Genomic DNA, 121,896 nt, shown 5'->3' with positions numbered 1-121,896 from the left:
AAGTAAGTAAAAACAAACTAACAAACCACGTATTTCCATTTACTTACCTGCAATCTCTGTGATCTATTTGCACATTAAGTCTCCATCTGGAAACACTCTGGGGTGGGGAAAATAGCACTAAACAAAGAGGTGTACAATGCCTAAATTACATTTCCCATTTTTTTTTTAATGACTATAATTTTAATTTTACTGTCTCTGTTAGCAGTTGTTCCAACTTGACAGAATGCTGGGAAAGGTCTGACAGAGCAATCCTGGTAACTCCATTGCATCTGTTGAACCAATGGCAATTTGGCACCTCTTCTCCTAGATCCTTTCTTGTTCAGTGGCCACTCCACCTGGTTATTATGTCAATTAGGTCATGGTAGGGCAGAAATTAGATCAGGATATACTGGTAGATCTCTGGGTGATTCGCAGCAGATCGGTCATGTTGGTTGATGCTGATGGGAGTTACGGAGTCCAAACATAATTGGTGTGTGTGGGTGTGTGTGTGGTTGTGTGTGTCATTTTGGCTAGTGTGATATAAGCACTCAGCTAGATGCAGCTCCTGTAGAAGGTACTAATGCCACTCCCAATTAGGTCATAATAAAACACACACACCTTTTCTACAAAAGAGGAGATTCTTAAGAGAGTGAAAAGAAATCCAATTGTTCATATTTTAATGTGAACTTACCTGCCTCACATTTCCCAAACCAAAATGCACACCAAAACACAACTGTCCTTTGAAACACACATCTTTGAATTTTATGATGCAGTTCTCCCACAAAAAAAGAAAAGGTATGTACGGTATATTATGGGGAAATGTATATACTAGCAGAGATAGCGTACAAAGCAGCATTACACAAGAGGGAATTGCTTGGGAAAATGTACAGATTAGGTAAAACCGTGTAAAGAAATGTGTGTATCGGGAGAAACAGACATGAAAATGCATGCAAAATTTTGTGTGATTTTTTTTAAAAAAATTGCAAACTGAGGACAGAAATGGTGTAAATTGAATTTAAGACCAAAGAAATGAAAGACAGAGAGAAGTGAAATTGACCTATTCCTCCTTCCCCAGCAAGCTGAAATAGATCTGGAATAAAATGCATGTGCTGGTTATGAAAAAGACAGAATTCAGTGTAGGGGTTTTAAAAAACAACAACAAGTTTTATTTCACTTCCCCAATCCATTCATAACCAGGACTTGAAATGCTTTCAATACATGAGTTTAAAAACAACAGTATTCCACAAAGGATACTAAATTGCACAATCGCAGTACAACATGTCAGTCAGTACAACAGCTGCACCCAACACATCAGAACATGGCAGCACTTTGTATACAAAACAAGAGAACTTGGGTGAATATATCTCATCATATATATATGTATCTATATATATGTCAAACAAGTCAAATACAGAATTTTGAACTCCCAATGAATCTCACAATTAGATATATGGAAATGAGACACTGAAATGGTCTGTTTACATCGATATTATATGAGGCTTCTAGAGATTGCTTAACAAAAAGAGCCTACACAGCTAGATATTTCTAGCGTTGGATGAGAATCAGAGCTGTACTTGGGGTGGGAGCGGACAAGGCAAGAGACATACAAAGAGAGGAAAGGCACCCCCCTTGGAGTTACACATTATTAACGAAACTTCAGCAGCGGGAAAAGGACAACAGGTCTGTTGTTGCTGAGATGTCCCTCTTTCAATGCCAGACAATAAAATCACTTCTCACTGGAAGTACAATGGAAAAACCCCTCAAGCCCTATCCCTTCACTTCCATAACAGCAAAAGCTGTTTTGACTCAGCTATCATCTCTAATCTGGCGGTCCATGCAGGAAATGCCCCAGCTTCATATACACAGCGTTCACACCAGTTACCCACCTTGGAACAAAAGTTGTGGTTCCAGTTTCCATCTAGCTCGGTGCTTCTCTCCCCTACATCCACACAGTCCAAATTCAACAGCATAATACGGGTGGGTGGGGTTGGGGTCTAAGATTCACAGTAGCACTTTTGTACAAGAGCCCTGAAGGATTGAAATATAAATGCCACATGACGATATGCATAGAAAAAGATTAACATGGTTCTGCAGTCTTCACTAGGTGGGCAGATGAATAGTGTTTCCCTCAATGTGGCCTTAACGTCCGTTTAGGAGTCAAGAAGAGACCCAGGCAAAAGCCACTGTAAAACACAGGCCGATTGTCCAAGAGAGTCGATTCTCACTTGTCCTATCTGCAAAGGGAGAAAATTACACTACTGCAGGGTTTTGCTCATTGGGAAGCAACCAAGGTGAAGCAACAGGCAGCCACACCTGGAATGTTACTGCTCAACATGCTTCTTGAATGCTTTCAACTGTATCCACCAATCAGAAGCCAGCTTGTGGTGGAAGATCCACACCAACTTTTCGCCATAGGCAAAACAGAGGAAAACTTTAACAAGCAAAAGGAGGAGGAGGAGGAAACAGCCTCACCGCGGGCATTGTGGACATTCAAGTCAGCAGAGGCCCTTCCAGATGTGGGAATCTTTACTCACTGGATCAATACATTCAAAAACAAAGATGTGGCAGAATGAGAATACAGCAGACGTAGCCACTGAGGAGCCCTGCAGGTGTTGGGCTGCAACTCCCATAATTCTGGACCACTTGCCATGGTGACAGCTGACATGGATGAGAGCTGGAGTCCAACATTTGCAAAGCATCATGTTGGCTACCCGTTATCAAGGTGCATTTTTAGCTTTGAAGCCTACATTTTTTAAAAAACAACAACACCAAAGTTACTTAGGATGATATGGCAAAAGGACCGAATGCAGTTGGAATGTGATAATGTGGTATTTGCTAAATTAAGGTCATGTATCACTTACTGGATGCCTTCAAATACCATTGCATTAGAGAAGGCCCATCTGAGATATAGCAAGTGCAGGGTCAAAACATAGTCCATCCCATTAGGCACTGGCATCAAAAGCCTTGTTTGGAACCCAAAAATGTTGGTTGCATCATGGGCCAGATGGCAGCAGAAGAGGCAGGAGGTGGACCACAGAAAATGTTGTCTTCTCTGCCAAACGCCACTTTCTTCTTTTCAATGCTGCGAGTTAGAAAACACCACAATCCAAAAGGAAGAAAAGAGTATATTTTCCTTTCTTGGGTGTCAAATCTTTTAAATCTCATGTTTGGTGGGAAAGATTACACTGCAGACTTAATAAACTGCAGTGTTAAGAAAGGTACACACGGAGTGGTTATACAGCTACATTTCATATGTCATCCTAGAAGTTCTGTATCTGCCCTTTAATGTTCCATCAAGGGTTGCCAGCATGGAACTACAACTCCCATCAGCCCCTGGCAACATGGCCAATGGCAGAATATGATGAGTATTTAAGTCCAAAACATCAGGGTATGTCATGCTGGCTAACCTTGGCTTTGGGGATGACATTGAAAAAGAACTACAGGAAGTTACTTTCACATGGCACAGAGTTGACACACTCTGGTGGTTAGCAAGTGATAGTTCCTAGGCCAAACTGAGCCTCTTTCAGGGGGTACCACCTCCCCTCCCCAAATGTCAACTCTGCCCTGCCTCAGAAATTCCCAGAATGGCTTGAAATGATGGGGTGGCCTCCAAGGGAGATCAAGTAACCCACCCAATAAGCTTTGAGTGGGGATTTGAACTCAGATGTCCCTGGTCTAAGGCCAACCCAGCCTTCCCCCAACATAAAGCCCTCCGGATATTGCTGGACTACAACACCCAACATCTCTGAACGTTGGCAATACTGGCTGGGGCTGATGGGAGTTGTAGTCCAACAAAAGGCTGACAGGGATAGACTTGAGAGTCTCAGAACCTGAAGTGGAGAGATGCCAAGGCTTAGATAAAATATTTGCACCTGACTCTGGAACACATTAAGGGTCTGAGGACACCCAGTCATTTTAAAGCTCACTCAACCCAAAAGGGCTGCATGTTATGCAAAAACGTGACCAGCTAAGATGTGAGAATTAAATAAACATTGCTTTGCAACAGGAAAAAAAGGTGGCTCCCTGAGAGGCAGCATTAATCTTATTCTCTTGCAGAATGGCTTTTCTAGGGAGAGGTTCCTGACAAGTTCTTGTAAAGGTCCTGAGATGGGGACGAAGGGATTTTCCCTTCTTTGTCAAATCTAGAATGGCTGGTGCTTATCCTGGAAAGGTGCTCATGTGCCTTCAACAACAGCACAATGGGGAGAAATTTTGAGAAGCTGCTTCTCTCATAACTTCAAGGTGTGACAAGCAGTTTTGCTTCAGAACCTGCTGCAGCAGGGGGTGGTTAGCCACTAGAAATGCGGTGGGGCAAGATCCCTGTATCGGTTTTCATTTATTCTTTGCAGAAACTCACTCTGGCTAATCAAAGCTCATTGATTCAATCACACATTCTAACCAGAATCAAGCAAATGGCAAAGAATGAAACGAAACAAAACACGAAAAAGAAAGAAATCTATCCCAAAACCTGCTCCCTGGCACCCTCTCCTGGACTCAAAGGAAACTGCAGGGACTTGAAAACCAAATCTGCAGAAGTTTAGTTAAGTGACTTTTAGCTGCTGGAAAACACCGAAGCAATGCACTGCAATTTTCAACAAGGCAACCGAGGATGCATTGACACAAGAAACGTAAACCAATACAGGACTGTAGTCCTGTAAAAGGTGGTAGAGGTCTCTTAACAGAAAAGACTAAACTTTCTCAATAGACCTTCAACTCCCAAAATTCTTCAGTGTAACCCAAAAGAGCAGAAATGGTTTACAAGTGAGTGATGTGGATGCACCCCAATAGCCATATAGAAACAACAGATTTACCAAGGTATAAGCTAGTGTTAGCTCAGGATTCTTACACTTCGGTGCACCAGTGCCCATAGCTGGCTCTTTGAAAATAGTGGAAGAGTACATCCGATGGCATATTCACACAACCTAGCCACATCTGGGCTCATTCAACACCACAAACTGGTGTCAAGTAACCTTGTGAACATTGGTCAAGTACTGAAAATGCAACTCACTTAATCCTCTGAACAATCGTTGCAACCCAGATATTTTGGTGAGATATAGAATCACAACCCCCAAGACCACATCACTGGCAAGAATCACACAAAGACATTGACTCATGGTTGGTGTTGTTTTAAAAAATGGCTAACAGGTTGTTGGAGTTCCATAAACGCTGCAACAGCTGGCTCCGAGCAATCTTCTCAAAATCAGAAGCTGAAGAGGCTTGCTACCCTGAAGATTTACCACCTCTGCTGATAATCTTTCATTTAACAAAAACTTGAGCAGCCGGAGAGAGTCTGCATTGGCAACTTCCTGCTGTGGGCTTCGCTTTGATCACACCTAGACTCCAAAAGGCTCACGCTCAAAGCCCAGCAGATATGCTGCTGCGTACACCAGGATGTTCCCTCCCCTTGACCATTCAGGAAAGCAGATCTATCAGACCATTTGAAGTAGTGGGCTTTCAAATTGCTTTCCCTTGCCGGTCAAGCCTCGTGTATTATTTTAATCCGGGTCCAGTCCTTTCCTTTGGCCTCAGAACGCAACATTCAATCGCTTTCAAGTGGAGCAGCTACCAGGGAAACAGAAAACACCTAGCAAAACGTTACTTGCTGGATCAGAGCAACCTGCATCAAAAGATACTGCAGGAAAGAACTTGTAAAAACTGTAAAGGTGGTGGGGATCTAGGCCTTCTGTTCCAGCCTAACACAGAATCACTGACCCAACCACCCATTTCCTGCCCATCTTCTTAAATACAACCCCCGTCAGGAAGATTTGCATCTGGCCTCCGGGCCTACAGAACTCCTGGTATTCACTTTAGGGGTCTTCTAGAGTAATAATTGGAACTAGGGTGTCTATCTTCCCTCCCACCCACCCCTTTCTGCATCCCTTGCACACGCACACACCTTTATGCTCTGTAAACTTTCGATGCTAAAAGAAAAAAATCATCAGCAGAAAGCAGAGAGGGGAGAGGCTATCCGCAAAGCTCAGTCTTCCTCCTTTACGAGCACGCTAGACTCTCCCGTGCTGACTTGCACTCTGCCTCATACCCAGAAGATTCCCCCAAGAGGTCTCCATTCAGTCACAGTCCGGGTGAAAAAGGCATATGGGGAGGTGGCAGCAGAAGAGGGCGGGCAGCTTTGATTGCCGAGCTCCTACGTCTATAACAGGCTGCGCAATGCAGCTCTACGTGGTTAGAAGACGATCATGCAGGTTTAATGCTGTGTCAGTTGGGTATAGTTTGCTTTTTAGAAAAGCCCATCTTTTATGTTGCAGATAGTCTCAGAGACAGGCTTTTTTCCACCCTTGCATCCCCACTGGCTTCTTCTCTATTAGTTCCTGAATGCAGGAGGCAGGTCGCGGTGCTATTCTGCAGCCATTTGTTCGATGTGATCGCTAAGCAGCTTGTACTGCTCTGTAAGCAAGAGAAACAAATTATGCAATATACACACGCAGATACACACACGTACATGTATGCAAAATTAGCTCGGCATATAATCAAAATACAAAAGACAAACTATATGCAAACATCTTTTGGCAGAGCATCCCCAAGAAAGATACACTCTTCATTTTCCTTGTGGGTTTAAGACCCATGTGCAACTGAAGCAAATAACAATGAGGGTGTGATTCAGGTGGCATTCACAATGCAGCTTATTCCGTTTTTCCAGTATTTCCCTTGTTTGTTAATTTCCACATTATATTTTAGCTTTCACACAATGTAAAAGCTACTTCTGGAAATGTAGCACAAATTTAGAGTTCATTTCTGTGTTATTTGCAAATTGATGTTTTGGGGTGACGTCTATAGCCTACTTCTGTTTTGCAAAGAATCCCTCGCATTTTGCAGCCCTTCTAGGTCACCTTCTCCCCGCAACCACCACCCTGCTCAAGTCTAAGGCAGAGCAAGTGGCCTGAACTTGGAGTTGCTCTCATTTTCTTCCACCACCACCCATTTGACCCCTGGGAGGTGATCCTTGCAGAAGGAATCCCACCAGCAATTTCACACCCATAGTCCTACCTTCATCCAGGTTGCCAATCACTGCCTGCTTCTTCAAGAAGTCGTTGCAAAGCTTCTTGTTCAGCCCAAAAGCCAACATGTTGTGAGTGAAAGTACTGCAGCAGGGAGAGGAAATGGGGTGGGGGAGAAAGGGGTATGGCCTTTTGTTAGGACACGTGCTTTGTCCACAGAAGGTCCCTATTGCAATTCCTGGCAGCATCTCCAGTTACAAAGTTCAGGTCACAGAAGGTGATGGAAAAGACTCTCTCTCTCTGAGGCCCCTGCAGAGCTGCGGCTGCCAATCAGAGACTTGATGGATAAATAGCCCGACTTTGTATGAAGCAGCTTCCTATGTGTCTGCTAAGTTTCCTTGGGCATAAGCTGCCTATTCCTTTTAAAACTGATTAAATAACAACAACAACAACAACAATAATACTGAAGCCCCCTTCATGCACACTTTGTATGCAGGTAGGGCCATCACAAGCGAAAAGCAGCTGTGGAGGTGTGCTGTCCCCCCCCCCCTTGCAAAAGCTGCATGGCTCCTTCCCTGCCTCCCCCCACCATCCAGATATCCACACATTAGGCTTGTGGTTTGTATTGCTGCTTCCTTGTTTGTATGATAGTTTTCCATGACTGCTAATTATGCTTTGAAGGTTTCTATCAATCTTGCCCTAGGAATCACGGATGAAGAGGCTGCAAATTACTGGATATAAATAAATGTAATTGATATGTTATACAAAAATCTCTCTCTCGTGCATCATGCAGTATAGATTTCTAAAGATCATCTATTGTGATCACCATTGTAATTTACATTTTTATTTTAAGCATAGTAAGTAGTAAAAGCTTTTATCATGTGTTGTTTGCTGCTCTGAACTCCTTTGGGAGGAAGGCAAACAAACAAAACAAACAAACAAACAAACAAACAAACAGAAGCTCTTTTGCAGAAGCAGGCCAGTTTCATTCTGCTTACCCCAACTGTCCAAAGGTGATATTCTCATTAAACCGCAGACTATCATCTCGCTCCTCTTGGGTCATGTGACACCATTTCTCCCTGCAAACATATGGACAGATCCTGTAACCAGGAAAATGAACACACACACACACACACACACACACACACAACCTGCCAAAACCTTAGGGATTGATGGGAGCAGGGAAGGATGCAGGAAATGTCAGTAATACGCTCTTGACGCACTCCCTGTTCCATATTGGTTAGTGTGATGAAGTGAAGGAGTGGGCCATATGCCAGATGTTGGTATGCCAGTTTTGTTATATGGGCCGCCTGTTGCCAACTTCAGATTATATATTAGAGCAGCTTTTATCACGGAAGCTGGGCCAAAGATGGAATCATTCCGAAGTTTCCATTTTGCTTATGTGCTTACATTTCTGTTTCATTTAGGTTCTTCTTCTTCCAAAGGGTTGTATGTAACATCCATCTTACTCAGTGTAGATCCACTGAAATTAATGGACATGACTAACTTAATCAATTTCAATGGGTCTATTCTTAGTAGAATGTACTTGGATACAACCTAAAATCTCCAAATGCACGCCTTTCTCTTGGTCGTTAAATCTGTGACCATCATTGCCACTCTACATCCAACCTTAGAATCTACATTCAATTTGGTCAGTATCTCCAAAGGAGGTAGGCAAACATGTAGCAAGGGATGTGAAGTGGGCGGGGGCAGAAGGTAAACATGTAAAACCTGAATGTTTTCCTAAAACCTGTTCGAACGCCACCTGTATTTCTAATAACCTGACCAAAAAATTGAGCTATCATCTAAGTTTTGCACCCTTCTTATGGGTTACTGTTCATTACAGACCTACAAGGCAGACTATCCCAACCCCATTTCACAGAGGAGGCAACTGAGGCTTTGAAAAAGCATCAAAGGCAGCAAAACAGGAGCAGAGCAAGGACTGGATTCAGAAAAAGGTAACCCAGGCTTAAATTCTGCCACACTGGTATACCATTTTCAGACAAGAATAAAATTGTTTAGAGGCAGAGAAACATGGAACAGCCACACAACACAAAACCAATTTCATTATATTCACAAAGCAAGCAATTTTGCTTAACACGGGCGCACTGTTTGGTGAACTTTCCAACAATGCAATAACAGAGGGTTCTTAACTTTGCAATCATCTGTGTTGTGTTCTGAGCCAATTTCATTATATTCACAAAGCAAGCAATTTTGCTTAACATGGGCGCACTGTTTGGTGAACTTTCCAACAATGCAATAACAGAGGGTTCTTAACTTTGCAATCATCTGCTTCCCAGCCTCTACAATGTATAGTTATCAGTAACATGCTAAGGAAGTGCTGGAGATGTACCTAGCAGCACATTTACAATGATCCATGGGTTTTTCTAACCCTTGAAACTCAGTAATATTCTAAGTCACTACTATTTCTGGTAGCAGGCAGTTCCAGAGGACTGAGAAGACAAGGCCCTGGAGTTTGTTTTATACATGTGAGTGTCTCATTTTTAGGGTATGGCCCTCCCTGCCCAGTTCAGTAAAGGCACACAGATGTCTCCTCTCCTGCCCACCATCTGCTTGCAACGCTAAATTAGTGCAATTATTTATCTTTATAGTTGGGCAGTCCTCACGGCACCTTCTCTAATCTTTTCCCTTCTGTCAATACTTTGCTTTGGAGATGCAGCAGTCAGAACTCTATGTGTCCTTAATTTATTTGCTTTTATTGTATTTATATCTCACCCTTAAGGCTGCAAAGCAGTGACTGTCTGAAGGTCACCTAGCAGGCTTCATGGCCGAGTGGGGATTTGAACCCTGGTACCCCAGGTGCTAGTCCAACACGCTAACCAATATGCCACACCGGCTCTCTTGCATGTCTCTCCCTAAATGAAAGTTTCCTGCTGGTTTGGTCCTAGTAGGTCTATTCATGCACACTTAAACCAACACGGCTCCTTAAGCTCTGGGTGCACAGCCAATGTGGGAGTTTCAAACATGGCAACCTTTCTTATGTAACTGCTGACCTTTCATTCTAGATTTCCACTTATGCATCCTTAAAAAGAATCAAGGGAATGCATGCCTCCAGGTTAATGCAAAAATTCTCACTGAACCCTATGGGGTAAGTATGTGTTAAGAGTGATCAAGAATGGGGGATGCTGAAAGTTGAGCTACATTTTCAGCAAAATCACATGGTAAACTTTTTGGGGGGTGTTGGGGGGGAAGAGTGGCATTTCTTAACACCCCCAATCAAAACATAAAAATAAAAAAGTGGTCTGGAGAAAACTAGTTCATCAAGCCTATTCTGGTCTAGAATCGCATTCTAAATGCAGGGATTCTTTTTGAGCAGGGAAGTGTTAGAAAACACCATCTCCCCCACCTGACAAGGGCGCAATGTAAGGAGGATTCTGCCACTTGATTTCACTACATATCAGCCCTCAGATGCTTGTCCTTTTAGGGAAAATAGGATGTTGGCTGAAGCCGACCATATGTCAAGAGGAGGAAAAGGGGAGGCAGGGAAATACAGGAAGAAGGAAGTCAATGGGAGGAGAAGCAGCAGCAGCAGCAAATAAAAGGAAAACAAGAGAAATTAAAAATGTGGAGTCATGCTGGATATGAAGACAGAGTGGCAGAGGGATTTCTTGGCAGGCAATTCAAGAGTGTATCCCTGAATCAGTCCTCACAGGAAACAGATGTGCCAAGGGTCAAGGTTGAGGCAAGGCAAATGCAGAGGACATTCTTTGGCTTAGCCAAGGCAAGTCTCCTAGCTGGTCATCCATTCACAGGGGTCAAGGAGTATCAGCTGACTCACAGGGGTCTTTCAGGGCACAGTGGCTTCTTTGGTTGCTCCTTCACCTTGCAATTCCCAAGATTGTTTGCCAGAGCGAGGCAGAGGTGCACAGGAGAAATCCCTGCCTGTCATCTCTCAGGCCAACAGTTCAAGGACCACTTTCAGATGACCCATTGACTGAGCATTTGTCCTAATTTGCTTGCAGGGCGTTTACATGTCTTCCTTTTAATCGTTTTTTTAAAGAGGATTTGTCATGCTAGGGCATGTCTAAGGACCCTTTGGCCTTCCAAATGTTTCTGAACTCCAACTGGCCACTCTTGCTGGGGCTGATGGGAGTCATCGTTCAGCAACATCTGGAAGGCTGTAGGTTCCCCAAAATAGGGACAGCCTGGAGGCACCCAAGAGGTCTGCATCAAGAACAAATCCAGTGGCGCTGTTCTCTGGGACCATGGCAAGTGTGTATATGCACAGTGACCATTTACCATTTGGAACAGCTGCTCCAGATGCATGTAAAGCAAACCCCCCCCCCATCTCCGTCAGGCTCTGCACAAAAAAACACCAACTGGTATGGTATGAAACGGGCAAAATTAAGCACGACAATAACAAATGAGAGAGGGGCAGAAACAACACAGAAAGCAGGTACTTAAATCCAGATGGTCAAAGAGGAATGGACAGGGAAGGAAAGAGAAGAGATTCTCAAGCAGCAGCAGCATTCCACAGAGGCATCGAAAGCAGGAGGAAATCAAAGCAAGGGGGAAGGTCAAAGTAGAACGTTTACATCTAGAACTCCTCAGAGACTGGAAGGGGCCCCTGTGTCCAAAAACTTACCACAACTGCTGACACAGAAAATAGCGAGAGAAAAACAGACTCACTTAAGCAGTTCACCGTGCCCAGAGGCTTTTCTCAAGCTGCTTTATACGGCATTGATACAGAAGCTGTGCATCATAATCAAGCAATGTATAAGATATTGGCAGCATGGCAAACTCTGGCTGGGAGACAGAACGGAGACTGATTTTTTTTTATTTTTAAAGAGACTCAAAAAGTGGTTTGTGGTAGGCTCCCACTGCTTCTGAATCGGTTCAGCATCCATATTAGATTTTGTCCTGCTGTTGCAGGCACTGAAACGAACAAGGAACACTCCTTTCAAAACTGCTTTGATGTGCTTTGAGATATACCTTGGAAAGCAGGCTTTCCCCAACCTGTGGCCCTCCAGATGTGTCTGAACTATAACTCCCAGCAAGCGCAGCAGGGATGGTCAATGGTGAAGGAGGATGAAAGCAATAGTCCAACAATATCTTGGAGGGCACCAGGTGGGGGGAAGGGTACACTAGTGGGATTTGCAGCACTGGGCTGAATACTGTGCAACCACGGTGGCAAGTTTTGGACCCAAAATGAGCCTTTGGCATAAAAAGGTAAGAAAGGAAATGCGGACAGACACACCTCGTTTCCTCTTCCTCTCCAGCATTCCCTCTGGAGTGGCAGCAGAAAGGGTCAACAGAAGGTTACATGTTAAGATCATGCAAGAAGTATGGATGGAGAGAGAGAGGAAGTGTGAAAGAATTGACCAGAAAAAGAAAAGAAAAGATTAAAGACGTCAAGAAAGAGAAAGAGAGAAATTAGTTGTTTTCAACCTCCCCAACCCAACAAAGCAACATGAGAGCAGGAAGGGGGGAAAGGGAGTACTCTGCCCTTTCCTTAAGCTCTTGCCTGGCATACTCCCCCTTGGATGTTGTTATCAAACTGCATTTGCTGGGTGGTTTCTGCTTCTCTAAAACCCTGGGGATGACTTCCAAGGGCCGGGGAGGAAAAGCTTCCTCCCTACAGAATATAAACCCAGTCCTGCATCAAATTAGCAGAACCTAAAAAGCTCCATTGGCCTGCTTGACAAGTGGGAGAACAGCAGAAAAATAAACCATTTGTGTACCAAAAAAGGCAGTCCTTTTCAGCACTATGACCTATTCTCCTCCACCCCTCGTGTCCCCCACTTCCTTTCTCCTGTGAAAAAAAAAAGAAAGAAGAAGAAGCTGCGAAGTCCTACCTAGTGGTGGGAGACCGTTTCCGCCTCTCACAGTGAACCGCGTCGAAGAAAGCCGCATTCCAAAACCTCAGGGTATGCCTAGGGAACAGGGGAGGAAATGATGTGCGTGCGTGTGTTGAGCCTGTATCAACTGCAGGGTATGTTTTTGTGAATGTGGCTAGGAAGTGGGAAGGAATGGGGTGGTTTCTGCCAGAGAGGGATGTGGCTGGGCCTGCTAGATGGCTCCCCTGCTTCAATGCCCTGCTCAGGAGTGCAGCTGGCTCAGGATAATAAGGTTATACCAGTGGTGGCTAGTGCTCACTGAGACAGGTGAGGCGGAAGGCAGGGAGGCCAACAGTAGGTGGCACCAGAGCCAGTGAAAGGCAAAGACAACTCATTCTAGTTTAGGCCCTATCCTCCTCCTCCCTGCTGGGTTCTACAACTCCTAGGGGTTGAGGTCCCTTTGCCCCCCATAAAATATTTGAGGATGCTGGCCCTCCCAAAAAAATTCATGGGCATTGCTACTCAAATGGTGTGCATGCACCGCATCTTTTGATTATGTGTGGCGGGGCTTACCCAATATTTTATTCAGTTTAGCACCCCTGACTGAGACTAACAAATGGGGGAGCTGACAGGCTGCACCAGGTTGGCTGTAAGTAAGAAGGCAGGCAGGTGGGGGTTGGCTGAGGACAGGGTGAGGTTGGTGGGGCAGTGTCCCAGTTATCCTATTGAACCAGTCTCCACTTGCTCTTACCAGATGGGCTGTTGCTTCAGGTGCATGTACAGGTAGATCTTCTCTCCTGTTTTTTCTTCCTCCTCCTCAGGACTGTAGAGGGAAACTGCAAAGGGGAGATATTTGATATTTGGGGGGGGGGGTGTCGATTTGTGCATACACATATACACAATCTTCAGATAAAGACCAGACAGTGCCTGCCAGGTATCCCAGCTCTCCAGAACCTGAAACACCTGTTTTCTATGAGCATTATAAACAGATTTTTAAACAACAACAGCATAGACCTATTATTATTGCTGCTTACCTGATTTGTGGATTCTCTCTCTTGGTTTGCCTTCATCATCCCTAGAAGCAAACACACAGGTACTATTCGGTTAAATGTAACATCATTTTTTTGGGGGGGGGGAGTTTGGAAGCACTGCAAGTAGTTTGTTCTATGAATTGCTTAGAAGTATAGTCTCACTACTACACAGATGAAGACGAGTTAGCCTGCTATGCAAGCCTTGCCCTAAAAGGGGGTGGGGTGGGTGACTTTAAATCAACCAGTTAATTAATAAAGCGGGAAAGGGCCGTAGCTCAGTGGCAGAGCATCTGCTCTGCGTGCACAAGGTCCCAGGTTCAATCCCCAGCCTCTCCAGGTAGGGCTAGGGGAGACACGCAAGCGCTGCAGGCTAAAATCCTGGACAGCCACTGCCAATCCGGCAGAAGGCAGCTTCCTATGTTCCTGGGACGACCAAGACCGATAGCGGCATATAAACAAGATTATCTTCAGTAGAGCAGAGGTGGTGGTGCTCAGGGGTACTTAAGCCAGGTCTGGTGTTGTGCTTCCACTAAAGGTGCTGTGGATGGTCTCAACTGGACTCACTCAGCTTTTTTGGGCCCTGGCCCCTTTAGCTTGCTTTCAAAGCTCCCAAAGAAGCCTTTCACGTTCTCCGTCTTCGCCGATGTATTCTTCAGGAGCCGCTCCGCAATGTCCTTCTTCTCGGCCAGCCAGCTGTTTGCGGACTTCAGGTAGGAGTCAATGCTGCCAGTGGGCTTCTCCTTGGACTCGATGGGCAGCGCTTGGGGCTTACCTACCAAAATGCAACCAGGGAGCGGGAAAGAGAAACAGAGGGAGTAAGGCAGGGGACCTGAGGCCCGCGGGTCGAATGTGGCCCTCCAGCCCTCTTGACCTGGCCCTCAGAACTCACCGCTCCCGGGCCCTGCTCCGGGCTCTCCTCAAGAGCATTTTCCTGACTGGAATGTGTTCTTGAATTGTAACAATGTCCATTGCTTGCCCAGATGGAAGACAGGTGTTTGGGTTTATGCAGAGACCTCAGACTTTTCAATGCAGCAAGGTAAGAATCATACCTGATGCTCCACCCACTTTAGCCTCTGGCCCCCCACACTTCTGGCATAGGGCCCCCTTAAGGTTGTTCATAAGTGAATGTGGCCCTTGAGCTAAAAAAAGTGGTCCCCACCCCTGACTTAAAGGACCACCACTCCTCCTAAAGATCAATGCTCAAGAGAGACTGGTTTGTTCTCTTTCTCCCACCCTAAGTTTTTGCTTTTTAACTAAAAAGCAAGATACTAGCCCTCAGTGATTAGTGTCACACTTAAAAATGGATGTCGAAAACCAGGACACATGGTTGGTAACATGGAAGCAACCAACAAGAAGCTAAAAATCATTATGCTTCCTGGCTCTCATCTATTTCTGAAACCTCATAGTAAGCCTGCAACTTATGCAGGCGTTACGTTCTGGGGTTTGTGCCCAAAGCCAAAATTGTGTGTAGTCAAAACACATTGGGTGCAATGGCGGGTCAAATGCAAAGGATCAGTTCACTATTCCGAGGTTCTCACAAACGACTCCCAGGATGCTATTCCTATAGAGATGCTTCTTGCAAGGTACTCTTGTTCCTTTGCTGAAGATGAACAAATTGCCCCAGCACATTTTCTCGCTCCATAGAGAAATTTCAGCAAGAAGGAACTGCCCCTTACCAATATGGTAATAAGTAAAGCACATGGTCATCAGGTTCTTAGCAGGGCTGAAATCATCCATCTGGTAACACCTGAAAAAAAGGAAAGAATAAAGTTGCTGAAATATGAAGAAGAAACAGAGTAACACTCAGTGGTGATTAGTGTCCATGGGGCTGAATGCAGGGAGTCCAACAGTGGGCAGAGCCAACTAATTCCAGTTTTTCCCCATTCTCTTCCATGCTGCGTTCTACAAGGGCAACACTGAGACTAAGGAGGAGGAAGCAGACTACCAGGGCCACCCCCTGGATATACTGTAAACAGGAAGGCAGCCCAATGGATGCTGGCTGAGGGCAGACGGAATTCAGTGGGGCAGTGCCCATTCTCCCTAATATTTATTCATTTCATTTATATATCACCTCTATCTTCCAAGGATCTCAAGGTGGTGTACATAGACCAGCCTTCGCTGCCAGCACTGAAGAACAGCCATGCATGGCTTTTTTGGAGAGCTGCATGGATCACATGTGCAATTCATCTCCAGTTGCCCAAGTGGTGCAGTGGTTAAAGCAACCATCACCACCATGATGCCCTCCAGATGTTTTGAGCTAAACCTCTCATCAGCCCCACCCAACTGTCCAAGATGGCCTGCGGGGAGAGGTGGAGGAAGGAAGAATCCCACCCGCCAGCTGGATTCAGTTCCCCACCCCCTGCTGTAAAGGCTGAAGACCCTGTAGCCTCCATGCCGACGCCTGCTGTTACTCACTCAAAGAGGACCACAGCAAAGGACTGCACCAGTCGATAGAAAGTCTGCTCCGAGACACACTTGGAATTGCAGCGCTGTGAGGAAACAGGGAAAGCCAACAGTGTTAAGACTGGGTACAGATGTACCTAGAAACAGATGTAGGGCTGCCGTTCTACCTTTTTTTGGCTACGGAGGAAACAGCTCTGCTCCTCTGTTGTTGCACATACAGCCCCTGGATCAACAGCCGTCTCCAGCCTAAGCTTTAAGGCAGGCCATCTGCTTTGCTTTCCATTTTTTCTTCCCTCTGAGTGCTTGTCATGGTTCGAAAGCTGTTCTCAGAAGCTGGCCAATCAGCCTGGTGGCACAGCCTTGCTCTGAGAAGGGAGGAGGTAGCTTTGCTACTGATATAAGGTCTAGCCAATCAGGAAGCTGTGCAAATCCGGCTTCTGTTTGACCTGGAAAAAGTTTCACCCTATGCAGGGTTTTTAAAATGATGGTATGCAGAGGTGAGCAGATGAGACTCTTCCATGTAGGAATACAGCAATGCAATAAAGCAAAAGGTGACTCTGAAATGGCCTGGAATGCCCTGTGCATTCCACTAGGAATAGGGCCCACTATTTTGAATGTGTGAACAGGTGTCAAGAGGCACACGCAAGCACAAAAAGCAAAGGGCCTCAAGAGCGCACAATCCACACCAGCCAGAGTTGCGTCCTGAACATCTCCTTACCTGAGCGCTCACGTATCTGGCAAACCATTCCCTGCCTTTTGCATTCTCCCCACTGCAGAGTTCTCCGAACTTGGCTTTCTCCTCTTGGTCAAATTCCTCTCTGGAATCACAAAGATACAAAATAAAGCAAGTTGGCACTAAGTGTGATGCAGAGGGCTGAGACTATAAGCTGGCAAGTCCCCAAAGCAAATCTCACTGCAGGCAAGAATTGTCAGGGGGCCCTGGGCAAATCCTTGCCTGCTCTCAAGTGTCACCACTCTGCAATGTAGTGATAATAGTAATAAGCACAAAAACTAGGTGTTGTACTATAAGCCTTGACCAATGAGCTTACTTTCCAATTTAGGAGCTTAGTGTCATTACTAGCCTACCTTGCAAGGTTGTCACAAGGAATACAGAAATATTTCATTTTTCACTTTCATTTTACTTTCATTTAAAAGCGCAATAGTTTCTACCTGGAGATGCTAGGGATTCAAGGAGGGATATTGTGTATGCAAAAAAGATGCTTAGGTGTGCCTCACAATGATGGCAAATCAACATGCACAAGAAAAAGGACCGTTGAATTCTTTATGCTTGCAAATCTGCTATTGTCCCTCACTCTTGATTGGGTTTGCGGCTGCCTATGAAATCCATCCTCCACACAAATTTTATCTGATTTTGTATGTGCAGAGCATCACTGTCCTTTTTTCTTTTCTTTTTTTTTTGCTGTTGCCGTTTGCTCTTTTTCTTCTGGTTTCTCCTTTATGTTATGACTTGCAACAAAACTGGGAGAAACACAGCAGTTTCTTGTTGAATTGTGGTTTTGCTTTCAGTCACCAGGTGGCATTAAACTCGTTTGGCTCAATGTACTAAATGGAGGGGGAGGCAGAACTTTAAAGGAGGAAGAAAAAAGTACATAATGAAAAGTGAACTTGGGGTAGGGGAAATAAATTCAAGTAAACTGCTTCAGCTCTTACCAGTCCGAAAGGGCACCAATATTCTTTATCAGGAGCCAACAGGGAATTAACACATGTCAATAAATCATCCTTTTGAGCAGGATTAGGGGACCCCTCAAAGTTTCCCTAGGCCACACGACTTCTCCCCTCACTGGCTCTGCTTTGCACCTTCCCTGAGTGTTTTTGCTAGGCTGGATTTTGTCCTTGAACGCTGCTGATGCCTCTTGCTTCCATGGATGGCGGGTAGGGAGGGGTGCATGAATTTGTGCAGAGACTAACTTAGTACACAAAAGTGACTTTGACATTCATTGCCCTGCCCACTTTTCCCCTCCAGTCATGCCCGCCACTGGCACGCAACCCCCCAGAAGATTGCATAGAAGGGAATATGACCCTTGGGTTGAAAAGGGTTATACACCCCCCCCAAGTTTGTTTATTTATTTTTATTAAACGTGTAGCAAGACTAACAAAGAATTTGAGGTTTTTGATTTTGAGCATTGCCATTCTTCTCTTTTTGCATGCGGGGGCAGACCACCTCACCAAGCGGTAACTGTGAACGGAAATTATGCAAGCTGCCAATGTCAGTTTTGCACAAGAACATTCCTTCTGGGGTCTGATCCCCAAACTGGCCACGCAGCAGAGCAGGGAGGGAGCAAATGGAAAGGCACTTCCCCCCAGTGTTGACATTCAAATCGTTTTAATTTGGGCCATGGTGAGTCACGGCAGATTTGCTAAATTGCTTAAATTAAGTGGAATTGTTTAAAAGCACACACACACACAGAGTCAACATCAGCTGCAGCAGCTGAAGCCTCCACTCTGCATCTGGGTGATGCAGCCCCAAAGTCCCCAGGCAGCAATTGTTAAGTCGAGAGAGAAGCATGACTCAGTGGGAGAGATGTGTCACAGCCAGCCAACATTTCTTTTCAACGGGAACACAGAGGGGGAAGGGGGCTTGCTGCACCCCGGGGGGGGGGGTGAAGGATCCAGCAGCAAGCTGTCTTCCCCCTCTTTCTGCAAAGCCAATGCAAAGAAAGAAATTCAGGTTCCTGGCCTCACTACAAAACATTTGCCCACCAGCACCCTCTGGGGTGCATTGGCTTGTACCGTGAGTTAGTCCTACACAGAGGAGAGCCATTAAAAAATAAGAGACACAACTAACATTGATTGATTGATTGATTGATTGATTGATTGATTGAAGTAGGTCTACTGCGACTGGATATAATACTGGCTGTTTATTTCCATCTTACAATTTGGAAACTGGTGTCATTGTAGAAAAACCTGGTACTTTAGCCAGCAAATGAAGTCTTTGAGGGGGTGAATCTGGGGAAATTGGGAATGGTTGCCTAGATTACATTTAAGGTTGCTCTGGATTGGTCTGAGTAATGTAATGCCAGCTCAAAGAAGCTCTACGGCAGCCTTCCCCAACATGGTGCCCTCAAGATGTTTTGGACTGCAGTTCCCAGCATCCCTGAACAATGGTCACGCTGGCTGGGGCTGATGGGAGTTGCAGTGTAAAAAAAGAACTGGGAACCTCCTGCAGGGAGAGAGTTGGCCAACGATCCCACAACCCCAGCATGCACCTGCTCACAGCATCTTGCTGCTCAAACACTCACCCTCCCGTGAAGATCTTCTCCACGTATTGCCTGATGAACTCCCGTTGCTCTGCTGTCACTTCGTCCTTGGCGGACTCTGTGCTCTGGTTAGATGAGTAGGACTCCGAGGAGGAGCGGCGGTGGTTGTTCCAGCTGTGATGGGTGGGCGAGTCCGTTGTGTCATTCTCGCTGTCGGCAGATTCCGTCGCATCGCTCTCTTCTGCCACTGCGGCCGTGTCGCCCACCAGGTGATCCAGCAGCCCGTTGCCATTGGTGGAGGGAGGAGCGGCAGGGACGGATTCGGAGGTGTCGGTGGTGGAAGGTTCGGAGTCAAAGTCAATGAGGTTCCCCACAGGGACATCCATGGCCTCCATGGCTCAAGGGGCCTAATACCATGGATTGGGTGCGGAGGGTGTGGCTCAATTTCCCTATCAGGAAAATGTGAAGGCCATTGGGAGATGAGCAGAAAAATACGGAGCCTGTGATTGGTCCACTTCCAACCAAAGCCTACTCCTTATCCTAGGCTCTTTCAAGGCATCTGAAAAAAGCAAACAGAGCAACTCATTATCAATAATTATTAAACTCTGCTTATCAACAATAGTCTCAGCAGCAAGAGCCACACGTTGTAATTGCACAGCAAAATTTGGCAACCCCTGCCACGTATTTTGACTTACTATTCCAGACAAGGACTTCCAAGGCGGCCCAGGGAAAGAATGAATAGGGCATTTGGCCACTTGGTGAACACTTAAATTATGAGTTAAGTTTAATGCAGATTGAAACTTCCCTCCCAGGGCTGGCAAATGTCATTTGTTTAATGCAATTAAGTATGGAGACAGAACGAACTTTTATGGAGTGCTTAGGAGCAAAGCAGCCTCTTTAAAACAGTCTCTCTTGATTAGAATCCATTGAACCACTTATAGGCATATGCTTTTTTAAAAAAAGGAGGGGGATGACTGCAGTTATACAGAAATACTTTTTTTGTTTTTTGTTTCTGAAGGCACGCATCCAAGATTGCGTTGCACTTACTAAAACAGCATTTCCCCGCATAAGCTGCAGTCTGAGCTTGCAAAAGCTTTCCCATCTCCCCAGACCCAATAGTCTTGATCAATAGGCTCCTGAGTAGATCCCATTTCCTAAACCATGTAAAATTTTGCAAGCTTTAAAGTCCTGCACATGCTTTCCTTTGTCAAAAATTCTGAAGGCCAAGCTTTGCAGCAATTCAAGGCCTGAGACCATTTTTGCGTGGAGCTCTGCGTGCTTAAAAATGCAGAGGTTCTGAGTCAAGGTCAAAACACTAGAGTTGGGGTGGTCATCCTCTGGCCCAAGGCCCAGCAGGGTTTACAACTTAGCCCATGAGTCCTTTTTCTTAAAACCATGCCCACCTCTGAATCAGCCGATGCCACTCCAATGGGCATGTGGGTGGCATTCAATTCTGCACTGGCTCTGCACAGTTCCCTATAGCAGGTTAAATCCCCCCCATTAGCTAATGTTTAAGGGTTTGTGTGATTTTAAGGTTAATTCCTGCTCAGTTTTGCAGGATTCAGAGCAAATTCCTTCCTGACGAGGAAGGGCTTTTGCAAGCTTAAAAAAGGGCTTTTCCTCTGTTTCAGCAAGCAGTCTAGGACTCAAAGTGCCAAATCACCTGACGCCCTTGTGACACCAGGTGAATGACATGTGAGCAACCCTACCCTCCTGTCAAATTTGGCCCCTGAGGCCCATCCTAATAAGGAACTGCTCCACGGAGCCAAAATGTCCCCCATCCCAACACCACTACCTCATGCTGGCTCTATAGAGACACTAAAATGCCATATTATTTTCATCAAATGACTAGAAGATGCAAAAATGAAACCGTCTTACTTCATAAATCCTGTTTCAAGTTGTCCTTCATAGCTGCTCCCCCTCCTCCCCTTGCAAACTGCACTTCGTTAATTAGGGTGCAACTGAATCAGTTCAGTGCTTATAAGAAGGTTTAAAGAATGAGTCTGCAAGACTGCAGGAGAAGTGCCAAGTTTAGTTTCAGGATCTAAGAAAGACAAAGTTCTGCTCTGGATGCATCCAAATTGTAGCGCAGTGAGCCTTCTGTCTTTCAGCACTCAGGCCACATAGCTGAGAGGAGTTCTTGGTGGCTCCTCCAGCAGATTGGCCAGACCTTAAGCTTCAACACCTTGAGCTAAGAGTTGACAGGTTGGACTGTACTTTAGATGGAGTCAACTTTATTCCTATACTAAGGGGGGGGGGAGGGAGAGAGAGAGAGACTTATTACTTGGACTTTGTTATGCTTGAAACAAACACTGCCAAACAAAAATAAATACTGCAGGAGCTGTCCAGAGTGCTGTTAAGGCTCTCCACTTCTCCAATTATTTTAATATACTCTGGCTTTCCACTCTTGTGCCAAGGATCTTAGAGAAGATGTGGAGAACTAGGGGCAGAACAAAGAGACGAGTGTGTACATTTGTGGGAGGGAGTGTTGAAATCTATGGCTTTTGCATAGCAAGAATGCAGCCTATTTTAGTTTATTTTTACATTTACATCCCACCTTTGCTCCAAGGAGCTCAAGGCGGCATACATGGTTCTCCTCCATCTCCATTTCATCCTCTCAACAACCCTGTGAGGTAGGCTAGGCCGAGAGACTGATTGGCCCAAGGCACATTTCACTGCTGAATGGGGATCTGAGCCCTGGTCACCCAGTTCCTAGTCTAACACACTAACTACTACACCGCACTGGCAGAGGTAAGTATCACACCCATTACTCTGCTCATATATACCTCAGGGCCCTGCCCACCCCTGGCATATGCCCCCACTCCCCCAAAAGGAAGCCCCCAAGGGAATGTGTCCCTCTCCATCCCTGTTCTATTGGCTCAGCAGCAATCCTGGCCCACACCCATTGCAAAACCAACCCCCTGTATGCCTGCTCTCCCAAACTGCATCAGCTGATCCCAAGACTTCAAACAACAGCGAGATGTTTCCACATTTTTCCAACAAATGGTCTGATTTATTTTATTTCACAAAATTTATATGCATATAATTTTTTTTGTAATCAAATTAATTATAAAAAGGATAAAACAAAGAAATTATACGTAAAAACAAATTAAAAACAACTATTTTAAACATGCAAAAGTAATTAAAACAAACAATAAGCTAAGAACTTGATTAAAACACATGTAAACATCTTACATATCTGGACAGACTTGCCTAAATGCAGGCACTGAAAAGTAGTGAAATAGTAGTGAAATAGTGAAGATGCCTGCCTGATATCAATAGGCAGGGAGTTCCAAAGTGTAGGTACAGCCACATTAAAACATTGGTTTTTTTAACAAATGAGGAACAAGTATTATGTGGCATTGTGCTAGTTCTGCAGATCAAAGAGGTTCAGGTGAGAATATCTATGGGGTTAGATGACCTGGCAGGTGAGTCTTAAAATGTATCTTATACCTAAGGTAGCAAAGCAATTTATAACGAAATCCAGAGTCACACATTTCTTCATTACAGCAACAGCAGCTTTCCAAAATGGTAACCGGAAGACAGCTTTGAGCAGCTGAAATAATTAAAACAGGCGGCCCCCTCTGTAATCAGCTAATTGGCTGCACATCTGGGGTTAAGGACACAAAGCAGAACCAAGACTGACACCGAATTAGCCCAGATAGTTAAGGAAAATACCAGCTGAAGCTCTGGATGTTTTCCAGGAAAGGGCTGAAGCTGGAGTCACCCCCATTAGTAGTACACCTGATCAATGCCTGCAAGGAAGCTGCATCTTCTTAACAGAGCAATAAGAACCTGCCACCCACGCCAGAGTTTCTTAAAATCAAACACAATGTGAAAAAACCGCAATGGCTCCAACCACTACCAGTTTCTGTACTAAGGATTTGAAAACTTGCTGACCCAGCTGCAGGGTTCCAGAGTGATCAGCCATGGCATTAAGCATGACGCTAAACCAACAGAAACACAATCTTTATGGAGACATCAAGGGATTAGTAAAGGAATTCAATAAACCTTTTTAAACCAGGACTTAAAACACAAAAATTCCTCCTCTCAAGTCTAAATTCTGCAATCTGCAGAAAAAATATTCAAATTAACAAGCAAGCATGTTTTGCATAATTTATTTTGCAGATCATTAGGCCGTGGCAGCTGCCTCCTTCCTCCCCCTTGCAAGATTCCAGCAAATTTTGCTCATACACTTTGAAGCTGGATTCTGCAGCCTTAAGAACTAAATACTTGATTTGCTTTTGTGCACGGGGTGTTAAAATAAAGGCTGTACATCTCTGAATGATGAATTCAGGGGTCCAGTTCAGAATACCATTTTTCACAGGATAACCCCAAAATGAATACAGCTTTGTCAATGTCGCATGACAGCCTCACCAGTTTGCCAAAAATATGCATGTCAGAGGGAAAGGGATGTGCTAGAACCTTTGCTCCTGATGAGTTACCTTTCTACGTGCAGGAAATATTTATTTATGGAGATCAGCATTCAACCAAATGCGATTCTGCCTGCAGTCTGAAGTCGCATGGTCCAAACACAACCATTCATATATTGCCTGTGAGACCCAAAAGCTACACCACGCTTACTTACCGTCTGCCTCACTTCTTCTCCCCTCTACAGTAAAATCAATAAAAGTATAGGAAGAGCCTACTGGATCAGGCCAATGGGCTCATCTGGTCCAGCATCCTGATCTCATAATGGCCAGCCAGTATGTAGGCACTAAATTTTCCTTGTAAATTTTGGACTTGTACCATAGTCACTCCCTTGGTCGCCTGTAGCGAATCAAAACTGCTTGTAGATGAGGAAGCTTTACAGAAATGGGTGGTCCTTGTTTTACTTAGCCCCACAATGACTCACACAGGCATGCATGAGAAGGCAGGCCAGCAACTCTTAGTCTTTACGTACAGTGGCCTTCCCCACCCTGCAGTGCTGGCGGGTTGATAGGAGCTGTATCTCAAAACCCCTGGAGGGTGCCAGGTTGGAAAGGCGGCTTCTTTTTTGGGTAGAATGTTTCATAATAAAACGCCACTGTTCAACTTCAACAAACCCTGTAGGGTGTTACATGCATACACCTGTCTCATATGAGAAAGAAAACAAAGCGGGGACACTGTGAAATAACTACATCATTGAATGCACGTTTAAAGCTTTAACTGTCTGTGACACAGCCTCTCCCTGTGTGAGCGGCTGGAGGCCTGACATAGCATAGCACCTGTTTATATAGAAAATGCTTGTGTTCAGTTTGGCCTGTAACAACCTTTCCGTGTTGCATTAGATTCTTGGAAAGACCCACATCCCTAACTTTGCTGGTCCCATAAGGGGCAGAACAAGATTTGAGTTCAGTGAATGACCAAGATTAGAGATAACACCAAAAAGGTTTTTCCAACCTGCAGAGCTGGCTGGGGCTGATGGGAGTTCCCAAGTTCAGAACTCCTGGAGGGTCCAAGGTTGGGAAGCGTTCTTTAGAGGCTCCCCATCTCGGTCCCTGGCTTGTGCAGTGACTCTTGTATCGATTCTCCTGGCTGCAGGATTTTTCCTCTCTCTTTCTCCACTTCCCAGCTTTGTTAAACCTTGAGTTACAGAAGACCCTGCTGCAAGGAGGGAAGGCAACAGGGCAGAAAAGAGTGAGATGGGACTCTGTATCACAAGCACAACAGCTGCAATTTAAGCTGTCTCTCTTCCTTCACAACCTGTATTTAAATGGGTCTTTTCTCCCATCCTCTTTCCCCAAGATGGCAACTTCAAAAAGAATGCCAGGCATCCTAAGCAGAATGAATGGCCTCCGTTCAGCTCAGGCTGTGCGCGCAATGTGCATAATTATGCTGTCAAAAACCCGGAAGCACATTTGTGCCCTACATGGCGATAAAAAGGGAGCCCAAGCTAACCGACTGGTGCATGCAGGCAGAAGTGGGAACCTCAATGGTGGAAGATTCAGGACTGCTAACAGAAAGTACACAGTTGCATGGTAAAAGCATGGAATTTGCTCCCATTAGAGGTAGTGATGTCCACCAACTTGGATGACTTTAAAAGAGAATTAGAATAATTCATGGAGGAGGAGGAGGAGGATTTCAGTGGCTACTGGCATGATGGCTATGTTCTATCTCCGTTGTTGAAAGCAGCTGCTGGGAATCACAAGAATGCTGTTGCACAACTGAGTCCTATGAGAACAGGATGCTGGACTGGATGGGGCTTTGACCTGATCCAGCTGCCAGACTCTTCTTATGTTCTTAGCATTCTTCAGAATGAGCTGGCTGATTGGCTGACAGTGGACAGAGGGACCCCTGCAAGAGAAAGTGTCCCCAAATAATCCTTGCTATGACTTTATCCACCCTGTTACACCCTGCTAAGTTCATGGGGGAGACAGGACTTTGCCCTGGAAAGCTTCTAACTTTAAACTTCTCACGTTCACAGCTCTGTCATCACCAGATGCTCAATATAGGCGGGTGCCAAATGAAAGCTGAAACACTGCAGGATGAAGAGCAGCTTTCAGAATGATCTAATCCAAAAGGGTGGCTGATATGCCCAAGTCGGAAATGTACATAATGTGCAGCTGAGAGGCTTGGATTTGGGTCTTGCCTCTCCAACAGGCCAATTTACTCACTATGGCTGCTTACACACCATGTATTTCACATTCTCTACCCCACCCCTAGAATCCAGTGAACTGTAGTTTTAAGGGTGCTGGGAATTGTAGCTCCATGAAGGGCAAACTATAATTCCCATGACTCTGGGTGGGTTTGGGGAATGTGCCTTAAACATATGGTGTGTGCACAACCTATGACTCAAAGACAGGGAATCCGTAGCTCTGAAGATGTTATTGGACTGCAGCTCCCATCGTTCCTGACCATCACCCATGCTGGCCAAGGTATGATGAGAGTTGTAGTCCAACAACATCTGGGAAGATCACAGATCCTTAATGTCAGCCCAGGAGGGAAATGGAGAAAAAGCATTTGTTTCCAGAATCCAGGAGTGAAAAGCAAGATCTGATTTCCACAAGGCCTAACAAGCCTGCACTTCACCGTCTCTTAGATATATGGAGAAGTGCCCAAAGACCCAAACTATTCCCTTCCTAACACCCACCCTTCCCTTCTACCTATTTTTTTGCTGCTCACCAGTGGTTTTGCCGCAGGTGCTCCTGCTCCTGTGGCACTTGCAGCTGCTTGCTGTAAAAAGAGCAAGCCTGCTTTAAGAACCAAAAATTATTCCCTCCCAAGTCAACTGCAATATATTATTTTCCCAGCTGGGCTCCGGCCTCTCACCTCCCTCCACTTGGCAGGCCCCATATTACCACCAGCACCCTCCCTTTCTCTGTGATGTGTCCTCATTACATATAATTGCACCCCTTCCTGTGGAACGAGGGGCCGAGCAGCAGCAGCACTGCAAAGACTCAACACAGCAGCTGCTAGCTCCAGGGAACCTGTTATTTGCTTCTGACAGGATGTGAGCCCTCCTTCAACTTGAAAAGCCATGAAGATGAATCCAGCAATTTCAGCAGGTGATGAACCAAGCATCTTGAAATGGCACTTTCTCCCACAGCCCTAAGAAGCACCCCATGCAAAACACTTGCACCCTGAAACTCCATTCACTCGTACAACCAGTGTGTTTTTGATTAAGTGGTATTAATAGCTTTCGTTGCATCTCCCAAAAAGAAACAAAAACAAATATATTCAAACGATAATACAGTCAGCATGCTTGACTGAACAGGGCGTGGAGGAAAAGGAGAATGAAGTGCAATTAAGACACACCCGTCAAGGAATTTCAGTTCCTAAAAAACCCCAAAATAACATCCAAGCCCCCCACAATTCTCCAGAAAACACAGGCCATCTCAAAGACCCTGGAAAGTGAACCAGCCAGTTGAAATTAATCCCCGCACCATGAATTATGGTGGCAAAATAGACAATAAACTCAAATAAAAACACAGTAAGTATTTGCAAAGAAGGTAAAAGTGAGGGTGATATATAATACAGAAGAACTGGGGAAGAAAGAAAGGGAAGAATAATAAAAGGGTAAATAAAACCTGAAGCAGATTTGGGAGAAGAAGTTCACACAAATTCTGTACATCATCAGTGGAATACATTAGTTTGCATAAAACACTTTCATTTGGTCTATAATCCCAGAACTTTAGATACGAAGGTGCTGATAAGGAATGCAAGAGTTACTGAGGCACAATTTCTTCAACTGGCAAAAACAGGACGAAGCCTGTGAAGGAGACCTCTGCATACAGAGCACTGCAAGTATTGCAGAAAGCTAGTCATCTTCCATTTAATCAGCTTTCCATAATAACTGCAGGCACAGCCGCCTTGCGCATCTCTGAAATCTCCAACACCTACGAAAGGCAGCAGGAATGAAATTCACACAGCCTGAAGGCCAAGACATGTGTCCTGAATTAAGCACCCCTTGCAGCTTTACGAGAACTTAAAAAGCACAGCACAAACCTCCCGTTATCTTGCACAACAGCCCTACGCAGTAAAGACCGACAAGATTACCTGCTCATCCACTTGCTGTCAGAAAAAGAAAGACTCAGAAGATGTGTGTTCATGCACACACACAAATAAAAGTCACTTGAACTCCAGCTGAGACAAGGAAGGAGGGAAAGAGGAGGAGAATTTCAGTGCAGCTCGCTGAGAAACTCAACCATCACCATCCATTTGTCGCTGGAGTGTGCCGCACATCGCAGTCCTTGTGCACCTTATTGCCAAGGGAGCCACACGCACACCCACACACGCCCTCCCCAGTCCCAATAGGTCAGCTGTTTCCCCCGCCTCTTATGATCTCCAATGAGCCAGCAGTGCATGGCCAATGGACTGCCTGGGGATGGCAGGAGACAGTGCTCAGCCTCTCTTTAGTGGCAAGATCAATGCTCAGGGGTTTCTCCCAACCACTACCTCCACAACCTTTTTTTTTTTTTTTTTTTTTTTTGCAGGAGATGCTTTACAGCAGTTCCTCTGAATGCACTAAGTTGTGTTGCCGGCAAATACATCTCTATCTTCCTTTGGAGCAGTTTGCAAGAGTCTCCAGGCAGTTTGCTCCCGCGCAGATCAATGGAGCGAGGCAGATGCATTGCTAACTCTAAAATAAGCCAGTGGGTGAGCTGCCTTTCCTGGCATTTGGCTCCACGGCCCATTTCTGCCACATGACTCTAAAACATAAAAGGGCTATCCTCAAGAGGCAAGTCTTTTTATGGTGAAGGGAAAGGGGGAGTAATATAAACACTTGTGTTCCTGCAATACAGTGAACAAATTCATATATGGGAGACCTTGACCAGTCTTCATTGTGGCCAAGGACTCAACATGTGAGGTTGGGCAAGTCTCAGCCTCAGTTTCCCATCTGCAAAATGGATGAATCGGTCCAATTTCAAATCCTCACAGTTTTTCATTTTTCACAGTCTTAGGTTAAACCCATCACATTTCCACATCAATTTGCAATTTTTCTGGGGAGGGCAGGGGGTAGTCCTAAAAAAATATATGCCAGCATTTTAGTGTTCATTTGTTCTAATAACTGTCAGGGGTCCTTTACCTCTACCCTTTTAAGACATTTGTATATGCAATTTTTCCTAATAGGCACAATATTGCAAGTAATTTCCACTAATACAGTACAATACATTTTTGTACAGTATTTTAAAATATATATATATCATATTCTATTCAGACTTTCCCCATAAACACACATTTCTTTACACACTTGTTTGGCTGGAAAACGGCATGCACTGCAAAATTTGGAGAAATGCAATGTTTGAAAGACAGGTGCCTTTCGGTTCACGTATTATTGTTAGAAATGCAAATTAGGTAGACTTAGCAAAATGTGAACTAAACTGAATTTCTCCCTATTCCCTAGAGAATAGTGGCCTACCATACAGGAAGGTTATGAGCTGAACATGAGAAATACAGGGTGAGTCTTTTAAAAGAGGCCCCGTGAAACATGTGTACTCTGTATCCACGGGGCCTCTTTTAAAGGACTCACCCTGTATTAATGTGTACGCCAGAACATATGACCACATGTGCAATACTGAAATGCCAGCCAAGACAGAAAGCACGCCTACCCTTAGGGGTTTAGTGATTTCTGTCCTGTCCTGTCTTTGCTGCAACCAGTGGTGTTTCCATTCCGCTACAGTTCAGCTTCTGCCAAAACCTATGTGATTCACTTTGCTATCTGCTACGGTTGAAATGAAAGTAGTTAATTACGTAATTAGTTACAACTTAATTTCATGAAAGTGAAACGTCCAAACAATGCAGAAAATATTGCTTATGGAGCACTAATCAAATCAGCAGTAGGGATAGCTGGGACAGCAAACTGGCAGCTGGGATAGCTTGGTCAGTAGAGCATGAGACTCCTAATCTCAGGGTCATGGGTTGGAGCCTCACGCTGGGCAAAGGATTCCTGCATTGCAAGGGGTTGGACTAGATGAGCATTGTGGTCCCTTCCAATTCTACCATTCTATGAAATACCACTCATATTCGCTTGCAAGATTGCCATTCCTGACCTTTAATGAACATGAAAACTTCAGCAATGTCTGCTAACATTTCCGTTTCTGATGGAATATTCTGACATTCCTAGCACCTTACACAATTGCTTAGGGAACAAGGAGGGCAACTATTGGATTCTCTGCTCTGCAAGACTTATGTGAGGTTTTTCTGAATTGAAGTCTCCACCTTGGATGCCTTTATAGGAAGCTGATCCAATTGCTGGAAAACCACCACCTGGGGGGGGGCGGAACCACAGCTGCTGTAATTGTGGGAATGAGGGAACCTGAACACACACTAACCCACCCACACCCAAGTTGGTGAGCTTGGAGGGGGCAGGTGCTCACCAGCAGACCTGCCCCCTCATGAGATAAGCAGGTTGGGGGCAGCCCCTACATACAAAGCAGGCTGCAAGCACTGTTGATCCTCCTGCAGTCTGTTCAGCCCAGCTGGCCCAAAATTACACACACACACACACCCGCCAGCTTTCAACTTACAAGGAGGAAAGGCATCTCCATGCTAAGCCCAGGGGATCAACACAGCATGAGCATACAGCTCTGAATGCAAACACAGCAGCCTCTCATTTTGCAGGAGAAATCTGCTGCATCTACGTCAGAAAAGGAAAATTATACTCCTGGTGACTCATATTCAGTGACATTTAACAAAGGAGAAGAATAAAATCCTATCACTACCTGCTTCCTTCTTGTGGGTGAAATTCAAGAGCTGGCTTGATTTATCTCGCCTGCAGCCTTGTGACCAGAGAGAGACCCCTTTCTCCCCTCCGTGCTTCCAGAGTTCCGCTGGGAAGGGGGAGATTGATGAAACACTCTTGAGAACTGCAGCTCCATGAAGGGAACAGGGCTCTCCTAAAACAACTCTCAGCATCCTTTGGTGGGGGGAGGGGAAGCCATGAATGTTAAAGTGGTATAATAGTGCTTTAAACATATGATGTGAAAGTAGAAAGTGGGAAGGAGAAGAATAGGAGCTGAGGAATCTTAAAACAAACAAACAAACAAACAAACAAACAAACAAACAAACAAACAAACACCAAAGGAGACTTAAGTCACATCTGCAATTTACATTAAAGGCTGAGAGTTGTTAAGAGAACCTCTATTCCCCTCACAGAGCTACAATTCCAGAGTGATTTAACTGTCAACCCTCTTCCCAGGGAATTCTGGGGCTTGTCCCAGGGTAGGTGGGCCACAACAATTTAAAATACAACATTAAAACAAATTACAATCACAAGAATAGGGTGAGTCCTGAAAATATACCTCTTAAGTGTCAAAGGCATTTGGCGAAAACTGTACAGTGAAGGTGCCAGGCGCATCCCAGTGGGGAAAGAGTTCCACAACTTTGGGGCTGCCCCAGAGAATGCACCCTCCTGGGCCATCACCACAACCCAGCTTCACAGGAACTACCAAGAGGGCCCCCTCTGCGGATCTAGCGCCTGAGAGGGTGAGAAGGGAGATATTTGGGTCAGCCACTGTGGGAACAGGTTGCTGGCCTAAGATGGGCCACTGGCCAGATCCAGCAAGCTCTTCTTATGTTCACCTCTGTCTTCTACACGGAATCTGAAGTACCTCTGAGCCCCATACAGAACAATTTCTCCAGCACTTACTCCCGATATCCCTCAACATAAACAGGAGAAGAATCCACCTTCCTCATTTATATTTATTCTGCGATGCTCCGCTAGCTGCCTTCTATACTTACACGCATCGTGCCTTTTCTTCCTCTGGGAAATTAATAAAAGCTGCAGCTGTGGAAGAAGAAAAGCGAGGCAGGCATCCCGCTTCCCATTTCTATCTGGCCATGGAACTTTATAGGCTAATAAAAATAATTAGTTGCCATCAGGGCAGGAAATGAAGAGGCAGTCGGTCAATTCTTAACTTCATTTGGGCATGGCATGATGCAATCTAACACGGTCCCCCGAACACATTGGGAAATGAAGCTTGTCCTTTCCCCCACACAGATCCAGGCTCTGGGCTGAAGGCGAAATGCCCCCTGCCCTAAATCCAAGAGGCAGCAGTACCCCCAGACCCAGCAACTGAGGCGTGGCTGTTTTGCTGCTCTCTGCTGGAATACCCCCTTCCTTTATGAATACCTTCGTTCCCCAACATTTTAGCTGTTAAGTGCACAAATATTCCATTTTATCTTTGGAAAGTTTTCTCATGTGTCTGAAGATATATGTGGGTCAGATTCCAGGTTTCCAAGTAGCCTGGAAGTACTTTATTCATTTATTAATCATACTTACAGTGTGCCTTTCCACAAAGGGCTCAAGTCGGCTGGCATATATGGATTCTTCCTTCCCTGTTTTCCCCCCATAGATTCGCAGAACAACCCTGAAGGGAAGGTTAGGCTCCGAGATAATGACTAACTCAAAGTCACACAGCGAGCTTCATGGGTAAATAAAGGGGGAAATGATCTTTCAGAAACCTTAGATTCGGTCAGGCTAACAGTGCATCAAGCTTCCTCCAAACTGCAGCATCTTCCCAGGCTCTCAGGAAGAGAAGGGTGTTTTCCAACACCAGATCCTTCAAACAGGAGAGGCCATGGATTGAACCTGGGTCCTTCTGCATGCTAAGCAAGTACTCTACCACTGAGCTGTGGAAGCCATGCTAGAAGCATCCCATCCCTACTAGTTTGGATGCTGAGCAAAGATCTGCCCAGCTCTATAAGAGAGTCAGACCTCCACAGAGGCCACTCACTCATTAGTCAGCAGCCAAAAAGGATTATTTGATATTTGACACTAAGGCAGTTTAACTTCGCCAGGGAGAGATTAGATTTCTGATTTTATGTTTGCTGTCATTCAGTTTCTATCTCTCACACACATTCACACTCACATTCTCATTCTCTTTCTCTCTCTCTCTCTCTTTCACACACCCACACCCCTATACTGAAGCAGCCTTGGAAATAAAAAGATAGCCCATAGCTAACATGATGAAAGACTCTGGGAGTGTTTTCAACCCCTCCCCCTCCAACGTGCCAAAATAAAGAGCCAGGCAGATGTGCGTCAGCCTCCTAGTAGCAGCCCTTGGAGAGGGATAAAGACTCAAGGAGAGGTGAAGGATTTTCTGCTGAAGAGAGAATGCATCTGTTCCCCTAGTTCCCTTCAAAGAAAAAAGCAGAGCTGGTGCTGGCACCCAGCATCCGTGAGCAGTTGCTGGGCCGCCAACAAGGCCCACCACTGAGGGGCTCTTTAAAATTAATTCTGCTCTAGGGCCACTATTTCCCATAATGCCCTGCAGTGCCACCACGCTGGGAACCATTATGGGAAATGAAAACGAAGGCTAGACTCAGCTGCTTGGTACTGCTCAAAGCGCTACCTCACTGCTGCCACGAAATAAAACCAACAAATACAGCTCACTGATTGAAGAAAAACATCAGAGGGGTCCTTGTTTAGAGAACCTTCAAACCTGAAGCCACCCATGAAAGAAAGGTACACTACTCAGTGTTTGGAGCATAGGATGTAAGATTTTAAAATCTACCTTGTAAAGGAGGTACTAAATGGCTTGATTTAATTATTTCTAACCTTCATGGCCCCGCATTCCTTGAGAAGATCAGTGAGAACTATACTGTACATTGTTTTCAGGCAGCCCTGCTAAGCAGGGACCCACTTAGATTCAGCAAAGCTTCTACATTTGCTGCTTCAGGCCATGGCTGTTGAAGAGGATGGAAGCTAAAAAAAATAAATGGTTTCCTTTTTTTCTTTTGCATGTGGTGGAAATATCCATTTATTGTGAAAGCTATCAAATTACACAAATTAGGACACGATGCTTTACTTTGCTTTGCTTTTATTATTGTGTTGCTCATTCAGTTTGGAAGGAGAAATATGAACCAGCAATTTTAATAATGCTGTTTCTAGACTTTGGAGATGTAAAGTATCATGACTCCTGAACAAGTGAAACCACGTACTGCTCCCTCTCTGGCTTCTACGTCACCATAAATCTTTCCCACATACTGTCATTCGCTTCCAGGGATTTTTCTTAACAGCTGGAAGCTCAGGGCAGTATCTAGGGGACCCATTCTGTCAGTGCAATGATTTCTATTTTGCACAATAGGACTCCATCTTCCCCATGTCTCCTCCCCCTATACTTCCCCCAATCTAGTCCAGAGGGTTGGGGGAACCACTAGAACAAATTTAGGGGGTGAAGGAAGGGAAGCCCTCTTGCACAAGCCCAAATCCTTGCTCTGACAGGAGATGTTACTTAGTGTTAGTTACCACTCTTACTCTTTAAATGTAATAACCTAGGGTGGTGGGTTTTTTTAGGGGGAAGCCAAATCTGTAGCCCAAAACTAAATCCTGCCCTTCTTTATGTATTTGTGTAGAATTATGAACACCATATAGTAGGGACCCTCCAGGTGTTGCTGAACTACATGTCTCAGGATAGCCACCCTTGCCCTACAGATCTCTACCAAAGACAGCAACTGCACCTTACCTAAGGCTGCTTGCCTCCAGCACAGCCAGTTATGCAGAGTACAGATGCTAAGTGGGGACTCTGCCAGATTATACTAGTGTCCACAAAAAACAAGAATACGTGGGAAACCCTTTCCCTAACATAACACAGAGATTAAGCCATGCTGGATCAGGCCAGCATCCTGTTCTCACAGTGGCCAACCAGGTACTTGTGAGAAACTCACAAGCAGAATCCAAGCACAAAAGCACTCTTCCCCTCCTGTAGTTTCCAGCCACTGGCATTCAGAAGCATTGTTGCCTCCAACCTTGGAGGCAGAGCATAGACATCTTTGCTAGTAGCCATCATTTAAAGCCTTATCCTTCATGAATTTGCCTACTCCTCTTTCATCTAGGTTGATGGCCATTACTGCCATGTGTGGGAGCAAGTTCCCTATCGCATCACGACTCTTAGAATTGTCTCTAGATCCAAAGCAACCAGGGGAGAGTAATCTTGTGGTATCTGGGTTAGGAAAATCTCTTGTTGTCTTCTTTTGACATCTGCCAGGAATGCGGATGCCACGGCTTGTGGTCTTGGGTGTGTCAGGCATATTTGTTTTGCAAGCATTAAGTGGAAAACACTTAAAACCTCAGACCAGGAAGCGTATCATGACCATCACACTAGAGGTTCTAAAGAATTAAAACATTTTCGCAACCATCACACCACCAGAGATTATTGCAATGCCACTTGGGGAATGGAAGTGTCAATGGCTGTGGGAGCAACCAAAGGACATGGTTTTCATCCCTTTGGCTCTTCTGGGATGAGGAGGCATAGAAGTTACCAGGACATTTTGTTTGTTTACTTTTGCTTGCCCCATGAATAGAAACAACTGTGGTTGCACTGCTGGACTAGAACCAGGGAGATCAGGGCTATGTGCACATTAGTGGCTTAAACCAACAAGGTCGTTCCCCCCTGCTGCATTTCAAGTAGGTGATTTTTTTATGCTGCTGTACACACAAGAGAAGGTGTGGGCTTGTCTTCGCCTGGTATGCAAAACTTGGTTTGCTTCCTGCACTAACAGCCCTCCCCCAATTCCTAGCCGATGAAGCTGGTCATCTGGGCATGTGCTGTCATCTGCCCAGCACTTTGACTGATGGGAGAGATACAACACTCACTGAGCAGAAAGGAAGTGGATGTCTGCTAGAAGGCACAATACTGAAGCTGCTCTCCATCCACGGCGAGGTGTGTTTTGCCTCCGGTGTGGCATGCATGACACAGGCCAGAGGCAGAACAGCCGTGGGATATGTGCAGGTTGCAAGATTCCAGAATAGCAACAAACACTGAGATGCGTTTGGCAAAGGTGGAGGCACAGCACGCTCTCTCTCTCTCTCTCTCTCTCTCTCTCTCTCTTTGTGTGTGTGTTTTCCAGGAAAAGGAAGGAGCCTTATTTTTTCTGGCCAGGGAAACAACGTTGAATGCAGAGCAAGGAAACCACGGCAGGAGAGCAAACAGACAGTAAACACTATACTTTAGGGATCTTGCACAACAAGAGGACAGGAAATGATATTTACGCAAGTGCAATCTGATAAGAGGCAGCAGTAGCTCTCATGAAAATATGAAGGACAGGTCTGTTGACAGGAAGTAGCCACAAGAGCTAAATAAAAACATCCAGGTGAATGCCAACTGCTGGGGGGAACCAACTGAAGGCAAGGATGGTCTACTGCAGGCACGTCCAATTCCTAAGAGACTGTGATCTACTCACAGTATAAAAATACTGGATGTGATCTACCCATTGTCATTGCCAGGCAAATTTGCTGAGCCTTTTTTGCAGGGGGGAGGATCTTGGGGGCACCTGACGGGCCAATCATCCAATAATCCAAGAGACTGGGTTAGATAGAACCAGCTTGGTCTGATCCAGCAGTGCTTTTCTAACTTGCAAATGCATGGCTTCATTTGTTCAGAAAGGTGTGAGTTGATAATCCTTCAGTTTTTGGGATTAGGCAACACCTTAAACACAGTGCCCTCCAGATGTTGCTTCATTGGGTGTCTTCTATTTAACCTGCTCCCATCAGATCCCAACTCCCATCAGTCCAGCCAGAGTGGCCAGAAAGGGCACAACATTGGCTACCTCTGGCCTAGAGGGAGAACAAAGGGTGAAAGAGGATTGGTTTCCAGAAAGCACTCGCTGAAGAAATGGGCTGAGGACATGCTGTTAGAGCAGGAACCACGTTGCGCACGTGTGCATAATCAATGAAAGCTCTGCATACCCAGGTGCACACGGTTCCAAGAGATAAGCTGCAACACCTCCAGAGAGGCAAGCCAACTTATCTTTTATTGCTTAGATGTCACAAAGACACAGCAGTAAAAACGTGGCAGTAAATCATTCCTATCTCGTGACACCCTGCCAAAAGCTTGCCTGCCTGCCTCTATGCGATCGCTTAGCTACAGCAACTCATCAGCACAGCGGGTGGTATATTTTAAGCAAGTGAAATCCTTTGAACGCTTGTGTCTTCACATGGTGATTCCCAAGCTATGTACTGGAGCACAGAACTGGGTGCAGAAAAGGAGTTGTCCTTGGGGAAGAAAACTCCATCCCTCACTCTTCCATTATATATTTGTATTTGCACCCCATCTTTCCACCAAATGATGCTCAAAGGCAACTGATAGCCTGTCATCAGAATGCAAGAATAGCTCTGCAGGGCCAGTCCAGAATCCTGTTCTCACTGTGCCCGACCAGAAACCCATGAGAAGCCCTCTGCATTTGTGAATCTCACCAGCTAACACTCCATCAGGGTTAGCAGCCATCGATAGCCTTACTCCCCATGATTTTTTTTACTCCTTCTTTAAAGTCGTGCAAGTTGCTGGCCATCACAAGACCTTGGAGGAGAGAATTTCAATGTGCTGCATGAAGTAGTACTTTCTTTGGTTTGTCCTGAATTTAACAAGACTTGGCTTCATTGGATGTCCCCCTTCTCTCTGTCAACCAGCCCCCCCCCCCCCCCGAGTTCACATACAAAAGAATTTGACTGAACAGAGACAGGTGAATCTCACTGGTAATGCAACAACTTCCTCCATCGTACTAAGGGCACAAGGCTAAGCTAGGAAAGCCAGAGAAAACCAGCTTACCTCACTAGGCCCAATGGTAGGGCTGGCACTGCTGCCACCCCATGGAAAACCTCATAATCCCAAGCAAAGGACAGAGTGAAAGTGCCGTTAAGGTTCCTAGATGAATTCAGCTGAGAGGGAGGATCCAGGAAGCATCACTGTTACCCAGAACACGAGTGGCTAGGCTCACTTGTGCTACCAGAGTACTGCTACCCTGAACCCCAAGTTGCTAGGCTCATCTTTTGTTAAAGAAGCTTATTGAGAAAATAGGAAAGGATACCACAAGACATTGAAGTTGGAGTGAGCATATGTTGCAATTTAAAATGCTCCCACCACCACCCTCTGGCAATAAGCTAAAAAAATACCTATTAAGCAGATTGAAGGCTACATGCCAAAGCTCTTCCTTTTCAAAAATTCAAAACCATTTAAAAAATCTGTATGTGAATAATTCACCCAGAATACAAAAGGATTTATCATTGTCTCTCTTACTGTTCCAAAAGACGACATAGGAAGTCCCATGTTACCTAAGAGTGGTTTGCAACATTTACTTGTGTGCTTTGAAATGACATGAATTATTAAGACTACAGCTGTCAAAATGACAGACCAACAGAGGGAACCTGGGGCATTCTCTCCATCACACCTCCCATTCACCTTGCTGGTTCACTTCCCAAATCAGGACCCACACCTGGCAGTCAACTCCTTACTCAGGTTACATGTTAGAGCAAAAGAAGAGAGGATAGTAATTTAATCCAGCTGGGCAAACACATTTAAGTTCTGCATTGACTGATACAAGATGGAGAAGCTGTGGCCCTCCAGCTGTTGTTGGACTCCAACACCCATCAGCCTCAGGGAGCATGGCCAATGGCTAGGGATGATGGGAGTTGTAGTTCAGCAACATCTGCAAGACCACAGGTTTCCCATCCCTACTTTAAACCAAAGTCATATCCTACCATTCTGTTCTCTCATCCTTCCTCTCTCCTTCAATAGCTTACTTTAAGCCAAGCAGTATAATATCTTTATTTAGCGTGGTCAGGTGCTGCAATTAGCAATAAGCAAAAGAGGCTGGGATAGCACTCAACTGATTAGCAAGGTGTGAAATAAACAGAAGAGTCTCCAACAGTCCAAACATCATGAAGCAAACAACGGGAAACACCTGTGTACATGTGATGAAAAACAAGCATGTAGAGTTTTGGGGATCACCTAATCACACAAGACAAGTCCAAACAGTCCATCAGCTACCTATGCGCTTTTTGGGGGTATTATTTTTAAGGACTGAATCAATTTATAGGAATAAGAGCGCATTCATCGTGTAAACAACCTACCCCTGTGCAATAACCGCACACTCCTGTCAACATCAGCAATAAGGAACCAGCTATGTCAGCTGCCTGGCCTGCAACTGCTTCTCCCATGCTGGCACATCGAAGCAGCTGGGTGTTTGATCCTGTAAGCTTACCTCTGAGGCCAAAGCTTGTGTATTTTGCCTCTTTAGCCTATCCTGGTTCTGGGCTCTCCCACAAGTGTACCGAACAAGAGGACAATCAATCAAAATATGAGTTGCAAACTTATCGTCAAAAGACACAGATGGCAATGCATCTCTAAAAACCAGAAACATCAGTTGTGTCCAGAGTTAATGCAGACCACAGCACATTATGGCATTTTTATTGTGCATTCATGACAATTTGTGTTCATTAAAGTAATGGGGCAGTTATACACAATCCCACTTTCAGTCTCATTTACACCTGCAAAGGTTTTGGTGAGGACATACTGTTTTGTTTCCAATCAGTACATATCTTGTAACTTCCTGCTGAAATCCTGGAACCATGCCACAAATGTTCCACATTTGTGGTTTTTTTGTCCCACTTTTGTTATTCTATATCACAAGTGTGCCCCTCTGCAAGGCAATGATGTATTAACATTGGGGAAGCACTACAGAGTAAACTAATAAAGCATAATGATGTACGTGTGGGTGGTCCACTATAAATCCACCACTAACTCACTATTGCAGAAGATATGTACTTGCAAATGTCCAGAGCTGTCCATGCTCCATACATGGTACACCACTGCCACATTCAAGCAGCTTCTCGTACAGGATAGACTCAAATCACTTACAGAACCGCAAGCTAGCAAGAAAGTTTTATTTCATCATCTGCTTACTGCCTCAGGCAGGATCCCATGCAAAGATCTTTTGAAAGAGCTTATCTAATGAAACAGCCAGGGACTTTTACTTCCCCCTGACTTTCAGTGACCTTAGTGAACAAACTACAGCTTGGCATTCCAGACTGCCAGCAGAAACACAGGAAGCTGCCTTGTACCAAGTCAGACTGTCAGTCTACCATGGGTAGGCAAACGAAGGCCTGGGGGCTGGATGCGGCCCAGTCGCCTTCTCAATCTGGCCCACAGACGGTCTGGGAATCAGCGTGTTTTTACATGAGTAGAATGTGTTCTTTTATGTAAAATGCATCTCTGGGTTATTTGTGAGGCACAGGAATTTGTTCATATATTTTTTTCAAAATATAGTCCAGCCCCACACAAGGTCTAAAGGACAGTGGACCAGCCCCCTGCTGAAAAAGTTTGCTGGCCACTGCAGTCTATACTGACTGGCAGTGGATGTCCAAGGGATCCCCCCGCCCAAGCAGCCAGGAAATGGCCCTGGGACCTTTTGAGTGAAAAGCAGATGCTCCACCAATGACCCATGAGCAAAAAAGCATTAACAACAACAGCAATGGCAATGGAGAATTAAGACTTAGGCAGAGCCTTCTAATTTGTATTGGGTTTTGATGCTAAGGGTGAAAGCTGCTGGAGGAGAGGGCAGTTCTAGTGGCAGTGATGCTTTGTCTTTCTCTTAATGACTTTCTTGGCTGTATGCTTCTGTGCTAAGCTTGTTAGATGGTTCTAACATGGGCCAGTGTCACAATTTAAACAGTATTTCTAAAGGGAAAGAAAAGCAACACAAACCACAGCAATGCAGTTATCTAGCGTGAGCTATCCGAGTCCTGGAGCACACTGCCAAAGCCGCTGGCATCAAGTCCACGCTGTGCACCGGCTGTTAACACTGCCCTCCAGCGCCCCATGTGCTGCCCCAGTTTTCTCCAATCCTGCAACACACGCTCAGCTCAAGCTTAAACGATGAGAAGCTGCAGCAACGCATTCTGTAACCATTGGACAGTTCAGTTACTAGGCTAGCATCTGAACCAGCGGCAGCAGAGCAAAGGGATATTTTTTTAAGAGAAGGGTGATGCTATCCCAACAACCTCCCTCGCTTTAAAAAGCAAAGAGGGAAATTTAATTAATTCATGCATCTCAGCCCTAGAGTTTAATATAATAATTGGCTAGATGGAAGATGCATAAAGAGCTCTTCAAAACAGTCCCCCCACCCCTTCTCCTTGCAGTGAAAGAGAATTAAGCAGATGGAAAAGCTTTTGTCAGCTGCGCCGCCGTCGCAGGACAGAGAAGGAAAACAACACATGCGGAAAGGGCACAGCGCAGTACACAGTTGGAAGGACGGCAAAGACAATCCTGGCAGCATCATTGCAAATTGCAGACCGTGTTAACAAGCTTAGCCAGTGCTCTAAGTATCATAATGCCATTATACAAATCTACGGTTACACTGCACTTAGAATATACTGTGTTCAGCTCTGGTTGCCTCACCTCAAAAAGGGATGTTGTAGATCTGGGAAAAGGTTCAGAAAAGGGAAACCAAAATGATCAAGGGGGGAAACAGAGAAACTCTGTCATCTCTCCCCACCCTTACTTGCCATTTCTCTAAACTAAAAAGCTCCAAAATTTATAACCTTTCGTTATAACTTTTGGAGCTTTTTAGCTTAGAGAAATGGCAAGTAAGGGTGGGGAGAGATGACAGAGGTGAACAAAATGATGCATGGTGCAGAGAAAGTTAATACAGTGGTACCTCGGGTTACATACCTAATTCATTCCGGAGGTCTATTCTTAACCTGAAACTGTTCTTAACCTGAAGCACCACTTTAGCTAATGGGGCCTCCCACTGCCGCCACACGATTTCTGTTCTTATCCTGAAGCAAAGTTCTTAACCCAAGGTACTATTTCTGGGTTAGAAGAGTCTGTAACCTGAAGCGTATGTAACCTGAAGTGTCTGTAACCTGAGGTACCACTGCAGAGGAAAGTTTCTTTTCCTCTCTCATAATACTAGAACTCGAGGACATACAGTGGAGCTGAATGTTCCAAGATTCAGGACAGACAAAAGTGCATAGCTAAAATGTGGATTGTGCTCCTACAGGAGGTAGTGATGGTCACCAACTTAGTAAAGGTAAAGGGACCCCTGACCTTAGGTCCAGTTGAGGCCGATTCTGGGGTTGCGGCGCTCATCTCACTTTATTGACCAAGGGAGCCGGCGTACAGCTTCCAGGTCATGTGGCCAGCATGACTAAGCCACTTCTGGTGAACCAGAGCAGCGCACGGAAACGCCGTTTACCTTCCCGCCGGAGCGGTACCTATTTATCTACTTGCACTTTGATGTGCTTTCGAACTGCTAGATTGGCAGGAGCTGGGACCGAGCAACGGGAGCTCACCCCGTTGCGGGGATTCGAACCACAGATATTCTGATCGGCAAGTCCTAGGCTCTGTGGTTTAACCCACAGCGCCACCCGCATCCCTGGTCACCAACTTAGATGGGTGTAAAAGAGGATTGGACAAATGCTGTTCTATGATGGGCTTTTGGCCTGATGCAGCTGGACTCTTCCTAAATTGTTAGGTTATGTTTCAAGCCCACCAGCATGGAATACTTGCGAGTAGCAAATATCTCCTAAGCAAGTCTTTCCATTGCTCACAGGCCCCAAGAGATGATTTGTACAGCTCAGAGCAAAGTCATATTGCAGCTACATCCTACACAGTGATTCAGGTATAACAAGCATTTTAAAACAAAGGGGGAAAGGATGTAATGCATTTAAATTCATTAACTTTTTAATATAAAAAAACAACTACTCTACAAAATGAATCTATAGCTTTATACAGAATTGATATTGTGTGTATCTCTCGCATTTAAATGCTTTCAGTTTTTGTCTCCATATCCATGTGTAAAAAAGGATATACTTAAAATGCATTAAATGCATGGGCTTCCCAAAGATATCTGGTTGGCCAATGCGAGAACAGGATGCTGGGACTAGATGGGCCTTTGGCCTGATCTAGCAGGGCTACACTTACATTTTTATTAGGAAACGTGTATTATTCAACTCTTTACTCACATACTTCAACAACGCACTGTATGTCATTCCTGCAAAGCAGCTCTCCTTTGCAACCGCAAAGCACAGATAGCATACAAGAATTAGGGATGGGAAACTTATGGCTGATAGCCTTCCAAATGCTGCTGGACTTCAATTTACATCAGGGCTTCATTGAAACCCGGGAGGGCCAAAGAATTCCCCAGCCCTTTGGTAAATGATACATCAAACCCATTCATTATGAGAACAGGAGAGACAAAACAGCATTCCTTCAGTGTGGTCCCCTTGCCTTAATATCTCAAAAGCTCCGGCCCTTCCTCCTCCTGCTGAGTAACATGAGTAACAAAAGCAGAATAAGGCCTTGTTTGCTCACTGATATACTGCACTGTGTATTTTACAACTTCCCCCTTTCTTTCCTGATTGCTTTACAAATACATTAAGGTTGTTTTAAAGATGTTACTTACCTCTTTGTTTATATGCACATGGTGGGCAAGCATGCTAGCCCTTGAAATTCTCTCTCAGATTCAGAGCAGCTGATACTATTAAATCTTCACCCAGAAGTGGTGTACATTTGTAAGAAAATGATCTTTTGGTGTGGCAGCACTATAGACATCAGGCAGGCCCCTACACAGTACTGTTTTTGGCCTCTGCTAAAAACATTTTTGTTTAGGCAACCCTACCTAGACACGTAGAATATTGACGTGTTTTAATCTGGTTTTTAGCTTATTGTTTAATTATATCTGAATGTTTTAAATAGGTTTCTTTTCTTACCAATAATTTTATCATTTTATTATTTTTGTAAACCGCTGTGAGGTTTTATTACAATCAATTTCATGCTTGTGGTATTATCATCAGCTGCTTTGAGCTCAACATTTGCTGTTGGAAAAGCAGCACAAGAATATAAAATAAACCCACAACAGATGCTTAAGAAGGACTGGGCAGGAGGCAAATCACACCGGCAAAACAAAGGAAAAAAATATTTTTATGCCAACACCTAAGAAACTGTCTGCTTTATTGGGATATCTGAAACACACAGTAAACAAGAAAGATCTGGAACCTGCAACAGCTGAGATCACTGCAGACAGACCAGTCACAGCAAGAAACTGGATATCAGATAAACCGGTTAACATTTTGCAATGGTATTAAAAAAAATGTGATATATGATATAGCGTTGTCGCAACATTTATACATTATAAAAGAGATATTGAAAGATGTGCACCAAACAAATTTATTGAAGAATGGAGTTTGTTAATTATGAGGAATATAAAATTCCAATACAATGTTCAACCTCCTACATTATTTTCACTTGTATAATTTGACACTCTTCTCGTATAATTTGACATTCTGCTTAAAATATCACAGTAACCAAGGACACACACACAAATCTGTATAATGTTCCTTAAACCATAATTGACTTTTTGTATATGGATGAAAGATTATGAAATTTTGGGTTGTATTCCTCCAACAGAAGACAGAGTCACCCATAGGAAAGTACAGATACCCTCGGGGAGTTGAAAAACAGGACATAAGAAGAGCCCTGCCGGATCAGGCCCGTCAAATCCAACACTCTCTTATCATAGGGGCCAACAAGATGCCTACGGGCCACCTGGAAGCATGATGCAAGTGCAACAGAACTCTTCCCCACCTGTGATTCCCAGCAACTGATAGCCAGCAGCACATTGCCTCTGACAGTGGAGGGAGAACATAGCCACTGTGGCTAGAAGCCTTGATAGGCTTGCGCTCCATGAATTTCTCTAATAAATACCTGTTGTTACTATTTTAGCTTTTTGTACATTTTAAACTGCTCTTGCAATTTTTTCTTGATAATTTTATTGTTTTATCTTTTTGTAAACCGCTCTTGAGGTTTTTCTTCTACAACCAATTAGTGTATAAATGTTATGAAATAAAATAAATAAATAACCCCCTTTTAAAGCCATATGAGTTGGTGGCACTCACTACCTCTTGCAGGAACGAATCCCATAGTTTGTAACTATGCGCTGAGTGAAGGAGGAACTGCTTTTGTCTGACCTGAATCTTCCTTGGTTTTCCCTGAGTTCTAGTATTATGAGGGACAGAGAAAAACTTACCCACTTTCTGAGCACCATGCATCATTTTTATACACTTCTATTGTATCTCCTCTTAGTCACTTTTTTTGCTGAACTAAAAGGCCCCCAATGTTGTAATCTTTCTTCACAGGGGAGCTGCTCTACCCCCGTGATCATTTTGTATCTGTTCCCAACACCTGGCCTGCACATCTCCTAACTGTAGAGCTTCCACTTTTAGCTGTACAGTTTAAAAGCTGCTGGCAAGAACAATTACCGTATTTTCCCCTCTATAGGACGTACTTTTCCCCTTCCAAAAATTAAGAGGAAATGTGTGTGTGTCCTATGGAGCGAATGCAGGCTCCTCGGCTTCAGCGATAGCAACACGAAGCCTCCGAAGCACAGAGGGAGAGCTCCCCCTGCGCTCCAGAGGTTTCGCGTTGCTTTCGCTGAAGCCGCCCGAAGCCGCCGGAGCGCAGCGCGAACTTCGGGCAGCTATCCGCAAGTCTTCAGAGCGCAGCAGGAGTTCCCGCTGCGCTCCAAAGGCTTGTGGATAGCCGCCTGAAGCCTGGAGAGCGAGAGGGGTTGGTGCACACCGATCCCTCTTGCTCTTCAGGCTTCGCTTCGCTGGAGAGGCGCTGCACAGTTTTCCCTCTCTGCGCAGCGCCCCTTCAGCGAAGTGGGAGGAGAAATGGAAGGGGCTCGGTTTGGCGCAGAGCAGAGAGGGGGAGATTCCCCCCCCCCGTTCTCCCCCTCCTATGGTCCAGTGCGTCCTATGGTCCAGTGCGTCCTATGGTCCGATGCGTCCTATAGAGCGAAAAATACAGTGACACCATACCTGTCTAACGTATTGTATTGGACTGTTGTTTCTTCAGCTTGTAAACGGCCTTGTGTATAGTAATATAGTAAGGCAGCATACAAATTAAAAGGGAAATGAAATGAAATGTCCAATCCATTTAGCTGCAACCTTTTCAGACCCAAGATACAATTTTAAGTTTTAACCCAAACATGCCTAGGGGACCCATTTCTTAATCTTTTATCATATATTTGCATGGTGGTAGTGCTCCTGCTGTGAGCCACCTTGGATCAGGCCAAATCCCCCAAGCTAAAGAACAGTGGTCTTATCCATTTACACTGTTAGAACTGTCAGCACGTCATGTGCAACTAAATTCATTACGCATTGCATAAAGACGCCTACCTTTTTGTCTGTCCTGAACATCAACATAGCACCCCAAACCAAATCTGACACTTGCTCCTGAAATAAATGGAAGAAAGAATCACCTGGCACTTTAAATATGGGAAATATTTTTCCTGGACATGGAAGGAGATTATTCAGCTTCATGTAGGAGGCCTCTCAAAGGTCCCCACCGCCTTCCAACAGTTAAAAGTGCTTCTTCCTATCCTATCAGGATACTGCAATCCCTTGGGTTTCACACTTGTAAATGATTTGGCTCAAGAACAAAAAAGCAGTGGTGGTAGGAGGCTCCTCCAGGCCTCCTCCAGGCCTTTCTCCAAAGTACACGTCCTTCCAGATTTATAACCAGGACTTGACAGGGTGAATTGCGTTATCGTTTTAATCTAACCTAGGCTTTTTGCTAAATTTGTGCGGAGAGTGCCAGCTGTTTTGTGATCAGAGAGGAACCTCAGAACACGCTGTCTCTTGGGAAATGCCGCCTTGAAAAATGAAGTCGGTTGTCCCAGACGTGGCCAGGAGGATACTGGCCAAGGCTGGCTTGGAAAAAAAGAAAGGAAGAAAAAGCAAAGGGAACACTCAGGACCACAGGCACAGTAGAAGTACTGGCACAAGTCCCATTTGCAAGGTATTCATATTCCTAGCTTTAATTTAATGCCAGGATGGAGAACCTGTGGTCCTCCAGGTATCACTGGACTGGGACTCCCATCATTCCTGACATGCTGGCAGGGGCTGATCTGAAGGGCCACAGGTTCCCCCACCCCTAGTCCAACCTAACCCCAATCTAATGGATCCATTTTAACGCAGAGGTGAAGTTGGAACCTTAGCTATTCTCTACAGTGAGCACCTGCTCATCCCACTCCATAGCAAATGATGAATTCCCTTTGGCACCAGCTTAAAACCTTTCATTTGCCCAGGCATCTTAAGTTATTGTATTTTCAGCTGGTAAAGTATTTTCATTCCTCTCAGATTTATCATACTGCTGTTTAACACTTTCTGTTTTTTTAATTTTGCACTGGAGATGGCTCAGTTGGTTAAAGTGGGGTGCTGATAACACCAAGGTTGCAGGTTCAATCCCCGTAAGGGACAGCTGCATATTCCTGCATTGAGGGAGGTTGATGATCCTCGGGGTCCCATCCAACTCTATAATTCTGTGGCTTAAGATTCATATGTATATTGCCCTGAAATCCATTTTTGGATGAAGGTCCAGTTTATACATTTTTAATATGTACCCGCTCATCCAGCGGCAGAGGAAGCTGCTTGGGCACCTGGGGCGGCGTGCCCAGGGGTGGGACGCACTGCGGGACCTCCAGAGTCTGCCTGCCTCCTCCCACTCAGCTGCCCTACAGCTGGGGGGGAGGCAGCGGGTAGTCCATTTGGGGCAGCGCTGAGCCTGCGGGCGTCCAAGCCACCACGTCTCTCTCAGGAGAGATGCGTGGCTCAAGTGCGCTGTAGGCCCCACGGTGAGTGCCACCCGGCATTTTGTCACCTCCCTTCAGTGATGACACCTGGGGCGGCCGACACCAATCGCACCCCCCTTCCTCCGCTCATCCTATTTTAAAGGTTTGCCTCCGGTGGCCTGAAGATTATAATCTTATGAAAAATTTCAAATTTTAAAAGGGAGGAGAAGGAAGAGTCATGCAGGACTCATATGAAAGAACTAGATATAGCCGCTGTAAGTGGGGGTGTTCTGTGGTTTGCCTCGAGCATCAACAGGCATTGGAAGCAAAGGAGTAGCTTAATGTTTGTGCTGATAGACTGCATCCATGTGAGCAAATACAATTGTACATAGTTGCCCCTATTCATGCAGTGTGAGACGATCCTGCCTATGTACACAGATCATGCTGCATCTAGACAGACCCAGTGAACAGTTTGAAAGAAAGGGCCTGATGCTTTGATGTTGTATAAAGTGGGCAAGTGTGGACCTCTGAGCAGACTTTTCCTTGTTTCTGAGTTTTCCAGAAGCACCTGACTGGACACTGGGGAGAACAAGATGCCACACTAAAACAGGAGTTTGGTCAAATCCAGCAAAGAACTTCTTATACCCCTATGTCCTACTGTAAAAACTTATATATGTTTTAAAATCTATTGTCTCAATGCAGGTACCATCCCACCCCCTCTGGCTTTTTACACCTTGGCAAAAGAGCCCTCATTTCCCAGAAATCTATAACTTCATACTGTTTAAGAATACAAGAAGAGCCCTTCTGGATCAGGCTAAAGGACCATCATCCTGTTCTCACAGTGGCCAACCAGGTTCCCCAATGGACCCCGCCCCCCCCCCCAGGACCTGAGTGCAACAGCAAGTCTCCCTGCTTGGGATTCCCAGCAACTGGCATTCAAAAGCAGGCTGCTTCTGAGAGTGCAAGGAATACATATCCATCGTGACTAGTAGCCATTGATAGCCTTATCCTCCAGAAATCTGTGTAATCCTCTTTTAAAGCCATCCAAGTTGGCAGCTATCACTGCCTCTTCTGGGAGAAAATTCCACAGTTTAATTATGTGCTGCATGACAAAGTACTTTTTGTTTATCCTGAATCTTCCAACCTTCAACTTGATCAGATGGCCCCAGGTTCTTGCATTAAGCGAGGGGGGGGGGGACTTGTCTCTGTCCATTTTCACTCATCCCAGCTCACCTCAGCACCATGCAGCAAAGCATCCTCTGCTCCATGAGACCATAGTCTGCTGCAAAAGGACTTTTGCCCTGCTTTCTCTCTCCTCCAGGAAATATATTGCAAACAACTTTTCTCTTCCCTTTGCAGGAATATCTTAGCCTCAGAACCATCCCAAAGGTTTTTAATTAACTATTGTATAGAAACAGCACCTTGCTTGCCAAAGCTTTGCCAAAATTCAAAGAAAGTTTCTTCTTGCTTTGTTGTTTTTAGAACAGCTTTTCCTAGGATCTTTCTACATACCAGCTGTCACAACTGGGATCCCTCCCCACACTCCTTTTCCAAAAACCCTACTGCCTAGCCAAGGCAAACACCAGCCATAGCAGATAAAAGATCTTGCAAGGATCAAAGGCAATTTGCACCTATTAAGAGTAATCAGGAGTGAAAGGTGAAGAAGAGAACAAAGCTACAGTCAGCCAGTGGAAACCATTTTAATCCAAGAGAGACTTCACAGAAAGGAGACATTTATTCCAGAATCGGTTGAACCTGAAATTTTACTGAATCAACTCTGAGGATACAGGCCAATCACAATAAACAAAGCCTCCATGTTCAGAGGCAGCCTATCTGAAAAGTAAGGTAAAGGTAAAGGGCCCCCTGACCGTTAGGTCCAGTTGTGGATGACTCTGGGGTTGCGGCGTTCATCTCGCTTTACTGGCTGAGCGAGCCAGCATACAGCTTCCGGGTCATGTGGCCAGCATGACTAAGCCATTTCTGGCGAACCAGAGCAGCGCATGGATATGCCGTTTACCTTCCCACTGGAGCGGTACCTATTAATCTACTTACACTGCGTGCTTTTGAACTGCTAGGTTGGCAGCAGCAGGGACCGAGCAACAGGAGCTCACCCCATCGCGGGGATTCGAACCGCCAACCTTCCGATTGGCAAGCCCTAGGATCTGTGGTTTAACCTACAATGCCACAATAAACAAAGCCTCCATGTTCAGAGACAGCCTATCTCAAAAGTACTAAATGCTGAATCCAGGGAATCCAGGGAAATAAGGTGCCTTAATGAGCTCTCCAGAGGCCTGACAGGCTTAACATAAGAGCTCTGCAGTTGGATCAGGCCACTGGCCCATCTAGTCCACATCCTGTTCGCACAGTGGCCTGCCAGAAGTCTAAGGAGGCCCACAAGTAAGAATAGCAATAATTCAACAGCTGAAGCCAACGGTTTAACCAGCCCCTGCAGACTACCGTATATTTATGCCCGGAGAAGACTCACAATTATACATACAGAGAGAATAAGCATTTAGGGAGGCTTCAGAATAACTGGACTGTCTAGGATGGTAGCTACTGCAATTCAAAGTTCTCACAGCTCAGATGGACTGCTCCTGTTCAGGAGCTAGTGTGAAGAACTTGCTGGCAGAGACTGCCTAATGTCACGTGCCTCCAATTCAACGCCCCCCATCCCCATCAATCACCCCATGCCGTCAGACCCTTTACTTAGCAAGGACGAAGGCACAGGCTATCTACACACCATACATTGCTTCCCCCAAGAATCCTGGGAACTGTAGTTTACCCCTCCCAGCACCCTTAAACTACAGTGCTTACAATTCTTTGGGTGGGTGGAGACATGCTTTACATGTATAGTGTGCACACAGCTGAATAGTGAGAAGCTGCAGCCATGCTATGATGCCTGTCCTACTGGCCACACTAAGCCTGTCAGCAGGTGGATAGGATACCTGGCTTGTCAGCTGCTATCTTGAAAATTATACCAAGTGGAGAGGAAAACAGTATTTTAATAGCTGTCAGTGGATTTTACACATCTGTGCTGCCAGGTAGCACCATATCCCACAAAAGCCAATGTGGTGTGTCAAATCTCCATTCGGCAGTGAAGCTCATTGGGGAATCTTGGGTCAGTCACCAACTCTCAGCCTAACGTACCTCATCGGGCTGCAATGATATGAAGGGAGTGGGGAAGCCATCTACAATACCTTCAGCTCGCTGGAGGAAAGGTGAAATATAAACGCAATCCACTATATAATTTGGAAAGTGGTTTGTCTGTCCCTTTGGTCTCTATAGGTTTGAATGCCTCTGGAGATATCACCGCCAAACTTGGTCGCAAGGGTTCCCAAGGTGGGAGCGGGGTCTTCGTTGACGTTTGGAAGCCAGGCGCCATTTTGAATCAAGACTTCACTCCATTTTTGGTGTGATGGCTCCAAATTCACAAATGACACTACCCATTCCAAAAAAACAAAACAAACACACACAATATTTTTCGGTTTCTGAAAAATTTTGGCCAGTGCCATTTATTCCCTGCTGTTAATAAATAATATAAATAAATAAACTGCACTTACAGGAAATCTGAGGCACTCTTTACATGCTTAGAAGCGCTCTCTTGCCCAGCCAGCTAGCCAATGCAATTTGAAGGGCTGGATCAATGGATCAAACAAATAAAAAACACCGCGATGGAATAAGATGCCTCAGACCACTGGTCCAGCTAGCTCTGTACTGGCTACACAGCTGAGTGGCAGCAGCTCTACAGAATTTCACACAAGAGCCTAAGAAGAGGCTGCTGGATCAGGCCAAAGGCAAATCCAGCCCAGCATCCTCTACTCCCAGGATGTATCTGGGAAGCCCAACACTAGAGGAAGACAAACATACACCAGAGGGCTGACAGCCATCTCCAGAAACTAAGCAGAAGGGAATCCATGCAACGCGTCACCAATAATTGCTCTCTAACGGTAGGCAGGGGGGCTAGGCTTTTCCAGAAGCGCGCTCCGCCTCTCTGTGGAGTCCCCAACACCCAGGTCCTTCAGCTTTAGCTGCTCCCCTGTTTAAATCGGAGAGGGGACCACGACGCCTCGCACCTCTCTACTCCACGGAATGCAAGCAAAGGCACTCTGCATATGCCCCGTAGTGGTCTGTACGCTGCAGCGCCCGATTTGCAAAGGGAGTTCTCCCAGCGCGAATCCCTGTTTCAGCTTGCGCCCCACCCCCCAGAAAGTCGGTTGCGCCCACCTGCGCCTTACCTCCTGCTACAGCGCCCTCCGTGCGTCCGGCTGTGCGTCTTCTCCCTCCTCTTGCGAACTGAGCGAGCGGAAGGGCGCAGACTCGGAGCAGCGGCCGGGGAAGGAGGCGGCACAGTGGCTGCCACGTGAGAAGGTTCAGAGGAGGGGCCGGGGAAGCCTGAGCGGGAGGCGGGCGGGTAGCTCGGCAAAGGTTGCAGCCGCGCCGCCGGGGGAGGTGAGCGGACTGCTGCAGTCCCTCCCGCGTTAATAAGGTCTTAGCCACAATCATTCAGGTAGAACACTTTCAAAGCACATGGTCCCCCGGAAAGAAGAACCCTGGGAACTGTAGTTTGCCCCACTCTTAACAAACTACAGTTCCCAGGATTCCGGGGGGGGGGGGGCAACGTGCTTTCAATGGGCATTCAATGCATGGTGTGGGTGTAGCCTTAGACCTCTGGAGGTCAGAGAGTCTTGTTGTGGGGTCAATCTGCAGTGGACTGAGCACACATCCTTGAGCCCAGTTGTCCCCACCTGAACATAAGACGGGTCTGCTGGTTCAGGCCATCTAGCCCCAGCATCTTATTCTCGCAGTGGCCGACCAGATGCCTGTGGGAAATCCTCAAGCAGAACCCCAACAGCTGGTATTCAGAAGCATTACTGCCCCTGACATTGGAGGTGGAGCATACCCATTATGGCTAGCAGCCATTGATAGCCTTGTCCATGTAATTGTCCAGTCCTCTTTTAAAGCCATCAAAGTCGGTGGCTGTCACTGCCTCTTGTGGCAGCGAGTTCCATAGCTTAGCTGCATGAAGAAGTCTTTTATCCATCCTGAATCTGCCAACACTCAGCTTCAATGGATCTCCACCGGTTCTAGTGTTGTGAGAGTTGGAATAAATATTTCCTCTATCCACTTTCTCCATGCCATGCATAGTTGCATAAACCTGCCTGTCTTCTTTCTTACAACATCCTGAGGGTAGCCCTGTCTGTCAGCTTCCTCCTCCTCCTAATGTTGCCTCCTCCCTGTCTTCCACCCTACCAGTTCCAATGAGCCACCATGGACACTCTCCAACAGGGATTTACTTTTGAAGACATTGGCATACACTTGCTCCACACTGGCTGTACACACGCCTACTTAGGAGTAAGCACCATTGAACTCTGCACTTATGAGAAAACATGCACCAGATTTATTCATTCGATTTTTGTTTATCCTGGCTTACTTACTTACTTACTTACACACACACACACACACTCCACCTTCTCCCCGTTTTATTCTCACAACAACCTTGTGAGGTATGTTTAGGCTGAGAGACCGTGACTGGCCCAGGGTAACCCAGTGACTTTAATGGCTGAGCAGGAATTTGAATCCTGGCATCCCAGGTCCTAGTCCTACACTTGAACCATTATACACACTAGCTCTTACAACAAGACCTGCAAGACAGCTCATGACAATGTTTGTTTTAAGCACTGTACAATAAAAGCATAGCAATTGAATACAAATCAGGCTTAGCAATTCTAAAATCCATTTACCTAGGAAATAAATAATTGTAATAAAAAGTACCGTAAAGGTAATAAAGGCAGGATTTCTAGCAGAACCCTGTAAGACAGAAGAACTGTCCTGTTCCTCAGCATTGTTCCTCCCCCCCCCCCCCTTTCACAGCTTGGAGGTTTCCAGTTGCATCAGGAAAAAGAGCTTATTTCTCAATGCAAATGCGCCCTCTGCTGCAGGTCTTTTGATTTACAAACAAAAGCTGTCTTTTGCTAGAAGCCAGTGATGGAAATGCAGGTAGGAACATAGGAAGCTGCCTTTATACAGACTCCAGACCCATTGGTCCATCTAGCTCAGTATTGCCTACACTGACTGGCAGCAACTCCCCAAGATTCCAGATTGGAGAACCTTTCCCTCCTCTACCTGGATATGCTGGGGATGGAACTTGTGACCTTTGGCATGCAAGGCAGATGTTCTACTAAGGGGTTGAGATTTTATTCGGAGCTGCTGTGGATTTCTAGAACTGGATGGGTTTAAATGCACACTTTTTAGGGAACTACCCTGCCTAACCGAACACAGCAAGCTTTTCTTCCAAGTAAGTGTGCATAGGATCAGGCTGCACCATACCAGCCACTATGTTTTGTTATGATGTTAGCTATGATATTCTTCAAGACTGAAGAAGCCTTGGGGCATGCATTGGCCTCTATCAGTGGTTTTCAACCAGTGTGCCATAGCACCCTGGGATGCCTTGAACGATGGTCAGGGGTGTCGCGGGCAACACTGGCCCTTTCCTCTGATGCCCTCTCACATCTCTGCCTCCCAAACTCTTGCACAACTGTTTGTTGCAGCAGCTCTGGCTTCAAGCTCCCCAGGTGAATGGTGCCTCTGGGGCTGGCCAGGGGGTGCTTCCCAGGCCCCTGTGGGGCATTGTGAGGAGGCCCCTCTCTTTGGGGCGGGGGGCAGTTCAGAGACCGGGGTGGCAGCTGCAGCTGTGCAGAGGACTCCAAGGACAGGGGAGAAGAGAGGAGGCTGAGGGAACCCTCCTCAAGGGAGGGGTGAGGGGCTGCCAGCTCTGCAGGCAAGGGGTGACATAACTGGTCTCCTGAGCCCCACAGGGGTGTCACTGATAGACTGTAGTTGGTCAAGGGAGCAGTGGACCCAAAAGGTTGAAAAGCTCTGGCTTATATACACCATCCAGTACTCCAAAAGTCCCTCCTTGCAGGGGCTTGCTCTATGTTTTCATGCCATAGTGGCATCATGAAGTATGGGATTTGTGACATTTGTGGTTCAGTTCATGGGCTACCAATGTTATGTGCATTTTCATGGTGACTTTAGGAAGATTTAATGTAGAAATCATGAGGATCCCCCACTTTGGCTCTATGCCTGATTTTTACAGATTAGTCTGTGTGATAGATGTAATCTGCGATTTGATAGCAGTTTGGGGTGTAGCCCATGCAACAATCATGCTAAGTTACCAGGATCTGTTTTTTATTCCCTAGATGTTACTGTTACCCAGGCATAGTCTGATCATGCAACACTTCTGCACCAATTGCTCTGGCTACCAGTGTGTTTCTAGGTCCAGTTCAAAATGCTGGTTTTAATCTTTGGGTCCCTAAACTGTTTGGGGTGGGTTACCTAAATGCACCTTTCCACCTTTGTGTCATGCCTTCTTAGACTGTAAACCTGAAGGTAATGAGCTCCCTTTTTAAAAAAATGATTTAGCCCTCCTCTTGAAAGGGACAGCAATAAACAAATTAAAAATAACTGGGGCATTTGTCTGAAATACACAAACATTGACTTGCAATACCTGCCAATGATATTATAACATTCTTTTTTGTGTTCTATTATAATTATGATTTAAAAAAGTTTTTTTTAACCCGTTCCTTTAAGAATTTTTTGAAAAAAACACACAAATCCTTCAGCGCAGCAAGGAAAAGGTTAACGGCCGGCTCCTGAGACTTGACGTAATCTCCTCTCGGGAAGGGCGGGGCAAAGAAGAACCGGAAGTGACAGGAGCGAGCCCAAAAGGGAAAGAGAGCGAGAGACCGAGAGAAGGGGGCCAAGGAGCTAGCGAGCGAGCGCTGGCAGGTGAGCGGGACGCGAGTTCGAATCCCAACCGGCCGGATTTGCGGGGGCGTGCGGGGGAAACTTGTGAGGCGGGGGTGCTTGACTCAGCCCCCAATGACGTTCCAGCGGGACGAAGAGGCGCTCCCTTCATCGCCTTGCGAGCAGGGAGAGGGGGCTCTTTCAGGCTCTGCAGACCCCCACCCTCCAAATACGAGCCCTTTACCTGGGATCCCCCCATGTGCCGCCCCCGGCTCCAAATCTCCTTGTCTAGTGCAGCAGCAGCAGCGACCAACAGCCCTGTGGCACCTGAAAGTCTGCCAGGGTGATGGTGGCATCTTCTGAGCCAGTGGGTCTCTTCTGATGCCGGTCCCTTTTTTTTAGACTGGACCTGCTGGTGGAGCGATGTGTGTCTTTATTTTCTGTACAGCACCTACCAGGCATGAACGAGAAGCACCTTGTGGCACCTTAAAGGCTGGCACTTTATGTTGGCATACGGTCCAGAGAAGCTGTGGTAGAATTTAAGATAAGGCTTTTGGAGCAGACTAACAGGAAATTAGTGTGGATGAGGCACTTTTTGAAATAATGATTCATGATCTATTAGGGGGTTCCTAAAGTACTAAGGGGTTTTAATATAGTTTACTCCAACAGTCTCCCACTAATTTATGTACTGGGCACCCATGCGGCTGATGCCCCACTGTTTTGCCCTATGATTCTGTCCCTTTCCCTATTTCCTTGCAAAGCCACAGTACCCACATAACCTTAACAGCACAACTTCTCCCCCTTTCACTGGAAGCACTTACGGTGTGCCCTACTACCACCTTGAGGCTGTGACAGGACTCTCTCCCATAGACTTGCCCTCCTGCGCCCCCCCTCCCTCACATGCAAAAGCAAAGCTATCTCCCTCAAGTCTCTCATTCTCAGCACTTGGTGATCTGGTGGGTGGTTAACTCTCCGAGAGTCTCCCTCTGTTGGGCTTGGATCTTTTCACATTGTTATTTTTAAGAGCTATTTGTGGGGCTTTGATTCTAAAGTGCTCCCATAGCAACTTACCTTGTTAGTTCAGGAACTGGGTTGACAACTGTGTATTGTTGTCTATGGCGCTATGCACTAACAGCAGGGCTTCTTCCAGAAGACAGCCACATACTCAGAAGCCATGAACGTAGCAAGTGTTGGCAAAGAAGTGCCAACAACTTGTTTTGGGGCAGGGGCTGTCCCCTGCCTGGCTCATGGTCCCCAGGGTGGCTCTCTTCAACCCTCTCTGAGCCGTGGCTGTGGTGACTGGCTGCCTTTTTTGGCTCCCAGACATGTGGAGGGAAAGAGGCGGAAGCCACAGAGTGGCAACCAAAGGGCAGGGAGCTCAGGGTGGCAGACAGAGTCCCACCGTATTCAGCAGTTCTCCAGGGTTTCAAGCAGGGGTCTCTCCCATCCCTACTTGGAGATGTTGAACCTTGGAACTTCTGCATGCAAAGCTGATGCTCTACCAATGAACTGAATGTGACTGAAGTGAAGAAGCAAATGTTTCCTAACTCTATTCCTAATCGGAACAGTCTTGGCATACTATACAGTGTGTATATTTTGATATAGATATTCTCACAAGGACTTGCTTTCGCTTTAGTGGTGGAGAATGTAGAGACATATTTAAAAGGCAATGTGGTGAAATTGGCAAGACTTCGCCCCTCCTTCCCCCACCACCCCCAGCCATGCACCTTGTCAGTTTCTCCAGACTAAGCATCTTCTGGAGGACAGCAGATCTTTTGGACCACAGCTCCCATCAGCCTCAGCCAACATGGTCAGTGGCAAGGCATATGGGAAGTCCCAAAAATATGGAGGACATCAGGTTGCAGGAGGCTGGAGTAGAGATGGTGGAGAGAGTGAAGATAAAAATCGAACAAGTAACACAGAAGATGGAGGGCGTTCCATTGTCAGTGGCATCCTAACCAAAATGATCACCTGTCATTCCTCTGCAATACCAGCTGTCAGTTTGTACACCAGAGCTCTGTGCAGCAACTCTGCTGGAAACTTAATCAGTGCTTGAAAAAAGCAAGAGGACAATCGGGGAAGTGTGTGAGTGCCAACAGTTTGGGATGGATGAGAGAAAGGGAATAGCCAAATTCTCATTGATGAGCCAGTAATGTTCTTGAGAACACTTTTTTTCTGCCAAAATCTCCAGCTGCCAAAATCTCCAGACGGTAGCATTCCTCTGTACACCAGGGCATCATCCTATAAAAACCATGAGGGTTTAACCCCTAAAAGGCAGGGTAGAAATGACTGAAATGAATCAATACACTTAAATTCCCTTTCCCATCGCTTGGCCATTATCACCACCTCCTGCTTGCAGTTACATTACCCTTTGCATGCATGCACATATATATATATATATATATATATATATATATATATATATATGGCATTGAAAAGAAAACATGAGAAGTGAGAATGCACACATGCAAATGAAGAATATCTGCCCATACTGCATCAGCCTATTTATGGAATGCAGCTTATGTTAAAGGGCTTCTGGGGGCGGAATTTTATATATATATTTGGCATGGGTATTTTATTTGCAGCGGGAAAATTCATCCATGGCTTTTGTAAATCAAAACAACCATCCTGTGCAGTATACAAGGCTCTGTTTTATGGGCTTGATGGCTGAATTCATTTGCTTAGCAATCCCACTCCTCATAGGCTGATTTGATTGACGGAATTTCAAATGGGACCAGGTTCAGGGCTTTGTTCTTATCCTGCTGCAGGATGTCTCCTGGAGCGGCGCTGCAGGAGAAGTATCGTCAGTGCTTGGAGAACAATTTCCACCAGGGCCACACTGGCATCTGCACCGACTCGTCCCTGAAGGAGCGGATGTGGCGGCAACTGCTGGAGGATCCAGAAGTTCACAGTGCCCTGAGAGGGGAGGACACCTTCGCCATGCTTGCCTCGGCCCTGCGAGGACAGCTGGATCAGGGACTGGCACTCCAGAATCTTGGCCGGGCCTTTGAGGTGCTGGAACTGGCAGCCGTCAATCTTTACTTCTTCCCCTGGCGCAAGGAATTTGGAACCATAAAAGTGAGCATTGTGGGGGGGAAGTCAGGCATTGTGGGGGTAGAGGGAGGAGGCCACACAGGACTCTGCTATATTGCAGACAGAAACAGTTGTTTATTTTACTTATTTGAATTCCTTCCTTCCAAATCATGCAAAGAGCAGCTCATCTCACATACAGATGTGCAATGTATAAAAATAAAGCCAACCACCTTCCATTCATTGGTGTGCAGAGGTTTATTTAGCCTCTCAGCACCTTTTCCTCAGTTTCCTGATTGTTTCCTGTCTCGGTCAGAGTAGTAATATTTACAGCTGAAATCCTGAGTCTGCTTCTCTTCCAGAGAACTGAAGGAATCATTATTCTTTATTAAATTTCTGTCCTGCCTTTCCTCCTAAAGTAGCCCAGGGCAGCAAATAGCAAAATGGCAGAAACAATACAATTAAATCTAAAATAAAAACAAATTTAAAACTTCCTTTAAAAAAAAAAAATTAGAAGCTGTCACATACTCCCACAGCTGCTAATTTCATGGCATGGATAAATTTCATACTCGTTTTCAGTAACTGTATCTTTAAGCCATAGATGCCAGGGTAAACAGGAATGTTCTTAAGTTCCTCCTGAAAGTTAATAACCAGAGAGACAAATGTGCTTCACCCCGGGAGAGCATTCTGCAAACAGGGAGCCACCACAGAGAAGGCCCTATTAACCGGTCAGTGACAGCTGGGCAGCATGTATAACCTCATGCATAATACAAAGATAATATTAGTGCTGTGTACCATGCCTAGTCACTGAACAAACAAACTTGTGGTTTTTGTGTGCTTGAAACACTGTGAGTTGTATCGAAAACTAGTCATATTCACAGAAGAGCTACTGAAATTAATGAACTTAAGGTAGTCATGTTCATTTACTTCAGTGGGTCTGCTCTGAGTAAGACTAGCATTGGCTACAACCTTGTATTATTTTGAACACTGGATTGTTTTATCGATGGCTGTGTAAATTGCTTTGTAACCAAGCGGTCAGCAAATGCTGTAAATAAGTAACAGTATTAAATTTGTGTGTCGAGCAATGCAGGGCACTAACTGCTGTGTCTTTCTCTACAGACCTTCTCAGGTGTTTACGTGCACGTCCTCCAGGGAGTCCTGCCTGAGGCCGACATCACTAGGAGTTTCCGCCGGCTGGGCTACATCCCAAGAGACAGCCTCCACCTGGTCATCGCCCAGCTGCCCCCAAGTGCCAGCCTCCTTGCTGCAGCCTGCTGCTTTTTTGCAGCCAGGGTCGAGTGCGAGATCCTGGGGAAGATCGTGCGGGAGCTGGAGCCGTACGCCGCTTCACCTGAAGACCTTCTCCAGGCCCGCAGGGAAGCCAAAGGCAGCTTAGAGAACTGTGTGGCCAAGTTGCAGAGCCTGGTGCGGTGGCCTAGGGGCAGAGATTTCCGTGTGGAGCCAGCTGATGCGATAGACCTGTACAGAGAGAGTCCGGAAGGGCAGGGCCCGTATGGCGACCCTTTGGGACCTAGGTTGCCATTGTCATCGCAGCGGCAGCAGCACCCCATCCCCCTCTGCGAGCGCAGCAGCCCCCGGTTGCGGAGCAGAGAGCAGCACTTCCAGACTCCGCAGGGGCTTGCGGAGAACAGGAGCAAGATGTGGGTGCTGGGCCCGGAGGAGCCACCGTACGGCAACGGGATCCCAGCCTCGGAGGGCCCTGATCTGGAGACCTCCTTCTCCTTTATCTCCCTGCGACGGGAGCTCAGCAGAACTACGGAAGCGGACTACCCCACGCCTCCGGGAAGCCGCTTCTTGTCTCCCAGCCCTCACTACGACAGCCCTGGTGGCCCCCAGCTCCACCGGGGTAGCAGCCCAGCCTCTCTCTCAGCAAGGCAGCCAAGGAGCCCCCAGCTGAGCCCCACAGGGATGCACCGAGCTCTGGTGCCGGGCACGGGGATGTCCCCGACAGAGCCGCCGCGCTATCACCTGCATTCGTGCATGCGCCCGGGCACCCTCCCGGCCTCCTGCTGCAACACCTGCAGATTGCTGCATGGCGGCAGCTGCGATGGAGCACAGGTCTGCCGGAGCAGCCACCACATGGAAGAGCTGCAAAGCGAGAAGCAGCAGCGCCTCTGGCTGCAGAGGACAGAGGTGGACAAGCTGCTGCACGAGGGGCTGCCGGGAGTCTGGCAATAACGAGCGCTGGGAGAACCCACCAGGGCATCAACCAGACTTTGGACAGAAAAGCTGCCTCCTCTGCAGTTCTGAGGCTTCATCTAGAACCGCACACACAGTCTGCTTTTCGTCCCCCCCTCTCCCAGGCCTTCCCTCTCGGTTTTCTGAAAAACACTTTCCCTTATTTTTGTTTCAGAGGAAAAAACAGCCAGACTCTCACTTTTCAGCATACATTCTCTTTCCCCTGCCAACAGGACTTTTCTCAAATCCTAAATATTTTGAGGATTTAGGTGAACAGATTTGTTGGGGGCTGGGGCGGGGATCCAGTCCTAAACAGTCTCCCGCAGTAGTGTTTGCTGAACAGGTGAGATTCTCCCCCCTCCGCTTCCCTCATCCTTTCCACTGAGCATTTGAGGGGGCACTACTTCATCTGAAAGTGGTTCCAGCTGCTGTTAAGAAATGGCAAGTCAATTGACGTTAGAAGGACACGCACACCCCTCTGCCAGAATCCATCTTTTGTAATATCAGGTCACAATGACGTTTTACATGATGCTCATCTGCTCCCTCTGTGTGTATTCCAAGGGATGTAGGGCAGCCTTTCCCCAACTGGGTGCCATCCAGTTGTTTTGCACTACAGTTCCCACCATCTGCAACCAGCAGAGCATTAGTATGCTGGGGCTGATGGGAACTGTAGTGGAAGACATCTGGAGGGCACCAAGGTTGGGGGGGGAAGCTACTATAGGGAGCTGCCATGGGAGAAGATGGGCTGAGATTACAGGAGGGGGTGAAGGTTGCCTCTCCTTGTTTATACCTTTTCCTGAATCCTTGTGGCTCTCCTTTGGAAGCTGAGACAGCGCCGGAAAAGCCTTAATGCTGGGTTTGAGTCTCCTGCTACTAGGCAGGGGCAGAGCTGTTCCCAAGCCCTCAGAGGCACTCAGCATCTCCCTGGTGGCTTAAAGAAGCAGAGGTGCAAAATAAACAGAAGTGTAATCTCCTTTGTTCTCTGGATTTCTTTTCTCCCTTCCCCCACCTCCCAGTAGTGTGGGTAGTTGAGTTCCAGAGTTTGAATCCTCACTGGAAGGAACCCAGTTGGGGACTACGTAGCACGCAGGGGGTCTGAGCAGCAATGATTTAAAAGGACTGGGTAGCAACTTCTCTCTGCCAGAGACCCTGGCAAATAGACAATATTAGGCTAGATCATTGGTCTTCAGCTGGTAGGCTGGGATCCAGTAGCATAGGGCTTTGGAACCTCTGGCTCTTTGGTCAAATTTGGCCTGGACTAGGTCTCCGTTTGGCTCAGGATTTCCATTTTTCTCAAACCATGCCCACCTGCCGTCATATGTTATGTCATATATGGGGCAGGTACACAGCTGCACAACCAAGTTTTCTGTGGGCAACTGGACTGAGCAGCTACTCCCTGCTGAAAGCATGACATTAGATGATTGACAGGTGATTTGTTCCATGGGGGTGGGGGATATCATGCTACCACCATAGAAATATATGGGAAAATATTAAGAATTCCATCTCCGAAAGCATGCTTAGGTTAAAGTTGGCTGCCAGGTCTGGAAAAGTTGAAACTACTGCTAGCTGTTTGGTTTAGTATAAAGCAGCTGCATACGTATCATGGAGTTAACCGATCAGAATTTTCTGATCATTAAAGACAAGCACTTCCAGAAGTAAAAGATGCACTTATCTATTACAGTAGTTGTTTTCAAGGCTGTTCTGAAAACTTCCCTCCCACACTTTCCTCCTTGGCCACCTAGTCTTCCCAGTGTCACTTTGGCTCTTGCACAAAAGTCAGGAGGCAGGTGTAACTGGTCAGTTCTCTTTTTGATGCTTCTGGCATAACTTTGGCCTCCTAAAGGTGCTTCAAGCACTATTTTCTGTTTCCCTACACAAAGCAAAGCAATATCACAGCTCTAGCAAAAGGATTCTGCTTGAGCCCTCGTTTGCTGCTGCTGCTGCTACTTGACTGTCCACTGTCAGCAGTGGAGAAGAACTTGAATATGCTGCTGTGCTCCAGAGCCACTACCATTTTCACCTCTGAATCAGAAAGGAAGGCCTTCAAAAGCTCACTGGACCAAAAAGGGATATATACTTATGTGTTTGCTACAGTAGAGATGCGAAGAGGTTGAAGTCCCTGATCTTCCAACCCCACCCACGATAAGTTGCTAAGCAGAGCTTGACGCACAGAACAAGCAGTGCATGCAGGCAGGGATGCAAAACAGTGTGGGAGTTAAAGGCGCCTGGGCACCTCTAAATGCAGAGATGCTGCTGTTGCTGCCTAGGAACTTCCCTCCACTATATATAAGGCTGCCTCCTAGGGAACTGGCATCTCCCTCCCCACCCTCCCAGTCCTTCTAAGGCTCACAGCAGCTTTAGTATTCACCCTCCAGGCACACTACTCAAAGACAGCAGCGGCAAAAGACTTTATTGAGACACAGTCCTGGTTCAGTCTTGGGTTTTGCCCGCAAATAAGGGGTGGGATAAGGGGCTACTATTCAGCCCTGCGCTTTCCATCATGGGAGAGTCGAGCTGATAATTCAGGAGCTTCGGTGCAGCTTGGCAAACCAGCTCCCAGTTGGTAATCAGTGTCTACCAGCAGGGGCAGCTGATTCCTATGAAGAACATGGGACCTGTCACGACACCCTCTGTAGGCTCCTGGCTCTTTGCCCCGATGCCGCTGGCAGCGCCCAGCACTGCCTCTCTTCAAGCTCTGCCCTTTGAAAGAGAAACAGAAGTACCACAGTGCCACAATTGTTTCAGATTTGTTTTTTGTTTTTTGCACTCAGGCAATGGCAATCCTGCAACCATGGAGTTGGGAGGGGCTGGAAAGGTTATCTAGTCCCAGTGCAGGAAACCCCCTTGAGGGCATCAGTGGTCTCTGCTTAAAAACCTCCCTGAACCTTACTTAAGCATCATTTGCTGCTGCTTTCAGGATCAAGTATTTCAAAGGTGTTTTCAAAGACTTCATGCTTTTCATATGCCCCTTTTGTTTTAGCAAGGGCTTCAGTGCAACCTGCTTCCTGATCCCAGTGCATGTCATACTCCTACCATTCATCAGCTAATGGGTGGCTGGAGCACACCTTGCTTCAGCAAAGGAACAATCAGTAGCTTCTTTTAACACCCTATTGTTCCTTTGAAGCCATATTGGCAGCTGCTTCAGGTGTGGAGCAAGTGGGCATGGTTTGCTAAGAGCAGCACGGAAGGCCAAAGTTGGCCCATGGGCCACAACTTCCGCACCCTGCTTCCAGCTTCCTGTGGTCATAGCTGTGTGAAAGAACATGGGAGACATAAACAGCAGAGAATAGTGGAGCAGCTTCAGCTTAATGAGACTCCTAGCTGGCTACATTTCTAGGTGAGTGGTGGGGAACCCACAGTCCACGGGTCTAATTAGGCCAAGCCTCCACACTTGACGAAGCCACAGTCACCTGCATTGCACCTGACATCATATATCGCATCTGATGTCAGGTACGTACAGACATGGCCAGGCTGAAATGGGGTTTGCAGGCAGTGTTGACTAGCTGAATGGTAGCCCCTGCAAAGTTGTGCAAAGACCCATGCATCTGTCAAACGTGGCCACCTACCTGTCAATCACCTCACATAACAATGGCATTATTATAAGGTTGAAGTGACCTCTGCTTCAGAGTACGGTATCTGACAAAGTGTGTATTACACACAAAAGCTCATACCTTGAAAGCTTATATTTAGTTGATCTTAACGGTGCCACTAGAATTATTTAAAAAGATTTTTTCATCTTTTTATTTATTATGATCAGGAGACCAGTAAGCCATCTACTCAACTAAGGGGAGGACCATACCTGAGTGGTAGAAAATGCCCCGGGTTCAATTCCTGGTGTCTGGAGGTAGAGCTGGGAGACAGATCTACCTGAAATCTCTGGAAAGCTGCTGCCAATCAGTGTAGAGTAGACAACACTGAGCTAGATGGACCAATGGTGTGGCTTGGTGTAAGGCAGCTTCCACTGTTGTTAAGTGCACTTTGCTCCAGCCCTCGCCCGTCCTTACCAGGAGCAGTGTGCATCCTCAGGGCCGACTGCGCTTGCCTGTGCACTCTACACTGGGGGCGGCCCTCTTGTTGCGATGGTGCGGGAAGGTTGGCATGAGCTCTGGCTCGCAGGCTGGAAAAAGAGGGAGAAGATGAATCAGGTTGTGGCGGCAGCCCTGAGTGTGGGGAAAGGAAGCCACAAGAGACTTACGCAAAGGCTTCTCCTTGAAGTAGGAGCTCTCCAGGCAGTCGCCAGCTGTCGCTCTGAAGAGGAAGAGACATGAAAGCAAGGGATGAATTCACCTTTCACTTGCTTATCCCTCTATTCCACCCCAAATTTCTGGCTTAGGAAGGCTGTTCTCCTGCAGCGGCTCCACTCTTCCTTCCTGAATGTGCCTCTGCCAAGGGCTCTGGCCAGAGGATATCACAGGAGCAATCGAAGACAAGCGAGCAGGCGCCCACCTTACAGCTAGCTCATTTATTCAGGGATGCAGCTAGTCTCTCCCGGGCAAGGAAGGGCTCACATCCAGGAACCTGTGCCTTGTACAGTTGCACTAAAATTACACGCAGGGTCCAATCCATCCTGCACAGGATTTCGATTTCCTGCTGTGACTACCTGCTGTAGGTCATCCCCCTACGCTGTCTCTGAACCTGCATGTTCTGCTTTCAACTGCTCTGTCCTCCACCAAGTTAATTCATTCCTTTGGAAAGCTGCAGGAGCACTCCACTGCATGTAAAGCTGCTGCTTTTGTCTCTCTCATAACCTTGCTGCTGATTGGTTTAGATGGATGACCCTGAGAGCTTCTGTATTTTGACCGGGGATGGAGAAAACACTTCTGCCATGGCTAAATTTTAGTTGCCCTTTTCTAACTCTACCTGTCTGGGCGCCGATCAGAATGGTGAAACAGAATTCCAAAAGGCAGGCGCATCACAACAACGTTGGCCTCTTTCCCAGCCTGGGTCCAGTTACCTTTTCTTGGGATCGTACATGAAGAGGAAGTTGAGGAGGCGAAGGCCAGCCTCCGACAGCCACGGGAACTTGTGCTTCAGGTTATTGTACGGCTGCTTGCGCAGGGTGTACTGGCTCACCAGTGGCAGCTTGGAGAAGCCCTGGAGGTGAGAGGGACACAAAGAAAGGCACTAAATAAAGCATTTGCCTCTAACATACGGTTTAACTTGCTTGCTGGAGCCATCTAAAGAAGGGATATCCGGAGATGTGGGGGGGGGAGGGGGGAAGAGGCACAGGCTAAGACCACCAAATGTTGATTTTACCATTACATTGTACTGTAAGCTAGTTCCTACATACACACACACTACTTTCTATCTATCCAGGCAGGAAGGCATCATCAGAGTTCAAGGACCCATTTCAGCCAGCTAAAATTCATGGAAGGTGCAAAGCAGAGCTGGTGAAGGGTGTGACTTGGGGAAAGTGGGTGTGGCTGGGGAAAATCTTAAGGCCAGATAGAGAGACTTGGAGGAGCATATTTGATCCTCAGGGCCTGATGCCCCCCATCCCTGATCTAATGTTACAGCCTCTCAACAGTGCACCTGATCTCCTCGTATCTTACTGCAGCCTGCATTGCATGGGTTGATGGGGGTCGGACTGCGGGTAAGCAGCCATGCCTTTGCATATGATATTGGGTCAGAGGACCTTTCCGCCACCTGCAGTGCTGCAGCACTAAGGAAAGGCTACATATGAAGAGGCACAAAGGGGCAAAACCCAAGCAGGAGGAGGGAGCAGCAAAGCAGAGGTGGGATGAGGTCTGGGGACTACTCACTGGCCAGATGGTCTCGTTGGGCGTGCCCAGAAGCTGCACAATCATGTCTATCTGCTGGATCTCAGAGCTCCCAGGTAGCAACGGCTTATGAGCCAGCAGCTCTGCCAGGATGCAACCCACCGCCCTGCAGGGAAGACTCACAGTTAACACAAAGAGGCTAGCAGCTATTCCCTCCACCCTCTCAGGCCTAGGAAAAACCAATTTGTCCACAGAGCCATGAATCCAGGCCTCAAAGGATGCATTTTTCCTTTCTGTCCTCCTAATCCCCACATTAGGCGTGGGGGATGGAGGAAAGGAGACGTCTTCTTCCCTCACCACATATCTATGGCGGTGGTCTGTGTTATTGTCCCCAGAAGCAGCTCAGGGGCTCGGTACCTGGAAAAGAGGGGAGAAAGTGTTCCAGGGAAGGTCAATGTCAGCTCACAATGGCTGGTGCATTGAGGGGCTGGCATTCTGTAATTTGAATTCAGCAGACAATGGGCATTTCCTTAATCGGAAAAAGAGGGGTCTTTTCCTGTTGCAATAGCCCCACACCTTTTTGTCCCTGAGGGCTGCACTTGGTATTGGGGTGGCGGCGGGGGAGGGGAAATGACACACACACACGCACCCTCCCTCCTCTTTCTCACACAAGAGGCAGAAGATGCACAAACAGAATCTCATTGATCCCCTTTGCACATGTTCCTCCTCCCTGCTTCCAAGCATAAGGACAGTGAATCTCCCTTCAGCCTGTCACAGGCAGCCAAGTGATAAAGAGGGCCCTGAGCAACCAACGGTGGGACACAGGGAAAGACTGCACATCCTGCAGGTTGCCCACCTGCTTCCTTCATCACATTAAACCTTAGTTAAAAGAAACCTCTTGTTAACGTGCTGCTGCTCTAAAGTGCTGCTTTGTTCCTCGTCTGCTGCTGGCAGCTCTAGAAGCAACAAGCCCTAAGCCTTGGCTTGCTGTTGTCTGAACCAAGGCTTGTGATTTGTTTCTCTCCAAACAAACCACAAGTCGAAGCCAAAGTTTGTGCCTGACCCATGAGTCCAAGTCTGCACACAATGGCAAGCCAGATGCTGTTATTTCCTTCCACAGTGCTACGGGAGATGTGGAGGAGGAAAGTGCATAATTCTGAGCAGTGGGCACCAGCACACTGCTTATTCACCTTAAACCATTGCTTATTTTTAACCAGGGTTTTAACGCTTGCTGAATCAGGCCCCTATATGTGTCATGAGCAGAAACTCTTGTCTTGCTTTGGCTCTGGTCTCAATCACATTTCCTAAGTACACATGTCAGGAAGGTGTGGAGTCTTCTTTCTATGAGCTCCATTCCCATGCCTTCCCCAGGCAATTATTTTGAGTTGGTTGGGTATCAAAACCATAAGGAAGCAGCCTATCAGTGAAAGCAAAGCTCCTTTCCTCCTTAACTACCCTCTGGCCCAAAGGTAGTGATTGTGCAGGAGTGTTGATTAGTCAAGGGATGCTCAGAGTCTACTCACCAGAGTGTGACAACTTTGGGAGTCATGGGCTTCAGGGGGACCCTGTAAGCACGAGCCAATCCAAAGTCCGCTGCAAGAAAAGAGGAGACACTCAAGGTCAAAGGGCAGGTCCAACTGCATTACAAACCAATCAGGTATGTGTCTGTGATGGTGGAAGTCATCAAGGGAGGCCAGATGTTGGCCAAACACTCACCCGTCTTTACACAACCTTTGTCAGTCATGAGCAAGTTGGATACCTTCAGGTCCCTGTTGTTGGAGGAAAGAGAGGTTCATCAGGAGACAGACAAAACCAAGTGCAGCCCTTCCCCAAATCCTGCTCCCTTAAGCAGCCTCTCTCCCACACTGACACAGATAGTAGCAGGCCTGCAAGCTACATATTGATCCTATCTCCAGTCAAATGCCCAGTCCTTGCTCTTCTCTCACCTATGGATTATGAAGTTTTCATGCAGATACTGAAGGCCCTTGAGAACCTGGAGAATGATACACTTCACCTGCAATGGGTTGGAGTAAATGAATAGGGCATCATTAAGGAGCCATCTCTCTTGCGTAAAACACACGTTACTTTCTCTTGTGCCATATTCTGCTCTGGGGTTCAAAGATCCACAGAAAGGCAACACAAGAAGCTGAAAGGATTAGTCTTATTGAACTGACCTAAAGCATACTTTACCTTATGGGCCAATGGTCTGTCTCAATATACGGCAGCTTCCTATGATATGGATGATGCCCAAATAAACCAACCAGGCTACTCCTGCTCTGTTTGAACACCTACATACTTTGATTCTTTTGTTCATGCTTTGCTTTTAAAAAGTGCCTTCTTGTCTTTCTTCCATCTCAAATTTGGTCACAACCATGCCTTGGGTTCAACCAACTGCACCTTTTTATGACATCTCTTTCATTCTGATGAAGACAGTGATCCGAACAATCAACACAAGGCTGTTACTTTCCCCATCTCACCTGAGCTTCAGAGAAGGGAGCCTGCATGTTCTCCAGGAGGCTGGCGAGGTCCTGCTCACAGTAACCCATCACAAGGAAAATGCTGCAGGACAAACACACACGTTTTCTTTTCTGTAGTTGGAGATATATCTACCCAAGAGGCCACAGCTGAGCAGAAAGAAGTGGCTTAAAAGACAGGCTCTTGACTGCTTGAGTCATATTCTGGAGGCCACAATGCCTTGGAAACCATGCTTTGCTTTCAGAAACAAAGCAACCCCCCACCCCCAGCTTCCTTTGTTCCTGCTAACCTCCATCCTGCTTTGTGTACAAAGTTTTGTATTTTTAAAGTTTGTATTTTTTATTTTTTAAAAAGATTATATAAGCTAGCCTTAGCATTCAAGAATAGCTGATGTAACTGCAGTGGGGAACCTCTGACATGCAGGTTGAATAAGACTCGCCCCACGACGCCAACTGGGGCAGCTACCTGCAGGGCAGGTAAAGATACAATTTGCACCAAAGTCCTGTGCCTTTGCAACTTCTGCTAATCATCTTATGGTCAATGCCTACAAAGTCCTGTGTTTTTCAAGTGCCACCTATCAGCTGACTGCCAGAACTTGCCAAGTGCTGAGCCTTTGCCTGTGCAATTTTAATTTCAAACAGCATGAGTAAAGGAAGATGGGTCATCCAATGCTATTACTGTGTCAGGTGTTTTGACAGGTCCAGTTGTCAAACTTGGCCCATGGGAGCAGTGAGGGAGGTAAAACTCTTGCCCAATGGCAAGATCCAGCTCCCCACTCTTGGGTGACATAAAATGGCAGCTTTGGGGGACAGGAACGAAAAGCCTCCTGCTTGAGGTAGAGGAAAGGTTATGGGGACAGGAAGGGCCTGGTCAGTACCTCTCCAAGTGATTCCCCACCACCACCTCTTTCAGTTCCACAATGTTGGGGTGCTGGAGCTTCAGTAACAAGGTGATCTCTCGTAGGCTGCTGATGGGAATCCCTATAGGGAGAAGTAGCACATTAAGACTAAAGACTAAACACAAAGTATATTTCATTGAGCCAAGACCAGCAGGGATGCCTCAGAGCTCTCCCATTCTGCTCACCATCTTTCTCTTTGTCCATCCGCACCTTCTTCAGTGCCACAATCTCATCTGTTTGGGTGTCCCGGGCACGATCTGGAACAGCAATGCAATCAGAGTTCTGTGCCTGGGGAAGCCACTCTCCACCTTCCACTCCCACAGACAAGCTAACGTAGAGCCGGGGGTGCTCCTGGACTCAAGTGCCAACTCAAAAGTTGCCTTTCCCACCTCCTTTCTTGCTTTTCCACCTGGGATTATCATTGTCCTAAATCATATAGTGTGAAAATGTCATCAATGATATTTATGCCTGAAAAATATACATCTATTATCACTGGAGAGATTTCAAAGAGAGCTGGAGAGGGTGTGTGCATGGCCAAGATCAGGGAGCTGAGATTTTGAATTCCAACTACACCTGCTTAAGTCATAACATCAAGGAACAGACAGGACCTTAACCAGCTCTGGGGCCACCCCCTGTGTTCCAGATCGTCTTGGGTCACACACAGCACCAGTTCTTGACTGGTTCATGTGGCAGCACTCACACACAATGCCGTAGGTCCCTTCTCCAATACGATTGAGTTTCTCGAATTCCTTCACACTCCGACATCTTCCCAGCTGAAACAACAGATGGGTCACAGAACTAAGTCCCTGCTTGATTCCTGAGGAGATGCTGCTGAGGAGATTCCCAGGCATCTCCTTACAACTGGCAGATGGTGAATAATATTATTTCTGCTTCTTTGCACAACTTTTTATTGTTAAATAACGTAAAATGGTAGAAATTTTTAAACCTGCTTTTCAATTAAAAAATTCCCAAGAGTGAGAAGAAAATAACAATAATAGCACAACTGAATAATACTTTTCAGTGTTATGCAGTAACTGCACATATAACTGACATATATATAGCCATGCAGAGCAACCTCATACACATCCACTTGGAAGTAAATTGGAATCACACCTTACCCACTTATCCCTCCTGGGTAAGTAAGCATAGGGTTTAGCAATGTCTTCAATGCCAAGGTTGCAGGTTCGATCCCTGTATGGGACAGCTGCATATTCCTGCATTCCATTGGACTAGATGATCCTCAGGGTCTCTTCCAACTCTACAACTCTATAATTCTATGAAAATTATGTCTACGTGGAATGAAAGTTGCACATGGTTTCAGTATCGATAAAATACGCTCGGGGCAAATAATCTCACCATCCACAGTCAGCCCCATCAGCATGTGCCAAGGCCACATTTGCACAAGCAGTATTTGCACGTTCAGGGCTTAATACACGCACAATCCGCAGCTCTTCTGCGGATGTTTCACTGTAGGATTTGCAAGCGCCAGAGAATAAAAACCCTGCACACCCCCAGCCCCGTCCGCCTTGCAAACACGCAAGAGGGGCGGGGCAACTCTTCCACGCAAATTCTCCTGGGAGTTGTAGTTCCACTTACCCTGTGTCCTTGAGGTACCGTGAAGAAGCCCCCGCCGCCGCCGCCTCGGAGCCGCTTCAGCCGCAAACTCTCTGACTCCGGCTCAGCCGAACCCGCCTCCGTCATGGCCGAAGCAGAGCGCACTTCTACTTTCCCCACAGCCACTGCGCATGCTCAAGCCACTTCCGTACAGTTACAGTATGAACTTCCGCACAGAGCCCCTAGCAACGGTTGCTACGCGAGCCCTTTGCCCTGAGCGGAAGAAACTGGGGTACTAAAATCGGGCGAGGGGGAGAGAAAGGAAGGATCCAGTCCTCCTAGATTAGACTGAAGAGTGGGGAACACACCTTTTCTAAATTATCATTTTTTTTGCATAGCGTTCTAAGTGGCTTACAGAACATAAATAACAATTACAATTATTATTATTATTATTATTATTATTATTATTATTATTAGCGCCCCAAAACTTTAATACTAAAGCTGTACATAAGGTAATATACAGCAAAATATAGAGGCTGAGTTTAGATGCTTTGCAATTGGTAGAGGGCATTTGGAAGAATGTGATGCTTTAGCCCACCTGGGCTTTCATTCTCCTCCAACCATCCAATGTCTACAAGGAGAGATGCACCTGTCAGAAAGATGCACCAGTCAGGATCGAGACTACAGTCACTGTGGCGATAGTCATCTAGGCCATGCAAGGAGTTGCATTGCGATCTTAAGTGACTACTCTCTGCTCCATTTGACCAAGCCTGTGATCCTGGCAGGGCAAGAGGGCCCAGGAAGCATTTCACCAGAAATAGCAATTGCTGAAGCGGAGTAGTTGCCATTCACAGAGTGTACTCCCCAGTGTTGCTTTCACTGGTGCAACAGGCACTTTTCTGTGTGCATGCTTACTCTGTATGATGTTGGCCTGAATATATTTTGTAGCATTTATTATAATATTTTAAACTGCAAACTGTCTTTGCCGAAAGATTGTACATAAAAGTGATAAAATAAATAAATGAATACATCCTCCCTACACGTAGGGTGCCTTACTCTTGCATCTGCAGTTAGAGAAGTGAAGGTTCCTTTTGCACCATTGTGTCTTCCAGACATAATGTGTGTGAGGAGAACCTGAGCTTACAGGGTTACACAGCTCAGAGCGTGTGTCCTGCCTACTGTGGGGAGGAGAGACTCTGCGTCACTTCCGAGGGTCTCAGTCCTTTGTTCTATTCTGCTTTTGGTTCTTGTCCGGGACAGACATGCTTGCACAATGTTCCGTGACTGTGGATAATTCTGCTTTTAGCTTTTAGTAACTCTGCATGAAACTCTGATTTATGCACACTGACGCACAGGAGACAGAGGCTTATTTTTCTGACCGCTGCTGGATTCTGCTGTTTTGCTCAGAGCTTTAGAATGCGTTTGAAGGCCTGCTGCCATGGAAGCTCTCTGAGCTATAAATCACTTCAGAATGTGTTCCCTTTTTGTGCCAAATGCCCCTTCATCAAAGCTCTCCCTTCTGTGCTTCACCTTCACATGAGAGCAGGGTGATGCTGCTCACACCTTATCTGACGAGTTGTGGGTGCGGTGATAGGATTTCATATACGGTGGTCAGTGTGCAGTGTGAAGGTTCTATCACAGATACAATTTTCATAGTAGTTTAAGATAGGAATTTAAGAGCCTTCTGGATCAGGCCAATGGCCCCTCTAGTCCAGCATCCTGGTCACTCACCTGCTTGTGGGGAAACCCAGCAGCCAATCCCTCTTTCCAGAGAACTATTGTAGCTTTGGGAGGGAAATAGGGATCTCCTAATGATTCTCAGCACCCTTAACAAACTACAGTTTTCAGGATTATTTGGAGGAAGCCATGACAGTTTAAAGTGATATGATACTGCTTTTAATGTATAGTACATGTGGAGCCTATGTGATTATAGCAGTTACAAGTAGTTAAGCTAGTTGCAGGAGAATGTGGGGGATTTAGGCTTCAGCAACTTCGACAGAATATGCTCAGGGTGGATTGCACCTTATAACTACACCACACCCTCTTCCAGGTGTAATCCAATGGATCTCCCAAACCCTTTGCGACATATTTTGCCTGGACCTTCCTTTCTAGGAGTGCAGGTATGGCTGAGATGTTCCCTCTACTCCAACAATACTAATCACTCATGCAGATACTGGTCCATTATTGACTGGGAATCTTAAAACATTTACCAAACATATTTATTTGGAAATGAACATCCATTATCAACCTCATTTATATTTGGCTAAGCTTTGCCCTTCCTCCTCCTCCTCCTCTTCCTCCACCTCCAAATGTGGGAGGTGGGGAAAGTGAAACCATGAAAGGATTCATTGTGGTGGGATTCCCATTTATTGAGAGGGGGATCCAGGACTGGGCTGCTAGCTTCCCTAGATGGTATCCATCACACTGAGTGCTGTTGACTCTCCACTGTGCACTCACTGATCTCTGCTGGTTCTATAAGCGTCTACAGTGCTGGGCTTCGTGTGCACACTATACGCGCCAAAGTCTTCAGTGTCCCGGATGGTTTTTGTTTCGGGGATTTCATCAGTATAACTGTTCAACAGCACTTCCTCCGAGGGCCCAGTCACAATGATCTTAGGAATAAGCCTTTTCTTCTTGGCAAGTTTATCAGTAGATACTGCAAGGAAAGAAGGAAATATCAAAGTGCTGCATACTGGGCTGGGGTATGGACCTTCCTAATATCAAAGGGATGCAGTAATTGTCTAAGACAGAACTTAGTATTTCATTTTCAAAAAGAGCTGCCAAGGCCAAAATCTGCAGGAAGACTCAGCTTCTGACATGAAACCTCCTATCGGATCCTAAGTGTGATAAGTCTAGTTGTGGACACTCAAGACCTGCTGTGTTTGTTCCCTCCAAGGCAGGAGCAGGTTAACTTGGTATGATCCAACTCTCACCTGGCTAGCAGTTTAAACAGTAATACTTCTTGGCCCTTCCTTGGATACCGGGGGCTGTCATGATGAGCTCTAGTTTTTCAAAATGTACCACTGCACCACTGCTACCAAGGCCTCAAGAAATTTAGTTTGCTTCATTTCCAGCTGAAGAGTGACATTGACAACCCATATAACTGGAAGTGAGGTGATGCCCTAATGATGAAGAATAATAGTTGCACCAGGACTGCAGAGCTGAAGGGAAATATGCTTTTGTCTCTGCCATCAGCCAGGGAACAAAGGGGAAGTGGCAGGCTGCACCTCTGCCCTCCCAGGAAGATTGCCCCAGTAAGGTGAAGACTGGGCCAGAGAAGGAGCAGCTGCAGAGTATCTTTGTGCTTCACCCCTCCCTCCTTCCCAGGAGGCTCCAACTGCATTTGCCCTTGGAATTAAGTGGGTAGCACTCTGGCCAAGGGACAAAGTGCTGCTGGGTTGATGGGGGGAGGGCTGGGTATTATTGCACTCTACTGCAAATCGCATTGAGAATCTTTCAGTAAAAAGCAGGGTATAAATCTTTTAAAGAAATAGTAACCATTTCTCATGGTTTTGTTTTGTTTTTTTGTTTTTTAAAAATACTGTTGCAGACTCCAAACCCTCGAGATAAGGTGGGTTAGAAAAAATAACCTTATAGCCTATGTTGCTAGATGCATGGCTTCACTAAGTACATGTACACAGTGGTACCTCGGGTTACATACGCTTCAGGTTACATATGCTTCAAGTTACACACTCTGCTAACCCAGAAATAGTGCTTCAGGTTAAGAACTTTGCTTCAGGATAAGAATAGAAATCGGGCTCCGGCGGCACGGCAGCAGCAGGAGGCCCCATTAACTAAAGTGGTGCTTCAAGTTAAGAACAGTTTAAGAACGGACCTCCAGAACGAATTAAGTACTTAACCTGAGGTACCACTATATCTACAAAGGACTACTGAGAACATGCGAATGAGATATGCCATTGCTGTCACTATGACCCACTGTTCTCCCTTCCTCACCTTCTACTTGCATAGGATGTGGCACAGGCTTCTTTGTTGGTTTACCCGATGTTGAAGGTTGAATGTTTCCATACATATGCTGGCTCTGTTCTTGGAAGCTGGGCTTGGGTTCTTTGACCTTGCTACCATCTATATTTTTATGAACATGAGCTGCTAAGGAAAAATACAAATATTAAGAATGGAAAAGGAGACAGGTGTAGCTCAAGGGTAGAGCATAAGCTTTGCATGCAGAAGGTCCCAGGTTCGGTTCCTGGCATCACTAGGGAAATGTCCCCTGCCTGAAATCTTGGATTGTTGCTGACAGTTATAGACAATGCTGAGATATGTGGACCAATGGTCTGACTTGGGATAAAGCACATTCCGATGAAATTAGGAAAAAAACCCCTAAATAGAACAAGCAATCTTTTATCTTGCCATTTGCTAGCTCTTTGCCAAAGACCAGCAGCCAATCAGAACATGAACACCTTATAAGATCAGACTGAGGGCCATCAGTGATGATGGGAGTTGTAGTCCAGCAGCATCTAAAGGGTCACAGGTTCCCTGCTCTAACAAGTGCACTGCCAGGCACTGGCTTAGCTACTTCAAGGAACCCATAAGCAAGCCATGAAGGGAACAGCCTTCCTCCCTTGTTGCTTCCCCCTAGGAAGACTCTCTCTGAATGTGGACACTCCATTTAGCTGTTGTGACTAATAGCCATTGATTGACTTCTCTTCCCCCACAGATCTAATTGTCATTCATTTCTCTGAAATCAAAGTAAGTTGTACACTTATTCCCCACCCCCTACAGTATTTCAAGAGGGTTCTTTGTGCTACAGATATTATAGAGGGCTTACTCAATTGATGAAGACAGAGAGAGATCCAGAACAGGTTAAGGATCAATAACATGGGTGCTTCCAGGCTAAAACCTCCCCCAAATAACTGTGATGCTAAACAGGTACAGAGCCATGCTACAAATCTGCATGTGCTGATTTATGCATATATATGCAAATATAGGAAATACTAGAATTTCACAGAAGCCTTGCTAATTAGTTTCCCATTCAGAAAACAAACATATCAAGCAAGACCTGCTGATCTGGTTCTACAAACATGACATTCTAATTGTCCTCACTGAACTTTAGCTTTGTTTGTTTTATGATACTGCTGTTAATTTGTTTCCTATTTATTGGCCTTGTTTTTATGGATTCTGTAATTTGTGTATATTGATATCTTTTTTCTGTAGATTTGAATTATTAGTTATTTAATTGTCTCACACTCTGATACTGAAATATCCAATGAAGAACAGAATGTATAAATGCTTAGGTCATGTCCACACCATACATTTAAAGCGGCCTCCCCCAACAAATCCTGGGAACTGTAGTGTTTCCCTCACAGAGCAATAATTCATAGCAACCTTTACAAATTACAGTTCCCAGGATTCTTTGGAGAAAAGCTTGTGCTGTAAATGTAGGGTGTGTTAGAAATAAAAAATAAAAATGAGAACTTGTGGGATGTTGGACTTTTTATCCAACCTAGTTAGTGGATGGGATTAGGGACAGAGAAATGAGGGTGGGGAAGAGGCAGGCATTATCTGACTGACTGTTCTTTTGAACTAAGTGCCTGATTCTTGGCATATTTTCTGAGAAGAAATTCCACCAATTTCTGCAGTACTTGCTTCCAGGACCGAAGCCTGAAGATGATTGTAAATGTGCAGCAGAATGAAGTGGTAATGGGGTAATAGAAGGGAATGTGCTACATTTTGTTGCAGGTAGGGAAATCACATTTCTGAATGGTCCCTGACATTAAAAAAAACCTGTCCCTGCATATAAAAAATTGGCAGATCAGGAAGGAGATTGGGATAGAACCTTTCTCCTTGATGTGTTTGTGTTCTTACTTGCAGAGGAGCTTTCACAAATGTTATCTCCTACTTGCAGCCTGAAGTGGTACCAATCATTCTACCACCTCAGGATCCTACCACCACATCCTGCTGCCTGTGTAGTGTCCAGGCTGCCTCAATCTCTCATCCAAAATGGCATCTCTCAAAACAAAAGGAGTATCAACTCTCCTCCCCCAACCCACTTCATTTACAAGCCAAAGCCATTAGGCTGGCTTGACCTCATTCTGCTCATGCCAACTGTTACCTGGCACTAACCTGAACCCTTCTTGGACATCATTCTGTAAAGAGGAACAAGAACATTTTACCTCCTCCCACATCTTCATGTTTGCTGTGAGACCCCCCCATAGATGAGCCTACAGTCCTTGCTCCCCCAACATTGGCACTACTCCATCCTTGATTGCATTGTCTGGGTCCTTTTGTGACTCAGCACCAACCAGCGCCATCATCATCAAAGAAGCAGCACACCAGATGCACAGCAGGAGGGGGCTGATTCAGCTCAGGAAACGACTCCTGTGATATCCTCCTCAGGACCCTTTACCTGTGGCAATGTATGGGTGCTGTAAGAAAGTACAGGTTTCCCTCTTTTTTCTGCCCTCTTTTTCTCTTGGGCTAATTAATGTTTGGCATGTTTTCTCCCACCACCATTTTATATTTATTATATCCTTCTCACCATATTCAAATGATTTTTTCCCCTTACATCCTCAGACAAAACCATCTCAGGAGAAGTTAGAGTGAAGAGTAATAGATATTGAGCCACTCTCATCATGGTTGGGAGGCATCTCCCATAGGCAAAACCTAAATCCCCTTCACTGCACTACACTGGCTCTAACTTTTCTAAAGTGCTCTGACATTTTTGGAATTTGCACTAGGATGGTTTGGATGTTGCAAGATTCTTGGTGATGATAGGTAAGTGCTATTGGGACAGAGTAAGGGAGCTCCCCTATTTTCCCATTGTGGGTGACCCTGAAGAACCCTCCAAAACTGTTTGTACCATCAACAGGTCATTCCGCCAAGAAACTTTTTCTAATATTTAGCTACAGTGATGGAAAACAAAGATGCTCCATCATCTATGTGCTAGCCCATGGGTAGGCAAACTAAGGTCCAATCACCTTCTCAATCCGGCCTGCGGACGGCCCAGGAATCAGCGTGTTTTTACATGAGTAGAATGTGTCCTTTTATTTAAAATGCATCTCTGGGGTATTTGTGGGGCATAGGAATTCGTTCACCCCCCCAACAAAAATATAGTCCGCCCCCCCACAAAGTCCGAAGGACAGTGGACCAGCCCCCTGCTGAAAAGATTTGCTGACCCCTGTGCTAGCCCTTCAAAAATTTGAAGATGGCCTCTGAATATTGCCTCTTAACCGTCTCTTCTCCAAGTTAAACATAACCAACTCAACCTTTTCTCATCAGACTGGTTCTCCAGACACCTCACCATCTTTATCTCCTTCTCTGGAAATGTACCAGTTTATAAATATCCTTCCTCCAAGAGAAAGTTGGCCATATTCTTCTTAAAAAGAAAGATGATCTTTAAATTCTAATAGTAGTAGTAGTAGTTGTAAATTTGCATGGTGGCAGACAGCCCTGCAGTTTGGGTCAAGCTGTCACACAGTAGAGGAACCCACCCAACCTCACCTGTTGAAGACCAGTGCTCTAGACAACACAACCTCATCTTCACCAGTCAGTAGAATGGGGATAATTTTGCTGCCGCTCACTTATGCTCCAAAGTTATGCTGCAGTTAGTGTCATACAACCAGCAGAAACATTCTAAAGAGGCAGTCCAAGCACAATGTGCATGGTGCCGAGCTATGAACTGGCTCTATCCAAGGCCAATGTCTATTTATTTGGAAAGCAATGGTGCCTGAACACTGAATTTGCTCCCTTTCTTCTCCCCTTCATTGTCTCTTCCTTTTGTATGTGTCAAATATTTGTTAGTTTGAAAGCCATTCTGGAGTAGGAACCAGTCTATTTTTTGTCCAGCCCTAAATACACTATTTTTATCCTAATTCTTCTATATACAGCCCTAAATACTTGATGATGATGGGAATCATCATCACCGTCAAATAATACTCAACAATAACAACAGCAATATGTAAAAAAAATAACAACCGATATGCAAATAAGATTTATATCTGCTTCGTGCTTAAATTACTCCCAAGCTGTGCACAAGCGCTTTCCCCCGCATCTCATCATCTTCGTTTTCTTTCTCCCTCGTTGCCATAGGAACCGCCACCTACGAGTCTTGTCATGCTGGTCGTGCCCACGAGTGAATTTTTGTAAAGTCTACGCATGCGCCAGCACGGATCCGGTGAGCGAGACTGCGGCGCGGTGAGAAAGATGATGGCGGTCGTGATAGACGGTCGTCTCGCGAGGCGTGGCTGAGATCGCGTTCGAGGCGACGCGGAAGAGGCTGGGGAGAGAACCCGGAAGTGGGCGAGGAGGGAGCCCGGAAGTTTTGGTCAGGGGAGTAGACAGGGGACTCAATTCAGAATGGACGGTAAGGCAGCTCTTTCCCCTTCTTCCTCGGGTGGGTGGGGGATGGAGCGACTTAACATTCAACCCTGATCCAGGCTGTGGGGACTTTGGGACTGGAGCCTTGCCTACAATGGGGTGGGGATAACTGGGAAGGTGAAAGCGGGGTGGGGTTCCTGGGGGTGGGGAAGTGTATAACAATGAAGCCATCAAGACACGACTTTAGCATTCTCATACCCAACCCCCTGCCTTCACTCCCATAAAGTAAGTGTGTGTGTGTTTGTGTGTGTGCATATGCATATATATTTATACATATAAGCACACACCCCTTGTGCATGTGAGCTGGAGGTAAATTCTCTCGAGTTGTTTAGAATGGATCTGGGTTGGGGATATCTCTCCAGGATGCCTTCCTGCCTGCCTGTTAGAGTTGTTGACTTTTTCTCTCCCCTCCGTCCCCAGGCTCCTGCCTCACGCACATTTGTCAGGCAAAGGTTCACCTGTTCAGTTTCTGGCACAAGTGCCTTCCTAGAAAAGGAAGCTGGCAACCTTATTGCCCCCCAAGACAAGGCAGTCAAGGAGGGGAGGGGAGTTTATTTTTCTTCTTCCTTCAACTAAAGGCAAGTGGCTACTTGACACGCAGGCAAAAATCTATCTGCTGTGTTTGGTATTTTGAAGGAATGCTTCCCCTTCCCCATCAAATTGTTCTGATTAAATGTCTGGGGTGTTTGTTTTGCCTGCAGAGTGTGTTTAGGCTAACTTAATTTTAGTCATTTAGTACAACTTAGTACAATTCATGGATTGCATAGGTTGTCAAGTCTGACCACCTTGTCGTATGTCACAGGGTTGGACTAAATAGTGTATTGGATATGCCTTGTGATTTTGTCGGAGACAGAGTCAGATGTTTGGCTTTGATCTTTGATATAGCCCACTTTCATTACTCCTGCACTTCACTCACAAATGACTAGGTAATCTGGATTGTGTGGTTTGTTTTAAATATGTGGCACAGAGGTTCCTGCCTAAGGGCAGGGGGTCAGGCAGTGGTTTTCTAACCCATACTAGAAAATATCTATTGGTATTATGATATGCCCTAGGGATGGAGCCCTGTGGACAGAAATGTATGCCTGTGAGAGGCATGTTTGCATTGGCCAGAAACTGATTTTTCCATAATAATAATTTTAATAATATTTTTATTATATGTACCCTGCCCACCTGACTGGGTTGTTCTAGCCACTCATCTGGCTGGCAGTCCTTTCAAGAGAATCATTTCTGCGAGCCAAATAAGACTGTATGTTTAGAGTCTTCAAAAGGGGATCCTTTAACAAGCAGTAACGTATTTTCCTCATTTCTTGTATGCCACTTCCTGTTCCTGGATGCCAGACAGGTGACACAGTGTATGAGCCAGTTACCTGGGTGGCCTAGTGTTTGATCGATTTCCCCTCACCACAGAGGTAGAACAGGAGTCTCCAGCTAGCAGTTATCCTCCAGGCAGCTTGAGAGGCCAGAGTACAAAGGAAAATGATTGCCTTGGTTAAAGTTGAGTGTTGAATTCTGGAGAGAGAAAGTGATGTGGTACTTTGAAAGACTGGCTTACTAGTATATTGTCACATGATTAGTATATAGGCTATAAATGCATGACAGGTCAAGAAGTTGGGCTCCAAGGTGGAACGATTCCTCCTGTGAAACTGGGGGACTGGAAAAATAGAATGATTTTTAGCAGCAAATGTAAAAAATGTAGGAGCTAGTTCATTGTATAGAGATGAATGTATTTCATATTCCTCATGTAAAGTTGCTAGACACAAGGTGCTTAGCACAAAGGATTTTTGTTGCTCTATGGGAAGGGTGTATTTAATGTACCCAGTTTGGACCTCTTTGGGCTAGAAGGAATGTTTGGGTTGGTGGAAATTTCAGTCAGTACCCTTCATTCTGAGACCTTTTTTCTGAAACCCAACTATTGTCATATTTCTCTTCACAGATACACTCTTCCAGTTAAAGGTGAGTGCTGGACACTATGAAATGCTGTTTCTTGTTGCCAGCTAGGGCTTCACTATTAACTATTCTGCAGCAAAGTATAGAAAAGGATGTAAATTTCTTTTTTAAAAGTATACTGTACACAGTGCAAATGCTGAATTATTGAGAGAGAATTTATTTATTTTGAAGATTAGTACCCTGCTTTTCAAATGGATGGTCTGCAAGGAGGGTAACAATCCTCAAGACAGCTGTATGTGCATATTTTTTTTTTTTAAAAAATCACCATTTAAAAATGCACTTTTTTCATGATGAACTTATGTAGGTAGCACCTACGTTTCTGTCTGGAAGTATTGTCTTCCTTGGACAGAGAAAGCACCTACTTTCTGGAATGGCAGGTTATTAGTTTGTAGTTGTGTATGAGACTCTGGGATGGGCAGCTCCTGGGGACCACTCTTAAGCAGTGGGAAGTTTCACTGACTCAGACTAGCTTTCCCCACAACTCTCCATGGTGCATTCAGTGCAGGTGGCTTCTATTCTGTCCTGTAAAATTTATTGATACTCTACAGTATGCCAACCGCTTGGTATTGTTTCTTTGTAGACTCTGAATATGCACACAACTTAAAAATTACTCAGGATGTATTGGTTTAAAGTAGGGAGACAATGGCCATTTCTACCTCTTGTTTCTGTACAAGAGCCCTCCTGGACCAGACCAGATGCCTGTCACACAGCAGCCAACCAGATGCCTCTGAGAAGCCCCTAAGCAGGACACGAACACAATGACACTCTCATGCTCATGATCCCCAGTAATAGTTATTTACTGGAAGTGATATAACCCTCATGACTAGTAGCCATTGTTATCCGTTTCTCCATGGATTTGTCAAATCATCTTTTAAAGTCATCCAAGTTGGTGGCCAGTACAATCTCTTGTGGTAGCCAGTTCTATAGATGAACTGTGCGATGTGTGAATATTCCCCCCCTTTCATCTGCTTTAAATTTTCCACTTTTTAGATTCTTTGGATGACCCTGGGTCTAGTATTATGAGACGAAGAGAAGAAAAACATGATCTTCTTTTCCCACCTCTTACATACATAATTTTACAAGCCTTTGCTATATTTTCCCTACATCCCTTTACTTTTTTTTTTTTTGTAAACTAGAACACCCCAAATATTATAACCTTTCATCATAGGGGAGTTACTTTAGCCACATATGGCTTGTCTTTTCTTCACCTTTTGAGGTCTTGCACATACTTTTTGAGATATGGTGACTAGAAATGTACAAATAGCAAGTTCTTCCCTGTGGATATCTCCTCCTCTGGAGATGTTTTTCGGCCTGCCTACCTACCTACTGTGTATATCATTCTCTCTAGTTTACAGCCAAGCAGCTGGAGAAGCTTGCCAAGAAGGCAGAAAAGGACTCCAAAACCGAGCAAGCCAAAGTCAAGAAGGTAATAGAAACAAATGCTGGTGAAGAGAGTAACTGCCAGATGTACCTGGAAGGCTGACTGCCTCTCCAATCAGGAACTCCGATAGCAGCATTTCTGCTCTCTCTAAGCCTCTTTGCTTACACACTGTGGCTCCCCATTTGAACATCAGGAACCAGTGCCCCTCCAGATCTTGTTCAATTCTAACTCTTATCAGCCCCAGTCAGTATGGCCAGTGGTTTAGGATGATGGGAGTTGGGTCCAACAACATCTGGAGTGCAACAGATTCTGTATCCTTGTTTTAATTGTTTTTGTTTTAAGGCTCTGTGTTTCCTGTGTCTTTCTGCTCAGTGCAAAGTTTTGGCTCCCTTAGTTTCTCCTTCCTATGCACATCCTCTCTGTGTTTTGCTGCGTTCCATTTCTGGCAGAGCCTCACCTTCCTCCATAACTGATCTACTTGTCTGTATCTGTCTTTAGTAGCTCCATTCCTGAACATGTTTGTCCATTTTCTTGTTTCTTCCTTCACTCCTGATTTCTTTGTCTAGTGCAGATTGTAAGTAAGGACCTTTCTACATTGTGGGCACTACATTGTTGCGCCACTAAAAATGGAGAGGCATGGAGCAGTCCTTATTTAGGGAAAAGGTTGGCCTAGCAATTCTGCGCCATGTATAGAATTCTTGATGTTAGGAGACACTGTTTGAAGGTCACCTTCTTGTTTTGGCCAAGCCATGCATATATGTTGTCAGGTGTGGGGCAGGTAAAGATGCAGCTGGCTTGAAAGGTTTTCTGGCTGATTGGCAGCACGTTTAGAGCCCCATGCAAGTGCTCTGATTCTGGTGAATTCACCCTGAGCATCTCCCCATTTTTCTTCTGCTCCAGGCCCTTCAACAGAAGAATGTGGAATGTGCCCGTGTCTATGCAGAGAATGCCATTCGGAAGAAGAACGAAGGCTTGAACTGGCTCCGTATGGCTTCTCGAGTGGATGCGGTGGCCTCTAAGGTCCAGACGGCAGTGACTATGAAGGGGGTAAGAAGATGCACTTTGGCACTGGTGTTGAGTATCCACAGTCTAACCTGGTAGATGCTTCCTCTCCCCTGCTGCTTAAGGCTACAAGGACTTGCCTTTCACATTGGCCATGTTTGCACATAATGTTTACCAACATGGTGTACAGCTTCATGACACCCAGTGAAAACCCCCTACTTTGTCTCACCAAGGTCTCCTGCCCCTCTCATTGCTTTTTTAAAAATCACATTTTTTACCGTAGGCATTGCTGGGCAAGGTGGGTTGATTTACATCGAGATGATATAAATCACAGCCATTTTGTGGTGGTGCCCATGCCAGTTTCTCATATTTCCATAACCTTCCCCCACTCCAGTCCATCTGAAAAAGTCCACACTTCACCATTCGTCAATAACAAACTATGGCTTACTGGGAACGAGCAACAGACTGATGCGCTCTCTCAGTCGCACCTGCTTCACTCCTCCCTAGCAAGAAACAACATTGAGCTGGCTGCTGTGTGGTTTAATGTTCAAGCCAGTGCTTGTGTCTTGTTTCTCTCCAAACACACCATGACTGGTAAGCCATGAGCAAACCTCAGCTTCCACATGTGATTTATCTGGCAAGAAACAAATCACCAGCACCGCTTAGCATGTAACACTAAGCCAGCTGCTCCATGGTTCTGTAAAGGGGCACAGGGAAGGAACCGGGCAGGATGTCTGCGCAGCACGCAGAGTAATTTATTATTTCAGGCTAGGGTGTACCATTACATGAAAACTGAGCTACAGTTGGACCGACAGCCACCCATCCAGCCAGGTGTTGTCTGTCTTGGTTAGCAACAGATTTCTAAGATCTCTGGAAGAGTCCTTTTCCAGCCCTACTGCCCGAGATCCAATCTGCAATTTAATCCATAATGTTAAGTATGTTGTTATTGGCAAACATGCTCATTTGACCCCTGGGTTGCTGACTCTTCCTTATCCCATATTGGTATGTGAGCAGAACTGGCTAGTATGGTTTGCTCCATTGGAGCCCTATGGGCTACTTTGGGGCCTCTTACCCACTCTACCTCTTTCCACTCCGCCCATTTTTTCTCTGCTGCTCTCTATTGCCCCCAGCATCTCAATCCTGGCCCCTCTTGACTTTTAGACCTTGAGTCTGGGCTTCCAAGACTGAAAATGATGAAACGGCCATTGAGGTCTGTCAGCTGAGGACCACCTTGGTTGTGACTTGTGCTTCTGGAACCCTCATTCCCTGCTCATTTGACACTTTCTGCCCCCTGGCCTTTCCTGTCGTTGTTGCTCTGAGGGACATAACTCTTAAATCAGTGGTGGAGAACCTCCAGCTTGTGGACCTAATTAGACCTACCAGCCCTGCCCATTTGGCTAATGGAGGTCACTTCAGCCAAGAAATGCCCATCTGCTCTGGAGCAGGTAAAGAGGCAGTGCAGCTGAAATGAAAGCGGGTTTGCAGGCACTGCTGAGCAGTCCTCTGTACCACGTTTTGCAAAGGCTGATCAGCTGGTTGATGACACTTGCAAAATACAGGGCGGTGCACTGGCCTGCGCAGTTTGATTTTAAACTGTGCAGGCAGAAACGGCACCTGGTGTCATTGTGATGCCAGGTGATTGACAGCCCACATGTCAAATTTGGCTCATGGGATGGGGGAAGGGGAGAATGCATCTTGTGGACCAGATTCAGTTTCCCACACTTTATTTAAGTCCTCTTCATGTCCTGGCTCCAGGTCTCTGGGCAATTCCCTGATGGGCTTCTGCTTACTTAATGTATGAGACATTTTCTGACTCTCTACTGCAGGTGACTAAGAACATGGCCCAGGTGACGAAGGCCTTGGACAAAGCGCTCAGCTCTATGGACTTGCAGAAGGTCTCCGCTGTGATGGACAAGTTTGAGCAGCAGGTCCAGAACTTGGATGTTCACACTTCGGTAAGGGCTGTTTGCTGTCCAGGGAGAACAAGGCATATGTGCTGTAATGCTATGGGTGGTGGGATGCAAGACACCTTAAAACTCCTTATTCCAGTAAACCTGTTCTGTCCCCCCCCCCCCCCCCGTTTGCCTATGACTCCTTCTCCTTCCATCTACCCCCTCACTGCCAGATATGGTGAAGTTCCATTGGAGTTCAGACTTCTGCTGTAGGAAGTGTGTAAAACACTCTTTTTTTAGCAGTATGTATGCTCTGGTCTGGAGTTTGGAATGTAGGAAGCTGCCTTATACCGAGTCAGACCACTGGTCCATCTATCTCAGTATTGTCTACACTGACTAGCAGCAGCTCTCCAGGGGTTTCAGACAGGGAGTCTCTCCCAGCCCTACCTGGAGATGTTTGGGATTGAACCTGGGCCCTTCTACATGCAAATCAGATGTTTTACTGATGAGCTATGGCCCTTGGATATGGGCTAGGGCAGGAGGAAGGCGCAGAATGTAAATGAACAGCCCTTTTCATGTATGCTGTGTGTTGGGTCTGCTAGCCTACTGTTTGGTTGTGCACAACTCTTCCCTGCCTGTGTAGAGGAAGTGATATTGTGTGTGTGTGTGTTTCCCCTGCTCTCAATGCAAGCTTCTTGTGGAAGGTACATGTTGGGCCTTGCTACTGCTGTCGCCCTTCTACGGATTCCAGTAGGAATGGGGAGAGAGCCCCCTTCATTTTCTGTCCCCAAACTGCAAGGGGAAAAGGAAAAGATTGCTGGGCTTATTGGTGGATGGCAGTAGCACCTTCCCTTTTTTATTCATAAGTAATTTTTATTGATCTCAAGAAAACAAAATAGAGAAACTTCAAGTAAACATCATGGAATCCAGCTGCAGACACAGATTATAGAATACTTAGTACCGACTAGCTCACAGCAAATAATTAAATTATCTTGAAAGAGTCGTTAACAGTTTTGTATGATAACTAGGCATCAGCAGAACTCCTCCAAAGCGATGTGTGGATATTGGGAGGGCCTGAGAATTTTAAGTCCTTATTGTTAAAGAGGAAAAAATAAGAATCACAATTTTTCAAACTGATCTTTCTTCACTTCACTTCTTGCCACTTGTCTGTGTTGTGTAAGATGTTCAGACAGGACTATCTCCCAGACAATGTTGAGCCATGCCTCTGTCGTTATACATTACTTCCAATGTTGAGCAATGAACATCTGAGCCACCACCAGATGTTCATCAGTGGGGGACAGCAGTAGCACCTTCCTGCTGCAGGGAGATCTGGAAGAAGGGGATGTTTTGTGCTGGACACGTGTGTGGGACAGCAGGAGGAATAATTGCCACTGAGAAGCAGGCCTGTTTGTTGGGACTGCACCCATTTGCTTCTATAGTTTTGGGGACATATTCTTGTGTTCTGTTTCCTCCCTCCTTGCTAAGGATCTGTTTTGTGGTCCCCACAGGTGATGGAAGACTCCATGAGCTCAGCCACTACACTGACCACACCCCAGGAGCAAGTCGACAGTCTGATAGTACAAATTGCTGAGGAGAATGGCCTGGAAGTCATGGATCAGCTGAACCAGCTGCCTGAGGGGGCCTCGGCGGTGGGAGAGAGCTCTGTGCGTTCCCAGGAGGACCAGCTATCGCGAAGGTTCGTTGCCACCCAAACATGCCCATAATCATTTTGTAGGATTCAAATTCCTGCTTCTCGGCCAACAACAGAGACCCAGGCCTGGCAGCTTTAAAAATATCTAAGGTTGCCATATCCTGGTAGTAAGTAGCATCACTCTTCTCTCCCCAAAACAGCTGGTTTTGGGGAGCCAAGAGGTTTTCAAAAGTATTTTTTAAAAGCTTTATAAAATTAATTTTTAATGCAAATTTAAAGAAAGAAAGAAAGCTTAAGGGCAAACAACCCTAAGGAACAGTCTCTAGAAATAGCCTGACAAACATGCTCCGTGGCTGCAGAATCTTCTCTGATGTGGCAGGAGGGGAAAGAAGGCAACACTGAACAAGAGCTGTAATACATTTTTGCAATTCCCCATGGTCAAAACTAAAAAGCCAGCTCTTTTCTGTACCTTAAAAAAAGCCTTCTTTTTTCATTTTCTATTTCTCCCGTGTTCCTGTCCAGGTTGGCTGCCCTGCGGAATTAACCCTCTCTACTCCCCCTAATGGACTGTTGCTTCTGCCTTGTTCAACTATGATTTGTGGACTTCCTGCGGGAGGCCCCTGGCCACCCCGTCCTATGGTGATTGGAAGGAAGACTGGTCCCTCGACTCCTCCAGGCTTGCTGTGTTCAGCAATGGACTTTAAATCCTCTCATGGTGATGGCAATTTACTCTCTAAAGATAGTGGCAGCAGCAAGCACCTGTGCATGAACTTGCCTAGGCTTGGCTGGGATGGCGTGATTGGGAGGCAAATTTATTGGTATGGTTCTCCCCCCCCAAAAAAAAAACCCCACCAACTTCTTTTTTCAGCCCACACTTCCCCTCATCCTCTTGTGCCTGAAAGTCACTGGATGAAAGGAACAGGAGCATATAGCTCTTAGAAATGATTCAGGCAGAGCCCTTGCAAGACTTAAAACCTTTATATCTGGAACCTGTGTCTAGTGTGTGGAGGCAGGTGTGCTGTTTGTTTCTCCTAATATCAGTCACTTCCTTGGCTTAGGGCAGCCTCCCTGACCTGCCCTCCAGATCTTTGGACTACAACTCCCATAAACCCCAGCTTCTACAGCTGATGGGAGTTGTGGTCAAAAGCATCTAGAGAGCACTAAGTCAGGGAAGGCTGTTTTAGGGGATGACTTGTGGAAATTGGAATTGTGCTACAAAGTGAGCTTGTCGAGAGAATGGATGTGTACCTTTCTCCCCTCCCCCGCCTGTCTGTTTACATACCATTTTGGATTTACACACCATTAAGTGACCTTTGAAACTAATGTTCCTTTATTCTCTCCCTCCATTACACACACAGAGAGATAGATTCATTTGGTGATTCTGCACCCTGTGATTCTTCTGCTGGCCCTCCTAAGAACTCTTTGCTCATGTTCTGCATTTCAGTTCATCCTTATCCAGCATGTACCTTTCCTCAAACTTCTGGAAGGCGAACCCTCATGTACAGAGATGCTTGGGTCTTTATCCCTGATTTGTCATATTGGAGAAGTTTGCCTCTTGGTTCCAGAGCAGCTCTTCCCCCTGCGCTCTCACTCTCTCCCCACCCCCTTTCAACAAGACTTGGGACCTCCTAATACTGTGGGTGGAAACGGTTGGGCTTAACAGGATTAGGTTCTTGTCTTCAGTGGTGTTGCTTTGACCTTTCTACCAGAGCTGATGTCAAGAGAGCAAGAACCTCTTTGGTCTTAGAGCTCACCTCTCCTGTAAGAAACCACGCTGTTCCACTTTGCTGCTGGTATTTAAAATGAGGTCTCTCTCCTCCCACCATTCTGTCTCTGAAGGGCCTGGCCTTTATGCTTGTGCTGTTCCTGTTCTTCTAAGCCGCACTTTGTGGGGTGGGGGGTGGGAACAGAGGGCGTGTTTTCATTGTGAAAGGCTTGTTGGAAAGGGGTTATGGAGTGCCACATCCTCCCAGCTCATTCTTGGGAAAAACACTGCTCTGTTTTGCCTTCCTCCACCTCTAGTTAAAAAAAAAAATTAAAGCGTATGCTGTTGTTTCTTTAATGCTGTTTTAAATAAATTACTCTCCAGAAATAGGGGTGTATGGGGTTTTAGGGGAGGGGTAGTACCACTGGGGGAACACACACATCATGCTCCTTTTGGGGTAGTTTGTCTACCTTTGGGCCCCACTCTGCACTCAGCTCTCACCTGGGACTCTTAGAAGCAGTCAACATGCAACAGCGGTCATGCCATGGGAACGGCTTCAACTGGGCAGCTAAACCAGGTATCCAATGAGTCTCAAACTCTCAGTAAGTTAGGAACTTCCCCTGCATTCAAAGGCAGGCTCCAGTGGATTGGGAGGATGAGATCAATAGTGGGTCCAATGATCAAGAAAGTGGTTTTTGCATGTGTTGTAGAGGGAAGTGAGGCAGATGAGATTTGTCAACCTGGGAAGGTACCCAAACTAGGAGAAGGAGAACTCTGCTGCCTTGCAAGGTGTCTTTGAGGGAAGAAATGGCTACCCTACACAAATCTGGAGTGGAGTCTCTAAGATGGTTAGATGATGCCTTGTACACCACCTTTTGGCAACTCCTGCAGTCAAGCAGGTGCCAAAGGTATTGCTCTGCTTTCCTTTGGACCACATCAGTGAGGCCGAGAGGGGGGTCTTATGGGCAGCCCAGTACCTCGATACGCACTGGCCAGGCCTGCACCCCAGGGAGGTCACTTCAGTACTGCTAATGCAGTGATTTTAATTCACCCCCAGAGGTACACTCCATTGTCTCTCAGTCTCAAGGCTGGCAGATGCCAACAATCTCTGGAAATCAGTAGGTGCAGTTAGGTTTACATAGGTTTCCTCACTCTTGGAGCAAGCTGGGACAATGAGTGGATAATCCTGCCCTTGGGGATCATACATAGAGGAAAGGAGGGTTACAAAAACTAAGGTCGGTGGCAACGATCAGCCAGATTAGGCACTGCCTGAGAGCCCCAGGTGCTCAGAAGGGTCTCCTGCCCTGTCGCCATCCCTGCCTTCCCTGCTGTGGCCCCAAAGCTGCTCCTTTTGAACGAGAGCAAAGTTTGATTCCTATCCACAGTGTCTGCCTACCATGTTCAATTACTCAGGAGGCCCAATGCTTCATACTTCATTTTGTAAGAAAAATTGTTGCCACAGGGCAGCTTACATGTCTGCCAATAGGTGGCCATGCCAACTGCAACATGATGAAAGAGCAGCAACTGCTGTTCTAGCTCTTATGGCTGAGAATTGGTGTCCGAGGTGAGGGCATGGAATTGAATTTGCATCTTCTGAAACACAGCATGGCTCCCGACAGTTCTTTCTGGTGTTGCGTTCCTCCCCCTGGTCCAAAAGTGTTGGTAAACTCTCTATTGCTCCCTCAAATTCTGTGTGGTTCTGCATTAAACAGGTTTGCCACAGGAGGGCTCCCTCCCCCAAGGAACTTCTTGCTTAGTCCAGCTTTAGATGTGCTTTAGCTCCGGCAAAGGCTTTAAGGGGGTAGGGGCCTTCTGGGGTGATTGGCCTGGGCACACTTTCCTTGGGGCGGGGGCTACTCACACCACCCTCCCCAAGCCAGCCTTGTGCGGCTTTGTGAGGCTGGTATCTGATCACATCCCATTCTTGGGCACTGCCTGGTCAGATTGTCAAAGCAGTGGCTCAGAATTGGGGCAAATAAGAGACCAACCTGGCCCCATCCATTGGCCAGAGAATGAGCAGATGCAAGGAGCTGGCCTCCGCACTCTCTGCTCCCATTGCCTGTCATTCTGGGACTGTAGAAGCAAGGAGAGAGGATGCTCTGGCCCCATCCGTCATCTGCTAAAGGAACAAGAGCTAGCAATTGCTATTCAAGGACCAGCACCAGCAAGGGGAGATCAGCCTGGCCATTTTCAGACCACAAATGCCAGCTTATTTATGCAGCTTATTTCTCTGGCTTTAAAATAACATTCCTTTCATCTACCTTTCCCCTACTCTCCTCTCATTATTTTTTTTTTACTCTGCTTTGGGAAATGGCAACTGTCTGAAAAGTGGAATAAAAATAGCAATAATAATCACAGTTGTAGTCTGCATCAAACCCACAATTCATTCCTTACTCATTTAAAAAAAGAAGCTTCCGCTTCTCGCTCCCCACCCCCCTGCTTGTCTGGAGAATTGTGATCCCACCATTCAGCTCTTTCTTAAGCAATTGGCTGTGCTTCTTCAGCACACAGAGGGCCCTTTATTTAAAAGTGAGTCTCAGGTTAACCCCTACGTAGAGTCCTAGGGAGCTGCTTCATACCATCGGTCCATCCAACTCAGTATTGTCCACACCCGTGGTCTTCAACTGGTTCAGACCCAAGTCCTACCTCTGACTCACAACTTGCAACATGGGACCTGCTGTCAAATGTTCATGTTTGATTTATACTTAATTCACATTATTAATCCTAAAATAGCAATTCACAGAGCAGTATGCTTTAGCATTGCTACCACATGAAAAGCAGTGGTTGTTACACTTATTTTTAGTCAAAAGACTGAGAACCTGTTGAAAAAACCCCAGTTTTTGCATTCTGGGTGAAGTCCAGAAAGCCATAGAAGTAGACTCAAAAGTGAACAGAGTGCCCCTGCTCCATACAGAGATACCTCTCTAGAAGCATAGATGTAGGGTGGTGGGGCATGTGCTTGGCCAGAAATATGTACGTTCTTAAAAATGGCTCATGCTTTTCTCCTGTCATGTTGCAGCACCCATGGAAATCAATAAAAGGTGTGTGTCATCAGACGAATGTGCCCTAACCTAGACACCAAATGTAGTGTTCTTTCAGCCTTATCTAGACATGCTGCAAGCCACCTGGTATAGCCTATGGGTCCTGACCGACTGCTTAAAGGGCTGTGGCCTTCACTTATTGGCTGTGGCTCTCCATGATTTCAGGCAGGCGTTTTCCCTAGCCGTACCTGGACTGAACCTGGGACCTTCTGTGTGCAAGGCAGAGGTTCTACAGCTCAGCTGTGGTCCTTCCTCTCATGCTGTTGTGCCCCCAGCAACTGGTATTCAGTGGCATGCCAAGGTTATAATAGTGGCTATTAAAAAAAAAAGATTAGTGGCTGTTGGAGCTGTGGTCTAAAGTGCAGAGGCTTACAGGTGGATGCCAGGCTCTACAGGGCAGCTTTGGCCCAGTTTCAGTTTTGATATCTTTTCTGCACTGTAAGGCAGACCTGGATCTCATGTGTGTGCCTGCCTGTGTCTTCCTAGCTTGCCTCCTCTCTGCTGGGTAGCAGGCAGGGCTATGGAGGGGCCACAGAAAGCAGGAAACGGCCTCCACCTGCTGCCCCAGTGCTGATCCTCGCCTACACAGAGCCCCTGTGCCGCAGCCAGCCAGCAAACGCAAGCAGGCAGGCTGAATCCCTTCCCAGGTCTGTTTGTGCAGGTGCCCATCACCGCCTCCGCGTCCAAAGACAGGCTGTTCTTGAAATGCCACCGGAAGCTGCTAATGAGTTGCTTGATTAGCTAATTAATTGGCTAATGAGGAATGCTTGGACGGACGCTGTGAGACGACAGCACCTGCCCGGATGGCGCTAGGCAGCTCTGTCGGGGCCCTTGTGCAAGCTACGAGGCTGGCAAGAAGGGGAAGGTGGTCACCTGGACCTCTCGGCTGTAGTCAGAGGTGACCATGACCTCCCTGGCCTTGCCTGGAGCTCCCCAGCAACAGATTTCAAAACGGATCCTCTTCTCCGCTGGTGGAAGCTCAGGTGCCTCTTGCCATGTTCATGCATTCGACTCCAAAGAGAAAGGCAGCTGGTCTCCTTTGAACTGCAGTTAAACTTTTACTTAGAGATAGGAGTGTGCTTGGCACTACTGCAGTACAGAACATGTGAGTGGGTCCCCCACCAGTACTTGAGCCCAGTGAAGATAGAAGGGGAAAGAGCAGGAGAGTGCTGGAGTAAAGGTTGCTCATGAATGACTCCAGAAAGGAGGAAACATCTTGCTGGACTGTTGGGAGAGGATGTAAGAATGTCAGAAGAGTTCTGCTGGATCAGGCCAAAGCAGTCGTCCAGTCCAGTCCTGCAGCCTGTTTGCTCAGTGGCTAGCCATAGGGCATAGGAAGCTGTCAAACCACTGGCCCATCTAGCTCAGTATTGCCCACACTGACTGGCAGCAGCTTTCCAGGATATCAGACAGAGTTCTCTCCCAGCCCTACCTGAAGATGTTGGAGATTGAACCTGGGACCTTCCACATGCAAAGCAAGATGTCCTACCATTGAACTACAGGTCCAGATGCCTAAGGGAAGCCTGCAAGCAGGACCTATGTCCTATAAAGGACATACAAAGGTAGGGTAGCTGTTGTGAAGGCCTCTTGTTTATTTGCTGGACTGCAGCTCCTACCAACACTGGCCATTGAGCAGGTTGGCTGGGACTGATAGGTAACTCGGTCCTCGGTGTTCTTGGAAGCCACACTTAGGAGGGTCTGTGAGGCTGATGAATCCAGCTTGGTTGCCATGGGTTGGATGGGCATGGTGCCCTTTGCTTTTCAGTTATTGGGGTTGGAGGAACTGGGGCCAAAGCTACCAGATGGGGGAACAGCTGGAAACTCATTCATCGATAGTTCAGTTGAATTTCCTAAAGTGTTTGGGCAAGGGTGCAGCCTGGTTTGTGGTAGGAGGGGTGCAGCAAGAGCCTGATCTCTGGTGTGAACTTTCAACCAGTCAGATTCCATGAGGTCACCAAGACAGGGGAGGTGCTGGAGCTTCTACCAGCGCAACACGAGGAGGACAGGGAGTGTGAGCACAGCAGGCAGCAATTTGGGATGGTCCCCATTGCTAGGGTACCCATAGTCTGTTCGGCATGTCCCCTCCAAGTTCTTAAAGTCGATGGGTCCGTCATCAGGAACTATTTTTTCACGGGCCATTGCATCCCGTACCTAGTGGGAAAGAAAGTTCAGTTAGGGTGGCAGTCGATGTTTGCCCTACTCACAATAGATCAACTAAAATCAATAACCTGAGCTATTCATATTCATTACCTTCAGTGGGTCTACTCTCAGCAAGACTAGCATTATATTCATCCTGTTGCACGTTGCCTTATACTCAGACCATTAGTCCATTTGGTCTAGGACTGTCTACACTGACTGGCAGCACTTTCCAGTGTTTCAGGCAGGGAGTCCTTCCCAGCCCTACTAGGGATTGAACCTGGGACCTTCTGCCTGTCAGGCAGATGCTGTACCACTTTTTCTTTTTTTTAAAGTGATTTTGAAATGGGATAGTCTTGCATGCAAAGGAAGGAGCCTTATACTGTGTCAGATCCATTGGTCCATCTAGCTCAGTATTGTCAACGCTGACTGTCAGTGGCTTTCCAAAATTCCAGGTCTTTCTCCCCTCACTTGCAGTGTCTCCCTGCTGCCGTTCTGGTTGACTGCTGCGTGTGGAATTGATGGGGTGTGAGCCATCTTCAGATAACAAAATGTCTTGGGCAGGGGGTTAGCATAAATAAGGGAAGAGACAGGGCCAAGAGGGGGAACAGTCCTAGCAGTGCAAAGCATTATCCGAGGCTCTCTGTGTCCCCCTCCCAACTCTTCTGCAGACAGAGCCTTGCTGGTCTTGGCAGTCTCACCTGCTCCACACTCTCAAAGACCCGCAGCAGGTTGTTGGTCAGGGCGTCTCTCACTTCCTTCTCTGTCCAGTTCCTCCTCAGAAGCTCTGCAACTAAGTCTGGGTATTTGGAGACATTTTCCAAACCATCTGGGACACTGTGTGGGGCAAAGAATGCCGGAACAAATCCAAGAAATGAGAGTTCCCTGCACCTGGCAAAATCTCCTCATTTTACCCCAACAGAAGGGAAGCTTCAAGATGGGGCTGCATCTAGAAGGGTCAGCTCAGTAGCTTTTCTTTGATGGCTCATGCCCCATGATTGGCTGTATACCCTTGGTCAGGGTTCAAGAAGCCAACAAGAGACACCTCTGGGAACCCTTTGGCTCTTGGGTTGTATCTCTGAGATAGTTTTGATGGAGCCACATATGCATATACAGTGGTACCTCAGGTTACATACGCTTCAGGTTACAGATGCTTCAGGTTACAGACGCTTCAGGTTACAGACTCCGCTAACCCAGAAATAGTACCTCGGGTTAAGAACTTTGCTTCAGGATGAGAACAGAAATCGTGCTCCGGCGGCACAGTGGCAGCGGGAGGCCCCATAAGCTAAAGTGGTGCTTCAGGTTAAGAACGGACCTCCAGAACAAATCACCATATTTTTCACTCTATAACCCGCACCCAACCATAACACGCACGTAGTTTTTAGAGGAGGAAAATCCGTAGGCATGCCACCCGTAGGCATTCCCTCCATAACACACACAGACATTTCCCCTTACTTTCTAGGAGGAAAAAAGTGAGTGTTATGGTGCAAAAAATACGGTAAGTTCTTAACCCGACGTACCACTGTAATAGACATGCAACCATTGCAGCCTTCATGCTCCCAAGCACCCTTATTTTATTCTCTCTATTTATAAATCACCTCACATCCAAAGTGGTGTACAATACAAGAAAATGAGATGAAATACAAAAGAGACAGAGTTGAAAAATAATAAATCCATAACGACAATCGTACAATTAATAAAATGAGTGGATCACTGATGGGATTGGGCTACATGATCTTTGAGAGACCTTCCAATTCTGTGATCTATAATTATGCAACACGTGGACCTTCAATATCTGGGACCATTGTGTCACCCCACAACCATCACTGTAACAAAAAGGGGGCTGAGTAAATTTTAAAATTAACTTATAAGTCAGTTACTTATGGTCTCCAAGTGGTCAAGTGAACTCTGATGGGTGAGGCATGAATATCTACTATGGCCAGGCTTTGGATTGATTCGGCCCAGGCCAGCCTGACAGACTCAAAAACGGACATATCTGGGGTATCTGATATACCCTTCTATCCCCTCTCCCCCCCCTTCCTCTGATACCTGGGAACACCATCATAGTCTCCTCCAAAGCCAACTGCCTCTGGTCCAGCAACATGCTTTACGTAGTCCATGTGGTCTGTGGGCAAGAAGTCTGGGAGGTCAACACCCTCACTGCTTTTGTGTGCTTTGATCCCTCCCACCCCACCTCCTCAGATGTGCCCTCACCCCACCCTCTCTGCCTCACCTGCAACCTGTGTAAGGTTGGCTTTGGAGCTACAGGACACATAGGTGTTGTAGAAGTTCACCATCACAAGGCCACCGGTCTTGTTCTATAGAAGGGAGGCAGGGGAGCCATTTCAGAGAAAGCAGGTTCCTGGGAAGAACTGGCACTCTAAGACAGGACTGGGCAGGCTTATGGTTTGTGGGATCCACTTTGGGGGTGATGTTTTTTATGAGAACCTCCAAGATCCACCAAGCAGAGCCATGTGCAATATACAGGGCACTTAGAATTAAGGAAGCCCATGCCCAGGAATTACTTCTGGTATGCAAAAAACAAATTCCTGGGCTTGGAATTCATTCATTCTAACCAAATGGAACAAAAATCCACTCCTAATTGCCCCACAGTTGACCCCCATTTGAGCAATATTATGTGTGTAAGTTTGCTGCTGCTATTATTTAACCCAGGGACTGCTAACCTATTTGGACCAGTGGGTACATTTGGAATTTTGAGAGGAAGTCGGGAGTGCCAGTCACAAAATGGCTGCCATTTGGTGGTGTGGCATAACACAAAATGGCTGCCATGGGGACCCTGATGCTGCCTCATATCCTTAAGTCTTGCCCTACTCACATCTCTGGTACAAGGTCACTTTATAGCAGTCTGAACCACCCTGGTACCCTCCAGATATTTAGGACTACAACTACCACCCATTTTGTGCTGTCTAAGAGTCATGACACAAAAGGAAAAGGCACTGTGGAGGGAGGAGGAAAAAGGCAAGCTCAGGCATTAGTTCTTTGGGCAGGAGCTGATGGGAATTGTAACTATACCCCAAAACAGTTGGAGGGAACCAGGATGACACAGGTTACCTTGCAACACACATCATAGTCTTTCTCACCACTTCGCGGAGGACATCATCTGGCACATTGCGCCGGTGTTTGCAGATGGCATAGGCTGAGGAGTGGCTGAATATCACAGGTGCTCTGGAGACATTCAAAGCGTCTTTCATTGTCTTCACAGAGACGTGAGCCAAATCCACCATCATTCCCAGACGGTTCATCTCCCTGACCAAGCGCTTTAAGGGAGGAAAAACAGGGCAAGGGGTGGAGAGAGAGAGAGAAATTGGGTGCAGAGTAACCGGTGGGTCTCTCTGTATTCTACAGTATGTGAGGACAAACCATTCAGACTGTCACTTACCAAGAGATAGACGCTCACTGAGTAGATTGTTAAGCTTAAAATCACTATTTGGGGGGGGTTCCCCCAAAGCTTAACAATTTTGGTGGGTTTCTGAAAAGACTTTGCGGGTGTCATGAATTTTACTTTTTGAAATATGGCAACCCTACCTAAAATCCTTTGCCTGTTAGGGGCCACCTCACATTTTCTTCAAAAAAATTTGCTTTGCACAGGTAACTACCATACAGTTATCAATTTTTTCAAAAGTAGAGGTTCCATGGCTTTTGAAAAATAGGGGTCCTAAGTAATTAGCTAATTGGGAACCACTGCCCTAAGTTGTGGAATTCCTTCCCCACGGAGATGTGTCTGGCTTACTATGCAGCTTTCAGCAAATGCTGAAGACATACCTCTTTGCCAACTGAGCTGTGCGTTTTCAGGGCCCACTCTATTCTTGTTAATGTAGCCTGTTCTAACTTTTTAATTCTGAATTTTAAATTGTTGCACCCTACCCTGGGATCTGATGGTGAAGGACAGGTGATGAGGATGAAAAACAAGAAGAGGAGGAGGAGGAGGAGCCACTGCCCAACAGGGGAGTAGATTGCCTCAGAAGAAATTTTCAAACAGAGATTGGGAGGTCAGGGATCCTTTACCTTCGATTCCTGAATTGGCCTTGATTATTGCTGGCATCCTTTACAACTCTCCAGTTCTGTGGTTCTATGACGATGATGATATCACTCAAAGCATATCCACTTTCTTCCTATCCTTAGCTAAATCAGGCTTGGGGGGCGGGTAGCAGCTTGCTAAAGCGTGACAGGGGCTCATACAATTGTCACATTGGGAGTTGAACCTGAGCAAACAGGAAGGACCACAGCTCAGTGGCAGAGCATCTGCTTTGAATGCAGAAGGTCCAATCCCTAGCATCTCCCAGCAGGGCTGAGAAAACTGAGAGTCAGACTGAGGAATGTCATATATTTCCATCAAAACTTGCTAGAGAGCTTCCACTCACCTTCCCAAATTCAGTCAAGCCATTGTGAACTGGTTCCTCCTCTGGGGTGTCCACCAGCCAGTTATCAGCCCTGCCAAATGTTATAAAAGTTTTGGTTAATACACACTATCTTTTACGCATGCGCATAAGGGGTGCATGTAGAAAGGTGCATAATCCCAAATATCCCCTTTCTGTCTTCAAATAAAATTACATTCACCCAAAACATCTCTAAACCACAAGACTAAAACAGAAACACAGAGCAGGAGAAAGGCTATGTTTAGCCTTTAGTCCAATAATTATTTTATTGCATTACAATGTAATGTTGTCAGTGGCGTAGTGTGGGTTGTCAGCACCCGGGGCAAGGCAAGTAATTTGCGCCCCCTAACCCTGGATTTGCGCCCCCTAACCCTATCCCTAACCCTAACCCCCAGATGTTGCGCCCGGTGCGGCCGGCCCCCCCTGCACCCCCCACGCTACGCCACTGAATGTTGTAAATCGCTTTGATATACAGTCATACCGCGGAAGTTGAACAGAATCCATTCTGGAAGTCTGTTTAACTTCTGAAACGTTCGGAAACCAAAGCGTGGCTTCTCATTGGCTGCAGGAAGATCCTGAAGCCAATCAGAAGCTGTGGAAGCCCCATTGGACATTCGGCTTCGAAAAGAACGTTTGAAAACTGGAACACTCACTTTGGGAGCCAGAATGTTTGACTCCCAAGGCGTTCGGGAGCCTATGTACGACTGTATTTCTATGAATAGTGGTATATAAATATTCTGATAAATAAATAAAGGAACTGCATTCTGTGTTTGCTCAGACACATTTGCCCAGTGCTCTGGGGCTGGGCCCTGACATTGAAAGCAGACTATGCCCTGCCTCTAGCAAAGGCAGCCTTACCAGGGTGTGTTGCAGCTGTGGGTGAGGGTCATGTAGCGCACCCCTAGCTGGTAGAAGGTGCGCAGGACGGCCATGCTGCTGTCTATAGAGTGCCCACCCTCCACGCCGATCAGACTGGCCACCCGTCCATTGGTGAAAGCATTCCGGATACCTGCAAGGAAAACATCTCCTGTGGGCTTCTAACACCAAGCAAGATATGAGGAATCTGCAGAGGGTGGAGTCAGGACAGGTGTGGGAGGCGGAGGCACTCTAAATCAGCCCCTTATCACCAAGTAACCCATTGTGGGATCCAATGGGAATATAATCTCTTCAATAGTAAGGAGAATTTTGGCAGGGGCTGCTTCTGTGTCCAGTCCTGGGCACCACAGTTTAAGAAGGACATTGACAAGCTGGAATATGTGCAGAGAAGGGTGACCAAGATGATCAAGGGTCTGGAAAGCAAATCATATGGGGAATGGCTGAAGGAGCTGGGTATATTTAGCCTGGGGGGAAAGGAGACAAAGAGGGCTGTCACATGGAATATGGAGCAATCTTGTTTTCTGCAGCGTAGATTCAAAGTACAAGAAAGGAGATTCTGACGAAACGTGAGGAAGACTCTTTTGATAGTGAGAGCTATTTGATAGCTGAATGGACTACCTTGGAAGGCGGTAGACTCTCCTCTGCAGGAGGTTTTTAAACAGAGGTTGGCTAGCCATCTGTCAGAAATTCTTAAGCTGTGATTCTTGCTTTATTTATTATTTATTTATTAAAAAATTATATACGGCTGCACCATTAAAATATATCACAGCAGTATACAACAATATAAGAACATAAAACCAGTCAATAACATCACAAAAAGTTATAGCAAGTTAAAAGCAAAAATAAAAACAGGGGAGAAAATCAATAGACCATTGTTGGGAATGTACGCTTAATTGCCTGCATAGTTTTCAGCAGCCATTTAAAAGTTGGTACATAGCACACCTGATGAATCTCTATTGGCAGGAGGTTCCTCAGGGAGAATCCTTTGCAGAGGTTGGACTAGATGACCCTATGGGCCCCTTCCAACTCTGCAATTCTCTGATTCTATGATTCTCCCACCACCAAAGCACAACCATGGGGAATATGGCACCTGCTGAAATTGTCCCTACTATGAATGGTAGTCTGTATTCAATTGAATCCTGCAGCCCCACTGGCCTTCCTGCTCCATCACAGATAGGAATGGGGCAGCAGCCAGCCTCCCTGCCCTGGGACTTCTCAGTTTTGTCAAAGTCTTGCCCTGTGTTGAATTGTTGCAGGTCAGGTTGAATGGATGTGTTCCCATCCTGGGCTACCCATCTCCAGCCTGGGAGAAGCTCTCCTGTCTAGGTTGTTTTCCTCTCTTACCTGCACTGCTGGTGACACACTCAAAGTCATCCGGGTAGTGGTGACACATGCGATGGATGACGTCAATCTGCTCTAAGGTTCTCTTGACAGCATCTTTGTTCTGGGTTTCGCAGGGCACATAGGCAGCCCAGAACTGAGCAAGGAGAGAGGAAAGCAAAAAGGAAGGTTTCCAAGGGCTAGGAAAACTGCCTCTTTCATGCACACTCCCCCACCCCAACCATGGAATGAGCTGCTGGGATGCCATGGAACATCAGCAAACATTCTAACTTCTGGTGAGGGAGAACCAGTCCGTAGAATCTTGACAAGAGAATGCTTGCTCCAATTGCTTAGCCCACGTACGGTTTTGCACTGAGTGTAGGGACAGGAAGTTCTGTGTGTTGTTTGTGGTAACATTTTGTTATTCTTTGTGAGCATATAGTGGAGTTTCATCTTCCACAGAATGGGTCTCTCATACACTAAAGGTAAAGGTAAAGGACCCCTGGATGGTTAAGTCCAGTCAAAGGTGACTATGGGGTTGCGGTGCTCATCTCGCTTCAGGCTGAGGGAGCTGGCATTTGTCCACAGACAGCTTTCTGGGTCATGTGGCTGTTAGAATTCCTGCTCTGTGATTGCAGTCATGGGATTGTTGTCTATCACATTACGGTATATGTCTTGACTCCACAAAGTGGGAAGGGACAGAGACAGGATGTTTGTGTTACTGTGTTCTGTGATGTGGGACTATTGTCCTTTGTTCTTTTTCTCTTTGCTATCTGATGCTAGAGAGGAAGGGAGCCATGTTGCAGTGATTTGTATGTGTTTATATGTAAATAAAGTAGATTAGCCAAAATGCTGAGTTGCTAAGGTCTGTCACGCAAGCTGCGAAGACTCTGTGGATCCCTAAGTGTGTCTGTTGGCATCAGTCGCTGTGATATTCGGGCTGAAGAAAGCTTTTGAAGCTCCCGAACGATCAACAGGGAGGGAGGAAACATGCCAGTTGGGCATGTGTCTCTGCCAGGGTCCTACTCGAGTGTGGGACAAGCTCCTGTCAGTGGCCAGCATGACTAAACCTCTACTGGGGCACGGAGGGCTGAGATGAGTGCCAGAGCGCATGGAAACGCTGTTTACCTTCCCACCATAGGAGTACTTATTTATCTACTTGCACTGGTATGCTTTCAAATTGCTAGGTTGGCAGAAGCTCGGACAAAGCCATAGCTGGCAAGTGTCCCTTATTTGAAGGGACAGTCCCTTATTCCAGTGCCATGTCCCGCTGCTGTCCCTTATTGATGGATGTCCCTTAAATGTCCCTTAAATTTCAAACGAAGCAGCTCCTCTCCCTCCCTCCCTGCTGACCAGAGAGGAGGAAGGCTCCAACTATGTTGCTTGGCTGTGTTGCTCACTCAATAAGAAGTCTAAGAATGACTGGGGGGTGGAGCTTGCATGCCTTGTGTGTGGCTAGTTAATGCAAGCTGAGGAGGTTTTTGAATGCTGGACGCCATTTTGTTGCACGTGCTGCTGCAAACTTTGCAGTGCAAAGCCAGGCCGGGGAGCCATCTTAAGTTGAGGCTGCATAGGCCTTGTGGTGCATGTGATTCAGATTCTATTCAGTTGAACCTCTGGTTACAAAGTTGGTTGGACAGTGTTCTCGAAGCTACCAGCATGAGTTTGACCAGGCTGCAGGAGGACAGGAAGACTGGAGTGCCTGGAACAGGTGAGGTTGCAGGTCCCTTATTTTGGCTGCTGGTCCCTTATTTTCAAATCTGTAAGTTGACAGCTATGGACAAAGCAAAGGGAGCTCACCCCGTTGTGTGGATTCAAACCACTGACCTTCTGATCAGCAAGCCCAAGAGACTCAATACTTTAGACCACAGCACCACCCGTGCCACCTGGCAGCTGGTAAAGACCCTAAACACAACCAATGTAGCATTAAGTTAGCCACTTAGTGGTATACTTTTGTACTGATGTGATATTGTGGCACATGGGAAAACACAAATGCGTTACCAAATATTTTTCTCTGAAAAATAACCTGTAGGGGTTGGAAACTTGCCAAGTGTCCGAATAACCAAATGGTTTGACAAAAGTGCACATTTCACCTGTTCTATTTTTCGGTCTCTTCCCCACTGTTTATACCTGTGCTCCCACGTGTCCAAGACGCAGCTTTGGGATGTTCGTGTGAGTGTCATTCAGCGTGGTCAGATTTGCAGACTTCAGAGACAGTTGGTTGTTGAATTTTTTCAGCAACTGCCAAGGTAAGTCATTGTGCCTAGAACAGGAGAGGGTAAAATAACAGTAAGTCAGCAGGCCCAGCACTGCACAACTTAGGCTGCCTTTGTCCAGAGAAGGGCATTGCTAGGCTACCAGCCAAGGCTGATAGAAGGCACCATCAAGGCCACTTGAGCCTCAAATGATAGGATTGGATCCAATGCATACCCCCAAACTATGCACCTGCTCGTCCAGAGAGAAGGTAACCCCACCCAGTGCAACCAGCGTTCTACCCATCTGGTCCAGGGAACCACCCACAAAACATGACTTAGTTTTATCTGCCTTAATTTTTCACGTATTGGCTCTCATCCAGTCCATTACTGAGGCCAGACATAAAGCGAGCACATCTGCTGCCACACCTGCAGATGTAAAAGGAGAAACACAGCTGTGTGATACCTGCATATTGCTGTCAACACAATCCTAAACTTTGGATTATTCCACTTTAAGGATGGTTTGGCCAAGAAATGTATTCTAGAGTGAATTCCATAACTTCGCAAGACATCTGCTTACTCCTGCCCCATCTACCTCATGGAATGGTATGGCTGCTGAGTCTTATTTCTGCTCTGGTGACTGGATAGTGCTCACTTGAAGACAGCAGGCTAGTTGGAGGTGGATACAGGGAGAGAGACAGGCTGTGTAGCATACAAAACTCTATCCTCCAATAGTGGGAATAGAGCAGCAAGGGTGGGAGGCTTAGGAGGAACAGCCAGAGGACTGCTACCCTTGTACCTCAACACCTGCTGCTGCCTAAGGCAGACGCCTCACTTTGCCTAATGGTAGGGTGAAGCTTATATATAAATGAACTCCTCCAACTTTTCAACTTTGGAAACAGTCCTATGCTCACCTTCCTAGGAAGGAATAAAAAAGAAAAGAGCTTGTGAGTCATTGTATATGATTTTTATTTTCCCGTTACCATCTACCCTCAAAAAGGAAAATAAATGACTAAGATAGACATTTCCACTTTCCAGTCTGTTACTCTGTCCAGCCCTTTGTGAAAATAGGACTTGCTATTAAATTTCCAGCTGTGTTTTGTGTTCTGAAAAGGATATTCACAGCATAATCCTATGCATGCTGACTTGGAAGCAGGGATGGGCAAATATGCCAATTTTGGTTTCTTTCAGTTTCCCACTTTTCCAAACTTAAGTTCAGTATGCTACATTTCCACATGAGTTTGAAACTTTTTTCTGATCTCTATAAGTTCTCTTGAAAATTCCTCAGCATTATTGTGTGAATTTCTCCCTTCTCCCTACACATTTTAACATGCTATTTTGCCTTACACAATTTTCTGTTACACAATGCATTTTGGAATGTGATTTTCACTATTATATGCACTTATATGCATACATTTATATGCATTTTTGTTCACATTATGTGGCTGTTGACTGTGTAGCAAAATTTGGATAAAGGCAAATTTTGAAGGGTGTTTTAGTTCTCATACTGTTTCCAAAAATGCAAATAAGGTGAGTTTGCCTGCAAATGCAAATTGAATTAAGCTTGTTCACCATTACTATGTAGAAGTAAGTCCTACTGTGTTTAATGGAGCTTACTCTCTAGTAAATATTTGTAGGACAGCAGCCTTAATGACAGGGTAATGCGCTCATTAGTTTTTTCTACAGCCATTACGAGGTGTACATCTTCTGATAGCTTTAAAAGGGCACACAGAGAAAGAGAACATGCTAAAACTCAATTTCTACAGGAGGAGGAAAAGAAAGACAGTAACTCTAAGTCAATCATTCATGGGATTCCTTTGAACAAGGACCTGGAAATCGACCCTGCAAGCCTTAATGGAAATACTTCGGCAAAGGGAATTGAAAGAGTGATAGATCCACTTGACTTCAGTAGCACTCTCAAGAGATGATCCTGAATGCCTGAGCTGGCCCAAAAGGCCATTTCACACATGCACACCATGACAAAACTGCAAAACCCATGTTAACCACCCACAATACACTTCACGCTGAGGTGACGGCTGTACATAACACCCTGCATTTAAAGTATCCCCCCCCCCGAAAAAGAATTACGTGAATTGTAGTTTGTTAAGGGAACTAGCAACTATAACTCTGTGAGGGGTAGACTACAGTTTGCATTATTCTTGAATGTGCTTTTGGGGGACAGCAGCAGCAGCAGCAGCAGCAGTCCCCTGGCTGTTCCTCCTAAGCCTCCCCCCCTTGCCACTCTATTACGCCCGCTGGAGGACAGAGTTTTGTATGTTACTCAGCTTGTCTCTCTCCCTGCCTCCCCCTCCAACTAGCCTGCTGTCTTCAGCCAAGCACTGTCCAGTCACTAGAGCGGAAATAAGACTCAGCAGCCACACCATTCAGTTTCCGTGAAGCAAGCGTCTTGCTAAGCTATGGAATTCACTCCCTGGAATACATAGTGATGGCCACCAACTTGGGCGGCTTTAGAAGAGGATTAGACCAATTCATGGCGGATAAGGCTTGCAATGGCTATTGACCCTGAAAGCTGTGTTTTACCTCCACTCTCAGAGGCATAATGCCTCTGAATACCAGGTTCTGGGAGTCACAAATAGGGAGAGCACTTTTGTACTCAGGTCCTGCTTGCAGCCTTCTTAAAGGCATTTGATTGGCAACTGTGAGAAGAGTAGGACTTAAACGGGCCTTTGATCTCATTCAGTTTTATGGCTCTTATCACGTTCTTGGTTTGTTTTGACTTTTGCAGCAAACTGGCAATGGGCCAGCCCAGTTTTTACAGACATCGTGATTAGGTCATAATAATGACAGAAATGGCCATGCTTTGAAAATTATATGCAGGGCCAAAGTCTAGTCAAATTTCCTTTATGATTCTGAGTAACTGCAAAGAATTCCTGCATTGGACTAGATGACCCAGAGGGTCCCTTCCAACTGTAGAATTTTATGATTCTTTCCCAAGTGAAACACCTAGTGCTCTTATTGCTTTCTTGGTTGCTAAGACTGCTGCCTTTTTCTCTTCCATGGCCTCATTTCTTGCTCTCTTAGGCATGCTGATCGGACTTTTACTCTCCAGTCTTGTTTGCCTCCTGCGTGAATGCCTATCTACTTAGAAACTTTGGTAATTAAGTGGCATATACAGTGGTACCTTGGGTTAAGAACTTAATTCCTTCTGGACGTCTGTTTTTAACCTGAAACTGTTCTTAACCTTAACTGTTCTTTAGCTAATGGGGCCTCCTGCTGCTGCCGCCGCGCCGCCGCTGCCATGTGATTTCTGTTCTCATCCTGAAGCAAAGTTCTTAACCTGAGGTACTATTTCTGGGTTAGTGGAGTCTGTAACCTGAAGTGTCTGTAACCTGAAGCGTCTGTAACCCGAGGTACCACTGTAAACACCTTAAACTAACACCATCAGGGGCCTCAGCTGGATCAATCCATGGGCCTGTCTAGTCCAGCTGTTCTCACAGTGGCCAACCAGATGCCTTGAGGGCAAGCTGGCAAACAGGACCTGAGCGTAACAGGACTCTCCCCACTTGTGAACCCTAACAACTGGTTGACAGAAGCATATTGCTCTGACATTGGAAGAAGACCAAAACCATGGTGTCTAGTAGCCATTGAGAGCTTTCTCTCAATAAACATGGCAGCACCCAAACTGGATATTCTCAAGATGGGAGAGTTGCCCTGCATATGCTCAGATGCTCCTTTGCCTAAGTCAGTTTTAAGCAGCAACACCACCACCACCACCACATTCCCTGGCACTGTGTCCTATATGGCAGAATTTTTGGAATCAGAAAGCAGCAGGCTGAGGCCTCTGAGATGTGCCAATATCTCAGAGGGCTTGGCCTGGCAGGGAGGCAAGAGCTCTTAATTTCATAATCGCAAGGCCGCGTAGCTGTACTTATTGTTCTTATTCCAGAGAGAATGACAGGTTTGAATGGCACCAAAGGGCAGTAATTTGCCCATTTGCCTGCTAATGATTAACTTGGAGAACAGCTTCTACAGCTGCTATTAAGCCCAAACCTCCAGGTCAGTGCCCTAAAAGCCTGGGAGTCATTCCCTTCTGGACCTTCCCAGTTCAGGCACCTTCTGCATCTTTCCTTCCGCAGGGTTACTGCTTTTACAACAAGGTATTTCTGGAGGACAATGTGTGAACCAACCCTTCTGTGATGTTTCAAAAGGCCCTTGAAAATGCAAAGAGGGTTGGGGACAGTATCCCATCTGATCCAGACTCTGGGAAGACCTCATTGGAGTAAGAGGCTTAGGACCCCATGGAGAACCTCCCCACAACTGAAGATCTGGAGGAACCCACCATTGTCCAAAGGGCAGCCTGAAGTGCCTCACCTCAGGGTGCACCTTTCCTAAGGCCTAAATGACCCCTCTGGCCACATGCTGAGCCTGCCTTGAACCCTAATTAGGAAAATAGGAAGCTACCTTCTCCTGAGTCAGGCCATTGGTCCATTTAGCTCAGTTCTGTTTTTTTTAAAAATAATAATATTTATTCCAGTTTTAAAAATTACAAAAAGAAAACACTAAATTAAGTAAGAAAAAAACAAGACAATACATCACTATGAATACAAACAAGCAAAAAATAAAAACCCCAGAAAAATACAAACAATTAAGAAAAAAAGAAAAAAGAAAGAGAAAAACAAAAAAAACAAATCAAACCTTCTCATAACTTATTTTTCATTTGCTTATTTCCTTGACCTCCTCACACCTCCCTTTTTTGTATTCTAGTTCAATTAGATATTTCAGCAAATCCTTTCCATCTTTGTTTTTATCCGAATAATTTATCTTAACATACTGTAATTTTACACTCTATTCTTTCACCAATTAACTATCCATTTTTACTTAATCCTTTATATCATTTCTGCTAAAACCACATAACTTCATTCCAACATCCTTCTAACATTCCTTAATTTTACAATGTTTCTGTAAATAAACTTTAAATTTCTTCCAATCTTCTTCCACCATATTTAGCTCAGTTCTGTCCACCCTGACTGGCAACAGTTCCCCCAGGGTTTCAGGCAGGATCCTTCCCCAGCCCTGCTTGGATTGACCATGAGATCTTCTGTATGGCCCTTCCCCGAGAAGGTATTAGATTTGAATTTGACGATAAGTGAGATTGAGGAAAATATAAAATTTTTGGAGAATTATTACATTAAATTAATTGAACGAGATTTAAGAATGTAAACAAGATGATAAATTGCTGGAAAAAGGTCACAATGATGTAAGTGGGAGTGGGAGACGTGAGGGAGTCCAAAGAAGTTTTGAAAAATGTGTTATGATACATGTTACATTGTTTATCATTTTTGCATTTTGTATTTAAAAAAAATCTCAATAAATATTTATAAAAAAAAAAAAGAGAAGGTTTAGGAAGGAAGTGTGGTCTTACCCATCTATCACAGGTGATGTTGTCATGATTCTCTCTGCCTCCTGCTGATACTGATCTGCTGAGCAGAGCAAGAGGCAGGAGAGGAGCAGGAAAGTAGCTTTCAGGAGCATCCTGGTGCCTGGCAGGCTGGACTACACCTCCCTTTGCTGAAGTTTCTCTTGTGGCCCTGAAGCTTTTCCTGCAGCAGGTGATGCAAAAGAGGAATTCCAGGGAACCTCTACTTGCTGCAAAAAGTGATCGGTTTCTTGGATTGACGCACCAGGAGCAGACAAGCAGGTGCAAACTCTGTGGTGTACTTGCCACCCTACAGCCAATAAATAACAGCTTGGGAGGAGCCACAGAACAATATCAGCTGCTTGGGTTCACTGTATCTCTTAGGGCACCGTGCCCATTACAGTTATGGTTGCACTGCCTCAAAAAGAATGCTGTAGAACTGGAGAAGCTTCAGAAGTAGGCAACCAAAATGATCAAGGGGATGGAGCAACTTCTGCAAGAGGAAAGGTTGCAACATTTTGGGCAGCTGAGTTTAGCGGAAAGGCAAACATGGAGGTGTGGGACATGATATTGACATGTAGGTAATTATAGATGGTAGAGCTGAATGTTGACATGTTCAGGGCAGACAAAACAAAGTGCTTCTTCACACAATGCAAAGCTAAATTATGGCATTTTCTCCCATTAGAGATAGGGCCTGCACTGCCATGAGCTTTGTTGAGGCAAGTCTCCTCAAGCAGCACTCGGTGTGCGTGCGTGCGTGCGTGCGTGCGTGCGTGCATGCATGCATGCATGCATGCAGAAGACTTGGATTAGGGTGCTCCACCCACCTCTTGTCTCCTACATGCTTGGACATGGTGGTGAGGCCTCCTCTTTCTCCTGGCCTGGGCACAATTTCAGTGGCAAATGTGAGGGACGGGGAGGGTGTGTGTGTGGAGAGTGATGCAATCCCACCTGATGGCAACTCACCTGGTGGCTTTCTTCTCCTCCCAGAAAGCAGCCCCGCTTGGTGGTGTCTCCAGGCAGGTAGGAGCAGGTCCATGCCACTGGCTGGTGGTGGAGGGCAGGGCTGGTAGAGACAGGCCTCCTCCTTGATCTTGTGGTTGCATTTTTGAGGCATCTAATCATAAGCCTGCATTTTTATTAAAGCTTATATGTTTAATCAGGGCTTGTATTTTAAAATGAGCTTAAAGATTTTCAAATGTTTCATGCCAGGCAGAAGAGCAGCTGCCTAAGAACCTTGGCAAAATGTTTTTCTCCTAGACAAGGGGGCCCCCTGATTTATAGCAGAAAACAATTCTCAAAGTCGTAAAAAGGGAATTACAGGCTGACAGCCAAGGTTACACTGACCCTACAAATTAAGGGTTGATAAATAGTAAAATAAAACCATGTGCCTCCCATTGAACTTGAGCCATATTTTCCTAAGGTTGAAAGGTCAAGAGCAGTGAAAAGCAACTGGTCTGGCTGGCAGAAAGAGAGCATTTTTGGGAAGTCTTTTCTAAAGCTGTTTCTTTCTTAAACTAAGATCCTTTTAAGATTTCTTTTCCTTTTAAAAGGTTATTTATGTATTAAATATATTAGCTTAAATATAATTATGCAAAGGATTTAAGAAATGCTAGATTCTTATTTCATATAGTTGTAAGAGTTGTAACTATCCTGAAATTAAGTCAGCCACCAGCCTAGCCTCCTGCCAGACAGGAGACGCCATCGAGCACTCCTGATATATGGTTGTCAGGCCTTTTGTTTAGAAACCTTCAAATGAAGGAGATCTCTCAATGTTGATGTGAACTCAAAATCCTTGACATATGTTTAAGATAAAAATTCAAGATTAACCATCTGTTTTGGAAGGCAATAGGGCAAGGAGGGCAAGAGGTGAGCTGGTAATTAAGATTCCTTGTTGAGACACATGTAAGATATATTACTACTTATCTGTCATTTATAGATAGCTCTTTGTGTCCCATAAAAGGGCAAAAGGAAATGGGTGTATCTTTTGTGATTGGTTCTAGCAAACAGCCAATAGGAATTTCAACCAGGCTGATTGGACAGAGGCAGCCACAGGAGGAGCAAGGGGGCTGGATTAAGGAAATATAAGTGCTGGCCAGAATGGCAGGAGGCCAGGCCAGAGCTTGGTAACCATATACCACTGTGCCTCATATTTATTTGTCTGACAAATAAATTATTATTTTAATTTCTCTATTGCTGCGTTGAATATTTCATTCCAGCTAAGTGTTAACCACAAGCAGGGTGCTACATTTTCAGTGGGTGGCCTATGCCTCACAGAGCCAGGTGAGGGGTTGGCCTGCCTGCCTGCCAGCCATGGCTGTTTCTGCTCCTGCCACTGCTCATTGCTGGTGGGGCTGCAGAGAAGCAAGAGAAGGAAGGCAAGAGTGAAAGGAGAAGAACAACTTTCTCTGTGTTTTCCTCATTAAGAGAAAAAATACCCCTTTTCTCATTTTTCTCCAAACTTTGTTTCTTCTCTGCTGCCCTCATCCTGTTGATCAGGTCTAGTGTGTGAGAGGATTGACTGGAGGCGAGAGAGTCCTGTTAGTCCTGTTGTGGTGTATATGTGGGCATTATAGCAGCTTGGCAGCTAGATTTTTGTGTTTTTCCTTGCCATTTTGTGCCCCCTTGGAGCAGCAGCTCTTCAGCAGTATCTTTGCTGCCTACTGGAAGCTCCAGAAAGGTGGCAGCCATTTTGCGGCTCCTCTCATGGTGCTCCCCTTGAATTGCACCCCCTTAGCAGCAGTACCTGCCTGTTATCATAGCTGCTCTTCACCCAGCTGTGTGACTGCCTCTGTCTCCTGGCGCTCCCCCCCCCCTTTACCTCCCCTAGCCGGAAGAGTGTTAGTGATCTAGTCCTGGCAGACAGTTACCCCTCACAGAGCGATGGTTTCCAGCCCCCTTAACAATCTCACTTTCCATAATTTTCGGGGTATTTCTGTGTGTCCTTTTTCTTGCTTGTCTCAGGTGGCAAAACGGCTTGGACAAATTCACATAGGATAAGACTATCAATGGTGTTATGTACTGAATGGCTTCTAGTGGGGATGGCTATGTTCTGCTTCCATAGTCGGAGGATAAAGCCATAATGCCGGTAGACTGTCATTTGCTGGAAATCACAAGAGGGGAGAGTGCTGCTGTTGCATTCAGGTTCTGCTTTGGGGCTTCCCATTGGGGCATGTGGTTGACCATTGTGAGAACAGGTTACTGCACTAGATGGGACATTGACCCGATCTAACAGCCAGGCTCTTTTTATGTTATTATGTGTTAGTTACATTGAGATTGGATCACTGTGACACGCTCTGTTTACCACTGCCTCTGAAGGGTGTTCAGAAACATCAGCTAGCTCATAACGTTGCAGCAAGGTTCTTAACTGGTACAGAATTTGGGGGACATAAATCTCCACTTTTATACTATCTTTACTGGCTGCCCCTTCATTCCTGAGAACAATTCAAAGTTCTCATTTTTTACCTTTAAAGCCATGAAAGATCTGGTACCTGGGTATCTGAAGGACCAGGAGACCTGAAGACAGGGCTTTTTTTCCAGCCACTGCTCCCCAGAACTCAGCTCCAGCACCTCTCAGGTGGGCACCATTGTCATTCTAACAGAACAATGGAAAAATTCATGGTGAGCAATCTGGCTCCTCTTTCTCTAAAAAAATACCACTGCCTGAATAACATTAATTGACCTATACACTTTTTATTTTGAAGTGTTCTTTCCTCTTGGCACTCAGGTGATGGCTTGATGAGCAGCCACACCTAGTCTGTGTCACTACCTGCAGATAAGTAACTTTGATAGCAGCTGTAAATCTAATTGCTATCTTTTGAGAGTTGTGGTAGTAGTGCACACCAGAGCACTAAGGCACATGTTGTTGCCTTCACACAGCAGTATACAGTATTTCATTTTCAGGTCTTTCCCCTGACTGTTAAGTTCCACGTTATATTTGAGCTTTCACAGGCATAAAAGGCCAGCCAAGGTTCTTCCCGGCCAGGCTTCCATGTATGCTGGCATACTCCTGTCTGGTCCTTAATTTGCCCGGCAGGCCATAAACTTTCCGAGTTTAAAAGTGCAGCATGATAACAGGCCACTTTCATGGACAGTGAGAGAGGGGGAGCCGTCTAGTCCCCACCACTCTTTTTACAAGGATCCCTCCTGGGTGAGTTTGCTCACCTGCCCCCACCCAGCAGCAGTCTTTAGGGCCAATTTTAACATTTCACGGTCTATAAACTGTGATCCTGTTTGGCCATAGAGCTTGAGTGGGTGGAAAACAGATTAGCCTCCCTCCCTCACAAAAACCCCTAACATATGGTGGTGCAGGGTGGAAGGAAGCCTCACTTTCAACAGGATGCTTGAAAATACTTTTTTGCCAGCTAGATTTTTCTTTCTTCTCTTTCTTCCTTTCTTCCTTCTTCTTCATTTCTTTTCTCGATCCCTCCCTCCCTCCCTCCCTCCCTCCCTCTTTTTCCTCTTCTATTTCTTCTATTCCCTTCTATTCTTCTTTTCCCTTTTTTGTCTTTCTTTTCTCTTTCCTCCCTTTGCTTTCTTTCTCTTTTCCTATCCCCCTTTCTCTCCCCCTATCCTCTTCTTCTTTGCTTCTTTCCTCACTAGTAAAAATGCCCCATTATTTACTTCGAGTGGACTATCACCTATCACCTGAACTCAGTGGGACTCCCTTCAGACAAAGCAGGTATAAGATGTGGCTGCTCTTGCGCAGTGTTGCTGAGTGTGACCCAAGATGGAAGCAACGTGTGCCTTGCTCTGGCTGACAGCAGTGGTGGCTGCCGTAGCCAATGAAAGTTGGGTGGGCAGCGTGGAGGCTCAGAAGAGGCTGGGGATGGTGCTGTGGCTGGCCCAGTGGCTGAGTGTAGGCCTCACAGCTCCCCTCACACCCAGCCTAGCCCTGCATCCTGGAAACAGCTTCAGTGAGGGCTCGTAAGTGACATCATACGTGTGGACTTTATAATGCAGGCATAATGCCCAAGTTGTGATTGATTGGGATACAGGGGTGATTTCCGATTGTTGCCCTGAATTTTGAAGGTTTATTGTGCTCTATAGCTAGGACACTGGTGGCGCTGTGGGTTAAACCACAGGGCCTAGGACTTGCCGATCAGAAGGTCGGCAGTTCAAATCCCCACAACGGAGTGAGCTCCCGTTGCTCGGTCCCTGCTCCTGCCAACCTAGCAGTTTGAAAGCACGTCAAAGTGCAAGTAGATAAATAGGTACCACTCCAGTGGGAAGGTAAACGGCATTTCTGTGCGCTGCTCTGGTTCGCCAGAAGCGGCTTAGTCATCCTGGCCACATGACCCGGAAGCTGTACGCCAGCTCCCTCGGCCAATAAAGCGAGATGAGTGCCGCAACCCCAGAGTCGGCCATGACTGGACCTAACGGTCAGGGGTCCTTTTACCTTTACCTTTATTGCTAGGAATGGGACAAAGTCATGCTTTTTATGGTGGAATGAGACATGAAAGGGCTGCTTGCTTTTATGATTCGCCCCAGGTGGCAAAACATCTTGGGCTGGTCCTGTGAGGAGAATCAGAACTTACAGGGTTAAACAGTTCTGTGTGACGTCTCACATTCTGAGGCGTGGTTATGTTCTCATACGGGAATCTTTCTTTGTGTGTGAGTTTCCTTTCGTTTTTGGCTGAGAGACGAAAGGATGTCCGCTCTCTCGCCGTGCTGATTTATGATGTTTTTCTTCTCATTAAAGGCTGTTGGAGATTAGCAAGAAGCCTGCATTCAGTCTGATTTATTATCCACACACAAGGCAACACTTCCTACCGCTGCTAAAAACTCTGCTAAGGACTCTGCTAAGAGAGCTCAAGTTTTTTCTATTGGCACAGGCATCCATCGGCACAGGGGAAGCGTGCCGGGCGCCATCTTATCTCATCTTATGTGTACATCCATAAATCACACCTTCTTGGAAAACATTTTTGAGTGCATTGGCATTTGGGTGTTTCAGGGTAAAATTGCCTTTACGCCTCGGAAATGGCACAGTAAGTCCTTGGCTTACAAATAATCATAATCATAATCATAATCATCATTATTATTATTATTCCACCCTTTCTCCCAAAGGAGCCCAGGGCAGCAAACACTCACTTTAAAAAATAAAATAAAATGCTACCACAGGCTCCTTTGGGAGGAACGGCAGGATATAAATGTAATTAATAAGCAATAGTAATGTTTAAAAGCATCACGCAAACAGTTAAAGCATTCCAAAACAATTGCAATGAAAACTTCTCAAAATAGTACAGTTGGAAACATTGTGAAAACAGAGTTAAAAACATTATTTCATCCAGCGAGCTCAGGGTTGCCAGGAACAGTATCCTTCAGTCACCAAATGCCTGGGAAAAGAAGGTTTTCAAATTCCTCCGAAAGTTAATAATTACAAAGATGGGTGCAATTTACCAGGCAGCGGCTGCCTGAGACATTTCGGAGCCTGAGGCAAAACGTCCCACTGCCACTGCTAGGTGGGGGCATGAAGCTCTGCAAGAGCTTCCCCTCAGGGAAAAGCCCTTGCAAAGACTCGCCACTGGGTGTAGGGTTGGGGGGCAAACTCTGCAGAGTCTCCCCCCACCCTGGCAGTGAGGCTTTGCAATGGCTTTTCCTTAAGGAGAAGCTATTGCAAAGCCTCACCACAGCAATGGGCGTACGCAGGGCAGGGAGAGTTCAGCAAGGGCTTCTCCTTACCTTGACAAATCTCCCTGCCTGCTTGGCAGCAAAGCTGGGCAGTGGAACACTGTGCTGCTCTGCCATTACCGCCGCCACCACCTCCCTGACCTGGATTGCGTCTGCAGCAGAGCTAATGGCACCACCTCTTGTGCTACTGCTGCCTGAGGCAGCTGCTTCACTCTGCCTTATGGGTGGGCTGGCTCTGTCAACAGGAAAGGCATTACAAACAGGGAACCACCACTTAAAAGCTCATCATGGTGGCACCACCAACAAGGCCTCACCGAGATGGTTGATATTGGGGCAAGCACTCTTTGAGGTACTTGGGTACCTGGCCATTAAAGGTTATACAGTGGTACCTTGGGTTAAGAACTTAATTCGTTCTGGAGGTCCGTTCTTAAGCTGAAACTGTTCTTAACCTGAGGTACCACTTTAGCTAATGGGGCCTCCTGTTGCTGCTGCGCTGCCGGAGCACGATTTCTGTTCTTATCCTGAAGCAAAGTTCTTAACCCGAGGTACTATTTCTGGGTTAGCGGAGTCTGTAACCTGAAGCGTATGTAACCTGAAGTGTATGTAACCTGAAGCGTATGTAACTCGAGGTACCACTGTATATGCTAGTACTATATGCTTGCATTGGGCTCGGTAGATTGCTGGCAACCCTTGCAGTGCTTTCAGGACCAACGACACATACTCTCATATGGTAGCGCCACTTACTCACCTGGCAGCCACATTCTGCAGTAGCTGCAGGCTCTGGACTGTTTTCAAGGACAGCTCATTACAGTAGTCCAGGTGTGAGGCCACCAGAGCACGGGCAACTGAGCTTAATATCCTGATCCAGGAACAGTTGTAGCTGGTGAACCAGCCTAAGCAGAGAAGACACTTCAGTGACAAGCTGAAATCCAGGAGTCCTCCCAGGCTACAAACCCCTTTTTTTGTGTGTGTGTCAGATACCATTATTACATTTTAACAATTCAATGGACAAAGGAATGCTTCAGATTAAGAATGGCAGGTAAGTTGTGTCAGCACAAAGATGAAAGCACAAAAAGGAACAAAGACGTTGACTTCATGACCAGGAACCAGGCATTTTATATTACATATTCACAGTTTCAAATTCCCCCTGAACAGAGAGGAATGAGGATGTGGTGGAGTGAGAGATTTGTTGACGTAACTAGTAAAGGGGAATGCAATCATGTCAGACCTGTTTGACAGCTCCTTTTACCACCCTATGATGGTAAGGTTGCTCAGAGAGAGCAAGGTGGTCCCATACGGAAGTCCGCCGCCACCACCCCTCTTTAGAAGGTCCTTGGGAGGTTTTCCAATGAGCAGCTATCTCTAGATGTGTCTTCAAGGAGAGGAAGTTTTTGTGATGCAGAAAAGGGTTGTCTTCACTTTCAGAGGCTAGCAATGCCACTGCAGGTCAAAGAGGCTGGTTTTTTTGAGTGGTTATGTCAGAGGCCAAGGTGAACACCCAGGAAAACATCCTCACCATCATCATTTATTTGTATGCTGCCTTTCCATAATAACCTAGGCTCAAGGCAGCTAACAACATGAAAAAGAAAATGCATAATTGAATGAAAATATAACAAAAATTAGACAATAAGTTAATGAGAGCATCTCATTAAGAAATATTTGGTAAAGTTAAACAAACCTCTTATAATTCAACAGGCTATATAACAACAAATATAGCAACAAAACACAAAAACATAAACAGCAAAACAGCAAAAATAATGTGCTAACAAAATTAAATCCTGACCCCACACTAAGCACCAGCCCACTCTGAATGAAGCCTGTGAATTAAAGCACATTCCAACCACATGTAGAAAAGGGTGCCATGACTTCTGCACACCCTCCAACTGTGGGGAAGCCGTGCTTAGCATGTTTGAAAGCAGAACCAGAGCCCAGTGCCAGCACAGGAGCTCCTTTAAGGATGCTTCCTGAATTCTAATAGCAAAGACTGTTTTCAGTGGAGGATGAGACCAGATCTTTTTCCATAGCTCATAATCAAATGCAGTATTTAAGTCCCCCACCCCTGCCAGTTTCAGACTACTTCTGTCCCCCATCCTGTAACCAGTGGCAAATAAGAGAAGCCACACCTTTCAAGGAAGGAATAGATTGATTGTAAAAATGTTCGTTCGATGTCAAAGACTGCATACCAGTTTTTGTCTTATTATGTCTGTCAAAGGTGAAGGAAAAAAAGAATGGGAGTGCCTAAATGAATACCTCAAAAGTCAAGGTTCGAGGACAGAAATCTGGCTGAGTCTGGAATAACCTTGTGAAGTGAAAGGATAAGAAAGAGGGATTTATATCTAGATGTTAGGATAGAGATGATAAGGAAAATAGGAAAACAGGAAGAGATGAACAGGAAGAAAACAATGAGAGATAAAGGAGGTGCTGTGGGATTGGTGGAAGTCAGTGTCTTCTTGTTGTTGTTGTTTTAGTGTTTATAGTCTTAACTTGTAAGATATGGATTTGTGGGGTTTTTTTTTTAGTTGTTGTTGCCTTCTTTAGTTTCCGAATGTTAGTTTTTGTGTGTTGTATATTGTTATTTTTCGTGTTGTTGTTGTTGTGTGGAAAATACTAATAACATTTATTATTATTATTATTATTATTATTATTATTATTATTATTTTAAAAAGACTACATACCAGATCACCTCTGCGTGCAACCTGGGCAGCCATTGCTTTTATTTGCGCAATTTGAAACCAATTCACCTTTAAACCTTGCAATATAGTTTAGAACAAGTGATTTTCAAAGCCTCTATAAAAAAAGTTCCAAAGTCAGAGTAACCCCTCCCCTAGTCCTCCCATCCCTGGAACTGCTTCTGTTTATCAGGATGACAAAACTCTTTATGATCCAGGAATGGAGCAAAGAGGGAATGTTCCTTCCTGATGGCCATTTTTTTCCAAATTTGTAGAGAGTCATGCACAGGAAGGAGTTAGAAATCTTGTGAATCATTGTCTATGAGGGATTTAGAAATGGCAGGAATTTAATTGTGGGGATAGGAGGGAGTGTTTCAAGCTGAACCCAAGAAAGGCACATGGAATCCTTAATAAAAGGTACTAATCACTTCAGCTGAAAAGCAATACCTTAGATTGGGAGAAATTTTGGTAAAACTGACATCTTCACAGCCATGCATTGCTCTAAGGAGCTCCTTTTGCTATAAAGCTGGCCATGGTTTTGCCTTTGAAGTTAACCTGCGCAGTTGGGCAGACACTTCCCCCCAAATGATGGAACCCTCTATAACCCATAGCAAAATCTGAGTGAGTGGAAATTCATTAAATCTGTGAGGTGGGAAGCTATAAAGTCTATGAACCTGTTTCTTCAGAGGAAGTGCTGCCCCTCCCAGATCAGATCACGCACCCAATTCTCAGACCTGGGAACCACCCACCCATGACACTTTTTCTTAACATGACTCAGCATCAGTTTATTGGCCTTCATCCAGTCCATCACTACTTCCAGGCACCTGTGCAGCACCTTCACTGCCTCTCCTGATTGCGACAGAGTGGGGAGAGAGAGAAAGCGCTTGTGTGTCATCAGCATACAGAAGACACCGTCCTCCAAATCACTGGATGACAGCTCCCAAGGGTAATCCTCCCACCTCCTTGCTGTCACTCCAGAAGAACACAATGGTCAACTGTGTCAAAAGCCTCTAAGAGGTCAAGGAGAACCAACAGGGTCACAGTCTCCCAGTTTCTCTTCTGATAAAGGGTGACTAAGGCTGTTTAAGTGCCCAAACAGGGCCTGAAACCAGACTAGAATGGATCTAGATACCGGTAATCTGTTTTTTCAGTGATCAGCCTTCTTTATGGTCCAGCTCTCACTTCCAATAGTGATGTATGGAAGTGAGAGCTGGATCATAAAGAAGGCTGATGGCCGAAGAATTGATGCTTTTGAATTATGGTGCTGGAGGAGATTCTTGAGAGTCTCATGGACTGCAAGAAGATCAAACCTCTCCATTCTGAAGGAAATCAGCCCTGAGTGTTCACTGGAAGGGCAGATCTTGAAGCTTTGTTTCCTCTCTGCTGCCCTCATCCTATTGATCAGGTCTAGTGTGTGAGACTCCAATACTTTGGCCACCTCATGAGAAGAGAAGACTCCCTGGAAAAGACCCTGATGTTGGGAAAGAAGGAGGGCACAAGGAGAAGGGGACAACAGAGGACGAGATGGTTGGACAGTGTTCTTGAAGCTACCAGCATGAGTTTGACCAAACTGCGGGAGGCAGTAGAAGACAGGAGTGCCTGAGGACTTCCAGGTTGGCGCCACCGATTAATGGCGGATTCCCTCCGAGCTCTGGAGGGATCGGCTCTGCGGGATCGGGTCTTGCCGCTGCAGCAAAGCGGGGACCCTTAAAAATCACAGGCACGGAAGCCTGTGAGCGTGGGGACTCGGCGGGCACCTTTTGCGCCCCCCCAAGCTGTGGGACGCAGGTGGCGCTGTGGGTTAAAGCCTCAGCGGCTAGGACTTGCCGATCGAAAGGTCGGCGGTTCGAATCCCTGCGGCGGGGTGCGCTCCCGCTGCTCGGTCCCAGCGCCTGCCAACCTAGCAGTTCGAAAGCACCTCCAGGTGCAAGTAGATAAATAGGGACCGCTTACCAGCGGGAAGGTAAACGGCGTTTCCGTGTGCGGCTCTGGCTCGCCAGAGCAGCGATGTCACGCTGGCCACATGACCCAGAAGTGTCTCCGGACAGCGCTGGCCCCTGGCCTCTTAAGTGAGATGGGCGCACAACCCCAGAGTCTGTCAAGACTGGCCCGTACGGGCAGGGGTACCTTTACCTTTAAGCTGCGAAGGAGCCTTTTTAAAGGCTCCGGAACAGGACGGGGTGAGCGGCACAGTGCTGAGAGTCGACTGCTTCTCCCGAGGAGTGAAGCCGCACAGCCGTTTGTCAGAGAGCGCTGACTTCTTCTTGTGAACAATTGGACTCTAAAGTAACAACCTGTGAGTAGTACGGAAATTGGAACTTTAAAGAAAAATTCTTTTTTATGAATTATGCACGATCAGGGAAGGTCCAAAGAGGAAGTCAGCCTTTCCTCCTTGTAAACAATCTAAAGCAAAGGACCTGCTAACTAAGGTCGAGAGAATCTTCTTTTTCTTCTGTAAAAGACTTTAATTTCACGGTTTGGCATTATATGAAATTTTATTGGAAGCAGGGGAGCCTGCAGACAAATAATTAATTTTGGGAGCTGAAGTGCCACCCCCCCCCCCGGACCCGGGAGTGTTCCGCGAGAGAGCCTTGAGGTATTGAAGAGTTTGACAGCTGTCAAGTCAGCTGTCAAAACGGAAAAAGAGAAATTTGTTTCTGTTGCTCTTGCTGGTTATATTTGTTACAATTTGCTGAAAATAAGGAAGGGCTGATACAAACTAACTGGATTTTTGGACTTGAGCTGAAAGGAACATTAAGGAGCTAAAATCCCTCTTGAGGGGGTTTTGGGACATTACAAGAATGGCTGGAGGAGGAAAAATTCAGGCTGAGCTGAACAGAGCATTTGTTCTCTTGGGAAAGTTACAAGGCCAAATTGATGTTTTGGCTACAAGTGTTACAACTCTGGACTTAACAGTAAACACCATCATTGAATTTGATAAGGATTTGGAACAGGAAGCCTATTCAACTGGAAAAACAGAGAAACTTGAGAGCTTTGAGAATTTGGAGAAGGAGATATATGTTGTCCCTTAAGAAAAGGAAGGAGGAGCCGTAATTTTCCAGATGCCAAAGGAGAGCTGCAACTTGAGGCCTGACATGATGGCAACAAAGGAAAATAAAAACGTGATGTGGAAAGTCTGGCCTGAATTGGAGAGTGAAAAATGGAGAGATCTCCTTGTGTGGAGATCTGAAGACCTAAGGATTACAAATTTGATTAAGGTGGAGGTTGGAGCAGTGGGGACAATTGGACTTGAAAGGAGTATGAAACAAGATTTGGACTACCCCACAGGCTTCACCTTTAAGTATGGAGGTCTGACCGGAAGAAACATGGATCTTGTTGGGCCGGAGCTTCTCCGAGATTTGCTGTTTAACATTAAGGACTATCAAAAAGACCAGCAGAGAGGAAGTGAGAGAGAATTAAGAGCCTCAGATGTTAGATCTCCAGGCTGATTGCATATTGAGACTGATAGACATTTGTTGGGGATGGAAACTGGGAAGGGGGTATGGGGGGATTAGAAATTGGGAATTTAAAGGGTATATAAATACAATTTGTTTTCTTTTTACTTTATTATTTGTATGAAAACTGGGAAATTCGTGGAAGGGAATTGTAGCCAATCTTAGAAAATGCTTTAAGAATAAGTATTGATGTATAAGTTTGGATGTGAGCTAAGATGAGACAAAGTAAAATTGGTTTTTAAAGTGAATTAAATTAGTTGAGGACTTGCTGAGTTAACAACTTGAATTGGAATACAGAGAGGGGAGGGGCGATGAGGTCTGAGAAATAAGATAAAGGAAAAGTAAGCAACTGAAATTCTATGTGTTTTTAATTGTTTTTAAGTTTTGTATTTTTGTATTTTTTGTCTTTTTTCTGTTTTTCTTTTGGTTTTGTATTTTGTATTAATTTGGAAATGCTAATAAATATTCATTAAAAAAAAAAGGAAGACAGGAGTGCCTGGCGTGCTCTGGTCCATGGGGTCACGAAGAGTCGGACACGACTAAATGACTAATCAACAACAACAACCTGTTTTTTCCAGGTATACCTGCAGCTGCCAGGTCAGCACCCTTTGATCATTTTTTTTAAAAAAATAATATTTATTACTTTTAAATCTTACAAAAAAAAGAAGAAAAGAAGAAGAAAAGAAAAAAGAGAAGAAAAACAGGCAAAAGAAATACAATACAATACAATATACAATGCACAACACAACATTAACACATTAAACTAAACATAAAAAATTTAAAAAACATACATCATACCGTTTCAATGCCCTATCTTTCATTCCCTCGTTTCATCAACCTCCTCTCACCTCCCTTTTTGTATTCCACTTCTATTAATTATTTCAGCAATTCCTTTCCCTCTTTCTCTATTTTCTGTCATATAATTAACTTAACTTATTTTAACCTTATCTTCCATTAATACCATAATACTTATTTATACTTAATTCCTTATAACATTTCTACTAAAGCCATATAATTTCATTCCAACATTTTTCTAACACTCATTAATTTTACAATATTTCTATAAATAAACTTTAAACTTTTTCCAATCTTCTTCCACCGTCTCTTCTC

The 121,896-nt window shown here is 45.9% G+C and overlaps 6 protein-coding genes and 1 long non-coding RNA gene across 16 annotated transcripts in view; 3 read left to right on the top strand and 4 right to left on the bottom strand.

Annotated features, from left to right (window-relative positions):
- Positions 1-1,119: 1,119 nt before the first annotated feature.
- Positions 1,120-51,521, bottom strand: KIAA0513. Of its 5 annotated transcripts, none has more exons than XM_079988885.1 (13): positions 51,395-51,521; positions 19,428-19,944; positions 16,886-16,985; positions 16,180-16,253; positions 15,441-15,511; positions 14,329-14,536; positions 13,768-13,808; positions 13,485-13,569; positions 12,752-12,829; positions 12,154-12,183; positions 7,934-8,014; positions 6,985-7,079; positions 1,120-6,384 (listed from the first exon to the last, which is right to left on the bottom strand). In XM_079988885.1, the coding sequence occupies exons 2-13, from the start codon at positions 19,778-19,780 to the stop codon at positions 6,335-6,337; spliced, it is 1,266 nt and encodes a 421-aa protein (XP_079845011.1). In that variant the 5' UTR covers positions 19,781-19,944; positions 51,395-51,521; the 3' UTR covers positions 1,120-6,334. The 5 variants fall into 5 exon arrangements, with proteins under 5 accessions (XP_079845011.1, XP_079845012.1, XP_079845014.1 ...); XM_079988886.1 differs by having other exon boundaries at positions 51,384-51,494; XM_079988888.1 differs by lacking the exon at positions 51,395-51,521 and adding an exon at positions 50,720-50,742.
- Positions 51,522-54,859: 3,338 nt separating this feature from the next.
- Positions 54,860-61,107, top strand: SPATA2L (spermatogenesis associated 2 like). Its single transcript, XM_079989332.1, has 3 exons — positions 54,860-54,947; positions 57,674-57,983; positions 59,055-61,107. The coding sequence occupies exons 2-3, from the start codon at positions 57,675-57,677 to the stop codon at positions 60,132-60,134; spliced, it is 1,389 nt and encodes a 462-aa protein (XP_079845458.1). The 5' UTR covers positions 54,860-54,947; position 57,674; the 3' UTR covers positions 60,135-61,107.
- Positions 61,108-62,527: 1,420 nt separating this feature from the next.
- On the bottom strand, positions 62,528-70,979 carry CDK10 (cyclin dependent kinase 10). Its single transcript, XM_079989333.1, has 14 exons — positions 70,824-70,979; positions 69,928-70,000; positions 69,413-69,484; positions 69,207-69,309; positions 68,332-68,413; positions 67,801-67,868; positions 67,571-67,623; positions 67,378-67,447; positions 66,212-66,271; positions 65,897-66,020; positions 65,089-65,228; positions 64,330-64,382; positions 64,139-64,251; positions 62,528-62,834 (listed from the first exon to the last, which is right to left on the bottom strand). The coding sequence occupies exons 1-13, from the start codon at positions 70,926-70,928 to the stop codon at positions 64,157-64,159; spliced, it is 1,098 nt and encodes a 365-aa protein (XP_079845459.1). The 5' UTR covers positions 70,929-70,979; the 3' UTR covers positions 62,528-62,834; positions 64,139-64,156.
- A 2,150-nt stretch (positions 70,980-73,129) lies between these two features.
- SPATA33 (spermatogenesis associated 33) lies at positions 73,130-77,036 on the bottom strand. 6 transcript variants are annotated; one of them, XM_079988964.1, is made up of 3 exons: positions 76,913-77,036; positions 74,736-74,885; positions 73,130-73,437 (listed from the first exon to the last, which is right to left on the bottom strand). In XM_079988964.1, exons 1-3 carry the CDS (start codon positions 76,950-76,952, stop codon positions 73,235-73,237), a joined length of 393 nt encoding a protein of 130 aa, XP_079845090.1. In that variant the 5' UTR covers positions 76,953-77,036; the 3' UTR covers positions 73,130-73,234. The 6 variants fall into 6 exon arrangements, with proteins under 6 accessions (XP_079845090.1, XP_079845092.1, XP_079845089.1 ...); XM_079988966.1 differs by having other exon boundaries at positions 76,863-77,020; XM_079988963.1 differs by having other exon boundaries at positions 74,736-74,888; positions 76,913-77,003.
- A 132-nt stretch (positions 77,037-77,168) lies between these two features.
- Positions 77,169-89,050, top strand: CHMP1A (charged multivesicular body protein 1A). The gene is made up of 8 exons (XM_079988941.1): positions 77,169-77,513; positions 78,828-79,101; positions 81,049-81,068; positions 82,411-82,488; positions 83,344-83,490; positions 85,272-85,400; positions 86,846-87,033; positions 87,511-89,050. Exons 2-8 carry the CDS (start codon positions 79,095-79,097, stop codon positions 87,530-87,532), a joined length of 591 nt encoding a protein of 196 aa, XP_079845067.1. The 5' UTR covers positions 77,169-77,513; positions 78,828-79,094; the 3' UTR covers positions 87,533-89,050.
- A 3,722-nt stretch (positions 89,051-92,772) lies between these two features.
- DPEP1 (dipeptidase 1) lies at positions 92,773-108,342 on the bottom strand. Its single transcript, XM_079988891.1, has 10 exons — positions 108,039-108,342; positions 102,594-102,726; positions 100,488-100,620; positions 99,126-99,276; positions 98,253-98,322; positions 96,972-97,148; positions 96,104-96,188; positions 95,920-95,995; positions 94,572-94,707; positions 92,773-93,885 (listed from the first exon to the last, which is right to left on the bottom strand). The coding sequence occupies exons 1-10, from the start codon at positions 108,146-108,148 to the stop codon at positions 93,715-93,717; spliced, it is 1,242 nt and encodes a 413-aa protein (XP_079845017.1). The 5' UTR covers positions 108,149-108,342; the 3' UTR covers positions 92,773-93,714.
- A 7,295-nt stretch (positions 108,343-115,637) lies between these two features.
- The window catches only part of LOC307223435, a 7,705-nt gene continuing 1,446 nt past the window's right edge, over positions 115,638-121,896 (top strand). The window contains exons 1-2 of the long non-coding RNA XR_013842085.1: positions 115,638-115,701; positions 115,818-115,923. This is a non-coding gene — a long non-coding RNA (uncharacterized lncRNA). The remainder of the gene's footprint in view (positions 115,702-115,817; positions 115,924-121,896) is intronic.

The sequence above is a fragment of the Podarcis cretensis genome, assembly GCF_951804945.1.
Source record: "Podarcis cretensis genome assembly, chromosome: 8".
In the NCBI taxonomy this organism is placed as follows: Eukaryota; Metazoa; Chordata; class Lepidosauria; order Squamata; family Lacertidae; genus Podarcis; species Podarcis cretensis.
This window is presented reverse-complemented; position numbering and strand designations above follow the sequence as displayed.

Coding starts and splice junctions, on each gene's coding strand:
- CHMP1A (XM_079988941.1), top strand. Junction 83,491..85,271: donor CGGCAGTGACTATGAAGGGG/GTAAGAAGATGC, acceptor TCTCTACTGCAG/GTGACTAAGAACATGGCCCA. Junction 87,034..87,510: donor GAGGACCAGCTATCGCGAAG/GTTCGTTGCCAC, acceptor GTTCCTGTCCAG/GTTGGCTGCCCTGCGGAATT.
- SPATA2L (XM_079989332.1), top strand. CDS start 57,675: ATGTCTCCTGGAGCGGCGCTGCAGGAGAAGTATCGTCAGTGCTTGGAG. Junction 57,984..59,054: donor AGGAATTTGGAACCATAAAA/GTGAGCATTGTG, acceptor CTTTCTCTACAG/ACCTTCTCAGGTGTTTACGT.
- SPATA33 (XM_079988961.1), bottom strand. CDS start 76,930: ATGAAGATGTGGGAGGAGGTAAAATGTTCTTGTTCCTCTTTACAGAAT. Junction 74,889..76,851: donor AGGGTTCAGGTTAGTGCCAG/GTAACAGTTGGC, acceptor ATTTTTCCTTAG/CAGCTCATGTTCATAAAAAT. Junction 73,438..74,735: donor ACATCCTATGCAAGTAGAAG/GTGAGGAAGGGA, acceptor CTTTCCTTGCAG/TATCTACTGATAAACTTGCC.
- KIAA0513 (XM_079988885.1), bottom strand. CDS start 19,780: ATGGAGGCCATGGATGTCCCTGTGGGGAACCTCATTGACTTTGACTCC. Junction 12,830..13,484: donor CTGAAGCAACAGCCCATCTG/GTAAGAGCAAGT, acceptor CCTGTTCCCTAG/GCATACCCTGAGGTTTTGGA. Junction 8,015..12,153: donor GGAGAGGAAGAGGAAACGAG/GTGTGTCTGTCC, acceptor ATATGTTTGCAG/GGAGAAATGGTGTCACATGA.
- DPEP1 (XM_079988891.1), bottom strand. CDS start 108,148: ATGCTCCTGAAAGCTACTTTCCTGCTCCTCTCCTGCCTCTTGCTCTGC. Junction 99,277..100,487: donor GTGTGTCACCAGCAGTGCAG/GTAAGAGAGGAA, acceptor TTTTCCTTGCAG/GTATCCGGAATGCTTTCACC. Junction 93,886..94,571: donor TCTTTGAGAGTGTGGAGCAG/GTGAGACTGCCA, acceptor CTTTCCCACTAG/GTACGGGATGCAATGGCCCG.
- CDK10 (XM_079989333.1), bottom strand. CDS start 70,928: ATGACGGAGGCGGGTTCGGCTGAGCCGGAGTCAGAGAGTTTGCGGCTG. Junction 69,485..69,927: donor AGGGACCTACGGCATTGTGT/GTGAGTGCTGCC, acceptor TTGCTGTTCCAG/ATCGTGCCCGGGACACCCAA. Junction 66,272..67,377: donor CCCAAAGTTGTCACACTCTG/GTGAGTAGACTC, acceptor CCTCTTTTCCAG/GTACCGAGCCCCTGAGCTGC.